Below are 137819 nucleotides of genomic sequence, written 5' to 3' on the forward strand. Positions count from 1 at the left end.
CAGACTCCTGATAAGGAAGGAAAAATGCAGGTTGATGAGAAGTCTGAATGGATAAGTATTTGTAGTGAAGACACACAATATGTTCTGTGAATTTGCATGAATGAGGAAACAAATACTAGGTCACGAACCATGTAGACTACCTGAGTGAGAGACAAATGTACACACAGTATCATGTCCGGTGCTGGCTTCATGCACTTGGCCCCTGTGCAGTCACACGGGGCCCTGTTCTCAGATGGGCCCTGCTTGGTTTAGTATTTCTGCAACTGTCTTGAAATTCTTGATGACACTTTTACATGGGGACCACACTTTCATTACAAATAGCGCCCACAAAGTATGTACCTTGTGTACATGTGTAATTAGTTCTTTTTATTCTATTACACTGGGGAAAAATTTCATGCAGACCGTTGAACATATTCTTCGAGATCATTCACCTAATATTATAATGTGATGCATTTGAGAATCATAAGATGGAGTGAGTAGGAGACACAGTGATGTTATTATAAAGAAGAGGATTCATGGAAGAAAGAGAAGGAGGAGACAAGGCTGAAGACAAGATGAAGATGAGAAGAAAGTGAAAGAAAAATATATTCAGTCAAAACCTAGTGATTTTTAGAATGTTGATCTCTAAATCTAAAGAAAAACCCAAACAACCAAACAGGTAAGAACTGTCTCTGCTGCCCTAAATATCCTGTGTCACTCAGGGCTGGGGATGCTGGCAGTGGCCTATGTGGACGCCATCAACAGTGGGGCAGTTCCTTGTTTGGAGAACGCAGTGATGACTCTGGCGGAGCATGAGAACTCAGCGGCCATGGAGAAGGCAGCCACCCACTACAGCGAGCAGATGGCCCAGCACATGGCCATCCCCATGGACACGCTGCAGGGGCTGCTGGAGGTGCACACGGCCTGCGAGAGGGAAGCCATCACAGTCTTTATGGAGCACTCCTTCAAGGATGACAAGCGGGAGTTCCAGAAGAAACTTGTGGTAACATGCCTTAGAAGGTCTCCTTCCTCATTCTGTTACTCTGGAATGATCCTAGACTCCATCTTTTGTCCCCATGGTTCGTGTGCTACTCATTATAAAATGAGTTTAGATTCTTATTACTGACAAGGTCTGTGGGCTACAGTCCATCCTTTTTCTAAAAGTTGGGCTGTTTATTTTTGACTGTGAAACACAAATTACCCAGTGCTTAGCAGCATAAGACAACACACATTTAGTGGCTTACATTCCTTCAGGTCAGCTCTGAGCCCAGGGCACGTGGATGATCTTCTCAGTGCGCTGTGGCTGGAGACGTGGTTCAAATGGGCTTGGTCCTCACATGGAGGTTCCGTGGAACAGCACTCCATCTTCGACCCAGCCATGGTGCTTTGAATCCGCCTCCTTTTTCTGATCTCTCTGACTTCCTTTTCTGCTACCAACAGGAGAAAACACCTTTGAAAGGGCCTGTGATTAGGTAATGTCCACTCAGGTAATCTTCATTTCATAGTGTCAGCCTGTGCCATGTAACATAATTTAAACACAGGATGAGTGCTCATTGTATTCACAGGTCAGGGGACTCTGCAGAGTGTGGACACCAGTGGTGAAAATCCTTGGAGATCACAATTCTCCTTGCCATAGGCACCTTTGCTGAAAGTTTGACTTTCGACCATCCTACAAGTTACAATTATCTTAGTTCACATAGAGCAAAGCCAGCTCAATTGTAATTTATCACTATATGCAAAAAAAGCCCATTCCTATATTTTCACACACACAAATCCTTAATGAGAAAAGAATCCATGAAGAGTTCAGAACTCTGGTTATTGTGTAGTTAATTCATTAAAAGGCAAGTGACTTGCTAAGTATATATTTTAATCCATAGCTCCCAAGTTTGCAGAAGAAACTATACTTCCATTCATAAACAAAATTTCATTTGTGTTGTGGGTGAATGGCTGTTAGTCCTACTACAGTTAAGGGAATCATGGACATCACACCTGCCAACCCCATCATTTCACAGGTGTGGAGTCTGAGCCCACAGGGGTTCAGAGACTTCCCACAAGGCACACAGAGAGCTGGTCAGAACTGGGACTAGAACTAGTCTCTTGACTCCATGTTTATTACTCTACATCTCCTGCACCCTGATGCTGTCAGACTGCTTCTTCCAAAGGACCGCATTTGGACTTTCCCTCTAACAGCTTCTTTCTATTGGATTTCCCCACATTTCCCTGGCAGGTCAACATCCAGAAAAGGAAGGAAGAATTCTTGGTGCAGAATGAAGAGGCCTCTGTCAAATACTGTCAGGCTGAGCTTCAGAAGCTTTAAAAGCCCTTGATGGAAGGTTTTAAGGAAGGAACTTTCTTTGCTCCTGGAGGACACAAGCTCTACTTAGAAAAAGGGACGAGCTGGAACAGGGCTATATGCTGGTGCCCGGGAAAGGGGTCAAGGTGAGGAGTAAGGGGGTGGGAAAAGAACAGCAGATTGGAGTCAGAGGGTCTGTGTTGATTCACGTGGTTGCCAGGTCCTGCCTTGTGCAGAGGGCACTATCTGATGCTTGTTGGGACCAGGTCACCAGGATGCTGACTGTGGAGCCCTGGGGCACTTTAGTGTTGGGTTACTGGTGAGGGGAGTAAGGATCCAGGATACCCTGGGATGTTGGCTACCCACTGCTGGCTGAAGCTAGGTCCCAGAGCTTATGGGACAAAGCTAACTCTGAGGACAAATCCAGGTCCTGGGGTCTGGTTGTAGGACCCAGGGGTCCCAGAGCATGTGTTGTGTCACTGTTGGTGTGACCCTGTTTCTGACACTGTTCATTGCTGAGCCTGGGATGCCTTGAAACTTGTGTTGATTTGCTCGTTGGGCAGAGCCAGAGCCTAGGTGGTCTGGCAGAATCTGGTCTGCTGGTGGGGGGCCGGGTCTGCCGGGTATAAGACTGAGGCTTTATTGTGGCTGGTGTATTCCCAGTAGTGGGTGGAGCTGGGCCTGGGGTCTCTGGCTGCATGGCAGTATCCTGGTGGCTTCAGGTCTAGTGCCTGTATGCTGGTGTGAGGTGCTCGGTCAGGATCCCGTGTGGAGGTGGCTGTGGTCTCAGGAGGTCCTAAGGCAGTGTGTCTGCTGATGGGTGGGGCTGTGTCCATGCTGAGCTAGGTTCTTGCCTCAGGAGTCCCAGCACTGTCACCTGCAGACCATTGGGTAAGTGTGGTGCTGGATCTTGGGGCTAAAAAGCTAGAGAGAAAATTCCAAAATGATGATTGCCAGCACCATGTCCACAAGGTAGAAGGAGCTCCCCAAAATGGTGCCAACAGTGTCTGTCCCCAAGGTGAGCTGCAGGTGCCCTCTGCCTCTCTGGGGCTGACTCCAGAATCATCAGGTAGGTCTGCTCCTGGCTCCTCAAATTAATGCTTCTGCCCTAGGTCCTGGGTCCTGGGTCCTGGACTGTGTGAGGTTTTGTGTGCACCCTTTAAGGGTAGATTCTTGGGGGTAGGATACAGCTCAAGGGGAAGAGGATAGACCTCAAGTGGTGGAGCACATGCTTAGTCGTCACTAGGTCCTGAGTTCGATCACCAGTACCTGCTCAAAAGCTAAATAAATAAATAAATAAACTTAATTACCCCCACCAAAAATAAATAAATAAGTAAAAAACTTTAACAATCTGTTACCATCAAAACGAAAACAAAATACAAGCAAACAAAATGAGTATTCTCTATTTTCACAATCCTTCTGGGACTCCCAAAACTGAGCCCCACTGGCCTTCCCTTCATGTCTTCCTGGTGCTAGACTTCTTGCTGGGGAGCCCAGCTTTGGGTTTGGTCCTCTCACTCCTCTGGGAGTTGTGAATCTCTCCCTGTTGTGAATAACCCACCTGGTGAAGGAATCTATCTACACTGCAGCTACCCACCTCCTACCTATATTCTTGTGGTTCCTTCTTCATGCCTTCAGTTGTAGGAGATTTTTCCTGATAAACTCTGGTCCTTTTCATGGATGGTTGTTCTGCAAATAGTTGTGTTTTTGTTGCCCTGTGAGCGGAGGTGATCTCAGGGTCCTTCTGCTTTGCTGAGTTGCCTAGACAATCAATTTAGGAATCAGAACAATGATGTTGGTACTGCTGTCATCCTCATTATCAAATTGAGAAATTGATGCATGAAGATGTAAGTTGCCTGAGATCACACAGCCCTCAAGTGGTGGAGCTGGTAGGGCAGCTGCATGTTCTCAAAAGCATTTCAGAGCTCAGAAGGATTCTTAGGACAGCTTCTTGGAAGAGGAGATAGAAGTCATAAATTGAAGTACAAAATAAAGAGTGAAATTATAACAAAGAAAGAGTAGATGAGCATCATTCTAAAACAAAAAGGAAGGAAAACGATGGGCAGATGGTGTGGTTGCAAACATGGAGGATGTTTTTCTGTGGAGCTGCACACGATCTTGACATCTGTTAAACTGCGGGGTCCTTTGTAAGATGAAGATTTCACAAGATCCAATCTGTAGTTTTACCGAACAGTCGTTTCCCCAGCAACAGACTTGTTCTTGGTTGCCTGGCAAATCCTTGCTTCTTGCTGTTTCCTCACAGAAATGAGGTCCTGCAGAGCTTCCTGCAGTCCCAAGCAGGAGTGGAGGAAGCCATCCTGCAGGCAGACAAAGCCCTCACTGATGGGGAGAAGGCCATGGCAGGTATGGGGCAGGGATGAGCCCACAGAGGGGAAGGTGGTTCCTGTGCTTCTCTTTGACTGGTGTGACAGCAAACACTTCCTGGCACCAGGGACTTCTTTTCCTTCTGTGGGAGTTCTCTGATATGTCTGAAGACAACTCCGGGAGGTTGGGTTTCATGTACGTCTGATCAGTGCCTTTCCATCCCATGCTGAAGCATGATTTCCTGATGTGGATAGAAGGCATGTTCAGATTCCCTCCTGCCATTTTAAAGTCACTTTAGTGGCTGAACTCAGGAGGGTACAGCTCAGCATAACTGATATTTCTTCCCTCCTGAAAATTGTTGTGAAACAGTGGAACGTGCCAAGAAGCAGGCCACTGAGAGGGAAAAAGAATTGCTAAAGGAGAAACTGAATGAGCAACAGCAAAAACTGGAGATGCAGGAGTGAAGCCACAAGGAGAATCTAGCGCAGCTGGAAGAGAAGATGGATAGGGAGAGAGAAGACCGTCTGAGACAGCAGGAGAGGGTGCTGGAGCACAAGCTGAAGGTAGGTCTGGAGGGGCGTGGGAAGCACCTGATGGATGATACCCCAACTCCTTAGGAAGAAAGGAGCAGAAGTTCTACCTAAAGTCAGATCCCACAGGGAAATCCAAAGACATTTGATTCATTGTAACATCAAAGTGATGTGGGCCGAGCAGGAGGCTTATGTCTGTAAGACTCAGCACTTCCTGTAGTCTTAGGGTTCACAGGGTCCAAATTACATGACCTGGGTTCCTAGGCTGCTATTTGCAGTGATACTAGGGTCTCACTTGCCCCAAATAAAAAGGACTTCAGTCCTGTAGTTCTTAGGAATTTCAGTATGACCATAAGAGACATGAAATAGACCTGCTCCTGAAAGTAGCAGATTGTGCATTATAGGAAGGAAAGCTCTACAATTTGCAGCCTTTGTTTCCAGATCCACCTGACTCATGTTACACACCTTGAGTCAATGCATTCTTTGTCCCAAACTGGTGTTTGGTGGCCAGTGTTCTAAAGAGAGTGACCAGTTGCCATTATCTGTGACATATGTGTGGTCTTCTTATCCCAGGGGAATAGGAAGTAACTGCAATTCACCTACATTCCCTCCCAAAGTGCATTCTTAGGCATGGAGCTCATGACTGGACAGTTCTCAGGCCTGACCTAGGCCCACCCCTCCCCATCCAGTGACATGGTTCTGAGGGACCGTGGGAAACTGTAAACCCTGCCCAGGTCCATATGATTGCAAATATTGGCCAAACATCAGAAAGCATCTCAGGGACAAACAAACACAGGTGCTTTGCTGCTGCAGATTTTAGAAACCCAATGCTGATGCCTGGGTGTTTTCAAAATGGGATCCTCTCCTTTTCACAGATTCAGGAAGAACTACTGAGAGATGGATTTAAAGAGAAATCTGAGGCATTAACTAGTGAAATAAATAAACTAAAAGAAGGCATTGAAACAACCAAAAAAGTCACCCCTTCCTGATATCCAAGATCCTGGATGTGGTGAGTGTCGCCTTAGTTGTAGCGCTACCTGGGTATTTTAAACTAGTTGGTATTGGGCTGAAAGTGCTCAGTGAGGCTCTTAAAAGGGCAGAGAACTCCTCTTAAGTATATTTTGGAAGATTTCTTTTCTTTGAAAAGAGTAACAGTGTAGCTCATTTAAAAAATGTGTCACGGTAGTTTTGTTCAAGGAAAGTTTAAACATAAAACATGATTACCAAAGAGATACTGAAGTGATTAACAGGGCCTGATGTTAAAAAGAACAAAAAAAAAAATGGATTGAGTTAGTTAATTTGAAGAAATAGAAAAGAAGTTGCAAGATAATGATGAATTATAGAAAAGCTTTAAGAAAAGCAAAACAACAAACAGTAAGAGGACGTACGTTCACCGTCAGTGATACCAGCACGGAGGTTACCTCTTTAAACTATAACAAGCCCTTATGACTCAGTGAGGAGAGAGCGACAAACACATTTTTTAAAATCAGCAAAAATATACAAAGAGAGTAAAAGTGTTTCACTTCACTGACTCTGAAAGATGTACAAAGTAAAACCAGGAAGTTCCTGTGTCAGCTCTCAGATGGGCCACATGGACCAGGATTACCAGGACACTGATGGCTCAGGATCCAGGATCCCAGTGGTGCCTTATCTCCGGCAGGGAGAATGTTCACGGTCCCAATGTACATCCAACTTTGAAATGCAAATACCGTTGATCCAGCAAGATAGCATTTGGGAATTCACTTTACAGATTTATTGACCCAAATTGAAAATGGCATAAGTAGTAGCATGTTTGATGCAAGACTGTTGAAATTCCACAAGACTAGAAACAACTATCAAGGCCTGTCGCATACTGGGGAGGTCAGTCTTCAGACACGCCAACAAAGGATAACTCTGCACACATTGAAATGAAAGAGGAGCTCTATTTTTGCTAACATGGGGAAATCTCCAATATGTGTCTATTGTAAGTGAAAAATAAAGATGCAGAACACGTGTGTAGTTGTAGTACTGACTTTTTAAAAAATACATATATGCATGTATTATCATGAATCTCCAGAAACTACAAGAGAACCTGGTACCCATGAGCTGAAGTCCCCTGGGATGTTGGCTAATGTGGTCCCTAAACACCAACCCCACATTCATACAGATGATGATTTCAAAAGGAAATTACTCTTCAAAGTCAACTGAAGCTTTTAGGAATTCTTCTTAATTGTCTAGGACTTAAGACCACTGTGGTTAGAGTCAAATGCTTGTAACTCCACAACTGCACATAAATCTGACTCTGGGAGTTGGCACACAGAACACAGGCTTCCTTATGCACCCCGGCTTCCTCACTCACTACCCGTTATTGTTAATATATGTTCCTCCTTCCAGTCTCCTGTTTGCTGATGTCCTGAGCCAGGATGTGGCGTCCCCCCTCCATGCTGCCTATTGTCCCAGGTTGCCCTCATAATATATGACTTGTTATATAACTTTGAACTTGAAATGGCCTATTTACAGTTGCCTCCCCTGCTGACACAGGATCTCATCTACGGGATGATCTTCCACACTGTGTACTTAGCTCCCACCACAAAGCACACCACATAAACGCTGGGGTTTCCATTAATACAGGTAAAGAAACACATACGCTGCCACCCAGCAGGGCCCCCAATTCCCATTTCCTTACCATGTTAACTGCTGCCCAGGGGTCTCAAACTAAGGGACACAGTTTTAGGAACTAGTGCTCAAGGGCAGAAAGTGCATGCATGCCCACCTGAACCCGCCGCCCTCCTCTCTGAGGAACTGGCCATTCCATGTTGTCTGGATTCCTCAAGTTTCCCTCCCATGAAACTTACCCAGCGAGCAAGCCACCACCATCTGTGACTCACAGCACAAGACATGAATTAACAGAGTGAAGAAAGAGCTCATCACTTGCAAACATATCATGTCTACCATAATTCCTCAATCTGGTCAAGGAGCGTCTCTTAAGATAAAACTATGCTTTTCACATGAGGATTGATTTCTCACTGAATGTGATGCCCGCAGGCTGACAGACTGTGGAATCTACAGGCATAGCTCTGCTTTCTTGAGGGCTGTGAGCTGATGCTGAGTTGCCATTTCCCTGACCAAAGCCACTGGAAAAAGTCCCACCACTGGTCCATTCCCAAAGACCCTTGGGTATCAGCAGAGGAAGGCCCTGAGCACACCAAAGGTCTGGGTAGTCTGGTAAAGGGGGTGAGGTGCTGTGGTGAGTGCTACCTCATCAAGTCCCCCAGGGCATGTGGCATGTATATGAACAGGAAACCTGAAACAGGAGTTTGTGATGGGAAGTGACCATGGTTTAGAGAAAGGAAGGCAGTGGGAGTAGGGGAAAGGACAAAGCAGAGGAAGAGGAATCTTCACCAACTCTGAAGTTCACTTATAAGTTGTCACGTGTGGAATAAAGTTATATACATTTCAAGATAAGGGCCCAAGTGAAAAGCCTCTCCCATACTTGAAAATTAATACATAATTGTTAAATTACTGGAGGATTCCAAGGCCTATGCATGTACTTTCTCATCCATTCTGCAGGAAGGCTGCATTAGAACCATTCTTCTGCACATGCTTTGGTGCAGGAACAAGCGAGCTGCTCTAGACAGTTCTGTGTTCCTTCTCCCTTTCCCTCAGATCTGTGTGTGTAGTCCTCCTCACGAGTGCTCCCTCGCCTGTGAGCTGGGCGGTACGTAGTCCTCACAGATGTGTTTATGAAGGAAGGTCTTCAGTGTTGCAGATGGTTGCAGGAACTCATTACAAATGCAAAGAAAATTAGAGGACACTTCTCTTCAAGAATACAGGGGAAGAGCTGAAGGAAGCGAGACATGAGACAGTTTCAGGTGGTGTCCCTTGGCCTCCTCAGGCTTAGGTTAATTCTGCTAGTGTGTCTATGCTGAGGGAGCCATGGGCAAGAACACAAACAGCCAGTCTGCACCCTGGGGGGAGTCCTTCTCTGCGAAGCAGCGGTCCAGTCTGTGGTGGATGCCGTGGGCAGCTGGCACGTCCTCTGGTACTGAAGACCTGATGGGGTGTGTGTCCTCTATTGAGCCAGGAGGAGCAGGGCACCAAGAGCAAATCCAGGAGCTGCACAGCTGGCAGGACCCCGGGGTGGCTGACCTTATGTCCTGTTCAGGTCAGGGCATTGGGACCTGTCCAATTCTCCTAACCCATCACGTGCTTTAAGCCCTGCCAACTTCATTACTGCCCAAGACTCTCATGCCAGTTAACAAACTCTATGTTGTTAATTCAAAACAAAATGCTTCCTGTACAAAATCACTTTAACTTAAGATGTTTTATTCTAGATTTCATCAATTCACATTCTATTAACTACCCTATGGGTATAAATCAGAGTCAGCATATATACACACACCATGCAGTGTATTCTGAAATATTTCATGTTAATTACAAATGGACAAATAATTCTTCCCAGTTCCAACCTGCTGTTGTCCTGAATCTTTGTGTTCTGCTTCCTCACTAGAAGCAAACCCCTTTACTGACCCTGAAACTTCATCAGCTGCCCCTGGTTTCTGTCCAATTCAAGGGGACAAGTGAAATCCCTCATTGCGGCCACATTTTGTAGGCAGCCTATGGGATTAAGAGAACGTATCTGTGTACACTGACCATGTTTATGGCAGAATTTGGGTAATGTTACTGATTAGCAAAGACTCACCTAAAAAGATAAATAAAAAATGGATTTCAATCACCAATACCAAGCAGAAAATTTTTCTTAAAATAAATGATTGATGTTTTTCAAACAAAAAGTACTTTCTTGTTGTGTATGTATTCTTGTATAATTATAACATAATTCAAAGTCATTAGCCATTATTTTATGGGCTGTAAGTGCTGTCAGTTGGACTTACAGGTCAGTCTCACTGCTTATACGTATGGTCAAAGGCAACAGTTCCTCAATTAGCCAGTCATTCTCCTACTTAGTGTTTACTTTTCTCACATAAGGATTTCTTTGGTTGGCTTCAAATTGGATCTGAGGTAAAATCTTGAGCACAACCAAGTAAATAAAATAAATGAAAAGAATAATACATTAAGATGACACATTCTGAAAAATTATGAAAATGAATACATGGATGTATATGCATGACTGGAACCTTCTGCTGTTCATCAGAAATTGATACATTGTAATTAACTGTAGCTCAATTTAAAAATAAATTAATTTTTAAAAATACAGTGTATTCAAAGCATAAATGAGGGAGTGGGGAGGGATTTTGCAAAGAGTGCTATTGATCTGACACAAGTAGGATTGAGAAGGTTTACTTTTCAGCTTCTCTACATCCCCCCGGCCCCCTGTGTCAAGCAGAGCTTGAGTGTGGTCTGGCTTCTCGGGGTGAGGCACACACCACACCCAGATGCCCTTCGTGGGAGACTGCACCGTGGAGCCCAGAGAGGGGGTGCAGGAAGAAAAGGGAGTGCAGTTTTAGTAGCAGACAGAGCAGGAAATTGAATAGAACTAACAAAATCTGAGTTAAAAGAGATAAATAAAATCATAATGAGTATTGGTCTTAATTACAACTAGATAAAGAGAGAAATTAGAATGTCCAGTACAAACTGAAAGGTTTATTTTTACCTTAAAAATCAGTGTTAACTTGTATGACTTTTTAAAATTATTACCTTACTCCTTCCAGAAAAGCATATTTATACTTTAAGGAGGAAGTTAAGGCTAAGTGGGAATTAAGAGTTGAGTCATCCTCCAGAGCAGCGAAAATGTCAGAAGCCCATCACTGGATGGAAAGTGAGTTTCAATGTTCCTCCCCGTCCCTAACTTCCTCTCCTCACATCACTGTCCTGAATGCTGGGAGTCTTGGTGGACAGAAGGGACTCGGGGAGGCTTTGGTGGTGCCTTCACTCTCCCTTGCTCTCACCAGCCAGCCTGTTCACCAGGTAGGACTGGCCTGTGCGTTAGAGGCACACACTGACAACCGCCACCGCCGGCTGCAGAACAGCAGGCAGGATGGTCAGAGCTTTCGGATCAGTCAAGAGTGACCCATTAGTGGCAGATAAAAAGCCAGGTTTCCCCTTTTCTATGATCAGGACCCACTTCCTCTTACAACAATGGTGCATGGGGCTTGCTTGCAAGCAAATAGTCTGTCCAATTTTATACCATAAGGCATAACACTTTTACAAAATGGGAATCAATCAGTGACTGACTCAGAAAAAGTGGCTTCACAAAGAGTTTATAAGCTCCCAAATTGCAATAACTTGTTACCTCTTCTTGCTGCTTGCAATAAAAAGAAAAGTTCAATTGGATCAATTCAAACAATGCCCTTTATTTCATGTTTGGGGCCAGTGTGAACTGTGTGAGGATGCCAAAACTTCATAGAATACTTTTGTAGGTCCACTTGCCCAGAATATTAGATTCATTCACAATGGACCTGGTAGCTCCTGTTTCATAGATGAGGGCTGTCGGTTCCCTGATGGAATGACCACAGCTTATGCTGACCCAGGTGCTGGCACTTAGTAAATAAAAACAATAATGCGAACATCTTCCAGTTTCTGCACACTTGAATCAGACCCAGTGACAACTTCTTTACATGGATTATTTTCTCTTAGTCTTACAGATACTTTTACCACAATATTAGAGAGATTCAATAACTTGTTACAATCACAAGGTCCTAAATAAAATTTGAATCCAAAAAGTGTTACTCCAGAACCCATGCCATCAACCACCTCACTTACTAGCTGTGTGTTTGCTGCGTGAATAATAATGACAATAATATTTCTTATTTTTAATTGTTTCTAGGCTGGAACCTTTATGTATGTAAGTTAATATTCATAATAACTCTGTATACTATGGAGTTATTTTTATCCACATTGTCCAAGGAAGGAAACGAGTCACAGGTAAATATATGTCAACTAAATATTTTTTGTAACCATTAAAGGATTGCAGCCCTGCAAATGTTGAGTGCAGAGATCTATGGGTTTTCAATAAAATTTAATAGAATTCAATGATAGACTAGAATTTCTTTCATTACTCTTCATTCCATTCTCTATCTCTGAGTTTCCACTGATCCAGGGGTGTGACTGCACGAACACTACACAGGTCCTAGTGCCTGATGTCTGCAGATCCATACTGGTGGCCTGCGGGCACAAAATCTCAGGGACAACAGAGCAGAGTGCTAACACTTCCATGGCTAAAACAGGGACAAATATCATATAACATGATCAAGTCAGATTCATCCCAGGTCACAAGGTTGGTTCAACATATGCAAATCAATCACTGCAATACACCACATCCACAAAAGGTAGGACAAAATCACATCATCATCTCAATTAGATGCAGGAAAAGCATTTGATAAAATTCAACACCCATTTATGATAAAACTCTTACTAAAGTGGGTATAGAGGGAATAGACTTCAACATAACAAACGCTATTCATGACAGACCCAGAGTCAGCATAACACTCAGTGGGGAAAAGTCTATTTTTAGTTCTTTGGGGAATCTCCATACTGTTTTCCATAGTGGCTGCACCAGACTACATTCCTACCAGCAGTGTAGGAGGGCTCCCTTTTCCCCACACCCCCTCCAGCGTGTATGGTTTGTGGACTTTTGAATGACGGCCAATCTGACTGGTGTGAGGTGAGACCCCACTGTAGTTTTGATTTGCATTTCTCTGATAATTAGCAACACTGAGGTTTTTTTCATGAGCACAGTTGATATGTGTAGTCTTCTCTGGAGAATTACTTGTTGAGATCGTCTGCCCTTTTTTGGATTCGGTTGTTTGTTCTTTTCTTATCAAGTTGTATGAGCTGTTTATATATTCTGGAAATTAAGCCCTTGTCTGTCTAGTCTGTTGTAAATAGTTTCTCTCATTCCATAGGTTGTCTTTTTGTTTTGCTTGTGGTTTCCTTTGCTGCACAGAAGCTTGTAAGTTTGATTAGGTCCCATTTGTTTCTTTGTTCTTTTATTTCTATTGCCTGGGTGGACCGCCCTAGGAGAACATTGCTGAGATTTATGTCAGATGATGTTTTGTCTATGTGTTCTTCTAAGAGGTTTGTAGTGTCTTGTTTTATGTTTAAGTCTTTAAGCCATTTTGAGTTTACTTTGTGTTTAGCATGAGGGAGTATTCTCCTTTTTAAAGGCTGAACAGTATTGCACTGTACACATCTACCATCTTTTCTTTACTCATTAATCTGTTGATGTCCATTCAGATGTTTCCACATCTTGTCACTGTGTTTGAGAATACTGCTGCCATGTACGTGGGAGTCTGAAATTTCTTTGAGGTCCTATTTCATTTCTCTTGGGTAATTAGAAATGAAATTGCTGGCTCATATGTTGACTCTACTATTAATCTTTTGAAGATATTTCATAGTGTTTTTCATAGTGTTCCCATATTTTGTATTCCTATCAACAGTGTACAAAGTTTCTTTTTCTCCACACTTACCATCATCTATTATATTTTGGTTTTGGTTAATAGCTGTTCTAACAGGTCTGAGGTGAAATCTCATTATGCTTTTGATGTATTTCCCTAATAATTAATGATGTGTATTTTTTCCTATGTTTGTTGGCCATTGGTACATCTTTGGAGAACTCTGCTCAAGTGCTTAGCTCACTTTTCTGTTGGGTTTCTAGGTTTTTTTCTACTTAGTTGTAAGGGTTTCTTATATATTTGGGAGATTACCCCTCATTATGGTATATGGTTTGCAAATATATTCAACCTTACTATAGGTTGCCTTTTCACTCTGCTGATCATCTTCTTTACTGTACAAAAACTGTTTAGTTTTATTAAATTCAATTTTTTTTTTTTTTTGCCTGTGATTTTGGTGTCCTATCTCTGAAATCTTGCCAAGGCCAAAGTTGTGAAATTCTTCTCTATGTTTTGCACTAGAAGTTGAATGATTACATGTCTTACACTTAAATTTTTTATTCATATTGGGTTGATTTTTGTTTGTGATGTAAGAAAATGGTCTAAATTCATTCTTTTATGTGGATATCTATTATCTTGAACATCATTTATTGAAGAGAATATAATTTCCATCTTGTGTGGTATTGGCAGCCTTGTCGGATATCTGTTGATTGTATATGTCTGGATTTGCTTCTGGGCTTTCTATTTTGTTCCTTAGTCTAACTGTTCTCTTTATGGGAGGACAATTCTAGTTTGAATATTGTAGCTTTGTAATATATTCTGAAACAGGAAGTGTGATGCATCCAGGTTTGTTTTTTCTCAGAATTGCTTTGTGTATTTGAAGACTTGTGTGGTCTGTATGAATTGTAGAATTTTTTTTTTATTTATGTGAAAAAAAATCATTGGAATTTTGATACAGATTACATTCAATCTATAGATCACTTTATATTGTATGAATATTTTAAGAATATTAAAATTTTCAATCCATGAGCATAGGATGCTTCTGCATTTGTGTCTTTTAAACTTTCTTTCATCAATGTTTTGTACTTTTTAGAATATAAGTGTTTCACCTCCTTTGTTAATTTTATTCCTAAGAATTTTATTCTTTTTTAAACTTTTTTAATGAGCTAGAGTCATTTTACAATGTTGTGCATTTATTATTTTTGATGCGATTAGAAGTGGGATTGTTTTACTTTTAGCTGTAATTTCCATTACAGGTAATTCACTGTTAGTGCATGGAAATGCAACAGATATTTTGATGTTGAATTTGAATTCTGCAACTTAACAGAATTTTAAAATTCATCTTACCAGTTTTTAAGTGGAATCTTTAGGGAATTCTGTTTGCAAGATTATTTCATCTGCCAACAGGGACAATTTTATTTCCTCCTTCCCATTTTGGTTGCCTTTTATTTCCTTTTCTTGCCTCATTGCTCTGGCCAGGAAATCTGCCACTGTGTTGAGTGAACATGGTGAGAGTAGTTATCCTTTCCTTATCCCTAATCAGGCCAGTCACACCTGAGTATGTGAACATAGGGTCTGAGAGGAAGGTAGAAGAGGAGAAACTGAATAAATTCAAGAGTGTAACTTTAAAATTTATATCAAGTTGATATCATTTATTTTATTTTGAAAAAAGCCTATTCATTAATCTGAAAGTGACTAATGAACTAATGGCAGGAAAGAATGGTCCAATAAAGTATTTTAAAGGGATGTTTTTGAGAATGTTTGAGAAAGAACAAAGTTGTTTTCTGTTTACACAGAACTAGGTACAAAATACTAACTGTTTAGAAAGTAAGAATAATACAAAATTTAAGGTGTGAAAAAAAGATAAAACTTAAATAAAAAAGAGATAATACTTTAGACGCTATGTGTGTTGTCAGGACGTATATGTTCTAGAGTCCTTTTAAGGCTTTGTTAAGTATGACTGTCAAAAGTTAGGAGCAACCTAAGAAACATTAATAAACTGTCTGACATAAAAAATAGAGGAAAAGTTAAAGGGAATGTTGAGATATGAGATATGATATAGGGAAAGTAAGAAAGTGTTCTATATGATGTACATGACAATGCTATTGAGTTACTATTATTTTTATTATCCCTAATATAAAGTTTATCTACCAAGACCAACCTGGAAGAACTAGTTGACTCTAACATGGATGGAAATTGCTCACATTATGAGTCTCTGCTTTCCAAAGTGCAAGGCAGACAGACTCTCCAGCGGGGAGGTATGTGACTTAGATTCTGTCAAGCAGATATACCTCTGTGAGATGGAGATGTGAGTAACCCAAAGATGCAAGTTTTCATGGGGGATTTTGTTTCCTACAGATATAAAATAGAGAAGTTTGTATACTCAGAGCTGACATTGGTGGAGCTTCTGCCATTAGATCTGGAGATGCCATTATGCAAGGGGGTGATGGAAGGGTTGTTTTATCTTGAGATTCCTTCACTTTGTGGTTGGTACTGTTCTTCCTGAAGCAGTAGTAGAGTCTGGCTCTCTCACTGTCTTAGAGAACCTGTCTGCTACCTAACAGTCTTAAGAATCTTTTTTTTTCTTACTACTGAGAAGATTCTTTTGCTTGCAATAAAGATCCTTAAGCGACACATATGCTGAAACAATTGTGGTAAGATAATATTTTCATATTAATTAATTGTTTTTTATTTTTTCCTGTTTTTTATCTTTCCATGATACACGTTAATCCTGAGTAGCTTCCCGGGTATAATGTCTTAGTAGAAGAGAGGAAGGAAAAACAGAGTCAAGTTTTAGATTTTGAAGGATTATAGTTATGATTTTCAGAAGAATGGAAAGGAATGTATTTTGAGCTTGAGTTAAAGTTCCCTTTTTGTGATTGTAGAAAGTATTCTTGGAACTGTAGAAGGAGAGAAAACCAAGAAAAAGAGAGTAGAAAAGAGATATGTTGGGTTGCCTGGAAGTGGGACAGTAATTGTCTGGAGGGATTCTTTAGACAGAGAAGGTTAAACATCCACTCATGAATCCACTTTGCACAGGGGCACGCACTTCCCCTGCCAATGTCCCGGAGTCATATCAGTGACCACAGAGAAGTCCTCCACCCTATGGAGAACTTTCCACTGTCTGCACCCTGGAGTTAACTGTCCCAAGTCCCCCTAATTGGAGGCCATTATGTGACCTCATGACCCCTTAGCAGCCACTCCTATTTAACTGTGGTCCATGGCTTTGTTCATTCCCATTAAATTTTTCCCTCTGTTCCCAACACTCCAATTCTATTCCAGGACCAAAGTACAATGTTCAGTAAGAGCATATCTAGAAAAGTGGTGTATGTGGGGGGAATACATCTATCCTGAGCGGAACCGATTATCTCCCCACTGTAAAATGCATATCACTTATACAATTTAAGGTTTCTCTAGAGTCAATGTGCATGATTTCAAATATAGGATCCAGCTAAGTATCGCACTAATTGGTAGTACTATAATTAAGCATGAATTGAATCACCCTGTAGGTAAACACATTGTCTTCACATTTTGTTTCATGTTGGCAAAATTTATGGCCCAACAACAGTTCAAACCTCATTGTTTCAAGTTTTGTTCTGTGGTAATTGTTTAATGTCCTGAAGTTGCTCACTCAACTTGTTCCTAGCAGGTGGGTGCTGGTTAGGAAATTGCTTTCCTTAGGTTTTTATGATACGTTGGAGATGCTTCTTTGTCTCTCATCTGGACAGCAGTCATCAGTTTGAGAGATCCATGTTCTCCTTGTGGAATCCTTCCTGGTGAGGACATTCTTCTTCCTAAAAGGAAAAGTGGAGACAGAACTCACACAACTTAAAATGTTTCCTACATTTGCTAGATTATTTCATATCCACATTAGTCCCTCCTGGGTGTTGAAACTTGTTTTTAAAATCTTGTCCGCCCTTAACTTCCATTATATCACTCTTTCTTCAGTCTCTTATTCCAGTCAAAAAGTTTCTGGGATTTCTTTAGCTGCAGAAATGTTCTACTCTTACAAATTCTAAAATATTACTGAACCAGAATGATTTTCTTGACCTCTTTTACTCACATGATAGGAAGCAAGAAAGTACCTGAAATTTAAGGACTAGAACCCTCCCTTGCTCTGCCTTTTACTGGGCCTTCTCCTTTTCCATCTTCTCAAAAAATGGTTCTATATGTTCTTTTCTCTCTCTACATCATATGCTCATTCTTCTTTTCCATTTCCTCCAACAGTTTGCATCTTCTTCAGCTTCAGACTTTATACATTCCACTAAAGAAAAATAAGCAGAGAAGTATGAGATTTAAATTGTTATAGCCTTATTTTGCTTTTCACCCTTTTCATTTTTTTAATTTAGTTATAGTCAGTTTACAATGTTGTGTGAATTTCTGGTGTACAGCACAATTTTACAATCATACATGAATATACACATATTCATTTTGAGATTATTTTGCAGCATGAGCTACCACAAGATCTTAATACATTTCCCTGTGCTATACAGTATGCACTTGTTTATCTATCTATATATACCTTTCAGTATCTACAAATCTCAAACTACTAGTCTATCCCTTCCCACCCCCATCACCCCTGACAGCCACAAGTTTGTGTTCTATGTCTGTGAGTATGTTTCTGTTTTATATTTAAGCTCATTTGTCTTTTCTTTTCTTTTCTTTTTTTTAAGATTCCACATAAGTGATAACATATGTTATTTTCCTTTCTTTTTCTGGTTTACTTCACTTAGAATGACATTACCCAGGGAAGTCCTTGTTGTTGTAAATGGCATTATATTGTCATTTTTCAGGCTAAATAGAATTCCACTGTATAAATATACCAATACTTCTTTATCCAGTCATCTGTCAATGGACATTCAGGTTGTTTCCATGTTTTGGCTGTTGTATATATTGCTGCTATGAACACTGGGGTGCAGGGGTCTTTATTAATTAGAGTTCCTTCTGAATATATGCCCAAGAGTTGGATTGCTGAGTCATATGGTATGTCTGTTTTCAGACTTTTGTTTTATTCTTATTTCATAGAGAACACCTCGTGTGGTAATTTTGGCACTGTGTAATCAGAAGACAGTGTCTCAGATGTTCCCACCTTCCATCTCTCTCTCCTTTTTCATACATGAGTTCTCAGTCTGTAGAAGTACATCAGTCACACCCTTCTTGGAATTCACATACTTCTTCAGCAACTCTTCTGCCTCGTGATGTGGAAAAAGTTAGAAAAATGAAGGAGAAACTATGGGCTGAAATAAACTCAGCAATACATCTGTTAATTCAATTTAATTTTACTACCTATTTTAGAATTCAAATACCATTTCAAACCAAGCTAGCCGAAAACCCAACTCTGGATCCCCTCTCAAACCTGTTTCATTCCCAATCACACCAAATTTAATAATTTAATTAGTAAATTTGGTCTTCAAATTGCATGGGTTAAAAACCTTTGAGTTATTCTTCATATCTTTTTTTGTTTCTTCCTCACAAATCCCACATAACATCATCAGCTAACGGTGTTTGCTCTGGCTTCAAAATACAACTGACCAGAGCCCATCAGTTGTCACCCACTCGTCCCAAACTCCCTGTCCAAGATGACATCACCCCCAGGCTGGACCAGAGCATTAGCTCTATGGTTGGTCTCCACACTTCCTTGCCCTCTAGCCACACTGCGATCTGTTTTCCTCAGAGCAGCTGGTGTTATATTACTGTAAGAAAAATCACTTCCCTCTGATGCAGAAAAACCTCTACTGATTTTCCATCTCTTCAAAGGGAAATTGAAACTTCCCTCAGTGGCCTCTAACTTACTACCTTGTTTAGCCTCTGGCCTCTGAACACGTCTCCGGCTCACCTCCTGCCACCTCTTTTTTTCTCACTGCCCTCTTGCCACATTGTTTGCTATTCCTAGAGCATAAAGAAATTTATTCTTCTGGACTTCTCTGTTGTGTGAAATTTTCTTCTTCTTGGTGCCCGCTTAGCTGACGTGCTGGTTTCTTTGAAGATTCTGCTGAAACGTCACCTCATCAGAGCTGCCTTCACTAGAAACCTGCATATAAAATAGCACTGCATTTCTTTCCTTTCCTATGCCTGTCCATTACTTTCGTTTTCTGTATGGCACTTTTTGTCGCTCTGATAGTGACTTTGAGAGTCACCATAATACTGCTGTCCCCTTTGTTCTTAGTCACAAAACTCTTACTTTTTTTCACAAGTAATGTGGACATAAAGGGTGAAACCGCAGAAGCCATCTCAGACCATGAACTGACCTTGGGGATGGAAGATGTTTCTGTGGCACTGGAGCAGAACAAGGAAAGGGCCTGGGCAAGGGCTGGCTGTGGAGCTGTCACGGAGTCCTGGACTCCCTCTGTTTACCTTCTTGGGTGTAAGAGAAAAAGAAATTTTGTCTTTTTAAGCCACTCCATTTTCTTCTATGTAGTTCTGAAATAATATGTATCCAAACCTAATTCTAACTGATGTAACCTGAGTATACCAGCACAGAAGGATAATTAAGAACACAGGGTCTGCTCTAGGAAGTCCCTTTCCAGCTGTACCACTTGTTACCTGCATGCTCTTAGGTGAGTGATTTTACTTCCCTGTGTCTCTTTTTTCTTATTCATAAATGGGGATATTAATAACATACACTTCATAGAGTCGTTGTGGGGATTGAATGAGTACGCTCATTCATTTCCTAAAACTAAATAAGATCTGTATGTGTTAACTGTTACTATTATTGTTTTTGTCTGTAAGCTATGATTTGTTCATTGCTGATTAATACTTTGAGACAACTTGTTTTTTCAATTGCCTAACCCCTAAAATTTGACAAGATCTGGCCCACAGTTAGGGCTGGCTGGATACTTGTTGGATGACTGAATGACTAAATTATTGAATAAAATTTGCAAACATTTTGGGGGGCTCCATTTGTGCTTCCAGGGAGGAACCTGCTGTGCATCCCAGGGTAGCCTCTCCAACTGAATGTCAGTGATGGGTGAATGAAAGGCCAAGGCCCTGGGAACTGACCACATTTTGTCAGTTCCTGCTGTAGTCTGACAGAGTCACCTCCAGTAAGTCCCCAGAAATGGTACTCAGGGGGTAGTTCACCTGTACCCCTTTCTGGGGACCTGGTAGTAATTATTCTTTATCTCCTGCTGCTTCTTAATAGAGAGATGATAACCTCTTGGTTTAGAAAATGTTCCCTGCTTCACATCTTCATATGTAGAGGCTCCAGAACATCCTGAGTTACAGCCATGCAATGACCTGAGAGTGCTTTCATGTGCTGCTTCCAAAAGTCATCTCTTTGCTTCTAATAATTCCTGTGAAATTAAAACAACAGCACAGATGGCACAGTAAGCCATGAGGAGGATGGTAACCACACACGGGTTACTGGGCAATGATTCTCCTGCAGAGATTGTGGCACATGAACATGGCCACACCCCTCACCTTGCTGGAAGAGTCTAGATACCCATAAGAAAATGCATCTACTTCTCTGTGTGATGATCTGAAACCTCTTTCCCATACTTTCCTGGCTTCAGACAATGGTTCTCAAAGCATGGACACTGTTCCAGATGAAATCTTCCTTTTCAAGTCCCTAATGTTAGGAACAGCTTAGAGTACAAACATCCAGTAAGACAGGCCTGCAGGAGTTCCTGGTTCCGCCACTTTGTGACTTTATGACACTCAACCTTTGTGAAATGAGGTTTCCTTGTTGGTAAAACAGGGGCAATGACATCTGTCTCACAAATACCATGTCAGGACCACATGTGGTGATGTAAAATGTTAAGTTCAGTGACTTTTCCATAAGTGCTCATTAAATGATCAATGATTAGTGCTACATTGTTTAAAATGATGATATTTTTGCATGTTTTCTCAATATAAGGCTAATGAATGTAATGGAGTTTGTACTGCCTGTATTTTCAGTGTTGAAAGAGTCTAACAGAACAACATTTTACTGACATTAAATCACTAAAGATAATTTATACATCCAACATTTTCTTTAGTCTAGGAAGATGCCCATTGTCCGCTGACCTTGACTATTTAGTTTATTCAGAACCTCTGAATGCAGGAAGCTATGATTTGTAAAATCTTGCCCTGCAAGCCAGGGAAGAGATTGTCATCTGTCATGTGATTATTTGTCATACGACAATCCTTCAATTTGAAAGAACTCTCACTAGAGTCCTCAAACAACACTCTTATGATTGGTTTCTCTTTCCTGGCTTTCTGAATGTTTTACTGTTGCTGTACATTAAACACAATATATTTTTAGGGTTTTCAAAAAGAACCAAATCCTCCCTGATTATTAACAGGTGACACATGAAAGCACTGAGTCTTTAACTAACTTTAAATGAAAACTATAAATTAAAATAATTTTTTTGCAATTTGTTAGCTTAAAATATGCCATTCACAGGGGTGAAATTAACAGAAGAGGATCTTTGTAAAAATCATAGTCTGTTTTGGTACCATATCTCTTGGACTAACTCTAGGAGCTATTCTTTTCTTTTAGTAAAGATTGCAAATGAGTACACAGAGTGCTGCTGTCTTGGGTCTGGGTGGATGACTCATTAATAAAGGCCTCGATTTTTCTGCCTCTCATGAACTAGAATAGCAAATATAACCTTAATTTCTTCTGGAACACTTGGTCCACAACCTTAAAAGCATTCTTCAAGAAGACTTTAATGGCCTCTCTCTCACAGGCCCCATGCAGGTCCAGCAGCTCCTTGAGGGTTTCCATGGGCAGCTGCACCTTCTGGTCCATCTTCTGGTCATAGTGGCCAATGGCCTTTTGCACTGCAGCTGAGTTCCTGATCTCACTCAGGGTCAGGACTGCGTTCTCCATGCAGGGAAGATCCCCACGGCTGATGGCATTGGCATAGGTCAGCACCAGGGACTCCAGACCTATAAAAAGGAATTTTTTAAAAATAGTAGCTGCCAGTTGGTGAGAGAGAGGAACAAACTCTATTTTATTAAGTCTTGAGGATGTAAATTTAATTATTTTGAAACAACTGCTGGAGTATTTTGTATGCTTTTCAAATTCTACGATCAATACTTCTAAGGACTTTTTGAGAAGAATTACAATGGAATGTTTTGTCGACCTCCAGATGCAGAGGAATTTCAAGCTTCTCTTTCCTCCTCTTTCCCTAATTTAAAATGAAGATGTTGGAATGAACATATTACAATAAGCATTTTTAGGGGATGAGATATTAGGTCTTGATCTCTTCTTAGCCTTCTTGTATCTCCCTTTTTTCTGCCTTCCTTCCATTTCCCCCATCACATCTCATCTATTGAAAGGGTCAAGGAGAAAATTCAGTGTGTGTAGGCCTGTGTGTGTGTCCGTGTGGTGTAGGCCACTAGCCCTGTGTCTGGCCTAGATATGTGGGTCTTCCTAGATGTTGTCTCCTCAGAGCTCCATGCAGTGCAGCCAGTTCATCCAGGTTTTCCAGAGACCTGCCAGTTTTAGCACTGAAATTCTTACATAGCAGGAAGTTCCAGCCTAGGGCAAACTAGAGTGGTTGGTCACCTTACAACCAGGGTTTTTGGAAACACTTAGATATCACCTAACACTGGTCAGAGTGGCCATCATAAAAAAGTCTAATAAGAATAAATGTTAGAGAGGGTGAGGAGAATGGGAAACCTCCTATGCTGTTGGTGGGAATGTAATTTGGTGCAGCCACTATGGAGAACAGTCTGGAGGTTTCTTACAAAACTAAAAATAGTTTCTATATGATCCAGCAATGCTGCTCCTGGACGTATATCCTGAAAAGATGAAGATCCTAATTTGAAAAGATAGCAGCATCATTTCCAATAGCCAAGACATTGTAGCAACCTGAGTGTCCTAAAGGCTATGCTTTCTCCACAGGAGGAACAAGTAATCAGCATTTCTTCACCTTCTTCACCCCATAAACAGGCTGTGAGACCCGACCTCTACAGCAGCATGGCATGGCTGAAAGGCATGAGGCTCCCTTCCTCTCCCTATCCCCATACATAGGGTAGAAGCTCTACCCCAGGTGACAGACCAAGAACACTGAGCACTGAGGGCCTCTGCACTGACATAACTCACAGAGTAGAGGTTCCATAGTGGGCGAGGAAAGCCTAGAAGACCAGGCTTATCTAGCCCTCCAATGGCAGAGCAAGGGTGCCACTCCAAGAGATGGAGTCCACTGGCCTGATCTACCGTTCCAGAGCAGTGGCTCATAGATTGTTCCCAGTGGGAGAGGCAAGCCTTAAGAACAGTGAGATTTCCCATAAAGGACAGATTTTATTTGGGGCAGAGGATGGAGAAGTTCAGGCCTAAGGGTGCTGTCAAAACCAAGGGGATTTTGGAGGTAAGCAATTATGATGAAGCCAGAAGCACCACGAGAATAACAAGCTAAGCTACAGGGCAGCTGGAAGCTTAACAGAGAGAACCTGGGGAGAGACAGCTAAGAAGGACCCTCCCAAGTCAGAACACACATCTGAGACCAGCCTAGAAGATAAAGGCACCAAAGTCTGATTAGATCAGCCTTCAGGAATTTATGTCTGGGGAATTGTCAGAAAAATAATACTAGAGCAATTAGCCTGCAAATAGTGGAGGTTAACAGCTGGATGAGATGACAAGAGAGGAAGGCTTAATAGGGAGATCAGGGGAAAAACACTCAGAGAGAGCTGTGGCATTCCAGGTTGACTGTGTGCTTGTCCAAGGCTGTTCCCTCTGCTATGTGACATCAGAGGCTATACACTGTGGGAGAAACACAATTCAAAGACAAAGTCCAGCCCATGCACTAAACAAATAAACAAGCAAACAACAAAATCCTGGGGGTTGGGAATCAGTACCCAGAGTTGCTACATTATCTAAAATGTCCAATTTTCAAAAAGATTATGATGTGTTAAAAGAAACGGGAAAGTGTGATCCATACAGAAGGGAAAGAGCAGAAATTATAAATGTACTTGAGGGGGGAGCTCCACTGTTGGGCTCAACAATGGAATGAAATAAAAACTCAATATTCTTGGGCATATAGCCAGAAGGCACCCTACTTCAAAAGACACCTGCACCCCAATGTTCATAGCAGCACTGTTTACAGTAACCAAGGCATGGAAACAGCCTAAATGTCCAGGAAGACATGACTGGATAAAGAAGATGTGGTATATTTATACAGTGGAATACTATTCAGCCATAAAAATGACAACATAATGCCATTTGCAGCAACATGGACGTCCCTGGAAAATGTCATTCAAAGTGAACTAAGCCAGAAAGAGAAAAAAATACCATATGAGATCACTCATATATGGAATCTAACAAAAAGAAAATAGAACAAAAATACAAAACAGAAACAGACTTGTAGACATAGAATATAAACTTGTGGTTGCCAGGGGGGAGACAGGTGGGAAGGGAAAGACTGGGAGTTTGAAATTTGTAGACACTGTCAAGCATATGTAGAATAGGTAAACAAGATTATACCGTACAGCACAGGGAAATATATACAAGATCTTGCGATATTTCACAGTGAAAAAGAATGTGATACTGAATTTATGTTTGCTCATGTATAACTGAAAAATTGTGCTCTACAGTGAAAATTGACACAATAATGTAAACTCACTGTAACTCAGTCAAATTAAAAAAAGGTTACTGTATTGTTGGAGCCTGGAGATGCTGTGATTTCTTTTGCTGATTTGCCATCCAGCAGACAGTCAGCAGTGTCAGAGGCATAAGGCTTTTTATTAGCCACTGGGCTAACATTTCTGCTCCCCCAGCCAATGAAATGTGATAACTTCTCCTGTCACATGCTTGAGTGGCTTTTCCATTTATACCATGAAAACCTGTAATAAAAAATATTTTTGCCTTTAAAAAGATAAACTTCTGAGATAAAGTAAAAGCAATGCATAGAAGGAAATGTATAGCAGCAAACACCTATATTAAAGGGAAGAAAGATATTACAGACAGAATCGAGTTCCCACATACTCATATATTGAAGTCCTAATCCCTAATGTGACAGTATATGGACATAGGGTCTTTGGGAGATCATTATGTTGAGATGAGGCCATGAAGGCTTATGATGGAATTAGTGCCCTTAAAAAAAGAGACACCAGAGAGATTGCTCTCTGTCTTTCTTCTAGCCATGTGAGAACACAGTGATAAGGAACCATCTGCTAGCTGGGAAGAGTTTGCACCAGAACCCAACCATGCAGACACCCTGATATTGGACTTCCAGCCTCCAGAATCATGAGAAAATAAATGTCTGTTGTTAAGCCACCCAGTCTATGGTAATTCTTTATAGATGGATTAAGACAAAAGATCCCAAATTAAGAACCTAAGTTTCCACCCCAAGGAACTGGAAAAAGAAAAGCCAACTAAATCTGAAGCTAACAGAGAAAAGTTAATAATAAAGATTAGAGCAGAAAAAAAAGTAGATCAGAATCACAATAGAGAAAACTAGTAAAACCAAAAGTAGGTTTGAAAAGGAAACAAATAGAAAAATCTTTCAATAAACAGACAGAAAAAAATTCAAATTACTATAATCATCACTATTGAGTTCCCAGAAATGAAAGGGATTCGAAGAGAATGCTGTAAACAAGAGCATGTCGATACAGCAGGTAAACTAAGCAGTGGGTAAATTCCTAGAGAGACACAGACCATTAAATCAGACTCAAGAAGAAGTAGCATGTCTGAACAGAGCTACAGCAAATAAAGAGATTGAATCGGTCATTTTTAACTTTGCACAAAGCAAAGCCCAGGCCCAGATGGCTTTAAAGGTGAATTCTGACAAACATTTCAAGAATTAATACCAGTTTTTAAAAATGTTTCTAAAAATCAAAAAGGAGGGAACATTCTCAACTCATCCTATGAGATCAGTATCACCCTGGTATCAAAACAAAAGATATGACAAGGAAACAACAGATCAGTATCTCTTATGAAGATAGACACAAAAAGTCTTCAATAAAGTACTAGCAGAATGCATCCAGTAATGTATGGAAAGATTTTATGCCATGGGGAAGTGCCATTGGTTTCAGAAATGCAAGGGTAATTTAACATCCCCAATTCAATTTCTGTAGAGGCCAAGGCCCTGTGGGAGAGCATCGTGCCTTCTGCTGGGAGAGCAGTGTGAGCTTGCTGGATTGCAGCTTCCTCTCGGGCCCCAGTCTGTGGGCTTCTCTGCAAGCTACAGTGTCCAGCAGCATGTGTGACAATGGCTGCGGCCCCACGAGGTCAACTGCACTATGTTCAGGTACCACGGATCCTTATGGCCTATGTTCCACACTCTCTGGCCCTCGAACATCTGGCAGGGTCTGCTCGGGATCTGCTGGTTCCTGAGTGCGCTGGCGGTGCTGGCCAAGTGGCCGGACCTGTTTGAGTGGCTGATGGTCACGTGCAGTCTGTATGCAGAGAGCGCCCACAGGGTGTAGCTCTGCAAGGATGGCATGTGGACAACGGTGCTGTTGGACGTGCTGCCTCGCAATGAGGCCGGTATCCTCCTCCTCTCACAGGCTCAGCACAAGCAACTGGCCCTCATCTAGAAGGCACAGGCCAAGCTGCATGGCTCCTACTTTGACCTCCAGGCCAGGCGTGCCATCCAGGGCCTGGAAACGCTTACTGGAGCCCCCTGTGACAGCCTGGCCTTTCAGGTAAGCTCTACCAACCGCCACAAGGAGTCTGTGGACTCTGACCTCATCCAGCCCAGAATGCTGAGTTCTAAGGGGGCTGGGGGTCAATACAATGCAGTGTACGAGAGCCAAGGGCTGCACCCCCACCATGCCTATTCCATCCTGGATGTCTGGGATGTCCAGGGCTCCAGGCTCTTGTGCCTCCAGAGCCCATGGGGCCACTGCTCCTGGAATGGCAGCTGGTCAAACAAATGGCCACACTGGCTGGGAACCCCTGTGGGAACCCAGCTAAGGCTGCACAGCAGAAGTGAGGGTGTTTTCTGGATGGAGTACAGCAACTTGATCAGGTACTTAGACTCTGTGGACGTCTGCAAGGTGCACGCAGATTGGCAGGAGGCGTGGGTGCAGGGCCGCTTCCCGAGCTCATCCGGCGGGCCATGGCATCACGACCCTCAGGGTGCTGGAGCGGGCATTCCTGGAGTTCGCTGTCTTCCAAGAGGGCAGCAGGTACACGGACTCAGTGGACCGCCACCTCCTGGCCTGTGCATACTGGTGTTCCAGGCATCCTTTGGCGTTGGGAACCTGAGCCCAGGCAGCCTGCTGGCACACAGCTAGCGAGCTGACAAGAAGTTTGTCAACTGTGACATGATGCTGGAGCCTGGCAAATATGCTCTGGTGTGCAGTGCCTTCAACCACTGGGGCCCCACACCAGGCCTGCCGGCCACGCAGGTCTCTAACCCTTCAGTCAGTGTCCCAAGGAGCACGCCAGAGCCGCCTGGGCCTGTGCTGGCCGTGTACACCTCCAGACTCGTCATGGTGGGGCTCACAGGGGCCCAGCCAATGCCATCACCCTGCTCACAGAGAGCACGGGTGTGTGGCAAGAGGGACATGAGTGCCTGACTTGCTACTACCTGATGCATGGCTGGGCCAGGCTAGTCGTCTTCATGGAAAACTGGCAACACAAGTCCCACCTGCACGTGCAGAGCGACTGCTCAGACAGCTTCAATGAGGTGTCCACATGCGGTCGCCTGTGCACCCAGGACCACGTCCTGCCCCTGAACATGCAGGTCCTGGTGATCCTTTCCCAGCTGGAGAGTCACATCGGCTTCTCCATCACCCACCGCCTGGTGCACCGCAAGGCAGCCCAGGCCTTCCTTAGTGACAGGACTGCCTCTGGGGGCAGCCACAGCCCCCCACTCACATCTGAGGTCAATTGCCTGCTAGGTCCCCAGCCGCTGTGACCACCCCATGCCTACCTGCCCCCCACCACTTTATGAGGGAGACCCCAACACAGGACTCTTGAACCACGATCTCAGAACCCGATGCAGGGAGTGCCAGCTGCAGGGTGCAACTTTCCCTGGGACTTCCTCCCTGCCCCTCCTCCTGTCTAGGGCCTCCTAGGCACCAAGCAGTATGCCTCAAACTGGCCTTTAGCTCAAAGGGGCTATGTGGCAGCCTCCAGGTGTGGCCCACCTTGAGGTGGGGCTCAGACTGCTAGGGCCTCTCACCTGGGTGAGGCAGCCCAGAGTCCATTCACAGAACCAAATCTGGGAGGTTCAAAGGCCAGGACCCCATAGTGAGAGCAGGGACCACTCCTGCTGTGGGAGTCAGAGGCCAGGACGCTGGCGTGAGCAGGGAACACTCCCCGAGTGGTGCATAAGGTCAGGAGCATTTTCTCCCCAGTTTGGCCCTGGTACTATCTCCCCACTCAGCCCCCATGAGGCATGGTGGAGTCCCCAGGGTCCAGCAGTGTGTCCCAGGAAGCAGGTGCCTGGTGACAACAGGCTCAAGCAAGGGTGGGGAGGGACACTATAGACTTCCTGGAGTGCCAGCCAGGACAGAAGCCATGTCCCTGGCTGGGGTGGCGGTGGCAAGTCAGGTGGGCCTGGGCCTGGCTCTGATGCTGGGTGAGGTACTTTGTCCTCAGCGCCATCTGACCTCTGCCGAGGGGAGCACCTTACAGCAGAAATCCTTGGCCAGCCCTGCCCAGGCACACACAGGGTGCAGCCCCTCCTGGCCTCTCCCAACCTCAGAAGCCCAGAATCCTCCCCATGGCTGTGATGCCCTGAGTTCTATGACTGCCCAGGGACATCTGAGGCCAGCTTCTCCAAGGTCCACCTGGGCCCCCTGCCCTGTGGCCTCCAGGTAGCATGTGGCCCTGCCCACAGCCCTCACTTCCCATGGGGCTTGCAGGGGTTGGGTTTACAACTGGAGAAGCACCCAGAATAACAGATTACTTCCTGGGACTCCTTTATGCTTTCTCCTTTTACCTGAGCTGTGAGTATTCTTAACCCTGTATATATGGCAGCTCTTCTGATGCAGAGACTACTTTATCAACTGTCAGTACCATCCCTATAGGGTGACTGCATGGGTGTTCCCAGACTCAGCCTCTGAAGGACCAAATAAAAATGTTTTGTTTTGTAAAAAAAGAAATCAATACTGTAATATATTGTATTAATACAATAAAGGACAAAAACAATACGATCATATCAATAGAGGCACAAAAACACGTGACAAAATCGAAAAACTCTTCATGGCAACTCAACAAAGAAGAAACAGAGGGGGCACTCTTGATCCTGTGAAAGAACAGCTAACACCATATGTGACTGTGACAGTCTCCCTAAGACCAGGAAGGAGACAAGGACTTCCATTCTTGCCACTCCTCTTAAACTATACTGGGGCTTCCAGCCAGGCCAACTAGGCAGGACAAAGACAGGAATGGTTTCCAGATGGGAAGGGGACAATGAAATCTCTATCTTCAGATGGCATGATCTGGTACATAGGAAATCATAAGGCACTATTAACACTAACACATGAGTTCAACAGGGTTACACAAGACAAGGTCAATATGCAAAAATCAATTCTATTTCTATACATGAGCAGTGAACAATCAGAAAGTAAAATAGAAGAATTCCATTTACAATAGCATCAGGAAAAACCCACATGGGAACACGGCAAGAAGGATGTTAGAAGAGAGATAGTATTAAAAAGAAATTATTCTGATATGTCAAAAGTGGTAAGGAAGAGCAATATGGTGGTCCTCAAAAGTTAGAAATACAACTACCATATGATCTAGAAATTCCATTTCTGGGTATATATCCAAAGGAAAGTAAAGCAGGATATTGAAAGAATAGTTGAACTTCCTTTTATATTGCACCATTATTCACAGCAGCCAAAATATAGAAACAAGCTAAGTGTTTGACAATGGATGAGTGGATAAAGAAGATGTGGTGTATACACATAAAGGGATATTATCGAGCCACGAGAAAGATGGGAATCCTGCTGTTTGAGGGCACTATGCTTAGTGAGACAAGCCAGACAAAGACAAATACTGTATGAAAAACTGCTAAGGCCACATTTTATATAACTCCATTTACATGAAATGTCCAGAACAGGCAAATCTACACAGACAGAAAGGAGAGTCACTGTTCTTATGTCTGGAGGCTGAGGGGGAATAGAGGTGTGACTGTACATGGGTACCGGATTTCTTTAGCAGGTAGTGAAAATGCTCTAAAATAATGGTGACGATCACACAACTCTGTGGGTGTAGTGAAACATTGGATCGTGTAGTTTAAATGAGTGAATTCTATGGTCTGTGGATTGTATCTCAACAAAGCTGTTAAAAATTAAAAGGAGATAAATTAGAAAAGTTTTTGCTACATTTTAAATTTGCTATTTCTGTAATTCTAAAAATAAATAAGTCATTGTAAAGGAGTTGATTAAAAAGGTTCATTTTCTGAGAACTTTATGCATCTGCATGGATATAGGCTTCTTTCCCTAACACAAAAACTACATGTCCTCAAAGAGGAAGGTGATGAAGTTTTTCACAAAACATTATTTTCCCAAAATGGAACATGTGTACAAGATTTGGTGCAACTAGCTTATGTTGAAGGGACTTTCTAACAGCATTATTTTCACCTTTCTTAGTATGCCTCATGAAGAGAGTTTGAAGTTTGGTGAAGTTAGGGTCTAAATGTGAGTTTCAGCGAAGACCTTCCAGAACATACAGATAGGCTTGTTTCCCAAACAGAAAAACTATGGGTTCCCAGCAAGGCAGAGGAAGGACACCTACCACACACATTGTTTCCCCAGAATGGAGACTGTGGGTAAGATTTGGTGCTCCTAGCCTAATGCTGACGGGACTTCCCTACAACACTTGTTTCACCTCTCCAGGCGTGCATCCTAGAGATGGTTTCAAGCTAGGTGAAGTTAGTGTACTACAGCTGAGTTTGAGATTAGAAGAAAGAATATTGTTAAAATGGCCATACTGCCCAAGGCAATCTACTTATTTGTGTCTGTGTGTGTTTTGTTTTCAGTCTTGTAGTTTAACAAATTAAGAGAGGAGATAAACCATGTAAGTGCTATACAAACTAAGAGACTGTTTAAAAAGGAGGAATATTCTTGTGTGCCTAGTGCAACAAAAAGATCAAGAAGGATTAGGGCTGAACATTCTCCACTAAATGTAAGAACAATAAATTTGGGCATTTTTTTTAATCCAGGCATTTTTGATGTTGGTAAGAGCCATTCCAATTGATCGCATGAGATTGGGAATTATTGGAACACGGTGACCAAGTGTGGCCTGACTGACTCCACGGTAGTGCTCCGTAGAAGCACTACATAAACTATTTTCCCACTGAGTTGGCACACATGTGAATTATAACCATTCTTACATATATGATAAAGCACCCAAACACACTGCTCAGGAACACACTGATTTAGAGGGAAACAAGAGTATTGGTGATTGTTCAAGAAAGTTCAGATGCATGACTTCAGTTAGACTTTTGATTAAATAAGCACTGGGCACAGCACCCATTTTTCTAACAACAAAAGCACTATTGGGTTTGAAAGTCTATAGAGCTACATTTGGGGCAAGAAAACAAAAATTTCTCAATAGTTCCAAAGATTTTTGATGAGTATGAACAACGCTGTAAGTTTCTATGACCGACATTTTTACACTTCCAGCCTCAAATCCAAGCATCTGCCCCATCCTGTGGACTTATGAATTAGTCATATAGGAACTTACAAGGGCTCCATGCTACCTACAAAGCCCTATGATGTGGCCAAACTCTAATGAAACTCCTGAAATTGAAGCTGATGCCTAATATTCAGAATGTAAAGAAAGACAGAATATAGGCCAAGTTTTTTTTAAGAATTTTTATGTTTGATATCATTACATTTACTGATCATTGAATAAATATGTTGACTGAAGTTGGCTGAAATGTTTTGATTACTTTGAACCACTGCTAAATCAATAGCCAGATACTTCATCATTATGAATAATAAGAAAAAAATTCATAGAGCACTCACAAATATTTATGAGCATGTTGTCTACCATTTTAAAAACTTGGATGTCTGTCATCTAGATGAACAGTGATTTGAGATTTATAGCTTCTCTTTCTTTGTGTCATGGGTACTTTCTCTGTGCTGAAGTGTGAGCACACAGATCCTTCGAGCTTGTATTGATGTGGCTAACAAAACCTGCATCTGTCACTAGCAGGGATGCACTGCATCAACCCTCCATTGCTGAACAGACTTTATGTCTAATCATGATTGAAGTTTGATGCCGGCTATTGTGTGACCTAAACACATGGTTAATGGTCTCATTTATTCTCCAGTATCTTCCTGAATAAGCTTCCTGATGTGGAAGTATCCTAATGTCAACTTGTACTGTTGATGGTTCTTAAAGAATCAATACTTTGGCTTTATATAATAAACTGGGTAGCAGACATTTCATATTTTAGTTAAAGTCTAAAGACAGTTATTTTAGTTAATAAAGTCTAGGACATTTATCTTAGTTAAATATCTCATAAGACAGTTTTAAATTTATTACATGATTATGGTTTCCATAACACATCATAACCTATTTCTGACTATGGCCAATTTTGTTCAAATGAGCCAAGGAAAATTGTATAAGAGAACAGGTCATCTTCCTTATTTTGAATTCTCCCTCTACATCTGATGTTCTATAAAGACAAGTTAGTTGGGGTGATGGCAATGGACTGTTCTATGCTTTTGATACTGTGGCCATGTTTGTAGTAGAATAAACATTTGTATTTTAGATCTTGGGTTTAAAATAACTTAGTAGCATCCCCTACTGCAGGCCTCTTTACTGGATAGCAGTGAAGAGATAGAAAAATATTTAATGGTAAAGACCAAAAATAAGACCAGGTGATATTTTAATATCACATTCTGGGAAAATACTTCACCAAACATTTGAACAGGAAAGCGGTAATAGATGGGAAACTGATGATTGTCCATCACATCCTAGAAAGAGTTGTCCTGTGGGTAAACTTCTTTTGGCAGGAGAAGCAGGAATACCCCTCATGGTGGTGGATGTAAAAACTAAGCTGAGCAACAAAAGTGGGAGAAATGCAAAGTGAGATCCAACCAGACCTGGATCTCGGAACCTGGCAGGTTGCTCTGCCTATAAGTCTGCCAGGGAGCTGAAGGTCTGCGAAGGGTAACAGCACAATACCCAAAAGAGCCAGTTCACACACTGAGTGCAAACCCTGTGTGGTGGAAACTCAGACACAGAGAATGGTGGTTCCCATTTGGGAGACAGAAACCACACTGTTTATTTAACCAGGAAAAGTAGAATATAAAGAATTGTTAACTGGTAAAAGGCGGATAGTTACTACAAAGGATAAAATGGGGATATAAACGGTCCTGAAGTAGTAGGTGCAAAAGAGTAGCTGCTACTTCCAGGGTGAGGGAGGGTGGAGAGTACAGGAACCAAGGACTAGGAGTGGAGTGCCCCCTCGCTGCTCACTATTCCCAGCAAAGCTTAGGTTCAGACATCTTTGAAGAGACTGTGGCTGCCCTTGGAACACGCTGCCTGCTGGTGGTCAAATTAAAACAACAATAATATTAGTAATAAAAATCTTGCCAGAGTATGCAAGCAACTACTGGCCTATAAAAGCTGACCACAGTTGTTGAAGTATATGGGCAGGTGTGACCTACTTAGAAGCAGCTGGACGTGGCCAGAGCTTGTGTGCAGACCTAAGCAGTCCAGGGGAGACAGTGGCTTGAGGGCACAGCTGGAATTCTTTCTGAGTCTCTGGGCTCCCCAGCTGAACAATTAAACAATAATGACAATGATGGTAATGGAGAGCCAGAACCCAGTACAGAAGTGTCATCCCTCCACTATGGCCTTATTTGGGTGTCTCCAGGACCCTCTGCTGACTAAGCCTAACATTCTGCTACTTGGACAGAGAAAGGCCCAAAGGAGCTAGCTATGATACCACAGAACAGGGCAAGGAGGGTTGAGCTTAGAGCTCACAGACAGCTGGCCTCTGAAAATGATTTATCCCAAGATCTTAAACAAAATTTTAGAATTCCACTTCAGTTTTATTACACTGCAAGAAGCTATGAGTTCTGTAAATCAGAAGCAGAAAGCCTTAAGAAACAGAATAGAAAAAGACATGTGGATGAGAAGCAATAAAAGACTGCTGCTGAGGTGAAAATAAATTATTGAAGAGAAGCTAAAAATGCAGCGGTGTAATTAAAATAAACATTCACTTTGTCAATTGGAAGGGATAAAATGGAGAACAGATTTGAAAGAGAAATAGGGAAATGACCACAGAAGACATTTGTATATCATAGATTTGACAGATAGACAAAAGTGATGAACTTTAAGAATTACACATGATCCTGAAGATAAAAACTGATAAATTATAACAGGGGCAATAATCAAAAACAAAATCGAAGAAAAAGCACTTAATTAAAAAGCAATTTTTTTTTCTCAAATTGAAAGAAGTTGTCATGTCTCAGTAAATGCATAAAAGGACTCAAAACTTTAAAAAATTCTAGCAAAATTTTAAAGTACATAAATAAAGAGAATTTTCTGTTTATCTAGGAAGAAAAAATGGTTACCTGCAAAGTACTTCAAATCTGCTTTGTCTGCAAAACTAAATTCTGAAAAGCAACACCCTGGATGTCATTTCCCTTCTAAGTTCTCTCTGGCTCCCCCGCGTCTGACCTGGTGCTTTTTCTGTGTTCTCACAGCATTCTGCAGCTCCCCTGTCAGACACGCTTGATCCATTGTGCTGTATTTACATCTGTACTTCTCTCCCTCCTTTATAAGTGCCATAAAGATGAAACGATAAGGTAAAATGACTTTGCCTAAAGTTCAATCTTTGAAACAAGAAGTGTGGAAGAAAACCTGTACCCAACTAGTCTTTGCCTCGAAGACAGAGGAGACACAGTTTCTTTCCTGTTCAACAGCTTTATGGTTTCTGGACACTCACATATTTCAGTAACTGCAGGGAGCAATTTCAACAATCTGTTCACTGATGTTTCCCAAGCTACTGAACTAGAGCAGACGCCAGACACACGGCTCACACGTGCTGAATGGAAGCATAGAAGTATTAGAGTTAAAATTTAAAGCTATCGCCATGAAGCGGAATGTTAGCCATTGCTGTTTTTAGCTCCTCCACAGGCCTGTGACTGCAGCTCGGTGGGATCCTTGCACGTCCAGTGCAATATAAACACGGGCCAATGCAATGGTCACCCAACATTCTCTGGTGCACAAGGTACAGAGTGCATTCGAAGTCACTGGAACTACCCTCCTTGCAACCCAAGACTGATGCCTGTCAGGGACTGATGGCTCCACCTGTGACTTAGAGGCTCAACAAGGCCCCCGTATGGATCAGACTGGGCAGTGCACTTGTAAGGTGTGCACTGCCGAAATTCAGTGAGGGAAAACCTCACTCAGTTCTACTTCCATTGCTCAGTTTTCACTTCATTCGGTTATTTATTCTTGTGTCATTAAGCCAAACAAAGAGACAAATAAAAATTCACTGCCAGACTCAGAGTTTTTATCTGGCATACAGATCAGCACTGCTTTTTAAGAATTTATTTTCAACCGAAACCCAACTTTTTTTTCTAGCTGGTACAAAATGATGTATTTTCAACAGCAAATTTCAATTTGTCTTTACATATTCACTTTGCTTCAACAAAAATAATCTGGGAGGGGGGAAAAACACAGTTATCTTAAGCATCATCAGAGAAAATCACTGCTAACTTGTAAGGCTCATAAAACAAATTCTCTTCAAATAAATCCATAACCACTGTACACTGAAAAATATACTTATTGCTGTGGAAGTTCAGTAAAATTTCATCGCGTATAAACTGTGACATTACAGTGATCATATGCAAATTCCATCCCTCATGAATGTTCTTAATGATGCAGAAAAATAGACATTAAAATGGGTGAGTATACTTTATAGCACAAGGAAATACATACAAGATCTTCTGGTAGCTCATGCTTTAAAAGAATCTGAAAATGAAAATGTGTATACTCATGTATGACTGAAAAATTGTGCCGTACACCAGAAATTGATACAACATTTTAAACTGACAATAACTCAATTAAAAATAAACAGAAAGAGTGAAAAGGGAAATAAAGCTATAACAATTTAAAACTCATATTTCTCTGCTTATTTTTCTTCTTTAGTGGAATGTATAAAGTCTGAAGCTGAAGAAGTTGCAAACTGTTGGAGGAAATGAAAAAGAAGAATGAGCATATGATGTAAGAGAGAGAAAAGAACATATAGAACCATTTTTTGAGAAGATGGAAAAGGAGAAGCCCCAGTTAAAGGCAGAGCAATGGAGAGTTCTAGTCCCTAAATATCAGGTATGTGCTTGCTTTCTCTCCACTCTGTCTCCCACTGTCCTGAATCAAAAACACTGCTGAGGGGCTTAGAGTGTTAGGGCAGGTGAAGGGCTTTCCTACCCAAACACTAGCAGATGTTTTATCCTATGTGTGTTTCTGCCTTTGGGTATCCCTGGTTGTTAAATGCTGTTTACTTGCAGGATATTGTCTCATGGAATCTTTTATTATTAAATCACTAATAAACCAAAACTTCATTGCCAGCATAACATTTTAACAGATATTCTGTGATAAAATCCTCGTGTTATGTTACAGGTACTATTCTATTTTCATGTTTCAAAATAAGCAATTGTATGAGAATAAGTAATTTTTCTGGTTGTGGGAATATATCTGGCCTGTCTATCTACTTTTTGGAGTCCACAGTGATTTTGTTTTTGCCATACCTGATATGACTTTATGTCTGGAGGCACCCTAATGTGTAGGAAGACTTCATGACCATCAACACAATTGCCCATATAATTAAGTAGCCAGGCTGCAGGTACCTGCCTATTCTCCAGGCCCTCCTCCAAGTCTATGTTGAGTTAGGCTGTCTGCCCAGAAATACAGTGGGGACCAATGCAGTCTTGATCTTCTCAATTTATTTCTATTACCTCTGCCACCAAGTTTTGGAGACTTATATTAATTCCCTGATCAAACACCTGCTGTGACTCTGAATCATGTAGTAACCTTCCTATTGGAGTTTACCCATCTTTCTTATCTTTTTAGAAATGTTTGTGGGAGTTCATACTACATAGATCAAAATTAAAGGGGAAAAAATACAGTTTTTCCCAAAAGAGGGTGTTTCGTGTCAGTAAAGGGGGTCAATAAATTAATTCTGGTTCAGTAATTTTTATAAATTATAAGAGAGGATCATTTCTGCAGCTAAAGAAATCCCAGAAACTTTTTGACAGGCATAAGAGACTGAAGAAAGAGTGATATAATGGAAGCTAAGGTAGGATAAGATTTTAAAAACAAGTTTCAACACCCAGGAGGGACTAATGTGGATATGAAATAATCTAGCAAATAGGAACTGTTTTAAGTTGTGTGAGTTCTGTCTCCACTTTCCCTTTTAGGAAAAAGAGTGTCTTCTCCAGGAAGGATTCCCCAAGGAGAAAATGGATCTCTCAGATGGATGACTGCTACCCAGATGAGAGACAAAGAAGCATCTCCAACATACCCTAAAAGTCTAAGGAAAGGAATTATCTAACCAGCCCCCATCTGCTGAGGACAAGTTTAATGAGCATCTTTAGGACATTAAAAAATTACCACAGGACAAAACTTGAAACAATGAGGCTTGAATTGTCATTGAGCCATAAATTTTGCCAAGATGAAACGAAATGTGAAGACAATGTGTTTACCTACAGGGTGATTCAATTCATGCTTAATTATAGTACTACCGATTAGTGTGATACCTAGCTGGATCCTATATTTGAAATCATGCACATTGACTCTAGAGAAACTTTAAATTGTATAAGTGAGATGCATTTTACAGCAGGGAGATAATCAGTTCCACTCAGGATAGATGTATTCGCCCCACATACACTACCTTTCTGGATATACTCTAACTCAACGTTTTATTTAGGTCCTGGGGTAGAATTGGAGTGTTGGGAACAGAGGAAAAAATCTGATGATAATGAGCAAAGCCACGGACCCCAGTTAAATAGGAGTGGCTGTTAAGGGTCATGAGGTCACATAATGGCCTCCAATAAGGGAGACCTGGGACAATTAACTCCAGGGTGCAGACAGTGGACAGTTCTCCATGGGTTGGAGGCTTTATCTATGGTCGCTGAAGCGACTCCGGGACACTGGCAGGGGAAGTGCTTGCCCCTGCACAAAATGGATTCATGAGTGGATGTTTAACCTTCTTTGTCTAAATGAATCCCTCCAGACAAATACTGTCCCATTTCCTGGCCACACAACCCCTCTCTTTTCTACTTTCTTTTTCTAACTTTTCCCTCCTTCTACAGTTCTGAGAATAGTTTATACAATCACAAAAAGGGAACTTTAACTCAAGCTCAAAATACAGTCCTTTCCATTCTTCTGAAAATCATAACTATAATCCTTCAAAATCTAAATCTTCACTCTGTTTTTTCTTCCCTCTCTTCTACTAAGACTTCACACCCTAGAAGCCACTCAGAATAAATGTCTCGCATTGAAAGACAAAAACAGAGAAATTAAAAAACATTTTATTAATATGAAAATATTCTCTTACCACAATTGTTTCAGCATATGTATCACTTAAGGATCTTTTTTGCAAGCAACAGAATCTTCTCAGTAATAAGAAAAAAAAAGATTTTTAAGACTGTCACATAGCAGATAGTTTCTCTAGGAGGGCGAGAGAGCCAGACTCTACTGCTGCTTCAGCAGGAACAGTACAAACCACAAAGTGAAGGAATCTGAAGGGAAAACAACCCTTCCATCACTCCCTGGCATAAAGGCATCTCCAGATCCAATGGCAGACGCTCCACCGAGGTCAGCTCTGATTATACGGACTCCTCTAATTTATATCTGTAGGAAACAAAATCCCCCATTAAAACTTGCATCTTTGGGCTGCTCGCATCTCCATCTCACAGAGGTATATCTGCTTGACAGAATCTAAATCACATGCCTCCCTACTGGAGAGTCTGAGAATGTGAGAGTTATCTGTCTTCCACTTTGTAAAGCAGAGACTCATAATATGAGCAATTTCCATTCATGTTAGTGTCAACCAGTTCTCCCAGGTGGGTCTCTGTAGATAAACCTTATATTAGGGATGATAATACTAATAACAACTCAGTAGCATTGTCATGTACGTCGTATACAACACTTTAGTATTTTCACTTTAACATATCTCAACATTCCCTTTAACCTTTCCTCTATTTTTTATGTCAGACAGTTTATTAACATTTCTTAGGTTGCTCTTATCTTTTCAAGTCATACTTAACAAAGCCTTAAAAACTCTAGAACAAATATGTCCTGACAACACACATTGCATCTAACGTATTATTTTGTTTTTATTTAACTTTTATCTCTTTTCACACCTTAAATTTTTTATTATTCTTACTTTTTAAACACTTATTATTTTGTACCTAGTTCTGTGTAAACAGAAAACAACTTTGTTCTTTCTCAAACATTCTCAAAGACATCCCTTTAAAATCATTTATTGGATCATTCTTTCCTGCCATTGGTTCATTAGTCAATTTCAGATTAATGAATAGCCTTTTTTTCAAAATAAAATAAATGATATCAACTTGATATAAATTTTAAATTTACACTCATGAATTTGATTCAGTTTCTCCTCTTCTACCTTTCTCTCAGACCCTATGTTCACATACTCAGGCTTGACTGGCCTGATTAGGGATAAGGAAAGGATAACTACTCTCACCATGTTTACGCAACACAGTGGTGGAAGTCCTGGCCAGAGCAATGAGGCAAGAAAAGGAAATAAAAGGCATCCAAAATGGGAAGGAGGAAATAAAATTGTCCCTGTTGGCAGATGAAATAATCTTACAGACAGAATTCCCTAAAGATTCAATTTAAAAAACTGGTAAGATGAATTTTAAAATTTTGTTAAGTTGTAGCATTCAAATTCAACATGAAAAAATCAGTTGCCTTTCCATGCACTAACACTGAATTCCTTGTAATGGAAATTACAGCCAAAAGAAAAACAATGCCACTTATAATAGCATCAAAAAGAATAAAATGCTTAGGAATAAAGTTAACAAAGGAGATGAAAGACTTATACTCTAGAAACTGCAAAGCATTGATGAAAAAAGTTTAAAAGACACAAACAAAATTAAAAACATCGTATGCTCATGGATTGGAAAATTTAATATTCTTAAAATATTCATACAAAATAAATTGATCTAGAGATTAAATGTAATCTCTATCAAAATTCCAATTTTTTTACATATATAGGAAATACAAATCTACAATTCATACAGAACCACACAAGACTTCAAATACACAAAGCAATCCTGAGAAAGAACTAAGCTGGATGCATCTAATTTCCTGATATCCGAATATATTACAAAGCTACAATATTGAAAATAAAATAGCCCTTGCATAAAGAGAACAGTTAGACTAATGGAACAAAATAGAAAGCCCAGAAGTAAATCCACACATATACAATCAACAGATCCTCGACAATGCTGCCAATACCACACAAGGTGGAAATTATATTCTCTTCAATAAATGATGTTCAAGGTAATAGATACCCACATAAAAGAATGAATTTGGGCCATTTTCTTACACTACAAACAAAAATCAACTCAAAATCAATTAAAAATTTAAATGTAAGACCTGTCATTGTTCAACTTCTAAAGCAAAACATAGAGAAGAATTTCACAACATTGGCCTTTGCAAGATTTCAGAGATAGGACACCAAAATCAGAGGCAAAAAAACCCAAAAATAATTTGAATTTAATAAAACTAAAAAGTTTGTGTACAGAAAAGAAAATGATCAGCAGAGTCATAAGAAACTCTTACAACTAAGTAGCAAAAAACCTAGCAACCCAATGGAAAAATGAGCTAAGGGCTTGAGCAAGCTCTCAAACAGTGTAGGAGGGTTCCCTTTTCTCCACAGCCTCTCCAGCATTTATGGTCTGTGGGCTTTTGAATGATGGCCATACTGAATGCTCTGAGGTGATACCCCATTGTAGTTTTGATTTGCATTTCTCTGATAATTAGCAATATTTAGGATTTTTTTTCATGATCCTAATGGACATTTGTAGTCTTCAATGGAGAATTGCTTGTTGAGATCTTCTGCCCTTTTTGGATTGGGTTGCTTGTTTTTTTCCTCTCAAGTTGTAGGAGTGTTTATATATTCTGGAAATTAAGCCCTTGTCTCTCTCGTCTTTTATAAATATTTTTTCCCATTCTGTAGGTTGGCTTTTTGTATTGCTTATGGTTTCCTTTGCTGTGCAAAAGCTTGTAAGTTTGATTAAGTACCATTTGTTTCTTTGTGCTTTTGTTTCTGTTGCCTGGGCAGGCGTCCCTAGGAGAATGTTGCTAAGATTTATGTCAGATGAAGCTTTGTCTGTGTGTTCTTCTAAGAGGTTTGTAATGTCCTGACTTATGTTTAAGTCTTTAAGATGTTTTGAGTTTACATTGTGTATAGTATGAGGGAGTATTTTCTGTTCTGTTGTCCCAGAGATTTTGTGCCCACAGGCTACCAGTGTGGATCTGCAGATGTCAGGCACTAGGACCTCTCTAGTGGACATGCAGTCACAGCCCTGGATCGGTGGAAACTGAGAGATAGAGAATGGAATGGAGAGTAATGAAAGAAATTCTAGTCTATCATTGAATTGTATTAAATTTTATTGAAAACCCACAGATCTCTGCACTCAACATCTGCAGGGCTGTAATCCTTTAATGGATACAAAGAATATTTAGGTTGACATATTTTTTTACCTGTGACTGTTTTCTCTCCTTGGACAATGGGAATAGTAATTACTCCATATTATGAAGTGTTATTATGAATATTAACTTACATACATAAAGGTTCTGACCTAGAATCTATTAAAAATAAGAAATTTTATCATCATTCTTATTCATGCAGTAAACACACAGGTAGTAAGTGAGGTGGTTGATAGCATGGGTTCTGGAGCAACACTTTTTGGATTCAAATTTTATTTAGGACCTTGTGATTGTAACAAGGTATTGAATCTCTCTAATATTCTGGTAAAATTATCTGTAAGACTAAGAGAAAACAGTCCATGTAAAGAAGTTGGCACTGGGTCTGAGTCAAGTGTGCAGAACTGGAAGGCGTTCCCATTATTATTTTCATGTACTAAGTGCTACGTGCCAGCACCTGGGTCAGCATAAGCCGTGCTCATTCCGTCAGGGAACCTACAGCCCTCGCCTACCAGGTCCTTTGTGAATGAATCTAATATTCCAGGCAAGTGGAGCTAGAAAAATATTCTATGAACTTTTGGCCACTGTTTGCACTGGCCCCAAACATGAAATAATTAGCATTGTTTGAGTTGACCCAATGGAACTTTTATTTTTATTGCAAGCAGCAAGAAGAGGTTACAAGTTATTGCAATTTGGGAGCTTAAAAAATCTTTGTGCAGCCACTTTTACTGAGTCACTCACTGATTGATTTCCATTTTGTAAAAGTGTTATGGCTCATGGTATAAAATTGGACAGGCTGTTTTCTTGCCAGCAGGACCCGTGGGCCATTGTTGTAAGAGGAAGTGGGTCCTGATCATAGAAAAGGGGAAGCCTGGCTTCTTTTCATCCACTAATGGGTGACTGTTGGCTGATCCGAAAGCTCTGACCATCCTACCTGCCGTTCCACAGCCAGTGGTGCTGATGGCTAGGGTGGGCCTGTACCACACAGGCCAGTCCTACCTGGTGAACAGGCTGGCTGGTGACAGCAAGAGTGAGTGAGGACACCATCAAAGCCTCCCCAAGTCTCTTCTGTCCACCGAGACTCCCAGCATTCAGGACAGTGATGTGAGGAGAGGAAGTTAGGGACGGGGAGGAACATTGAAATCTCACTTTCAATCCAGTGATGGGCTTCTGACATTTTCTCTGTTCTGGAGGATAAGACTCAACTCTTAATTCCCACTTAGCCTTAACTTCCTCCTTAAAGTATAAATATGCTTTTCTGGAAGGAGTAAGGTAAAAAAAAGATATAATAAGTAATACAAGGTAACACTGATCTTTAAGGTAAAAATTAACCTTTCAGTTTGTACTGGACATTCTAATTTCTCTCTTTATCTAGTTGTAATTAAGACCAATACTCTTTATGGTTTCATTTATCTCTTTTAACTCAGGTTTTGTTAGTCTTACTCAATTTCCTGATCTGTCTGCTACTAAAACTCCACTGCCTCTTTTCTCCACACCCCCTCTCTGGGCTGCACGGTGCAGTCTCACAGGAAGGGCATCTGGGTGTGTTGTGTGCCTCACCCCAAGAAGCCAGACCACACTCCAGCTCTGCTTGACACAGAGGGCCTGGGGGATGTAGAGAACATGAAAAATAAATCTGCTTTATCCTACTTGTGTCAGACCAATAGCATTCTTTGCACCATCCCTCCCCATTCATTCATTTATGCTTTGAATGCATCATAATTTTAAAAATTAATTTATTTTTTAATTAAGCTACAGTTAATAACAATGTGTCAATTTCTGGTGAACAGCACAAGTTCCCAGTCATGCATATACATCCATGTATTCATTTTCATATTTTTTCAGAATGCATCGTATTAATGTATTATTCTTATTTTATTTTATTTACTTGTTTGTGCTCAAGATTTGACGTCAGATCCAATATGAAGCCAACCAAAGTGATCCTTATGTGAGAAAAGAAAACACAATGTAGGAGAATGACAGGCTAATTGAGGAACTGTTGCCTTTAAGCACTAAGAGTGAACTGTAAGTCCAACTGACAGGATTTTCAGCCCATAAAATAATGGCTAATGACTTTGAATTATGTTATAATTATACAAAAATGCATACACTACAAGAAAGTACATTTGTTTGAAAAACATCAATCATTTATTTTAAGAAAAAATTTCTGCTATGTATTGGGTATTGAAATCAATATTTTTTACATTTTTTATTGAGTTACAATCATTTTACAATGTTGTGTCAATTTCCAGTGTACAGCACAACTTTTCATTTGTACATGAACATATGTATATTCATTGTCACATTTTTTTCACTGTGAGTTACCACAAGAACATGTATATATTTCCTTCTGCTATACAGTATAATCTTGTTAAGACTTATAGACATAGAATACAAACTGGTGTTTGACAAAGGGGTGGGAGTCGGGAAGATACAGACTGGGAGTTCAAAATTTGTAAATAGTGACAGGCTTATGCAGAATAGATAAGCAAGATTATACAGAAATCCATTTTTCATTTATTTTTTTAGGTGAGTATTTGCTAATCAGTAACATTACCCAAATTCTGCCATAAACATGGTCAGTGTACACAGATATATCCTCTTAATCATGTAGGCTGCCTACAAAATGTGGCCACAATGAGGGATTTCACTTGTCCCCTTGACTTGGACAGATGCCAGGGGCAGCTGATGAAGTTGCAGGGTACAATAAAGGGGTTTGATTCTAGCAACGAAGCAGAACACAAAGATTCAGGACAACAGCAGGTTGCAACTGGGAAGACTTATGTACTTTTATAATTAACATGAAATATTTCAGAATTAACTGCGTGGTGGGTGTTTATATGCTGACTCTAATTTATACCCATAGGGTAGTTATTAGAATGTGAATGGATGAAATCTAGAAAAAAAAATCCTCAGATAAAGTGATTTTGTACAGGAAGCATTTTGTTTTGAATTAACAACATAGAGTTTGTTAACTGGCATGAGAGTCTTGGGCAGTAATGAAGTCGGCAGGGCTTAAAGCACGTGATGGGTTAGGAGAATTGGACAGGCTCCAATGCCCTAACATGAATAGGACATATGGCCGGGCACCCTGGGGCTCCTGCCAGTTGGGCAGCTCCCGGGTTTGCTCCTGCCCTGCTCCTCCCGGCTCCAGAGAGGACACACACACTGTCGGATTTTTCAGTCCCAGAGGACACACCAGCTGCCCACGGCATCCACCACGAACTGGGCCGCTGCGTCACAGAGAATGACTACCCCCAGGGTGCAGACAGGCGGTTTGTGTTCTTGCCCGTGGCTCACTCAGCATAGACACACTAGCAGAATTAACCTAAGCCTAAGGAGGCCAAGGACACCACCGACACTGTCTCGTTAGTCTCGCTTCCTTCAGCTCTTCCCCAGTATTCTTGAAGAGAGTGTTTTTTAATTTTCTTTGCATTTGTAATGAGTTCCTGCAACCATCTGCAACACTGAAGACTTTCCTTCATAAACACATCTGTGAGGACAACGTACTGCCCAGCTCACAGGCGAGGGAGCACTCGTGAGGAGGACTACACACACAGATCTGAGGGAAAGGTAGAAGGAACACAGAACTGTCCAGAGCAGCTCACTTGTTCCTGCACCAAAGCATGTGCAAAAGAATGGTTGTAATGCAGCCTTCCTGCAGAATGGATGAGAAACTACATGCACGGGCCTTGGATTCCTCCAGTAATTTAATAATTGTGTATTAATTTTCAGGTATGGGAGAGGCCTTTCACTTGGGCCCTTATTTTGAAATGTATATAACTTTATTCCAGAAATGACAACTTGTAAGTGAACATCAGAGTTGGTGAAGATTCCTCTTCCTTTGCTTTAATTGTCCTTTCCCTCACTCCCACTCCCTTTCTTTCTCTAAACCATGGTCACTTCCTGTCACCGACTCCTGTTACCGGTTTCCTATTGGTATACTTGCCATGTGCCTTGGGGCACTAGATGAGGCAGTGCTCATCATGCCCCCTCACCCCCTTTACCAGACCACCCAGAACTTCGGTGTGCTCAGGGCCTTCCTCTGCTGATACCCAGGGGTCTTTGGGGGCTGGACCAGTGGTGGGACTTATTCCAGTGGCTTTGGTCAGGGAAATGGCAACTCAGCATCAAGTCACAGCCCTCAGGAAAGCAGAGCTATGCCTGTAGATTCCACGGTCTGTCTGCCTGTGGGCATCATGTTCAGTGAGAAATCAATCCTCATATCAAAAGCATAGTTTTATCTTAAGAGACGCTCCTTGACCAGATTGAGGAATGAAGGTGGACATGAATGATTTGCAAGTGATGGGCTTTTTCTTCACTCTGTTAATTCATGTCTTGTGCTGTGAGTCACAGATGGTGGTGGCTTCCTTGCTGGGTAAGTTTCATGCAAGGGAAACTTGAGGAACCCAGAGAACATGGAGTGGCCCATACCTCAGAGAGGAGGGTGGCGAGTTCAGGCGGGCGTGTGTGCACTTTCTGCCCTTGAGCACTAGTTCCTAAAAATGTGCCCCTTAGTTTGAGACCCCTGGGCAGCAGTTAACATGCTAAGAAAATGGGAATTGGGGGCCCTGCTGGGTGGCAGCTTGTGTGTTTCTTTACCTGTATTGATGGAAATCCCAGTGTTTATGTGGTGAGCTTTGTGGTGGGAGCTAAGTACACAGTGTGGAAGATCATTCCGGAGATGAGATCCTGTGATGGCAGGGGAGGCAACTGTAAATAGGTCATTTCATGTTCAAAGTTATATAACAAGTCATATATTATGAGGGCAACCTGGGACAATAGGCAGCTTGGAGGGGGGACGCCTCATCCAGGCTCAGGACATCAGTAAACAGGAGACTGGAGGGAGGTTCAGATATTAACACATAACAGGTAGTGAATGAGGAAGCCGGGGTGCATAGAAAAGTCTGTGTTCTGTGAGCCAACTCCCAGAGTCAGATTTATGTGCAGTTGTGAAATTACAAGCATTTGATTCTAACCACAGGGGTCTTAAGCCCTAGACAACTGGGAAGAATTCCTAAAATATTCAGTTGACTTTGAAGAGTAATTTCCTTTTGAAATCATCATCTTTATAAATGTGGGGTTGGTGTTTAGGGACCACATTAGCCAACATCCCAGGAGACTTCAGCTCATGGGTACCAGGTTCTCTTGTAGTTTCTGGAGATTCATGAAAACATGTGCATATATTTATTTTTTTACAAAGTCAGAACTACAACTACACATGCTTCCTGCATATTTATTTTTTCTACTTATGAAAGATACACCTTGGATATTCCCCATGTTAGCACAAATCAAGCTCCTCTTTCATTTCAGTGAGTGCAGTGTAGTCCTTTGTACATGTGTCTGGGGACTGACCACTCCAGTATGTGACAACACTTGAAAGTTGTTTCTAGTCTTGTGGAATTTGAACAGTCTTGCAACAAACAGACTACTACATATGCCAGTTTCAATTTGGGTCAAAAGCTCTGTAAAATGAATTCCTAAATGTTGTCTTGCTGGATCAACAGTATTTGCATTTAAAAGCTTGATGTACTTTGGCACCTTTCGCATTCTCCCTGGCAGACATGAGACACAGCTGGATTCCTGGAACCCTTGCCCGCCAGTGTCCTGGCCAACCAGGACTTTCTGGCCTATCTGAGAGGTGACACAGTTACTTCCTAATTTTACTTTGAATATCTTTTAGAGTCAGTGAAGTTTTTTTTTTAAACTTTTTTTATTGAGTTATAATCATTTTACATTTTGTGTCAAATTCCATTATAGAGTACAATTTTTCAGTTATACACGAACATATGTATACTCATGGTCACATTTGTCTTTGCCTCGAGCTACCACAAGATCGTGTACTTATTTCCCTAGCTTTACTGTATAATCTTCATCTCTTCTGCATATAGAGTTAGTGAAGTTAAACACTTTTATTCTCTTTGCATATTTTTGCACATTTAAAAATGTGGTTGTTGCACTTTGCTCACTGGCGCTGTGTCCCCGACGGCAAACGTACGTCCTCTTACTGTTTTTGTTTTTTTTTTTTTTGCTTTCCTTAAGGCTTTTCTATAATTCATCATTGTCTTCCAGATTCTTTTCCATTTCTTCAAATTAACTAATTCAATCCATTTTTTTGTTCTTTTTGACATCAGGCCCTGGTAATCACTTCGGTAACTCTTTGGGAATCATTTTTTATGTTTAAACTTTCCTTGAAGAAAACTACCATGACACATATTTTTTAAATGAGCTATACTGTTACTCTATTCAAAATAAGAAATCGTCCAAAATATACTTAAGAGGAGTTCTAAAACCTTCTAAAAGTCTCCCTGAGCAATTTCAGCCACAAGCGAAATACTGAATGAGACCCAGGTTGCAATTCAATGTATATGGTTCTCACTGAATCAATGGCCTGTGCTATCATGGAGGGGTAATTGTTTCTGGTTCTTTCAATGTCTTCTTTTAGCTTATTTATTTCACTAGTTAATGCCTCAAACTTCTTTTCAAATCCTTCTGTAAGTAGTTCTTCTTGCATCTGTGAAAACGAGACAATCCCACTTGAAAACACCCGGGGGTCAGCAGTGTGTGTCTAACAGCTGCAGCAGCTAAACACGGGTCTGTTTCTCTGTCCCCGAGATGCTTTCTGATGTTTGGCCAATATTTGCAAACATTTGGACCTGGGCAGGGTTTACAGTTTCCCACGGTCCCTCAGAACAATCTAACTGGGTGGGGAGGCGTGGGCCCAGATCAGGCCTGAGAACTGTCTCAGTGATGTGCCCCAGTACTAAGAATGCACTTTGGGAAGGAATGTAGGTGAATTGCAGTTACTTCCTATTGCCCTGGGGTAACACGACCACACATATTTCACAGATAACAGCAACTGCTGACTCTCTTTTGAATACTGTCACCAGACTCCAGTTTCAGACAAAAAAATGCATTGACTCGAGATGCGTAACATGAGTCAGGTGGACCTTGAAAAAATGGCTGCAAATTGTAGAGCTTTCAGCCTCCAGTCCTTTCTACAAGGCACAATATGGTTCTTTCAGGGGCAGGTCTATTTCATGCCTCTGATGGTTATACTGAAAGTCCTAAGAACCACAGGACTGAAGTCCTGTTCACATGGGGGCAAGTGAGACCCTATAGATACCACAAATAGCAGCCTAGGAACCCAGGTCATGTAATTTGGACCCTGTGAACCCTAAGACTACAGGAAGTGCTGAGACTTACAGACGTAAGCCTCCTGCTCGGCCCACATCACTTTGATGTTACAATGAATCAAATGTCTTTGGATTTCCCTGTGGGATCTGACTTTAGGTAGAATTTCTGCTCCTTTCTTCCCAAGGAGCTGGGGTGTCATCCATAAGGTGTTGCCCAGGCCCCTCCAGACCTACCTTCAGCTTGTGCTCCAGCACCCATTCTTGCTGTCTCAGAAGGTCTTCTCTCTCCCTATCCATCTTCTCTTCCAGCTGTGCTAGGTTCTCCTTCATGCTTCGCTCCTGCACCTCCAGTTTTTGCTGTTGCTCATTCAGTTTCTCCTTTAGCAATTCTTGTTCCCTCTCAGCGGCCTCCTTCTGGGCACGTTCAGCTGTTTAATAAGAATTTTCAAGAGGGAAGAAATATCAGTTATGCCGAGCTGCACCCTCCTGAGCTCAGCCACTAAAGTGACTTTAAAATAGCTGGAGGGAATCTGAACACGCCTTCTTCCACATCAGGAAGACACGCTTCAGCATGGGATGGAAAGGCAATGATCAGACGTACATGCAACCCAGCCTCCCAGAGTTGTCTTCAGACATATCAGAGAGCTCCCACAGAAGGAAAAGAAGTCCCTGGTGTCTGGAAGTGTTTGCTGTCATACCAGTCAAAGAGCAGCACAGGAATCACCTTCCCATCTGTGGGCTCATCCCTGCCCTGTACCTGCCACGGCCTTCTCTGCATCTGTGAAGGCTTTGTCTGCCTGCAGGATGGCTTCCTCCATTTCTGCTTGGGACTGCAGGAAGCTCTGCAGGACCTCGTTTGCCTGAGGAAGCAGCAAAAAGCAAGTATTTGTCAGGCAGCCAAGTCTATTGCAGGGGAAATTTTTGTTCAGTAAAACTACAGATTGGACCCTGTGAAATCTTCATTTTTCAAAGTATCCGACAGTGTCACATATGTCAGAGTCATGTGCAGCTCTACAACCAACCATCCTCCACTGTTTGCAACCACAGTACCTGCCCATCATTTCCCTTCTGAATAATGTTCATCTAATCTTTCTCTATTATAATTCCATTTTTTTTAACTTCATCTTGTAGCTTCTACCTCCCCTTCCAGGAAGCTTTCCTGAGCTCTCTTCTGAGCTCTGAATTCCTGCTGAGAACATGCCACTGACCCACCAGCTCCACCACTCATGGGCTGTGTGATCTCAGGCAACTATCATTTTCATGTAGCATTTTCTCAATTTCATAATGAGGATGACAGTGGTACCACACCATGGTTCTGATTATTAAATTGATTGTCTAGGCAATTCAGCAAAGCAGAAGGACCCTGCGATCACCTCCTCTCACAGGCCAACTAAAACACAAGTATTTGCAGAACAACCATCCACTAAATAAATAAATAAATAAATAAATAAATAAATACAGAATCTATCAAAAAATATCTGCTATAACTGAAAGCACAAAGAAGAAACCACAAGCATTTGTAGCGTAGACAAATCCCTTCCCCCGGGTTGTTTATTCACAACTTGGAGAATAAAGGGAACTGCACACCTTCTCCCAGATGAGCGAGGGGTCTAAACCCCAACTGGGCTCCCCAGTAACAGCTCTAGCCCCAGGAAGCCCAAGGAGGTTAGGCCAGTGGGGCTCGCTTCCAGGAGTCCCACAAGGATAACAGAAATAATGACTTCTCTTTTGTTTGCTTGTATACTGCTTTTGTTCTGATTGGTAACAGGTTTTTCAAAATGTTTTACTCAATTATTTATTTTTGAGGTGTATCATTGGGTTTATTTATTTATTTATCTTTTGAGGAGGTACTGGGGATCAAACTCAGGACCTTGTGAAGGCTAAGCATGTGCTCCACCACTTGAACTCTATCCTCTTCCCCTTGAGCTATATCCTTCCCCCAAGACTCATCCATAATTGGTGCACACGAAACCTCACATGGTCCTGGACCCAGGACCCAGGACCCAGGACCCAGGACCCAGGGCAGAAGTGATAATTTGAGGAGACTGGGTCAGATCTACCTGCTGATTCTGGAGAGTGTCCCAGAGAGGCAGAGGGCACCTGCAGGTCACCTTGGGGACAGACACTGTTGGCACCATTTTGGGGAGCTCCTTCTACCTTGTGGACATGGTGCTGGCAATCACCATTTTGGAATTTTCTCTCTAGCTTTTTAGCCCCAAGATCCATCACCACCCTGACCCAACGGTCTGCAGGTGACCGTGCTGGGACTCCTGAGGGCAAGCACCTAGATCAGCATGGACACAGCCCCAGCCATCAGCAGACAGGCTACCTTAGGGCCTCCTGAGCCCACAGCCACCTCTACACGGGATCCTGACCAAGCCCCTCACACCAGCGTACAGGCACAAGACCTGAAGCCCTGAGTGCACTGCCCTCCAGCCAGAGACCCCGGACCCAGCTCCACCCACCAGTGGGAAGACACCAGCCACAAAAAAGACTCAGTCCTATACCCCGCAGAGCCTGTTCCCCACAAACAGGCCAGATCCTGCCAGAGAACCAGCTGGGCTTGGGCTCTGCCCAACAAGCAGTTCAACACAAGCTTCAAGACACCCCTTGACCCAGCAACCAACTTTGTCAGGAACAGATTCTAACCAACAGTGACCCAACACATGCTCTGGCACCCTGGGTCCGGCACCCAGACCCCAGGACCTGGCTATGTGCTCTGGGTTGGCTGATATTAACCCTGTGATATGGCCTCACTCACCAGTGGGTGGCCAACATCCCAGCATCTCCTGGACCCTTACTCCCCTCACCAGCACCCAGCACTATAGCCCCCCAGGGCTCCACAGTCAGTGTCCTGGTGACCTGGTCCCAAGCAGCAGATAGTGGCCTCTGCACAAGGCAGAACCTGGCAACCACATGAATTAACACAGACCCTCTGACTCCAATCTGCTGTTCTTTTCCCACCCCCTTACTCCTCACCTTGACTCCTTTCCTTGGCAGCTGCATATAGTTCTGTTCAAGCTTGTCCCTTGCTTCTAAGTAAAGCTTGTGTCCTCCAGGAGCAAAGAAAGTTCCTTCCATAAAACTTTCCATCAAGGGCTCTGAAAGCTTCTGGAGCTCAGCCTGACAGTATTTGACAGATGCCTCTTCATTCTGCAACAAGAATTCTTCCTTCTTTATTTGGATGGTGACCTGCCAGAGAAATGTGGGGAAATCCGATAAAAATAACCTGTTAGAAGGGAAACTCCAACTGCGTTCCTTTAGAAGAAGCAGTCTGACAGCAACTGGGTGCATGAAACACAGGATAATACACATGGAGTCAGGAGACTAGTTCTAGCCCCAATTCTGACCAGCTCTCTGTGTGCCTTGTGGGAAGTCTCTGAAACCCTGTGGGCTCAGACTCCACACCTGTGAAATGATGGGGTTGGCAGGTGTGATGTCCATGATTCCCTTAACTGTAGTAGGACTAACAGCCAGCCATTCACCCACAACAGAAATGAAATTTTCATTATGAATGGGAGTAGAGTTTCTTCTGAAAACTTGAGAGCTATGGATAAGAACATGTAATTAGCAAGTCACTTCCCTATTAATGAATTAACAACACACTCCCCAGAGTTCCGAACTCTTCATGGATTCTTTTCTCATCAAGGATTTGAGTGTGTGAAAATATAAGAACAGGCTTTTTTTGCGTAAACTTATTAATTACAACAGAGCTGGCTTTGCTCTATGTGAACTAAGATTTTTGCAACTTGTAGGATGGTCAAAAATCAAAGTTTCCATAAAGGTGACTATGGCAAGGAGAATTGTGATCTCCAAGAATTGTCCCCACTGTTGTCCACACTCTGCAGATTCCCCGGACCTGTGAATACAATGAACACTCATCCCGTGTTTAAATTATATTACACGGCACAGGCTGACTCTGAAATGGAGATTACCCAAGTGGACATTACCTAATCACAGGCCCTTTCAAAGGTGTTTTCTCCTGTTGGTAGCAGAAGAGGAAGTCAGAGAGATCAGAAAAGTGGCAGCTGCAATGCACTATGGCTGGGTCGAAGACGAAGGGCTGTTCCTTGCAGCTTCCATGTGAGGACAAAGCCCTCATCTCCAGCCACAGTGCACTGAGACCACCCACGTGCCCTGGGCTGGGAGCTGACCTGAAGGAACGGAAGCCAATAAATGTGTGTTGGTTTACACTGCTAAGCAGAGGGTAATTCATGTTTCACAGTCCAAAATAAAAGCCCAACTTTTAGAAAAAGGATGGACTGTAGCCCACAGACCTTGCCAGTCATAAGTATCTAAACTCATTTTATGATGAGTAGCACATGAGCCATGGGGACAAAAGAGGGAGTCTGGGATCATTCCAGAAGAACAGATTCAGGAAGGAGACCTTCTAAGGCACGTTACCACAAGCTTCTTCTGGAACTCCCGCTTGTCATCCTTGAAGGAGTGCCTCATGAAGACAGCGATGGCTTCCCTCTCGCAGGCCACGTGCACGTCCAGAAGCCCCTGCAGTGTGTCTGTGGGGAGGGTCATGCGCTGGGCCATCTGCTTTCTGTAGTGGGCAACTGCCTTTTTCACGGCCTCTGAGTTCTCACGCTCCGCCAGAGTCATCACTGCATTCTCCAAACAAGGAACTGCCCCACTGTTGATGGTGTCCACATAGGCCACCGCCAGCGTCCCCAGCCCTGATGGACACAGGATATTTAGGGCAGCAGAGACAGTTCTTACCTGTTTGTTTGTTTGGGTTTTTTTTAGCTTTAGAGATCAGCATTCTAAAAATCACTAGGCTTTGACTGAATTTATTTTTCTTTCACTTTCTTCTCATCTTCATCTTGTCTTCAGCCTTGTCTCCTCCTTCTCTTTCTTCCATGAATCCTCTTCCTTATAATAACATCACTGTGTCTCCTACTCACTCCAACTTATGATTCTCAAATGCATCACATTATAATATTAGGTGAAATATCTCGAACAATATATTCAAGGGTCTCCAAGAACATCCTTTCCCAGTGTAGTAGAATAAACAGAACTAATTACACACGTATGTAAGATACACAGTTTGTGCACACTATTTGTAATAAAGTGTGGTCCCCATGTAAAAGTGTCATCAAGAATTTCAGGACAGTGGCAGAAATACTAAACCAAGCAGGGCCCATCTCAGAACAGGGCCCCGTGTGACTGCCCAGGGGGCAAATGCATGAAGTCAGCATGGGACGTGAGACTGAGTATGCATTTGTCTCTCACTCAGTGAGTCTACATGGTTCATGACCTGGTATTTGTTTCCTCATTCATGCAAACTCACAGAACATCTTGTGTATCATCACTTCCAACACTTATCCCATCAGACGTCTCATCAATGTGCATTTTTCCTAACTTAACAGGTTCCTGTCCTTATACTATTACTGTAATAGTATTATGAGGGTTGACAGGCTTCAACAACATTGATGTAGGAAAATTTTAGTGAAGAAGCATGCATTTCAGTGTGTGGCATGAACATCTACTTTCCCACATTACATACAGAAGGAAACACAATTGCTGACAAACCCAGAGTGCGCTCACAGCTCCATCACACACCCTGACCCACAGAGGGAGAGGCCGCAATGAAAGACTCACCTCCCCCAGTGACCGTGACCCCCTCTCCTACCGTCTTGGATTTTGCATGGGTGAAGATATAGGAACAGAAATCTTTGCACTGCATCTGAAAACTCTCATCCAGTTGGTCATCTGGCACATCCTCCATATGGACTAATAGTTTTCTGGAGGTGACAGGCCGGTCAAAGACAAAGCACTTCCGTTTTGGAAAGAAACTCCTGATCTTCTCTCTGGGCATGTTGGAATGTTGGACTTGGGGATCCTTGCCTGCAGAAGTGGAGAAAGAATAAACACTGAAGAAACAGACTTCAGGTCAGGGGGTGAGGACTTTCCTTTCCAGGGAGCTTTGCATCCCTGTAGCTCCCCTGCCTGTAAATCTCCTTTTATTGAATCATGCAAATTGAACTTATGCTTCTCTACCCTGGGCATGGAAACCTCCCTCCCTGTTTTTAATTTTCTTTTGTCTTGTTTTTGGTACAGAGCTAAGAGTGTAGGAAGTGCTTCTGAACAAGAAGGAGAGGATCTGTTCCAAATGAAAAATCTTATGATTATTTTCCTCAGTTCTTGCATGATGTGCAGCAGTTCAACTCGTTATTAGACTTTTCTACAAAGATACATTAATACAAAACTTGTCAGAAATGTATTTCTGACATGACAGACCCTGTGACAGAGAGGAAATATGGGCGGTAAAGTAACATCATGGTCAGGATATATATGACCTTGCTGGGAAGATCACATGTGGAGAGCAGATAATACTCAGGACAGTAAATGAACAGCTTTATAAGATCAGAGTCAAAAAATACACATGGTGTAAATATATTTGGAAATGTCTTCAGTGTACACCCTCTCATGTTGAGACCAGCTTTCGTGAAGCTTGGACCTCAGCAGTCCTCTGCATTCTTTTATATTGGACGTGACAGTATTATACAGAGCATCTCTGGGTGTATGACAACAGTTCAATAAATGTTTATTGAAAGGATGAATAAAAGATTAAATAAACCAAATGCATATTGCTTTTGGGTACCACCATTATCCTCTCTGCTAAATATAAGTTGAGAAATTAATTTATTATATCACGTGTCGGGCAAGGCTCTAGAATGAAGTGTGATGTTATGAGAAAGAGGAAACGAGGCATTGGACAGTTTTCCTGGAAGAACATGACTATGCTGTTTCTGAAATTTTCAATGTACAAACAGCCTGTATATGAGGGATGTGGCTATATGGGCAAGTACAATGTACAGGGCAAAGAGAATTTCAAAGATTATTTCTTTTGTTTACCTTGTGATTCTTTGTTAACCAATTTCTGTATTGATGAGCTATTTTGCACAGGAAAGGAGAAGCACTTCATATGGAACATAAATGTGTGAGCCTCGGTTTTTCATGGCATCAAGTTTCCTGAAATCATTTGATCTAATACTGGATTCTAAATTTCCTCTGTGAACTTAAACTCTGACCACTGGGGTTTTTCCACAAGAATAATGACTGGAGCCATGACATTTGTCATTCACCCAGCACAAGTCCAATCTCAAATAAAGACTGAGGTCACATGCTGGGTGGCAGGGCTCTGCAGACCCCATGACCTCCTGACCCCCCCAGCAGCCTGGCCAGGCTCTGATACCTGGAATCAACCTCAAGGCATTCTCCAGGTACTCATCTTCAGTAATGGGGTGTCCATCAAACTCCAGCTCCAGCATGAAATCTCGCACAATCCACACGAAGTCGGGAAAGAAACTCACAAAATCAGCTGAGTCCTCTCCATCATCAGAGCTGCACGGGGATTTTGTCCTGATCAGATTAGTGAGTTCGGTCACATAGCTGGGATCTTAGCTAAGGAATGAGAGTTGCCCCGCAACACAATTTCCAGATCGCTCCACAAAACAAGTTTTATCAGAATTCCTCTCTGCCCCATTTCCCCTTCTTCTCAGCCATGAGAACGGAGTCATGGGAAAGGGAAGTAGCCTTAGTGGCATTTACACCGACTCAGTGAACTGGACCTGGGGCTTCCGGTCCGGGAAGGATACTGCAGCTGCTCCAGGGCCTGGTGGTTGATGGTGCTCATGCTGTTGTAGACAAAGCAGCTGCTCAGAAGCACGGCCAGTGTGAAGGTCCATGAGTCGCTCTTGGAGTCACCCTAGAAAGCAGTGGGGTCCCCACACCTCATACTCTCATTCGCTTGATCATTTTCTGTCAGCTGTACCGTAACTCAACATGATGGCAAATGACATAAACTTCAAAACAATGCTAAACCCAAACCTTTCCTATGATGACGTGTTCTCCTCTCAGGGCCTTAGTCGCATTAGCTTTTAGCAGAACGGAATGACACCGTAAATGTCTGTCACGTGTTTAATACACTGCCTGGCACATAGAATCTAAGCAATAAGGGAATAATGATACTTTTGCAAATTTCTCTTGATTATGGCCCGCATTAGGGACACAAATGCCACTTACCTAAACTCATCAGCTGTTCATTGTGTGTCTAGAAAACACCAGATACTGCATTTGCTTGTGTTGCTATAAAGCTCCACAGGACAGTCCCTAGCACCAGTGACATGGCTTTCTAGAGGGGCCGATACATGTGCGAACATATAAATGTATCCAAGATGATAAACTGCCTGGAGTGGATCCTCATGTTCTCATGCGAAGGACAAAGATCGAATGAAAAAAATAAAATAAAATAAAGACCAAAGAAAAGTACTCTGAATTCAGAGCCATAAGTCCTTTTGTCTGTCAGAGATGTGATGGCATTCAGATGAAAATAACTGGGCTTTAAAAACTGACGGGACGTGGGTTTGTGGAGAGAAAGGGCCAGTGCAGATGGAAGGACTGGGAGAAGTGAATCAGTACTGCTGGGAAATGCGATCCCACGGAGGAATCACAGGGCTAATTTATTTGACTGAAGTGGTGCTCCTGGCGGTGCTAGGAGATGGTGAGGCTGAAAACGAGATGAGAGCAAGTCCTGAGTGGCCTTGGAAGGGAGTCAGATCCTATCACGACATGTAGTGAGGGCAGCAGGTGTTCGTTTGCTATCAGTTTACAATTTGCTATGTTCTAGTTCCTTGACAAATGCAATGAGGTAAGAAGAAGAGGGTTATGCCAACTACAGACTATTAGGAACTGTAGGTCATCTTTGGTTGACACTGAGGTGATTCTTGAATATTTAAACCTGAATGTTTAAATTCAGAATGTCTGAATTCATATCACAGCTCTTTTCTGCAGTAATGAAAGCTAAAGGTTCAAGGCCACTAAATTTGACATAGACTCAGACTAATATAAAGGGGAAAAGATGACTGCAAGCAGGAGTGTAAAATCCGATCTTCTACAATTACCCCACATCAAGTACTTTTGGGGGCCAGAGTGCACTATTTATAGACGTCATTGATGAATCTCTCCTCACAGCACAAATGCTTGGACTAAAATTTTCATGACTGACCCTGATGTGGCTGAACCTTTTCTGGAGATAATTGAAATAGCGTTTTTCACTGAAACCCTATTTTCCAGATTTCTGCCTCTAAACCCATTAACCGCAGACATCTTAACTTTTAGAATTCCTTGGTCGCATGGGTTACAAATTCCAGCAGTCTGTGTACCCAAATGAGCAGCAGGGGTAGGTTCTCACTTTCCGTACCTATGGTTCCATGTACTGGTAACTCTGTATATTTCTTATCTCCCCAACGAGGCTCTGGGCCCAGACCTCACTCACGGCGATGTCTGTGGCACTGAACACAAGCCCTGGAATTCTGATGCCCAGTAAGTCTTTGCTAACTTGGATCTTTCACCCCAGTGTGAAAAGTAAGATCTCTCAATAATACTCAAAGTATTTAATTTATTATAGAATAGATTCAAGGGATGAGAATTTAACCTCTTATTCAACATTGGGTTTGCAGTATATAGAATTATGTCACTAAATTTAAATTGAGAAGGGAAAATAAAATGTAAGTGGAAGGGCATTGTAGAGCTCAGTGGTAGAGTATGTACTTAGCATGCAGGGGGGCTTGGGGTCGAGATCCCTAGTACCTCTATTCAAAGGAAAAAAAAAAACAATCGCCTCCCTCCAAAACTTAAAACTAAAATAAGTTAAAATATAAGTGGACTATCAAGAACAAAGAAGATTTTCTGCTTTACCTTTTCCACGTCACCCAGGCCCTCGGTGTCCAGAAGGACCAGGGTTTGGCTCTCCTTGGAGGGGTGGGGCACACACCACATCCAGATGCCCTTCGTTTCAGACCTGACCGTGGAGCCCAGAGAGAAACCTGCGAAGAAGAGAAGAAAGCAGGGTGCAGTGACAGAAGACGGTCCAGGCTGAGTACGGCTTGCCTTGGCTACCCTTGTCTGCACGTGAAAGCCTTTCTGAAAGGGAGGTTCCTCCATTTCAGCAAGAACAGCAAATCCAACATCTGTACCTCTTCAGAACAACCTCAAGAAATACTTCCTGTCACTTGTTCACCTCCTACCATTAATGGCTCAAACTGTCACATTCTGAGATTAATGTAAACTCTATTAACCCTTCTATTTTTATCTGACACCGAAGAGCTGCCTTCCTCCACTTTCTGATGGAGATGAACCAGTGTGGATTAGCAGCAGGTGCCTGGCTTTTCTTCCCCCCAGGTGACCCACAGTGACCCAAGGCCTCTGCTCCTCTCTCTTGGTCACATATCCTTTCATTTAGCTCCACTCAGTAGCTCTGGTCTTTGGCACATTGTATTATCCACTCACTGCCTGTCCCCTCAGGCTGTAGGAGTTACAATGGCTGCCTGGCTATTGCTCTTGCCACTCCCTTGATGCCTCCACCTTCTTCACTAGTTCACTCTCCCTTGCTGGTGCTCCTGTAGCTGTCCTGCCACTGAGCATCCACAGTTACCCTTTAAGTGGATCATCGGTGCCCTTCAAGCACCTTATGATATGTCAGCTTTGCTAGATTCTTTTCCTTCCCCTATATTTCTGGATTTTCCTCCTTTCTGTCTCCTCCTGAAAAGCGATGAATTATTTGTTCTTTGACTCAGGATATAATATAAGGGAAAGCATAAAAGACCTGTCAGAATTTTTCATCTATTTTGCAAAGCCTTAAACCCACAGGGAGAGATGCAAAGTGTATGGCTGAGACACTGCAGGTAATGTATCTTGTCCAAGATTTATAACATCTGTCATCTACCAATGCCGCCTTCACCTGAGAACAGAAATGGATGTGATGGCACACCGAGGGGAGCACGGGTCAGCATGGCTCAGGCCCTTCAATTTCCATACATGGTGTGTTCTACATGGAGGGGCTATAACACCTGAGATGATATGCACTATTCTACATCATAATCGTACTTCACTGCTTGCTGATGAATGCAGAGCAACCTGATCATTCCCAGGAGAAAAGACAAGGTGTACCTGGTGCTCATCACTGTCAGTAAGACAGATAAGGACCAGAAAGAAGACATCACAAGGAGAGAGTGGTGACCTGCTTCTGCTCACCATCTTTGATTGGGCAGAAACGTATGTGTGTATGTGTGTGTGTTGCTTTTCCTGAGATATGACTGGTGTGGTGGGCCACAGTTCAGGTGTTTCAAAACACAACTAGTGTAGGGATATCCTTCGTAAGGTAGATGACTCCCTTATTGCCTGATATTATCTCGAATAGAATAAAAAAGAACATTGTTGAAACTCCTTGATTGGTGTATTTTTCTTAGAGTTCTCAAATCTTGAATCCCTCAAAAGGAAAAAAAACAAGACAATTTTGTTCAGCCTGGGAAGGAAAACTCGTTGATTTGTGGTCAAGAGATCCTCTAAGAGAAAGACAAAATTGTGAGTTTTGTTTGAAACCAATGAGAGATTGCAAAGCAAGAAGGAGAGAAGAATGTAAAAAACTAGAGAGAGAGAAAGAAATAGACATAGAGTCTGAGAGAGACAATGAGACATTCCCGGGATCCTTTGAGTTTAGTGAACTGATGTCCTATCCCCTAATCCTGAGAGGCACTGAGCCACAGAAGAGGACATTAGGAAAGAAATGGTGAATGTTTCTTTCAGACAGAAATGCTCAACAGGATGTAGGCAGATGGTCCTACAGATCAAGAAGAAACAAGTAGGCAACTTGGTAGGAAAAACCCCAACTTCTTGAGATACGAAATGTAAATCACAAATAACTGTGTGACTAGGTGCTCAAATTTAATTGTATTGAGGCAAATAGCATGCGACTACACACACACCACATCAGCAAAACTTAAAAGTGTATTACCAACTTCATGAGGATGTGAAGAATTCTAAATTACTTCTAATAAGTATACACATTGAATAGGAAGCTTAAAAGTTTGTTCAATACCATCTAGAAAGGCTGAAGACAGAAAGGCTCCTTGACTCAGCAAGTCCACATCTGGGCACATCACACAAAGAAGCTGTGCACATGGGCACCAGGATACAGACACAAGGACTCTCACAACAGCACCATTCATGAAGCAGCAGAGCTGCACGTGATACAAATGTCCATCAGCACCAGTGGGTGAATACACCATGGTGCCCTCTGCCAACTGCATGCTCTTCAATCAGTGAAAATAATTATAGACACATATGATGAACTAGATCGACTTTGTAAACAACTTAGCGAGAGTATGAAGCAAGATCCTAATTTATACCAGCATGCAACTTCCTATACCATGTCCAAGCTACATTTCAGAAACATATACATAGATTGTAAACTCATGTTTACACAGGAAGCCTGAAAGAATACAGCACAAAAATCAAAATATTGCTTAGCTGTAGTTAGGGTTTGATGCAAGTGACATGGGCTTCTGTGGGTTGGTGATGTTTTTTTTCCTGAACTGAGCAGTGACTCAATAGATAATCCCTTTGCTTTATCGACTTTATTTTATATATATAATAGACATATATTTATGCCCTCTTCTGCATGTGTTCTAGTTCATATATTAGAAAATACTATGTAGAGAAAGAGAAAGTATAGTTTATGAAAGTTTTCCCGTGAAATAAAGCCATAAAAAGGGGTAGTAGCCCCACTGAGATTTGGGATCCAGGGATTTTGCTGTCCGTTCTTCATTCCATTCCTTTAAAAAAAAAAAAAAGTACATATTGAATAGTGTTTCTGTGCTGCTTGAAATGCCCCTGTGGTTTAGGACAAAAGTGATGAAGGAGAAAAGAAGAGAATACTGAATGCAAGTGAGCCCCTGAGCAGATGGCAGTGGATGGGATCAGGACTAAGGAGGTGGGTAGTTTGACATGTGTGGGAATTCTCTGTTAATGGACAAAAGAGTAAATTTCATAAAGAAATGGGTATGAGTTTATAAATTTGGTGGTGAGAGTTTGAAGTCCCCTTCAGTGGGAGGGGTTAGGCTCTTCCTGAGATGGACCCTGGAGCAGAATGCTCAGCACCTGCATTATCCCTGCTTCCAAGCACATGGCCCTGAGCAGCCCTGAGCAGCACTCACCATGGTTCTGTCCCAACAGGCGGTTCATCAAGTAGGACTTTCCCGTCCGATATGGCCCTACAATGGCCACCACCACCACAGGCTGAGATATCTGGTTGAGAATCTTCAGTGCATCCGGATTTACTGTCATCTGGCTGCTCTGTCTTTCCACCAGACAGACGGGATTCATCATGCTGGGTCCAGATGCCATGGGAAGCTGTAACCCAGAGCAACAACTCAGTAGAACAAAGCTCACCTCTCATGGTCACACAAGTCACGTGCACGTGAGCTTTCTGCTTGTGGAACTTATATCAATTTTCTATGTTTTCTATGTTTTCAATAATAACTACTAGTCTACTGTGCCAAGGCCGGATACAGGTAGCTTATGAGCGCTCTATTAGTTATACTCAGATGAACCCTAGAACAACCTTGCCAACATGACGCACATAGTGAATAGGATGAGAAAACAAGCCACTGATGATGGAGACCTGACACATCTCTGAGGTTATCTTATAATATTATCTGATGGGTATAGGTAATCAGGTTTACTAATTTTAATTGTTGTAGGAGGTACTGGGGATTGTACCCAGGACCTCGGACATGCTAAGCCTGCACTCTACCACTTAAGCTATACCCTTCTCCCAGTGGAGACTTGAGAACACTATCACTTTTTGAGTTATTAGAGGCAGAAAGGGGCTTGAAGGAGCTGAGGAGTGACCAGAGAAGATTTCAGGAGTTCCAGAATGATTTGGTCACTCAGTAACTGGATATATATTTATGGAGAAACTACCGTGTGCTGGACACTGTTCTCGGTGCTTAGTATCAAACAGTGAACAAAATGGATGCAAATCCCTGCCTCCTGGAGCTCCACCTAACAGAGAAGGCAGATACTATAGAAAGTGGAGGAGCAAAACACTAAGTGTCTATTAATTATGGTAAACGATCTGAAGAAAACAACTAAGGATGGGACAGAAGGTGTTGGTGGTAGAGTTTACATAGAGGGTAGTCAGCGAAGGCCTGAGCCATAAAGGGAAAAGGAATATGATCAGGGACCTTGGTGAGGACAGATTCTGTGGATCGCTGGGAGCAGGAATGGGCTGGAGGAGGTGTGACTATGAGAGAAAGAAGGATAGATGAAAAACCCAGCTCTCCCTCAAACACAACAGGACAGATCTTTGTGCTAACTACACAAAGTCGTTCATGCAATCATTAACTTACTAACTGAAATGACAGCACATCTTTGATTATTAAGGCTGATAGGGGAGAGAGGCAAGCAAAAGGGGCATCTGCCTAGATCTGTCAGAGTCTTACATCTGGGCCAGATTCTACTTAAATGATTCCAGCACGATGATCGGGTGTTTCATGATACTCAGATTGAGCAGTCAGAGAGCTCTGACTGTCCCTTTAGTTTCTTAGAGACAATATGAAGCAACAGTCACAACTCCTTGTACTCCAGTAGCTGTGTGACCACCAGAAAGATTCATTTCTCTGGGCCTCAGATTTTCCTTCTGTAAAATGGCAGCACTATATATATATATGGTTCATTAGGGTCACTAGGGGAATAAATACGTCAGAATGTTCATTCTGCTCCTAAAAATCATGCTGGTACCAAGTTAACCCTGAATAAGTAGTGTTTCAAAATTGAGTATTCAGAATGCCGAAGGCAGGGTGGGTCACTTCTGAATGAAGGCGGAGGATTGGCTGTGTCCTTAGGCAGTGGCAGTTCCCTCCCTGGGTGCAAGCAAGTGGGACATCACATGCCAAGAGGATGTTGAGCATGCCCGGGAGGCCCGGCTGTAACAGCTGAGAGGGACAACTCCGATGGAGAGTGGGTCTGCAGTCTGATTGCCAGGGTTCAAACCCAAGAGTTCAAGTCTCTTACTGTCTGTTGAGACCTTGACAAAGGAACTTGACAATTTAAGCCTCAATTTTTATCAATATCATATGGAAAACAAGAATTCTTGCCTGATTCACTACTGCACAACTGGTAACATGTAGGTTCTCAGAAATTTTAAAAAAAACGTTTCCTGCATTAATTTACTCTTTCAACAGCAAGTAAGTTAGACAATGTGTTAGGCTGTGTCAGTGCATTCTGTGAGCTGTCAGTTGCCAAGAAACGTAAGGTATAAACAATTTTTCTTACAAAAAAAACCATGAATTTGTTTAACACAATTCCTATCTATAATTTCTCTTTTTTCTATAGTGGATTGGGAGAAGAGATGGGGGACTAAAAAGACCTTTTACTTCTGTGTTATGTGAAAATTAATAAATGGAAATTTCACTCAAGTGGAGGCCAGAAGGGGGCGCTCCCATGCGGCACCACTTGTCAGTTACAGAAATACTTGTCAATGACAGGCCCCGAGGGAAGAATCATCAACAGGAAAGGCATCAAGACCAGTTCCCCAAAGGAGCAGGTCTACAAGAACTGTCCACCCAGACTCCTCAGCCAATGAGAACCAGTCATCATCTTATTTTTCTCCAATGGACTTTTTTTGAAAACAATCCATCCCAACTTCCTCTTTTTTCTTTATAAAAAAAGGTTCCTATTCTTTGTTTCTTGGACTTGCTTATGGCTTTTGCTAGAGTTTGCTTGTCCCAAATTGCAATTCCACTGCTATGCTTGAACAAACCCACTTTTACTTCAAAAATAACTGGTTGATTTTTAAGGTGAATAAGCAAGAGGAATTCTGGAAGTCACTTTTTAGATTGAATATTGATAAACTTTTGTGTAACAGTCAATGAGTTTACAAAGATGTTGTTTTTAATTCAGACTATACTGAGGTACAAAAACGAAGAACCCTTTTAAATTTGAAACTAAATAAACAGAATAGTGCTACTAGATGGCAGAAGATGATCAACACTTTGCAAAGATTATTCCTGAGAGTTGCCTGGGGTGATGGTTAAAAATACCACATGCCCTGTGTCTTCAGCAATTACAAAGTTACCCTGAGGCAGATCATGTGTGGGCTACTCATTACAAATAATCCACGATAAACAAACTTGCTTAGACTTACAGTTACATTTAATAGCTTTTAACTGAGAGCCACATTTAACTACTGCACATAATCCAGCTCTGCAGTATTTGGAATAGCAAATGTTAACACAAAACTAATCCAGGGTCAGTCTTTCAGGATGTAAGCTGTCTATATGTCAAGGGCCATCTTTTCTCTGCTTCTCCAATGCCCAGAGGGGCAGGGGCAGGACCTGTCTGAGGTGGGGAGGAGGGCCAGGAGGGAGGGACCTGACTTGGTAGGGACCCCATCCAGCGCCTCTGGGAAGAGGCTGGTGAAGTGTTATCAGTGCTAAAAAGGACCTCCAACCTCTTTCCTCAGATGAGGCAGGACACATTCTTCCCTCTCACATGCACAGATCTCTGCTGCATTCCCGGACCCAGGACACTCCTGGCAGCTGCCCTGCATCCACACGGAGCTGCAGAGCCAAACCAGCCCGGCGCCAGACCAGCCGCTTTCCCTCCCGCGGAGCTGGCGCCCGAGCCACCCCGCCTGCAGCGCGGGGTCTGCTCTGGGGGAGTTCTTGCTATGCTTGTTGCTAGTTCATGGCAAATTGCAAGGAAGCTGAAGTTTAGGAACAAACTCACGTGGCGCTGGCGAAACAGAGCGGATCAAATTCTCAGCTGCCCTGGGCGCAGGAGAAGCTCCTCTGGCCTTTGGCTCCTATGGAAATGTATACTTCTCTTTAGAAGATGAAAGGTGAGCTGGGTGTTAAAGCCATCCAACCAGTTTTCAGTCTGGTCTACAGGAAACGAAAGCGAAAGGACAAGGCCATTTCTAGGAAGGGCAAAGACTGTCTCCTTACTTCCTTTATTTTCTTTCTTGCTTGCTTTCTTGTTTTCTTTCTCACTTTCTCTCTCTCGCTTTCTCTTTCTCTTCCTTCCTTCCTTTCTTCCTACATCCCTTTGCAGGCAGGAACTTGGATGAAGTCAGGGAAAGACAGGTTTCACACCTGGCTGAACAAACCCAACATTGTCTCTCCTACATGGGTTTCTTAGGTGCGTCCTTGACCCAATTGTGAACGTGGGGCCAGTAACAGTGGGACAAGAGTGTTCAATAGTCTGTCACTCACGGGTGCTTTTTTGAGGAAAGGAGCTTATTAATTTTTTTTATAATTTCAGAAATATTTTATGTGCTCATTTCCTTTCTCTTTCTTTGTTAAGAAATGTATTGTTTTTCTATTAGTGATTTTTCTTCATTAGCAGTACATGTGTCTATAAAATCCTTGATTTTATAGCCCAGACATATTCACTATTATTTTGTCATACAATTTTTTCCTTGTCTTTGTCTAGGGTGGATCCAGATTTGGTGGTTGGTGGTGATTGAGATTCCTTCTGAATTGTTGTGTATGTTTAAGGTGTTATACTTACGTAACACGTATAAGCTTGATGTCTGCCATTATGGCACCAGATTCCTTTGCCTGAGGAGCTGTGAGTCAACACGCTGAGACACTGAGGTTTGCAGCAGAGAAAGGGTTTATTTGGGAGGCAAGCAAACAATGAGGCAGGAGAACAAGTCTTAGCTCTGCCCCCCAGAAGGGGAGGTGCTTGGGATAATGATGGGATAAAGGAGCAGGATGGTCTTAGGCTTTGAGAAAAAGTTGTTGGAAGTGAGGGAAAGGTGAGCTCATTGGTTTGTGTGCAGGTCTACTTTATTTCCGTTCTTCTTCATGGGATGCGTGTGCATATTCATGGGGAGTTGGTGTGAAACAAGCAGGCTGGGATATAAATAAGTCACGCATGGGACAAGCAAGTCTGTTCTGTTCAGAGTCTGTTCAGCCATATTGGTACCAGTGGTTTCAGTCACTTTGGTTGTGTTACAAGAAGAGGGCTTTAAAAAAAGAAAGAAAGAAAGAAAGAAAAAAGAAAGCTGTCCCTTTATCTGCTGTTCTGTAAGATGAGCTCAAGATTTGTTAGTTACCAGCTCCTTTTACAGGTTTTTAACCATCAGGGATGTGGTTTCATCACCACATCTGTGTGTCAGAAGGAAGGAAGGGAGAGGAAGGCAGATGGGCTACAGTCGCAAAGATCCATGGCCAAGACTCTCCCAGAGCACATGCTCTGGTGCACGTTCCATCCGTGGACTTGTTCAGCTGCACGTGCAGCTAGGTGAGCATCGTCCTTAGCTGGACAGCCACAAGCTCACTTTGTAAAATACACTGATACAATATTTGAGCTTCAAAGCTTGTTATAACTAAAAGTATATGCAGCACGGTCAGGAACATATTTTCCTAGAATCCTGAAAATAAATGTGGCATATTTAAGATTTGAACCCAAGCTGAGAAAATGACCACAGCCTTATAATTCCTAAGCCACCATGATCGATTTAGGGAGAGATGTGGCACATGACCCAAGACCAAACAAAGTTAATCCTTTCTCAGTTACTTGGATCCAAGGGATTTGTCTCCCTCCCTCTCTCTCTCTGTCTTTCTTTTTCTCCAGGTCTTGGTCTTGTTTGTCTCTCAAGCTGTCTTCTTTTCTGTTTCCGTTAACTTTTCATTGTTGACAATGAGGATGTGAAGATGTGTTTTGAGATGAAGACTGAAAGGGCACTTAGATATGTTTGTCTTTAAAGCATGATAGATATTTATTTACAGAGGGGGAATTAATTTATAGTCTTATTTTCAGCTTCCATTTTCTGTAATTGCTTCAAGAAAAATACTTTAAGGAATTGTATTCCATAAGTCTAATTCCCAAAAGTATAATATTGGAAAAGGATGAATGATTAAAATGAGATTCTAAACTGAAGGCAGTCAATGAGGCTGAAATTAAGTGTTTTCATTGTCTATTACTTTAACTCTGAAAAAGTGGTCCAGCATCTGATTTTAGACATTGTGTTTATTAGTCACCTAGTGCACTCAGCTTGGTGTCTGGTGAGAATCCTGCCAGAAAGAGCCTCATTTTCCCATCCTGCTACTCAGAGTTTAGTGAAGGAACACAGCTGGGGATGCAGCAGCGTTGTCAGCAGCTCACACTTGAAGCATTTTCAGTTCAGAAATCTGAGTGCAGTCATTCAGGTAAGGAACATGTGGATACAAAGGAATATTGGCCCTCTCGGGATAAGATTCATAAGCTTGGGGGCTCTAGGCTTGGAGAGAGTGGCCAGTGGGACAAAATGTTTGCCAAAACAAGACAAAACTGAAGCAACTTGTACATTGCTGAGCACAGAAATCAACAAGGTCAAAGAACAGACACTCAGAAATGAACACAATGTAAGGCAAAAGAGCTGGAGTGCTGATCTGGCTGTAATAAACATGTCACCCTGCTCACAAGCCGGAGTGCAGTGTATCACCTGAGGAGACTCAGTTGTAGTGTGTCTGGGACATGAGGTAGAGGGAATACTGAAATGACAGTTTTCTGTGTCTGTCTTGGGGTGCTAAAGACAGATGTGTATTTATACCTCCTTTGCACATTCGCAGCACTTGTCAGGGAGTGTCCATTTTAAGGAACTTTGAGGAATATTTAATTTATCACTTGGGTGTCAGAGCTCACTGTAGGACTGATGGTGCTCAGGGTAAACTCTCTTTAGATCCCATTTATAAAGCGGAAATATTATTGCTGGTTTAATGTTTCCTTTTACTAGGAGATGAGGGTTTACCTGATCAGAGTTCACAGACTACTATTGCTGAATGGGGGTGGGGAGAAGGTGTCCATTAGAGCTACACTGAAAGGGAAACCAGGATCTAATGCAAAATGAAAGCTCCAAATGCCTCTGCAATCATCCACTGCAATGGGGTCTCATTCAGTGTGGTTGGCTTTGTTGGGTTTAATTTGTTTGGATCTACACATCCCTCATGGGGGGTGTTTAACTTCTCACTCATCTCCACTAGGTTTTAAGAATATGGGAGCCTAACAGTCATAGTACAATTATAGGCATATAATGCGAATCTTAAACTACATGACCAGCTCACCTAATTCCTGCATGAGAGGTGGTGTAGCTGTCTGTCAGTCAACCTCTCTGTTTTGTCTTGGTTCTTGCTTGGTGAAGGGAGCAGAAATTGCAGCCATGACCTGACAAGGATCTACCCTGTTTAGGCACAAACTTCCTCTCCTTCAAAGTATTCCCAACACTTCCATATACTCAGCTGAATTCTGCTATTTTGTGCCTTTTGGGTCTGTCCAGTACCTGATAATGATAAAAAAAACCAAGGAAAGTCCTACTTGATAAAGCAGCCAAATTTGGAGGAAAACATATACATTTCTCTTTAAAACTATAGCTTTTCAGTTAGCTTGCTGTCTGTGCTGGTAAAGACCATAGCAGTATGTCAACATATCCCTCCCAAGATGAGCTTTTTCCCCAATTCTTAGGGATGAGTTTGGCCACTTCCACAACACAGAATGAGTCCACAGTTGTGGGACATGCATTCCACTGGTTCTACCACAAATCACATGATTCAACACTTGCTTTCCCAGCAGAGCTGTGGAACACATTGTTATAGAGGCAACTGAGAGGTCAGTTTGACCATGACTACTGTGAGGATGGGGTACCATTGTTCTGGATAAGGTAAATAACTTAAACCTGTAGTCATGATAGTGTTCTGTGCACCCAGTAGGCATAAAAATGGGATTGGAGGCCAATGGCAGAATGACTAGTATTCCCACTCAGTATCACTTGTGGTGACATCTTTAGGGGTATTTGTGCTTCCTAATCTTGAAAACCTTGGGTTGTGTTTCCAGAGATCCTGGTTCCTAGAGAGAGAGAATATTTCCACCAGGGGACGGACTAAGGGGCCAGTAAGCTACAGCCATGCTGCTGCTTGTTCTCTCTGGGCATCTTGCGCCAATAGAGCAGGCACAGGAATGAGTCAGTGTCCTTGGAGTTGTCATGATAATTGACTGTGATCATCATCAAGAGGTAGGATTACTGTCACATGATGGGGGCAGGGAGGAATATTTTCGCTATAATAATAACATGTAAGTCCCAAGGTATACATTTACCTTCCCAGACCTTGTTTTCCTAAAAGAAGAATAAAGCCATTGTTTGTTTTAAATCATGATGTGTTAGGAATGCATGTTTTAATTCTGAGCTAAGCAACAGAGTCAATTCACATCTTCTAAAGAAACAGAAGACAAATGGAGGAATTAAATATATTCAATCTATCTGAAAGAAAACAGAAGAGAGAAAGATAAACTTATAATAGGTCAAGCAGAAGGAAAGTGTGAAACTATATAACATACAAAAGCATATATGCAATATAGAGTAAATAAAAGTGAAATTAATGCAACAGGAATAATGCATGATATGTACATAATATCAACTAAAGCATATGTTATTCTTGAGAAACATGAAAATACAATGCCATGTAAATGTCATACATAAAGAAAGGGGATTTATACATTACAGAAATAATAAACAAAGCACTGTAGAAATAAAAAAATAGTATCATATAAAAACAGAAGTGTTTACAAGTGTTACAAGAAAACAGAAATCATAGTCTGTGCATGTAATATACAGCAGCATATAAAAGTAGACTTAAAGAGAAGAAAAATCCTGTCTATAATAATATAGAAAATTGATGAAAGTTCCAGATTACCAGAAAGACATAATATTATTATATTTGTATGTACTTTGTAATGTAGTCTCCAATAAATTAAGAGGAAATGGGCAGAACTAAAAGAATAGTTAAGACTACAATTTTAAAAGCACACTTCCCCCACTTCTATGATTGATCATTAGAGCAAACACACGGAATGAATAGTGAGGTTGGACATTTGTAGAGGAGAATGAGCAAAACTGAACAGAGATTTCGTATATTGATAACTGTGATCAAACACTGTAGAAAACGTATTTTTTCAACTTCAATAATTAAAGTCTAGCCGAGTATATGAATTTACCATAAGACAATGTTAAAAAATGCTGACAAAAATGTAACAACAAATTCTTATATGCATATAAATAACCTATAGGTCAAAGAAAATTTTATTTTGAAAATTATAAAATATTTAAAATGAACAATACTGATAATGCTATACATCAAACTTTCAGGATGCAGCCAAATCGCTAATTTCAGTGAAATTCGTGGCCTCAGAGCCACATGCTAGTAGACAATTAAAGTTGAAAACAAGCTAAATGTCAATCTCTACACATGATACAAATACAGAAAAAGTAGAATAAACCAAAGTAAAAATGAAAGCATACTTAATGAAACAGAAAACCAATCTACAGTAAGAGAATCAAAGCTTTCAAAATGTTGGTATTTTGTGAAACTGGCAAAGCTAGACTGACTACTCAAAAGAAATGAGACCCGCGTTCCAAGTTGCTGGGACTCCAAAATGCCCCAAGAAAATATTTTCACAGTCTGAAAATCAAGAAAGAACCAAAGAATCTATAAAATAATGCTTTTAAAAATCCACGACAGTTTAGGTCACCAGGTAAGAAGAGAAACTGAATTCCAAAGGGTCCAAATGTCCTTTGAGAAGCCACTTAAATTTTTTAACCATTAGCAAATTATAGACAATAGAATAAATTAAGTAAAATTTTAATAAATTTCTTAAAGACTGAGTGAGGGCTAGAATACTTTTCTCTAATTTATCTATTTTATTTGATTTATTTATTTTTAATAGACTATTCTTTTACAGCAGTTTCAGGTTCACAGTAAAATTGAGCAGAGAATACAGACAGTTCCCACATAGCCCTCCCCACCCCCTCATATATACTCCTCTACCCTCAGCATCCCTCATCACTGTGGCATATTTGCTACAATCAGTGAACCAACATGGGCACTTTATTACCGACCAAAGTACATAGTTTCCATTAGGGTGTACTCTGGATGTTGTACATTCCATGGGTTTTGACAAATGCATAATGACATATAGTCACTATAGTATCATACAGAATAATTTCATTGGAGAGGGCTAGAATCTTGAGCAAACTTGGCATAAGAGGAATCCATACCTACTCATAAAAAGTGTCCCGCTGGCCTCCATCAGGTGCTCGTAAGAAACAGCAGATGCCGGGAAGGAGATGTGTGACATCCTTGGCTGGACAGGCTGACTGGGCTTCCCAAGGTTTGAGGTGCAGCAGGAAGACCTGGAGAACCTAGGAGCACACAGGCCTTCAACAAAGCCTTGCCTTGAGTGACAAATGCAGCAGTCTACCAATGGAATAGGTCAAGGGCACAGAGAGAGACTGTAATGCAGGTCTGCAGGTCTGCTAAAAGTTGATGGTGGTACAGGAATACCCAGGAAATCCTCAGACCTCCCTCTGAGATCAATGCCATGGCAGAATTCCATTGGAGGAACGGGAAGCTTGTTGTGTACTTGATGTAGCTACAGCAACAATGAAGCCCAGCCAGGTGGACACAGCTGCACTCAACCAATGCCCCCACAATCACAACAACTGAAAGTTTCAAACATAAATATTATTATCTCAATGTCTACTGTTTTACAATGCCAAACATACAATTAAAATGTAGTCAAGCAGAAAAACAAAACCAAAACACGTTATAACAGTCCATTATAATCAGATAAAATGAGGAACAGAACCAAAATCAGAGATAGATCAAATGTTGGAACAAGCAGATAGGGCACAGATTTTAAATTCCTATTATTATGCTGAAGGATCTAGTGAGAAGGTGACGAACACTCAGGAACATATGTGAAATTTTGTGAAGACATGGACACTACTTAGAGAGTTAAAAGAAAATCCTATAAAAGTAAAGCACAATATCAATGATTAAGGATTATTTTAGTGGAATTAGCTTAAAAACATGCAGGCAAATTGATGGAAAGAATCAGAGAACCCGAGATAGAGCAATACCTTTTAACCACTTGGAAATCAAAGACAAAGAGAAAAAAAAAGCAACTGAGCGTTCAGTAGCTGAGAACATCTCACAGGACAAGGTCTAAAAGTTTACTGTATGTATTTGGAAAAATCCAAATAGAAGAAGTAAAGAAGGAAGAAGAAAACATATTTGAAGGGAAAATGGACAGGAATTTTCTAAAAGTAGTGAAAGGCAAACAAAGGTCAGATGAAACTCTCATTGAACCCCAAGCAAAACAAATAGAAGATAAATATGGCCATGTACCTCACAGATTAGCAGTAACAACCAAGTATAAAAACCTCGTAGGGATCTAGTGAAAAAATGAAACATAACATATAGAGCAAGAAAAATTAGGATTGGAAACAAACATTGCTAGAAATTATAAAAACTAAGAGAAAGTAGGATAACATTTCTAACAAGTTGAATGAAAAATGTCAACCAGAATTAGCTATTTAGTAAAAATGTTTTTAACGAGGATGCAAAATAAAGACTTTTAAAGTATAGCTTTACCCTTGTACCCTTTTGGTGTGAATTGGAGTAGCCACTATGGAAGACAGTATAGGGGTTCCTCACAAAACTAAAAATAGAACCACCATATGATCCAGCAATCCCATTCCTGTGTTTGTATGTGAAAAAACAAAAATTTGAAAAGACACATGCTCCCCAGTGTTTATAGCAACATTATTTACGATAGCCAAGATATGGAAGCAACACAAGTCCCTATCATCAGCTGAATGATAGAGATGTGGTGAATGTGCATGTAAATATAGATATAAAATAATATTACTATGTGCTATAAAAGACTGAGACTCTGCCATTTGTGGCAATGTGGGTGGACCTGGAGAACAGTATGCTTACTGAAGTAAGTCAGACCAAGAAATCTGTGATATCATTTATCTGCACAATGTAAAATATAATACAAATAAATATATATGCAAGACAGAAACAGACTCACAGATGTAGGAAAGAAACTAGTGGTTACCAGTGGGGAGAGAGAAGGGCAGGGGGCAAATTAGGGATACACGATTAAAAGACACACACTACAATGTATAAAACAGACATCTAACAAGGAGACATTGCACAGCACAGGGATTACAGCCATTATATCATAATAGCTTTGAGTAGAGTGTAGTCTGTCCAAATGCTGAATTAGTATGCTGTATACACTTTTAATGAATATAATTTTTTAAATCAACTGTATTGTACTTCAAGTTTTTAAAAAAGGTTAAACATGGAAGCAGTGGCTAGGAGGGGGTCAGGTACTGTAAAACTCTAAGGGCTAACCACTTACAAGAATATTAAATGAATTTTTAAATGTCCAAAAAAAAAAAACAAAAACCAAAGCTGACAGAATTTATTGCCATCAGGCTTTCACTTTAAGAACTGCTAAAGGAAGTTCCTCAAGCAAAAGGAAAAATGACAGTGGGGATAAATTTAGGTCTACACAAAGGAATAAAAGCACTTGGATTGGTAGGCTTCTCAGCAAATATAAATAGAACAGAAGGCACAGACAACATATGAGAAATGAGACTCTCAGACATGAGAAAAGTGTGTATTTGCTGTTAAAATCCTAAAAATATTAAACACTAAGGTACTAATGAATAATTTTATGTAAATAACTTAAAAGTTGGATAAACAAATTCCTTAAAATACAAATGACCACAACTGATTCAAGGGCAAAATACAAACCAGAAAGTCATAATCAGTATTAAAGACACATAGTCAGTGAAGATTCTTATAAGTTAGCTCGTCACTTGGCCATTTCAACTGTGATTTTTGCATTCAAAAACAATAATTTCAGTGTTGGCCAAACTTCCATAGAGCACAAAAAAATAAGGTGCATCAGTCAATTCATTATTAGAGCCTTGGAAACATTTAATTCCAAAATATCACTAAAATAGTATACATGAAAGAAAGCTTCTATCACTTATGAATGTAAAGGCAAAAAATTTTTGGTCTGACATTTAGAAACTTGGAAGTCATGATTCTCACAGGAAAATAGCTGAACAAACGGAAATCAACAAATCTTTCTAGATACATGGGAGCATAGAGGTCATATGTTAACTGCTGTCCCCCAGTCTGGAGAGACAGGTAGGCAGACAGAGCATCATAGCTCACCAACGGCAGGCCCCAGCAGGGGTGGGAACACTTTCACTGGAAGTGCTGAGTTGAGGTAGGCTTAGTGTGGACTAAACTGTGAGTTAAAAACATGGGGGATGGTGGTCTAAGGGGGTGCCCCATACTTTCTTGAGTTTTAATTCTAGGAGAAAAACCATTGGGTTCTCGCTGTGAAAACTGGAGAAAAATCTGTGAAAGTTTCCAGCAAGGGAGGAGAAATGTAACAATTTTGAAATATGCCCAGAGCTTTTTGTTCTCCTTAATAAAGCCTTCCTTCAACAGAAAGCATTTTGCCAGAGCCAAACAGCCTTGGGTTGTATCAAAGCCAAAGCAACCTGGGGGAAGAGAACTATCCAACTCTATTCTCCCCCATCCCCACCAAGCTTCAATGTTGCATTAAGGAAAAACTCATCTCAGGTTCACTGAAAGACTAAGACTTAACAAAAGGGCTATAGGATACTTCCCCTCCCATAACTCACCACTACATCAACAGGACTCCTGTATGTTAACAGGAGGTCACAGCTAGAAGAACTGCAAGTCTCAGACCCTATTTGAGATGTCTTACTCCATTTGGGCTATTATAACAAAATCCCGCACATCTGGTAGTACGTAAACAATAGACATTTATTTCTCACAGGTGTGGCGGCTGGAAGTCTGAGATCAGGGTTTCAGCAAGGTGGGTTTCTGGTGAAATCTCTCTTCTGGGTTCCTGACTACCGAGTTCTTGCTTTATCCTCATGTAGACAAGGGGGCAAGGGAGCTCTCTTGGGCCTCATTTATAAGGGCATTAAACTGATCAATGACTGTTCTGTACTCATGAACTAATCACTTCCCATAGGCCCTACCTCCAAACTGAGCACACTGGGCATTAGATTTTCAGCATGTGAATTTTGGGGAAACACACCCATTCAGAGAGTAGCAGAAAAGTTCTCTAGGAAATCAAAAGAACAACGGGGAGACAAAAACAAGAACAGTAAGGGAATTTTACTTCTTGACACCACAGCTACAACAATAAGTAGTAAACACAACCTAACTTCTAGATAGATGACATAAAAGTTCTCATTAAGCACATATTTACTTCAGTTCTTTAACCTATGAAATCATGCCAGCTTGCAACAAAAAATTACAAGGGATGCTAAAAGGCAAAAAAAAAAAAAAAAAAAGAAAGAAAAGAAAAGAAAAAGTAGTCTGAAGAGAAAAATCAAGTGAGAAAAATCAGAAATAGACTCAGACATGCTGAAATTTTGGCAATGTCAGACAGGGAATTTAAATTTGTATGATTAATATGCTAAGAACTCTAATGGAAAGAGGAAAAGAACAAATGAGTACTATAAGGAGAGAGATGGAAACTCTCAGTATTAAAAAGAAATACTAGAATACAAAAACATATTTACAGAATGAAGAATGGCTTTGATGGGTTTATCAGTTGACTAAACCAGGTTGGGAAGGACTCAGTGAGCTTGAAGATGTGTCAGTAGAAACTTCTCAAATTAAAAAGCACATCATATTCAAATTGTAGAAAATCAAAGACAAAGAGAAAAACTTGAAAGAAGCAAGGGAGAAAATACCTTACCCACAAAGGCACAAGGCTAAGAATTACAGCAGAATGTTTCTAAAGTATTCAAACAAGAAGGGAATGGAGTGAAATACTGAAAGTGTTGAAAGGAAAAACAACAGAATCAAATTAGAGTTCTGTATCTACTGAAATTATGAGAATGTATTTGAAGAAATCATGACTGAATACTTCCTAAACCTAAAAAAGGAATCAGATATCCAAGAACAAGAAGCACAGAGGGTTTCAAACAAGAACCCAAACAGCCCTACACAAAAACATATTATAATTACAAAAGCCAAATTTAAAGATAAAGAAATGATTCTAAAGTTTGCAAGAGAAAAACAAAATTTAGTTAAAACAGAACTCCGATAAGGCTTTCAGCTGATTTCTATACACAGGCATTACTGGCAAGAAGGGAGTGGCAAGATATATTCAAAGTCCTGAATGAGAAAGACTGTAACCTATGATACTTTATCTAGCAAGACTATCCTTTAGAATAGAAGGAGAGAGAAAGAATTTCATAGACAAGTAAAACCTAAAAGAATTCAGAAATACTAAACCTATCCTAAAAGAAATACTGAAACGCCTACTCTAAATAGAAAAGAAGCAGGAAGCTACAGAAATGAGAAAAAAATTGGAAAAGCAATAACCACAATGAGTTGTAATGCAATAAACATGAAGTTGGAAAAGAGGACATCAAAATCATAAGAGGAGCAAGAAAATGTAGATTTTTTCCTCTATTTTTCATTCTTTTTAGGATGTGTTAAAGTCTATATGACTATCATTCTAAAGCCAACATAGTAATGAGTTAACATACTTAAAAAGCAAGGTAATCAGAAATCAAAAGCATCAATAGAGTCACAAATGCCAAAAAGAATCCAAGCTAATACAAAAGAAAATTAATCACAAAAATGAAAAGAATGGAAGAAGAGGAAATATCAAATCGAGTTGACTACAAAGTTCAAAATGGCAATAAACACACATTTATCAATAATAACCATAAATGTCAATGGACTAAATAATCCAATCAAAAGACATGAAGTGGCAGATGGGATTCTAAAACAGGAGCCTCCAATATGCTGCATACAGAAGACCCACTTTAGGGTAAAAGACACACATAGAATGAAAATGAGAAATTGGAAACATACTCCATAGAAATAGAAATGACGAGAAAGTGGGAATAGGAAAACTCATATCAGACTAAATAAACTTTCAAACAAAGGCCATAAAGACTGATAAAGAAAGGCAATATAATGGTCAAAGGAGCAATACAACATGAGATTATTACACTTGTTAACATACATGCACCCAATATAGGAGCACCTTAATATATAAAGCAAATACTCACAGACATAAAGGAAGAAATTAATGGGAACACAATAATAGTAGGAGACATTAACAGTTCAGTAACATCATTGGACAGATCTTTCTGACAGAAAATCAGTAATGAAACAGAGATATTAAGTGACACAACAGAACAGCTGGACTTGGTTAATATTTTCAGGACATTACATTCCCCCCAAAACAGAATATACATTCTTTTCAAGTGTGCCTGGTATATTCTCTAGGATGGACCACATACTCAGGCACAAAAGAAACCTCAATAAATTTAAGAGGCTAGAAATTATTTCAAGCATCTTCCCTGACCACAATGAATCTAGAAATCAATGACAGAAAAATGAATGAGAAAATAAATGACTGTACAAAGACTAACTAACATGCTACTAAAAAACCAATTTGTCAGTGATGAAATCAAAGAAGTAAATTTAGAACTTTGAGACAACTGACAGTGAAAACCCAACCACACAAAATCTATGGGGTGCAGCAAAAGCAGTCCTAACAGGGAAGTTCATAGCAATACAGGCTTTCCTCAAAAAACAAGAGCAATCTCAAATAAACAACCTAAACTTCCAGCTGAAAGAATTAGAAAAACAAACAAACAAACCTAAATCCAGCAGTAGGAAAGAAATAATAAAGATCAGAGAGGATATAAATAAAATAGAGATTAAAAACCAATAGAAAAAAAATCAATCAAACCAAGAGCTGTTTTTTTTTGTAAGAGTAAACAAAATCAATAAACTTCTGGCTGGGCTCACCAAGAAGAAAATAGAGAAGACACAAAGGAACAACATAAGACTGGAAAAAGGAGGAATTACAACAAACACCACAGAAATTTAAAAAACCATAAGAGAATTCTGTGAACAAGTATATAGAAATAAATTGGACAACCTAGAAGAAACAGATAAGTTTCTAGAAACATAAATTCCACCAAAACTGAATCAAGAATAGATCTCTTGAGCAGATTGACCACTAAAAGTGAAATAGAACTAGCAATAAATGCCTCCCTGCAAACAAAATTGCAGGACCTGATGGGGAGTTTACCAAACATACAAGGAAGAACTATACTGATTCTTCTCCAACTTTTCCAAAAGACTGAAGAGGAGGAAATACTCCCTAAAATCATTCTATGAAAGCACCATCACCCAGATGCCACATCCAGACAAAGACATTACCAAAAAAGAAAATTACAGGCCCATATCTTTCATGAACATAGATGCAACAAAATATTTGAAAAGAATCCAACAACACATAAAAATGATCATATAACATGACCAACTTGGATTTTTCCCAGGGTCACAAGGATGGTTCAAGACATGCAGATCATTTAGTGTGATACACCACATCCACAAAAGAAAAGTCAAAAATTACATAATCATCTTAATAGATACAGAAAAAGCATTTGAAAAAATTCAACACCTATTTATGATAAAAACTCTTACCAAAGTGTGTATAGAAAGAACATATCTCAAAATAATAAAAGCTATTTATGACAAACCTACATTCAGTATAATAATCAATGGTGAAAAGTTTAAGGCTTTCCTACTAAAGTTTGGAATAAGACAAGGATGCCCACTATTACCACTTCTATTCAACATACATTTGGAAGTCCTAGAGACAGCAGTTAGGCAGGAAAAAAAAATTAAATGGGATCCAAATTAGAGTAGAAGAAGTAAAATTCTCATCCTATGCAGATGGTATGATAGTATATATAAAAGCTCAACAAAAAACCACTGGAGCTGATAAAAATTCAGCAAGGTAGCCAGATACAAGATTAACATACAGAAATTAGTTGCATGTCTTTACACTAACAAAGAAATATCAAAAAAGAAAAAAGACAGTAAAGAAACATCCCTTCTCAAATCGCATCCACAACAATAAAATACTTAGGAATAAATTTGACCAAGGAAGAGAAAGACTTATAAGCAGATAACTACAAAACACTGATTAAGGAAATTAAAGATGACTTAAAGAAATGGACAAGTATCCCATGCTTTTGTGGTAATAAATCGATATTATTAAAATGGCCGTACTTCCCAAGGCAATCTACAAATTTAGTGTGATCCCTAGCATATTACTCATGACATTTCTCACAGAACCAGAACAGATAATTCTAAAATTCATATGGAATCACAGAAGACCCAGAATCAACAAAGCAATACCAAAGAAAAATGAAACTGGAGGAATAATCCTCCTAGACATCAGAGAATACCACAGAGCTACAGAAATCAAAACAGTATGCTATTGGCCCCAAAACAGACACACGATCAATGAAAGAGAATAGAGAGCCCAGAAATAAACCCACAGAGCTACAGTCAATTGGTCTTCAACAAAGGAGGCAAGAGTATACAATGGAGAAAAGACAGCCACTTTGGCACGTGGTGCTGGGAAAACTGGACAGCGGCATGTAAATCAATCGAATTAGTACACTCCCTCACACCGTACAAAAACGTAAACTCAAAATGGCTTAAAAACTCAAATATAAGGCGAGACATGGTAAACATCTTAGAAGAAAACACAGGCAAAGCATTCTCTAACATAAATCTTAGTGATGTTCTCCTAGGGCAGTCTAGACAGGCAATAGAAAGAAAAGCAAAAATTAACAAGGGGGACCTAATTAAACTTTTAGGCTTTTGCACAGCAAAAGAAACCATAAGCAAAACAAAATGATAACCTATAGAATGGAGAAAATATTTGCAAATGATGCACCTGACAAACATTTAATTTCCAGAGTATATAAACATCTCATACAACTTAATAACATAAAAACAACCAAACCCAAAATAGGCAAAAGACCTGAACAAGCAATTCTTCAATGAAGACATACAAATGGCCAGTAGGCACATGAAAACAGCTCAATGTTGCTAATTATCAAAGAAGTGCAAGTCAAAATTAAATGAGGTATCATCTCACACCAGTTAGAATGGTCATCATTCAAAAGTCCACAAAGGATAAATGCTGGAGAGGGTGTGAAGACAAGGGAAACCTCCTACATTGTTGGTAGAAATGTAGTTTGGTGCAGCCATTATGGAAAACAACATGGAGATTCCTCAAAGGACTAAAAATAAACTTTCCATATGAGCCAGCAATCACACTTTTGGCCATATAGGGAGGGTATACTCACATGGAAAGATACAGGCACCCAATGTTCATAGCAGCATTATATACAACAGCCAAGGCATGGCAGCAACCCAAATATCCATTGAAAGAGGACTGGAGAAAGCAGTTGTAGTATATTTATACAATGGAATACTACTCAGCCATAAAAATGAATAAAATAATATTTGCCACAACATGGATGGACCCAGAGAATGTCATTCTATGTCAAATATGACAGAAAGAGAAAGAAAAGTACCATATGATATCACTCCTATGTGGAATCTTAAAAAAAGAAAAACAAGACACTAATGGACTTATCTACAAAACAGAAATAAACTCACAAACAAGCTAAACAATCTTATGGTTATCACAGGGTGGGAGGGGATAAATTTGGGAATTAGAGAATTGCAACTATTAACTACTATGTATAAAAACAGATTTTAAAGAGTCAATTTCTTCTGTATAGCACAGGGAACTATATACAATACCTTGTAATAACCTTTAATGAACAAGGATATGAAAATGAATACATGTGTATGTGTATGACTGGGACATTGTGCTGTACACCAGAAACTGACACAGTGAAACTGACCATATGTGAATTAAAAACAAAAGATTTTTACACACACTTTCAGGCACATAGGCTTAGATTCTAAAATAATCAGTCAGTAGATTATTATTGGAAAAATATTGTGACCATTGAGTTTGGACTATACCGACTTTAATCTGAGAGAAACCCGGCAAGGACTCACCAGTCCTGCTGTCTCTTTTCTTGCTGTCCCTAACTTACTCTGATTAATATTTTGCAAAATACAAGGTTTAGAGTTCATCCCTATCTTTTGCATGAATCTAAAATTCTGCTGTCAATTTAAGGACAAAGCAAACCTGAAACTTTAGTTTCTGTTAGTATACATGAGATTGAAAGTGAAAGAAGGGCTGGGCTGATTTGAAATACGGTTCATGCTGAGAAATCATCTGTTGCTTCTCCAGAATAGTAGAATGTGTTGTTTATTTCAGGTAACCCCAAAACAGTTCCAGAACAATTGAATCTTCTTGTGAAAACCACTGGCAACTTTACAACCCAGAGAGGTCTAAAAGTTTTTGGGCTCCACCCAGAAACTTTTTCACCTTGGGAGCTTAACCTAGCTTCAGTCTTGGATGTAACCATTCCTTCCTGGGGAGAGGATGAAAGTTTTATTTTTCTGTCAGATGAGGGAAATTACCTACATGATAGTGACCTCAATTTTCCAGTGAGCATAGGGGGAACTCTATATGAGAAGGTACAACATTCAGGATGACACAGTAAGTTGTGCTGTTCAGTCCTCATGGGAAAACAGGATACCACTGATCCAAAAGACATGTCACATGCAGGCTAAAAACAGTGCAAACAGATCTTACCTGCTTGTTTATAGAAAACGTGTGGAATTTCACCCTGCCTTTCTGGTCACTTTCAGTCTACCTACATGCATGTCCTTAGTTGTGTGAACTCAACAATGAAACAGTCTTTCTTTTTCTCTTCATTGTTATGGACAGGACATTCTTTGCTGATAAAAGTTTTCATTCACCAACAATAAGAAACAGCTGAATCTATCTGCAAACGCTTTCTCAAATAAACTCAAGTTATTCTTTGTAATAAATTTGGGTATGTTTGCTTGAGAAGAATCCAACTTATGGTAGGTATAAGATTATTTTATTTTGAAAAATGTATAAAGTAATTAGCATAGAAAAGCCTAGACGCATGCAGTATATACTCCAAGATTAATCTTATTTCTTACTAATTGATGGGATTAGAGATTATGTTTTATTTTTATATTTCACTGAGTATTGTAAATTGTTTTCAATAACTGAAAATTATTTTATCGTAGTACAAAATATACACCAGAAGAAACTAATTTCTCTTTTGAAAAAGAAATTTATTTATTCAAAAAGTATTTTCTGCTAGGTGCTGAGTCCCACAATCCTTGGTCATTCGTTTGCTAAACAGACATTTAATAAGCAATGACAATACACAAAGTCCATCACACATTAGTGGTCACCTTTGGACACACAGGAGAGTTATTTCATTGAGGTGGGTCGTGTGGGAATGGCAGCTTGGAATGAGGGATTGTACTGGACCTCTTGGTTTGCAAAGAAACCAGACTCATTTTCTATAGCTGTGGCATCCATTGTTTCATCCTGGTGGTCCAACAGGAAGACAAACCACTATGTTATCCATGTGGTAAATTATTTTGAAATGTTTCCAGTTAACAGTGTGCTGCGTGTGTTAAGCTGCCTCCAATTTAAACCTGTTGGTGAATAATGAGCATGTGAATTGCCCTAATGTGGAATCATCGTGTTAAAAGTTGGTGGCTTAGCACAGGAAGTATGGTTTTCAGAATTACCAACACGGCGTTTGTCCGTATACATCACTTTGGTATAAATACTGAAGCCATTCGTGTTAATGCATGTGGTAGCTCAGGAGAGGAGGACAGGACCGTGCTCCCTGCCCACCGAGCCTGGTGCAGGACTAGGGCCTGAGGCCCTGCTTCTGCCGCAGAGGAAAGACGCTGCCTCTGCCTTAGCGTCTCACTGCCTCCTCCCTGGGGTCGGGCTCAGCCTCACACAGAGGGGCCGCCCTGGGTGCAGAGAGATGGCTGAAGTCCTCTTACCTTCTTCTCAAGTTCAAGGTTCACACTGTGGCAGAATTTTATCTGAGACTGAGGAGGCCGCAGAAGTCCTCCTGACACTCTTACTTGTAACTCAGCTCTGAGCTTTCTAAAGTTCTTCCCTGTATTCTTGGAGAGAGGCCTCCTCTATTTTCTTTGCATTTCTAACAATTTGCTGCCACTATTCTCTGAGTGTTTCCTTGAGAAGTACACTGTCTGAGGCCTACTTGAGGCCAGGCTAACAGGTGAGAACACAGCATCTGTGAGGCAAGCTGCAGACTAAGTCTGAGAAAGTCGGGAAAGAATTCTCGAAGAGCCAAGCTGCCGACTTAGTGTATTACACCATGTACAAGGGTGATCGTGACCCTGGCTTCCAAAACAATTGTTGAAATGTTACTTGAAATAGATCTTTTATTCCAGCAATAATTCAATGATTATGTATTAGTTTTTAAGCATGTGAGAGACCTTTCTCCTAGAGCCCTTTATTGGGGTGCATATAACCCATGACAACAGATGACAGTTTATGCTTGAACGTCAAACTGGGGGCCTCCTCCTTCACTCACCCTCACCGACTTTTGCCTCATTCCTAATCCCCTCCTGCTCTATAAATAGCCCTAATTCCACACCAGCAGTCTTGTGTTGACTTGCACATTCTGTGTGCTGGTCCTGGGTCCTGGGGTGCCTGATGGGGATGCAGCGCTGTTCCCTGTCCCTCACTCCCTTCCCAGAGCATCCAGACATGCAGCCTGCAGTGCATTTCCCCAGGAGGCACCAAAGGACTTCAGGACAGGCTCAGCTCTAGGACTTCACCTTACAGTGTTGGCTGGAGAAACTACAAGGTGCCTGAAAATGACCTCACCTCCCTCGGGAGTGCAGAGCTGTGTGCCTCCTACTTTAGAAGGAGAGAAGAAATGAGGACTTACAGAGTTGCTGTCTGTGGCTCAGCGGACGATATTCAGATTCCACCACGCTGTCAGCCTGCGGGTAGCTGTCATGTTCAGTGAGATGTTGGTTTTCATAGAAAAAGCATCATTTTATTTCAGCACAAACACCCTGAACTGATTTTTTAAACTACAGTGAAAATATGAGGAGTTTTCGTGATTTGGGTAATTTATTTACTCACAATGACCCTGTGAGTCAAAGGCATTAGTGTAATTCCTGGTGACTGTCATGGAAAGAATTTAGAGGACACAGAGCACATGGAGTTTCCATTCCTCAGAAAGAACAGACAGCAGATTTGGTTGTGGTGCATGGCCTTCCTGCCTCAGTGAGTCCCTTCTACACTAGTTCCTCAAAGTGTGTCCTGGATGTTGAGAAACCTGGGGGAGCAGGGAATACAGTGAGGACATGGTACATTGCATGTTTGTTCCTGTGCTGATGCAACCCCCACCAGCTGCGTACGTGGTTGGCTCTGCTCTGAGAACTGAAGATACATGACACTGACCAAATCCCTGAGATCAAGAGATAGTAGGGGAGACAGATGTGCACAGGGAACCTTCAACTTTATGATTGTATGGGACTTGCTGATAGGAATGGCACAGGAAGGCACAATGGCTGCAGAGGTGAGGGTCCCCTCACCCAGTCTCAGGAAGTCAGGAAGTAGGAGACCATAAGGAGGAACGGAGACTGGCAAACAAGGAGGACCAGAGTTAGGAGCAAGAGTGTCTCTTGAAGAAGTTTGTGCATTGCGTGCAAAGGCCCAGAGCTAGACGGTATGTTTAGCTTGTAGGATTCCAAGGAGTTGATTCCAGCTACAGCAGTGTCTACAACAGGGGACCACATAAAGCACTCCCCCAAGATGGGGCTGACCCTGAAGAAAACATTTCCTCCTAATGCCCCAGCTTTATAAATCTGGGAGGAGAATTTAGATGCCATTTCAGCCAACCTCCCGTATGGCTTTATAGTGAAGAAGTTAGGGAGTCAAATCTTAAAGCATTATGGGAAAACCATATACTGATGAACCCACAGTATAACCAAAGGTTTACCAGATATATTGAGCACAGAGACAAGCTTTAGGACATGGGTGACTCATGGTTCCCAGTGACAATGACCCTTTCTTTTGTGGTCTTGGTCTTTTTTGCATCGGTGAAGAAACAGGACTAGAAAAAGTTTACATGCCCCAGGAAATTAATATTCAGCATGTCTTCTGGCATTTTATCGATATGGAATCAGAGATTTTGGTCACTTGTTAGCTGGTCAAGGACAAACCTTCCATTTTAGAAAGAACTGCCTGATACACTCTGGGCATGTGGGAATTCTGGATTTGGAGATTTTTTTACCTGCAGACATGGCAAAATCGTGGTCATTGATTGGACAGCTTTCATGCAAGACTGTTTCTGGGAACATTTGCATCATTGTAGCTCCTATGCCTTTAAATTTCCTTTAACCCAATCTAGTGTCACGTTATTGCAAATGAAATTGTGCTAATCCAGCAAAGGGAAGGAACATCATTTTCTGCACCAGCCAAAAGTCAAGGAAGTACTTCAAGTGAAGAAGGAGAGACAGGCAGTCGAAGAGAAGAAACACATGGTTGTCTCTAAGCACTGGTATGGAGCTTGGTGAATTAAGGGTTTCTTAAATGTGTATTGAATGAGAGATTAATGAAAACATGGTCATAATTCCTCATGATCCTACTGTCTCCATGGCTGAAATGAAGGGCCCTAAAATAAAGTAATACAGTACTGCCAGAAAGAATACAATGTTCCTTGAGAAAATACTATGTGGATAAGAGTGGAACAAATATAGAAATCAGAGCTTATGTGTACACACACACACACACACACACACATTGAAACCATAAATGTGTTTGGGAATTCACTTTACAGAAAACTCCGGAGAGTAAGGTCAACCTAAATATAATTTGGAACTCACTTCTCATCTGTATCAGATTTCATCACACTTGACAGTGCCTTACACAGTCGTTCTGTGGTACTTACCTGGTGTTTAACTGTTTAATAAATGTTTCTGATGGAATAAATGAATGAGTAAACAAAAATGAATATTCTTCTTAGGTGCCATCAGTTACTCACTGTGCTAAATACAACAATGCACTACGGTAAATAACAAAATGATACTCCAATGCATAAGGCTCTAAGAATGAAGAGTTAGGTCCTAGGGAAAGTAAAGTGAAGGGCTCAGTAGTCTTCTGCAAGGATACGTCATTTTGGGGTGAAAATTTAGGTGTGTATATATTCTTTCTCGGGAAAATGCAACTGTCCAGGCACTACCAAAATATGCTTTGTAAAATGTATTTTTAGGTGAAATTATTTTACTTCTTGAGATTCTATATGTATTAAGTCCTGCTCTGATGAGCTCTTTTTGGCAGTACAGAATAGGAGAAGCACAAATTCGGAACGTATGTATGTGAGCCTTGGGGAGTTACAGCACTGACGGTAACCTGGAAAATTATTTTCAGGGTGTCAGTTGGTATAAAGTCATTTGCCCCAACATTGGTTCTCAAATTTGGGGATTGTTAATTGTATGAGTCAAGTTGATAGAGCTAAGGGATACCCAGAGAGCTGGTAAAACATTATTTCTGAGTACGTCTGTGAGGGGGTTTCTGGAGGGATTAATGTTTGATTCAATAGAGTAAAAAGATCCACTTTCATGAATGTGGGTGGACATCATCCAATCCCTGGTCTCAGGCCTTCAGACTCAGACTGAATAACACCAGTGACTTTCTTGGTTCTCCAGCTTGCAGACAGATTGTGGTACTACTTGGCCTTTATAATTGCATGAGCCAATTCTTATAACTCTTATAATTATATATAATTCCTATACATAATATCTCTATGTGTGTGTGTGTGTTTGTGTGTGTATTCTGTTTTTCTGGAAAACCCTAACTAGTACAATTTTCTTCAGTGAGCTTATCCAGCACAGGAGTTTTACAAGCAATAACCCAAGAATATCAGTCACCAGTTGCCACTTAACCATCACCACTATTAGCACGGTTCTCAGTCCAGGGTCAATTGTGATTGAAGTCAAGTTCTGAGTGATGGTGCTCACGTGATCCTATCCACTACTAAACCAGCCACCACCCAGGCTATCTCTGGTACCTGGAAGCAGCTTCAAAGCATCTTCCGGTACTCATTTTCATTGATGGGGTGTCCATCTATTTTCATCTCCAGGGTGAAATCCAGAGAGTCCCAGCAAAACCTGGGGAAAAATATAAAAACTCGGTGGAATCTCCTACTTCATCAAGTGTCAAGGAAGGTTTTGCCCTAATTGGCTGTGTTAATTGAGTCACAGAGCTAGGAACTGAGCTTAAGGAAGGAGAAGAGTTCTACACTGTTAATTTTCAGATCTGATAAAAAATTTTTATAAATATTAACTTTCGCCTAGTGTCCCCTTTCCAACCATGATGACTGAGTCCCAGGAAAAAGGAAACAGTCTCAGTTGCCATAACTGTGATCTCAGTAAAACTTGGAGGTTTGGTCCACCTGCTTGATGGTGCCCATGCTACTGTAGGCAAAATTGCTACTCAGAAGCACGGCCAGTGCAAGGGTCCACGAGTCATTCTTAGAGTCACCCTAGAAAGTGTATTAGAGCAAGGGGCTAAGAACTTTGTTCTCCTTTCATTCATTCATTCAATCACTATTTAATTCATTTGTACAAGGTCTAGTACATAGGTGTGAACTAATAAGTAGGGCATTATATCTTTAGCAAATTTTATCTATCATGGCAATATTGGAAACACAATGCTATTTGATTCAATTCAACAACAATTCATTGGGTGTCTGCTAAATACCGGGCAGTGTATTTAGTTATGTTTATGCAAATTTCCATGTGACAGTCCTTGTCCTCAAGAAAATGACTTTCTGGATGGGCAGACCACTAAAATAAACAAAAAACTGTGACCAAGTTTATCATCTCTGCCAGCAGTGGAACCAAAGCTATAGTGTAAAAGACAAAGGAGTAAATTCAGTTAACAAAAACAAATATGTTTTGAAGACAGAGCAAGAGGAGTCTACATCTGAATAAGAAATGATGGCAGTAGGGGAAATAGCTGGGCACTACAGAACTGGTAGAATGTAGATCAGTGGAGATGAGAGGATCGTGCAGGCGGAAGGACCAACACAAGCCAAGTCAGAACTGTTAAAAGCACCGTCACGTGAAAAGTGTGGTAGAGTTATGACATTTGGCTGAGGCAGTGGATCGCTCTGTGGGAGTGAGAGACAAGGAGAGTTAGGGCATGATGTGAAGAACCCTGAAGGCTGGGCACACGGAATTAGACACCACCCAGATCCCACTGCAAGTGCTGAGATTAGCAAGCAGCTCTATCTCCACCAGTCAGTTACAGTTTCATATATCTTGGTCCCCTAAACAAATGCAGTCAGATAAAAATAAGCTTAGGTCAAGGTACAATCTATTTCAACATTGAGCCCATCTAAGTTTTAGACTTTATACTGAAAATTTTAAATATAATTGAAAACTTTTTCCAATTTTTAAATTAAAAATAACTTTAATTTAGAATTTCTAAATCCTCCCCCTCCCTTTTTTTCAATAATGGGAGTCTCCAATCTGCTGGTCCTACTTTCAGTGTAGACTCTGACTCGAGTAATATCAAAATTATCGATTTCACCTAACAGAGAAAGTCAGTGTACCTTAAATTATCACATTTACTATATTTTCCTTCGGTCAAGCTCATGCTTTTTAGAAGTCAGTGAAGAATCAATCTTCAAAGCCCAAAACTTAGACCCAAACCTTTATGAATATTTCTAGTGCAGCTAAAGCTTTACTAAATACAATTTATTGTCTTTTTAATTGACTTATAGTCAGCTCACAATGTTGTGTCAATTGCTGGTGTATAGCACAAATTTTCAGTCGTACATGAATACTCATATATTCATTTTCAGATTCTTTTTCACCATGAGCTACTACAAGATCATGAATATAGTTCCCTGTGCTATGCAGTATAAACTTGTTTCTCTGTTCTATATATACCTGTCATTACCTGTAAATCTCCAACTCCCAGTCTATCCGTTCCCACCTTAATCCCTCCTGGCAACCACAAGTTTGTATTCTATGTCTGTGAGTCTATTTCTCTTTTATATTTAAGTTCATTTGTCTTTTTTGTTTTTTCTTTTTTAGGATTCCACATATGAGTGATATCACATGGTATTTTTCTTTCTCTTTCTGGCTTACTTCTCTTAGAATGACCTTCTCCAGAGACATCCATGTTGCTGCAAATGGTAATATGTTGTCATTTTTTATAGCTGAATAGTATTTCATTGCATAAATATATCACATCTTCTTTATCCAGTTATCTGTCGATGGACATTTAGGTTGTTTCCATGTCTTGGTTATTGTAAGTAGTGCTGCTGTGAACATTGGGGTGTGGGTGTCTTTTCGAATTAGGGTTCCTTCTGGATATAGCCCAGGAGTGGGATTGCTGGGTCATATGGTAAGTCTATTCCTAGTCTTTTGAGGAAGCTCCATACTGTTTTCCACAGTGGCTGCACCAAACTGCATTCCCAACAATGGTGTAACATTATAGGAGGGTTACCTTGCTTCACAGCCTCTCCAGCATTTATCATTTGTGGACTTTTGAATGATGGCCATTCTCATTGGTGTTAGGTGATACCTCATTGTAGCTTCGATTTGCATTTCTCTCATAATTAGTGATATAGAGCATTTTTTTCATGTGCCTATTGATAATTTGTATGTCTTCATTGGAGAACTGCTTGTTTAGGTCTTCTGCCCATTTGTGGATTGGGTTGTTTCTTTTTTTCCTATTAAGTTGTAAGAGCTGCTTATGTATTCTGGAGATCAAGCCTTTGTCAGTTTCATCATTTGCAAATAGTTTGTCCCATTCTGTAGGTTGTTGTTTTGTTTTGCTTATGGTTTTCTTGGCTGTACAACAGCTTGTAAGTATAATTAGGTCCCACTTCTTTATTTTTGCTTGTATTTGTATTGCTTTAGTAGACTGCACTAGGAGAATATTGCTGAGATGTATGTGAGGTAATGTTTTGCTTATATTTTCTTTGAGGAGGTCTATTGTGTCTTGTCTTATATTTAAGTCTTCAATCCATTTTGAGTTTATTTTTGTGTATGGTGTGAGGGAGTGTTCTACCTTTACTGATTTACATGCTGCTGTCCAGTTTTCCCAACACGAGTTGCTGAAGAGACTGTCTTTATTCCATTGTATGTTCTTGCTTCCTTTGTCTAAAGTAAATTGACTAAAACATTGCAGGTTCATTTCTGGGTTCTCTATTCTATTGCATTGATCCTTATGTCTGTTTTTGTACCAATACCATGCTGTTTTGCTTACTGTAACTCTGTAGTATTGTCTGAAGTCTGGGAGGGTTATTCCTCCAGCCACATTATTTTTCTTCAGTAATGCTTTGGCAATTCTGGGTCTTCTGTGATTCCATATAAATTTTATTATGATTTGTTCTAGTTCTGTGAATGAATGCAATTTAAGTATATTCCTTCATTGGAATCCTGTTTTCAAAGCTCTTATATCCAACCTCATAACTCCACACATTTTAACTGGTATCTCCCATCGACCTCATAGGTTACAGTTTAGATGTTGTCTCACCATGAAACTTCGTCTACATGTCCAATTGGGCTGCATCCATGGCATCCTTTACTGATCATGCTTTGTACTGTTGTCCCACCAACTAGCCTCTGGTCCATTACCTTCCTCATGGTAGTGTCTATAGGACTTCATACAAAGCCCTGGATTCACCTGTTAAATAAAATATTTACTAAATTGTGTTATTCTTCACAGTGTTAAATATGAGATGAAAATGTTGCCCTGAAATAGAAATCTATTTGTACTGATCACAGAAATATGTTTAAAGTAAGAGAATTTAACTTCATTATCTATAATTTAGTTTTACATTTTGCAGGAATATGTCACAAAAGTTGAATTAACATGGCAAATTAAAAGTCAAGAGCAAAGATGATTTTCCCATGATCCTCACTGTCCAGGCCATCTGTGTCTAAAAGGACCAGGGTTTGAAGGAATGGGGTCTATAACACATCTAGATGTCCCGGGTTCAGATCTCACTGTACAGCCCGGATGTAAGCCTGCAAGGGAGGAGAAGCAGACAGCCTACAGTGACAGCAGATGGTGCAGGTGGCCCAGGGACCACAGGGATTAGACTTGTAAGAAAGTAACAGCCCAACAGGAAGGGGAGTTGCTTCTACTTTGGCCAAGACAGGAGTTCCAGTCTTAATTATATACTAAGAATTTTCTCAAGAAACATGTTTTGTCCCTAATTCACCACATACCTTTAGAAACTAGATGCCATAGCAGTACAGAATTAAGGTAACCTCTGTTAACTTGTATAATTTTATCTGATGGGCAAGAAGAAAGATAAAACATGCATTCATAAGCAGAATATGTGAGAGGGAGGAGGTGACAAATCTATATTCCTGGTCACCTTCACGTAGCACTTCTGCTTCCTTACCTGTGTCATCCTAAGAGGAGGACAATTCAGTGAGGAAGCTGCCATCAGAGGAAGGAGAGCATTGAGCTCTCACCCTGGTGCAGGCCTGAAACAGGTTTCCCATAGTGGAGGAGTGAGGATTGAGTCTCAAAACCTAGTTGCAGAATCCATAATGAGGCCCGAATGCCCAGCTAAGTGGACAGGATTTGTTAGACAACCAAACTACTTATGTGTTAGTGATGCCCACATGATGTGTAAAATGGATAGAATGAGAAAAGCAAAGGATGTGTGCCGGAGCCTTGAGAACACTAACATTTCAGGGGTCAGCAGAGGTGGGATGGGACATGAAGGAGGTGAGAGAAGTGGCCAGAAAAGGTTCTCGGAGTTCCAGGAAAATGTGATGTCCCATTAATTCAACCAATATTTGTGGAGTCCCTACCTTGTGCTGGGCACAGTTCTAAGGGCTCAGGATCCAGAAGTGAACAAAGTGAACAGCTCTTGTCTACTTGAGTCATCAGGTAATTTCCAAAAAAAAAAAAAAAAAAGAAAAGAAAAGTCCGTATGTGTGTTAGATGATGGAGTGTGATCTGGAGAAAAATAAGCAAGGGATGAAATTCTTAGGAAATGGGATAGAGATTGTTGAGTGTTGGATTATATGCAGTGTATTCTGAGAAGGAGTCCAATGAAGGTGATCAGCAAACTTGACAAGGACAGATTTAGTGAAATGATGGGAACAGGACACAGATTGGATGGCAGGGTAACCATTAAAGAAGGGAGAAGTGACGCAGAAAGCAGTTTGTCTCCACGTGGAAGGGGAGGACGCACGTAGCACCTAGAGCAAGCTACCTATCCAGGACTAATGTATTTAACAGGAAGAAGAGGACACTTCTTGTTTACATGTTGACAGGAAGAGAGCAAACGGTGAGATGTCTGAGGACCTCCCTGTTCCGACCCAGTCCCACCTCTGAGGGCGGCTCTACATTGTACTCTTTCATCTTGGTGAGAGGGACGTTTCATGACACCGAGAGACTTGCATGTCCCTTTAGTCTATGACATGCTAAGCAACATTCTCATGTTCCCCACTGCTTCCAGCCCTCTGACTAATGTGGGGGTCACTTCAAACAGTAACATTCAGGCCTGTCCTGGAGCCCAAGTCAGAAAGAGCTCTCATGTCCAAAGGTGCCCCACACTTAGGTGTGAGTGTACATTTATAAAACATAATTTTATAGGTCAAAATAATCACTATCATTTAGAGGCTCATTCTTCCATTGGTTTTCATTGGGCTGGATGCAGAACTTGGGGGAGGGGCTGCATTTTTATATTTTGGAAGTCCACTTTCAAAGATGCAGAAATAAAAATCAAGAAGTAAATATTTATTTAAATATACAAAGCAATCGTAACCAACAACAAATTTTAAAAATTTGTCAGATCATCAAACATTTTCTCTCAGTTTTCAGTTTTTCTTCTATTAGGGTACTTCTGATAATCACTGAATGTTAGTGTGGGCAATAGTTCTGGGGAAACTAAAAATATACGAATGTAAGGCATTTTTCCATATTGAACTGCAGAACTATCTACATATGTCCTCAGCCGGGAAATACAAAGGAAAAGGAAACAAAAGGGATGACATCAAACTAAAAAGCTCCTGCACAGCAATGAAAACTATCCACAAAACAATAGGCCACCTACTGAATGGGAGAAGTTTTGCAAATGATATATCTGATAAGGGGTTAGTATCCAAAATATAGAAAGAACTCATACAACTTAACATCTAAGAACCAAATAACCTGATTAAAAATGAGGATTTGAATAGACATTTTTCCAAAGATGATGTACAGATGTCCAACAGACACATAAAAAGATGCTCAACATCACAAATCATCAGAGAAATGCAAATCAAAACCATAGTATCACCTCATATCTATCAGAACAGCTAATATCAAGAAGCCAACAAATAATAAGTGTTGGCCAATAACATAGAGAAAAGGGAACACTTGTGCCCTGTTGATGGGAAAGTAAGAAATGAAGAACAATTAGCATCAATCCCCTTGAAGCCCTCCAAAAAAACTGGAGGAGGGATCACTTCCAAATTCATTCTATGAGGCAAGCAGTACCTGATCCCAAAGTCAGACAAAGATACTACAAAACAAGGAAGTGTGAGTCCTCCAACTTGATTCTTTTTCAAGATTGCCAGGGCTATTCCCTCGAGAGTCCATGTGAATTTTAGGTTGGCTTTTAATGTTTCTGAAAAAGACACCATTGGGCTTTTGATAGAGATTGCATTGAATCTGTAGATCGTGTTGGGTAGTATGGACATTTAAGCAATATTAAGTCTTATAATCATGAACATGGAATGTCTTCCATTTATTTGTCATTTAAAATTTCTTTTATCAAAGTTTTGTGCTTTTCAGTGTATAAGTCTTTTGCCTTCTGGGTTTAATTTTATTAATTGTTTTTATATTCATATACAATAATTTATTAGTTTATTCTTTTTGATGTATTATAATGAGATTGTTTTCTTAATTTCCTTTTTGGATTGGTTTTATTGTTAGTGTATAAAAATGCAATTGATTTTTACATGTTGATTTTATGTCCTACAAAATTGCTGAATTCATTTATTACTTATAACAGAGGTTTTTTTGGTGAAGTCTTTACAATTTTTTTCATATAAGACTACGCCCTTTGTAAACAGGAATAGTTTTACTTGTTCCTTTCTGAAGTGGATGCCTTTCAGTTTTCTTCTCTAATTGCTTTATCTGGGACTTCCAGTACTATGTTGAATAGAAGTGGCCAAGTGGTCACTGTTGCCTTATTCCTGATCTTTTACTGAAAGGTTTGTCTTTCACCTCTGAGTGAGATGTTACATGTGGGTTTTACATATATAGACTTTATTATGTGGAGGTAGTTTCCTGGTGTTCCCATTTTACTGAGTATTTTTTATCGGGAAAGGGTGTTGAATTTAGTCCAATGCTTTTTGTCCATCACTTGAGATGATCATGTGGTTTTTGCCCTTTATTCTGTTACATGGTATGTCACATTGATTGATTTTCCTATGTTGAACAATCCTTTAATTGCAGGTACAATACACATTTGGTCATGGTATGTACTTCTTTTAATATGCTACTGAATTTTGTCTCATAGTTTTTTGTAGAGGATTTTCACATCAACATACATCAAGGACACTGGTCTGTCATTTTAAAAATTCTGTTCATCAAAGGAAACAATCAACAGGGTAAAAATGCAACTTACAGAATGAGAGAAAATATTTGCAAATCATATATCTGGTAGGAGACAAGTATCTAGAATATAAAGAACTCCTACAATTCACAACAAAAACCAAATAATCCAGTTTTTAAAGGATCAAAGCTTTATCTTTCTCCAAAGAAGATAAACAAATAGCTAACAAGCATATGAAAAGATGTTCAACATCACTAATCCTTAGGGAAATGCAAATCTAAAGTCCAAACTACAATAAGATATCACCTCTCACTAATTAGGATGGCCACTCTCAAGAAAGAAAGGAAAGAGAGAAAGAGAGAAAGAAGAAAGAAAGAAAGAGAAAGAAAAAGAGAGAAAGAAAAGAAAGAAAGAGAGAAAGACAGAGAAAGAAAGAAAAGGAGAAAGAAGAAAGAGAGAAAGGAAAAAACAAATATTGGTGAGCATATGGAAAAATTGGAACTCTTGTGAAATGTGAGTAGAAATGAAAAATTATGCAGCAACTATGGAAAACTGTACAGTGAATCTTCAAAAATTTCAAATAGAGTTACCATATGACCCAGAGATTCTGCTATATTAGAATCCAACAGATAAATAGATAAAGAAAATATTGTATAAGCATACAATGAAATGTTAGCCTTAAAAAAGAAAAATCTTGTCACATGGTACCACACAGATTAACAATCAAGGTACTATTCTAAATAAAATAAACTAGTTACAAAAAGAGCAATACTTTTTTGTTACACTTATATGAGCTATATAAGGTAGTCAAACTGATAGGAACTGGTGGTTGTCAAGGGCTGGAGTGAGAGGGTAATGGGGGTGCTCAGTGGGTATAGAGTTTCAGTTTTGCAGGGTGAAATATCTCTACAGATCTGTTCCACAATGACGTGAATATAATTAACATTTAACTATATTTAATGTGTACACTTAAAATAGTTAGGATGGTAAAGTTTGTGTTATCTGTTTTTTAACTCCAATTAAAAAGGAAAAACAGTAAGGCAATTATAACAATTTGAATTTGAAGAGAAATAGAGAAAACTACACAATAATGCTGGAGAACTAAAAAGGGGTTTTAAATGAAGCAACAAGCTATGCTCCAAAATGAAAGCAATGACCTAAAAATAGTATTTATAAGTCAGTTTGTATTTGCCTGTTATATCCAATATAATCCCAATTCTGAAGGAATTTCACGAAGTGATCCTACTTTTCACTAAGGATTGGTTGGTCAGAGGAGCCAAAACATACATTGGAAAAAAATTCACTACAGTACTGAAACAAAATATATCGTCATTTAAAGCATAGTACTGAGTTCATTAGGATAGGCAGGGCAGAATAGATAGTTAAGAAAGAAATTTAAATATGAAAAGGAACAACCGTCAGGCCATTGTTTTCAAACTACAATACAATCCATTTCATATAACTGACATCAAAATAAATTCCCCGTGGGTGAAAGTTTCCATTTGAGCTATTGAGACTAGCCGCTTCAGTAATCGGTGCTCCCCCCTCCCTCTCCTTTCCATTCTTTTCCTTTTATTTTTATCTTTTTAATAGACTTTATTCTTTTAGAGCAGTTTCAGGTTCACAACAGAATTGAGCAGAAAATACAGAGAGGTCGCACGTAGCCCTCCGCACGCACACATAAATACTCCCCTACCCTCAGCACCCCTCACCGTGTGGCATATTTGGTACAGTCGATGAAACTTTCTATTAACTGAGTGCACGTCAATCCCACTCACTACATTAAGTCGGTCTTAGGGCAATGACTGCGTCTAATTGATCTTCATACCCCCTGAGCACCTAGCACAGGTGCACACAGTACGTATGCTTTCTAAACACACATGTATACTGCGGATTCTGTTCCTAATCTGCTGGTCTTGGCTCCGTTGTATGTGAGACTTAGTGACCCCAGCTGAATAAATGAGAACTTGGTGCTGCATGAAGTTCTTTGTGTGAAAAGCAGCTTAATATAAAAACATCCCACACCTGAAGTTCAAAGTCTATTCTTGGGACCTATAACTCTGGACAACATTTAAAACCACTGGGCATGTATACATATGTGAAGTTTTAATGTAATAATACCAACATGCAAATTAACTTGATCTGCGACTATCTCTTAAAGGAATGCAAGCATTCTAGACCCTGCAACTCCAAGTACACTGGAAAGTGAGGAATTATAGCTCACAACCAGCATTTAGAGAAAACCTCCCTAGAAAACTGCCAAGAGAAAACTTGCCCAGAAAATAGTTCAAGCAGCCTGACATTTAAAAAAAGCCGCAGCTGCGCACTCTGTGCTGATCAGGAAAGAGCTGTTTTCCTAATCTCTAGTCAGTTTCCGAGAAATGAAAAGCTTGCTTTCACTTTCAACTGGCATGTGTTCAATAAAATAGTTGCAAGTTGTCCTTATTCAACACCAGAAAATCCCTTCTCGTGAGAAAAAGCAGAGGAGAGCCAGAGACTTCCCATTTATAAAATGACTAATCACAATGTCATTGTTAGTATAGTCAGTAAGGTTAAATCCCCAGTGATTCCGTCTACTTTTGCAAATACAGAGCCACGGTGGGCAAAGCGGTGAAGGGGGTTAGGAGGTACCAACCTCCACTTACAAAAGGCATAAACCACAGAGATTTAATATACAGCATAAGAACATGGTCAATAACATTTTAATAACTTTGTATGGGGATAAATGGTTACAAACTTATTGGGGTGATCACCATAATGTGGACACCTGTCAAATCATTACATAGGACACCGGACAATAATACAATATTGTACGGCAACTAAATTTCAATTGAAATGTCATTTTATACAATGTGAGTAAGAAAAAACAATACATTAGTATTACATATACATAAAATGTATAGTTTTAAATGTGTGTAACTAAATTAACAAATAAATGCTTTACATACGTATTTTATTATTTCTTCTACATTTCAAATTGGCAATAATGTGGGTTTTCTGTCATATTTGGGGTCATTTTATATTTAGTCACACATGATATCCATTGAGCTTATACTCTCTGCCAAGCCCTGTTTTAATGGCTGAAGATACACCGTGAATACATGAGGTCCATGTTCTTACGAGCTTCATTTGCAGGTAATCAAGAGGGAAAAGGAAGAAAAACCAAGGTGATGGGATGGAGATTGACAATGGTTCATGGAAGACTTCAGTGAGAAGATGCCATTTCACTGAGAGCAGTAGAATAAGAAGCCAGTCCTGCCAAGACCAGGGGAAAGTTTCAGATGCAGAAAATCACTGTACACAGACTGCTCAGGCAGGAAGAATCTGGGTGTGTTCCAGCAACTGAAAGACCCAGATAAACCATATTTTTCAAAGCAAATTAAAATGCTCCTTACTCAGACATTTAAAAAGATAATAGCAAAGTGGGAAAGGAAAGAGTATTCAATTTCATTACTTAAATTTCAGACACAGACTTCCAGGTGTACTGTGGGATCAGGAGAGAACCTTATAAATATCTCCTTTCCTTCTCACTTCTCTATTCATTGTCAAGGGGGAGAAAAGGCAAAACAATTTAAGGGTAAACAGGGTTTCAGATTCACACCCCACATGGATGACTTGCTTAGTGAATTTGAACAGGCATGCTGTTTACCCTCCCTCATTGTTTGTTTGTAGGCCTCACTGTTTGTAAGCCTCATTGTTTTCACTATAAGATGGAGACGACGCCACTTATTTTGCACAGTTGTAGTTAGGATTGAGCGAGGCATGTAATAAATGTAACTCTTAGAGAACAGTCAAAAAATAAAGCAGCTCCTTCTGTTGCTGTTTACCCCACAAACACAGAAAGGCAGTGCAGTGAACTGGTTTAACAAGAGGGTTTGGGATCAAGAATGATTTGGTGAGATCATTTACAGTACTGTGATTTGGGACAAGACATTAACTCTCTCTGTGCCTCAGTTTCTGTAAAATGGTGGGGAAATGTTTGTTATGAGATGTGAGTTACTGAACCCATGTAGCGCCGTCAGTGCTGAGCCTGGAACACGTGTGCGATACTTGGCGCCCCTTCCTGCCTGTGCATGGGGTATTCCGTTCCAGGTACTGTGTGTTCATGAATGTACAAGACATGTCCTTTTCCTCACCATATGCGTCAATGAGGAGCCAAGTTCACTGTAGGTGTGTCCATTATTTAAGGAAATTAAAACTAAAATTTAATATGCTTCCTCCTTCTGGCTTTCTCAAACTGACCCCCAATCCTGAAATACATTCCATTATATTTAAATATCTAATAGCCACTCTTTAAACAGCAAATGGTTTCTAAGATATCTTTAAAAAAAAAAAAAAGATAATGTGAAAGTTCTAGTTGAGAACTTGTGCCCAATCCATGTACCCTCCTATGAGCATAGCTTCCAAAAATTCCTTTTATGGTTGGTGAGTCATTGCTTTGTACTCAATGCTTTCAATTTCATTTTATTTGAAGTCTATAACAGAGCTTGCTTTACTGCTGACTGTCAGCACTCTAAAAGAAGTCAGGAGCGCTCCATGACTTTGGGTGGGTGAGATAAAAGGCTAACCACCTCGCGAGAGACAGAGAAGTCGCAGAACTGAGAAGAAAACAGGTAAGACCTCTCTGCTTTGTCCTCAGAGCAGCTCTCGCTCCAGGGCTGAAGGAGCTCTCCTTGGGGAAAGGAGCCCATGTTACAACTGGTGCGGGGTGGGAAGGGATTTATAAAGGTCAGCTAGTTTTCTAAAAAATGACCAGCATCAAGGTCGGCTGCAGCTGAGCATGCCGTGCGCCATGAGGTCAGATGGAGCCCTGCTGTCTGCCCTGTGTCATCACCGTGCTGGTGTGGGATTAAGCACCTAGGACGTGGGGCTTAACCTAAGAGCTTGAAATGCATGAGGACTGTCTTCTTCTTTGCTGGTGCTGTGTGAGCTGACTGGGAACATGATTAATTTACTGCTGTCTTTGATGGAACTCGCTCAATACTGATCTGCCTGCAGCTAAGGAACTGAAGGGGCTATAAATAAGTTATTTTCATGAGAAGGAAAGAATAGTAAATGAGAAGCAGGAAAACAACACTCACATTGCTAAAGACAAAGAAAAAACCCTGAAACCAAAGTGAAAGGTGTAGATTCATGAAGAGACCGCACTCCTCAATCGTGTATTTGAACTTCATTTCAAAGAACTGCTTTTAGAAATAGTGCGGGTTCACTAGGTCCAGCTTCTTGGTGCCAACTCACTCCCTACCCATTAGGCACTGAATTCAGCCCCCACTGCTTTGCTAAAAAGTTTCCTCCTTAAAGAATCCACGGTGGGGCAGCACTAAAGGCACCATCTTTGTTTCCTTTGTCCCTTCTGTGCTGTCAAGGAGTTTTGATCCTGCCTTCTGGAAACTCTTCCCCTCAACTCCTTGGCTAGGTGCCTGCTTCCTCATCACCCACTTGTCTGACAGCTTTCTCTCTTCTTTTCAGCTCCCTGCCACCTCTCCCCTCCGCGACCCTCTCCCCTACCCCTCTTTCTCCTTTTCCTGCTTCTCCTTCTCCTCTACCAAAAGGGAAAAAAAGAAGAAACAGAAAACTTGGAAGTGTATGGCTGGAAAAATAGGTATGTCCTCTGAGCAACTTTCTCTCTTGCTCTCCTGATCTGCCTCCTGATCTTCTAATCTTTATTCCGTTGTCTTTTGTTCCATTACACCACACACACATATATGCACAAACATGAGTTTTAGCAACGTGCAGTGATTAGAATTGTGCAGTTTACCCCCCCTCAGCTGGAGGCTGATTTATTGGGAAGCTAATCAAGTCTAAGTGTCAGCACCCCTGCTCACACAAGCCCACACCAAGGCTTCGAAAGGGTCCCTAGCCTCGTGATTCACAAGGTCATACATTTTTATAAAATTTGCAATAGTAAGTGATATTGGTTCCACTTCCAAGATAGCAGTGTGAGAAGTTTTGGACTCTCATTCCAGCAAAAATAAGCATTAACTTGTAGGTGGGGGGTGGGGACACATTCAAAATCTCTGGAAATTGTTCAAAGACGTACATCAAATGATGGAACATTTATTCATGAAAGTCTTTATTGCTAGTAAGGGTTAGTGAATAAACACGACTGAATTTCTCACACATAGGTAGGATGTACAACAAATTCCTCTAAATCCAATTTTACTTTCCACTTAATGTCTACTATAAAATTTTTAATGAGAATCCTAAAGGAAAGTTTTCCATGATAAACTAAATGAAAGATTTTGTTCATAAATCACTGTGGTATCAATATTTTTAATGGACTAGTTTGATAATACTTCTGTAACTTTCTAAAATGATACAGATCTTTCCTCCTTCTATCTCAGGATTGACCCAAAACTTTTGGCCATGTTGGGGAATTTTATGACCTTCCTTCTGAATGCAAAGTAACCTGGTGGAAGTTCTTGATCCGTTTAGACTAAAAATTCTAATTCATCCCATCTCTTTGCTTGCAGACAAGGGAACATGGCTTCAGCGATCCACATGCCAGAACCCTTGTGCCTCATTGAGAACACTAATGGACGACTGGTGGCTAATCCGAAAGCTCTGACCATCCTGTCTGCCATCACGCAGCCAGTGGTGGTGGTGGCCATCGTGGGCCTCTACCGCACAGGCAAATCCTACCTGATGAACAAGCTGGCTGGGAAGAGCAAGGGTAAGTGAGGACACCAGCAGAGTCTCCCTGAGTCCCTTCTGTCCACCCACACTCCAAGCATTCAGGACGGTGATAGGAAGAGAGGAAGTTAGAGATGGGGAGGAATATTGAAAGCTCACTTTCAAATCACAGGTATGCTCATTTCTTCACTATGATCTGAAAGAATCAGCTCATGCCTCTTTGCATTTTGCATTTTGTCTTTTTTCTATCCTTTTTTTTTAACTGTTGTAAGATATGCATAACATAAATTGACCACTGTAACCATTTTTAAGTTCTGTGGCATTGAGTAAATTCACACTGTTGTGCAAACATCACCACCATCCATCTCCATGAGTTTCCCTGAACAGAAACTCTGTACCCCAATAAACAATAACTCCAGCCCTTGACAACATCTTTCTACATGCTGTCTATAAATCTGACTGCCCTCAGAGTCTCATGTAAGAGGACTCATACATTATATTCCCTTTTGTGATGGCTTATCTCACTTAGCATCATATCTTCAAGGTTCATCAATGTTGTAGCATGTGTCAAATTCTCTTCCTTTTTAAGGCTGAATAATTGTATGTGCATATCAATTTGTTTATCCATTTATCTGTGAATGGACATCTTGGTTACTTCCACCTTTTGGCTCTTATGAATAACATTGCTAAGAACATGGGGTTACAAGTATCTGTTCAAGTCCCTGCTTTCATGTACTTTGGGTATATACCAAGAAGTGGAATTGTTGGATCATATGGTAATTCTATGTTTAATTTTTTAAGAAATCACCATAACTTTTCCCCAGAAACATTACCATTTACTTTCCCACCAGAAATGCACAAGGGTTCTAATCTCTATATCCTTATCAACACTTGGTATTTTCTGATTTTTTTGGCCTTCCTAATGGGTCTGAAGTATCTCACTGTGGTTTTCTAAATTAATAATTTTCCAATATTATCAAATATTCATTCAGTTTTACATTTTCCAATTTTCATATACATGTCAGTTAACTTTCAGGATTCACATAAGATCTACAATACATGTTTGGCTGCTCTGTCTTTTTTTTTTAAGTACAGTTGATTCACAATATTGTGTTATTTTCAGGTATACAGCAAAGTGATTCAGTTATATATTTTAATCAGCTTATTTTCCATTATATGTTATTATAAGATATTGTGGCTTTGATTTGTACTTCCCTAATGACTAGTGATGCTGAGTGTCTTTTCATGTGTTTATTAGTCTTTTGAATAATTTCTTTGGAGAATTGCTTATTTAGGTCCTTTGCTCATTTTTTAATTTGTTTGTTTTTTTAATTTGCTTTTTTGTTTTTTGTAGGAATTCTTTATATATTCTGGATATCGATCCCTTAACACATTGATGACTAGCAAATATTTTTTTCCCATTTGTTACCTATTTAACTGTGTTGATGGTGTCCTTTAATACACAAAAGTTTTAGTTTTGATGAAGGACAACTTGTCTATTTTTATTGTTGCTTATGCTTTTGGTGTCATATCTAAGAAATCATTGCCAAATCCGATATTGTGAAGCATTTCACGTATGTTTCCTTTTAGTTTTATAGTTTTGCTGATACATTCTAGGCCTTTGATCCATTTTGGTTAATTTTTGCAGAAGGAAAGCTTTCTGTCTTTCACCATTGAGTCTAATGTTGCATACAGCACCTTTCTTGTGTTGAGTTAGTTTCCTTCTATTTCTAGTGTGTTGATTGATATCTTAACTTCCCTGCTTCTTTGATTGTAAGTAAGATAAATACTGGTTGTGGTTTCAGTTCTCTGTCCTAAACTTGATTTTATTAATTTTATCTCAAATTCCAGAACCTCCTGATATTACAATTCCACCTCTTTTCTCCCCACGCCCCCTCTCAGGCTTCTCCCTGGGCTCCACGGTGCAGTCTCACACCAAGGGCATCTGGATGTGGTGTGTGCCTCACCCCCAGAAGCCAAACCGCACTCTAGTTCTGCTTGACACTGAGGGCCTGGGGGATGTGGAGAAGGTAAGCATTGAGGATTCAGTTTTGGAATAAGCCCCCCATCTCTGAATAGTCTCTACAAGATTTAATTTTTCTTTAAATAAGAGCTTGCACTCAATCATGTTTTTTTTTTCATTTCTGTGTATGTGCCATGAGACCAATCTTAACAACTATGGGTCAGGAAAATATTCATTAGGCAGAACCCTAGAAGCAGAGCATAGTGGTCAGTAGAGAGTATTCTAATTATTAATGATAGGCTGGTTATAGGCTACGCCAGTGAACTCAGATGCATAAAGGTAGCACAAACAAAATCAGCATAAGGACTCTTATCCTGCAAAGAACTTTAGTTAAGGGATCAGGTTCTATCCCACATCCCTGGCTTTAAATTTAAACTCTGTCAATAACGCAGTGACCATCACAAGTTATTTGACCTCTTTTAAGCTCAGCTTTCTGATCTGTAAAACACATATAACAAGTCTACATTTGCCTCATAGTATTATTTTCAATATTGCATAAGGTAAGTAGTGGGAAGTGTTAGGTGCATAATAATTGCTGAATGATTGATCCAAGTATTATTATTCTTATATTAAGACAATTTTCTGTAAAAATGAAGAGAAAAATTTAAATTTAAATACTTAAGGTCTTACAAAGTCTAACAACATTGAGTATTTGTTTTGCAATTATCTATCAATCATCTTAAGAGGGTCTATTCAGAATTAGTGTAAACGAAAAATCCCAATCAGAAAACTATTCAAAGTTCAAGCCCTGGGGGAGGATGTGGCTCAAGTGGTAGAGCGCATGCCTGGCATGCACAAGGCCCTGGGTTCAGTCCCCAGTACCTCCTCTAAAAATAAATAAATAGATGAAACGAAGTTCAAGTCCTCCTGACAATCATTTTTGCTTAGATTTGGTTTCCTTTTATAGGTCATTAGTCTGAAAAAATAAATTAAAAAACCTCTAATTAAAGGAACAATCTTTTACTCCTGCTGATCTGGAAAGTGCCATGACAATGAAATATAATCTTGGCCCAAATGTGTTCTGATTCCCAGGGTGACAACCAGAATGACTCCTGGATCTTTGCCCTAGCAATACTGCTAAGCAGCACGTTTGTATACAATAGTATGGGAACCATTACCCAGCAGGCCATGGACCAACTACAGTATCCTTTTTGGGGTCCAGAACAGTATCACATTCAGAGGGGAGGCCTGTATTTAAAAAAGATAGCTGCCTAACTGTGAATCCTGGAGAATCAGACCCAAAAAGAGAAACATAAAAAATAATTCAAGGGCAGGGAAAAAAGTCCTATGTACCCACTGAAGGATTGATACTTGGGTTAAGAACAAAGGTGGTAAGCCTAGCATTGCTCCCCAGGTGAAGAGCCCCCTCCAGATGTCCCTGGCAGCAAACTGGCAGTGCCAAAATAGCATGGGCCCTTTGGAGCATGTCAAGGCTTTTTAAAAAGTTGAAGTATAGTTGACTTACAACATTGATAGTTCCAGGTGTACAGCAACGATAGTCAGGTGTATATGTGGTTGTTTTCATATTATTTTCCATTGGGGGTGATTGCAGGACGTTGAATGTGGTTTCCTGTGTTTTACAGTAAATCCTTGTTGCCTGTCTACTTTATGTAGAGTAGTTTGTGTCCGTTAAAAAAAGAAAGGACAAATGCAAAACGACAGTTTTGTATATGTGGAACTACCGTAGGAGAGGCGACACTCTTCTTTTATGCCAGTTTTCCTGAATTTGCTGCTCAGCTATGTGACAGAGCTGACAGATAGAATCAGGGCAAAATCCTCCCCTGAGGAGGACGGGGTTGAGGATTCAGCTGACTTTGTGAGCTTCTTTCCAGACTTTGTGTGGACGCTGAGGGATTTCTCCCTAGACTTGGAAACAGATGGGCAGTGTATCACACCAGACGAGTACCTGGAGAATTCACTCAAGCTGAAGAAAGGTAAAGGGGACTGAGAACTGGTAAATGAGGTCAGCACCCAAAACTATCATTCTTTAGTTTTCTATCCAGTTTTCTTGTATTTATGTTTTCTATTTCTTCTCGGGGGCCATTACTTAACCTGAGAGTTCGTTTAATACCTGAACTAATACATTTGATTTTGAACTATTTTCTCTTGTTCTAAGAAAGAGTTGCTTTTTCTTTTACCTTTCCCTGTGCTGTGCCTAGATTGATATGATCTTCTTAGGGCTTGTGATGCTGTAATTAGCCAGAGTATGGAGTAGAATGGTCATGTATTTGAAGAAATTAAATAAAAGCATGAACAGTGCATTAGTCCAGGGGTTGGCAGACTACAGCCCACAGTCAAATGATGGCCAATCCAGCCGGCCAGCTGTCTTTGTAAATAGGGTTTTACTGGAAAACAGCTATGCCCCTTCACTTATAGATTATCTAAGGCCGCATTCCTGCTGTGATGGCAGATAGAGTACTTTGAAAAAAGACCATCTGGCTTGCAAATGCCTAAAATATTCAGAAAAAGTGTGTAAGCCCCTATATTAGGCAAATTCTCTTTTATCTTCCTCCAGGTACCAGTGAAAAATATAAAATGTTTAATCTGCCTCGACTCTGTATCCGGAAGTTCTTCCCAAACAAGAAATGCTTTATCTTTGATCGACCCACTCAGAGGAAGCAGCTTAGCCGGCTTGAAGAACTGCGTGATGATGAGCTGGACTCTGAATTCGTGCACCAAGCTGCACTCTTCTGCGCCTACATCTTTAGCAATTCCAAAACTAAGACTCTGTCAGGAGGCATCAAGGTCAACGGACCACGTGAGTCCTCTTCCCAGTCTTCCCTCTCGCTGTTAAGACTAAAGGACAGTGTATAACATCCCCTTAGTTTTCAGCTTTGAAAAATGCAAACCTACTGCTATCAGCATATTAAGTTCTAGATGGCACCAACATTTCTAATAGACCTTATCACTCAGATTTCTTAGGTGAGAAAAGATAGGAAAGGCCAAAGGGAAAAAGCTCTAAGAGCTTAGTGTCCTAGACGCTGGACCTGCCCTGTCCAGTATGGCTGTCACTAGACAGGTGTGGCTATTGAAATTTAAATCTAAGTTAAAATGAAAGAAGTTTAACATAATGATCACACAGCTGTATCTCAAGGGCTCATCTCTACAAGTGGCTAGTGTCTACCTTACTGGATAGCACATACAGAGCACTTCCATCATCCCAGAAAGCTCTGCTGGTTAATGCTTTGCTACAAAAAGCAAGGAGGACTCCTTTAGAATTGTTCCCCACATATTCATCCAGGGTTTCCCATGGACTTACCACGGCTGATGATACAGACTTCAATGAGAGATGTATGGTTTCTGTCCTAACAGTGCTTGGGAGTAAGGTGAATGCACTCAGTAAACACAGGCCTATGCTATCTACAACAGAGGTTCTCAGTCTTCCATGTGCATACATACCGCCTGAGGATCTTGTCAAAGAGGACGGTCTAATTCAGTTGAACTGGGGCAGAGGCTGAGAGTCTGCATTTTTAGCAAGTTTCCAGGTGATGCTGAGGACATGGATGCTGTTAAGGCAAACGGTTGGTAATAGACATGGTCAGGATCACACAGAATAGAATCTTTACTCATCCCACCTACAATAAACGTCATCATTTGTTCCTTATTCGTAGGTCTGGAGACCCTGGTGCTGACCTATGTCAGTGCCATCAGCAGTGGGGATCTTCCCTGCATGGAGAACGCAGTCCTGGCCTTGGCTGAGATCGAGAACTCGGCCGCAGTGCAAAAGGCAATTGCCCACTATGACCAGCAGATGGACCAGAAGGTGCAGCTGCCCACGGAAACCCTCCAGGAGCTCCTGGACCTGCACAGGGCCTGTGAGAGAGAGGCCATCACAGTCTTCATGAAGAACTCTTTTAAGGATGTGGACCAAGTGTTCCAGAAAAAATTAGCGGTATATTTGCTCTTCTGATTTATGAGAGGCAGGAGTTCCTTCAAAGATGTAGACCATTTATTTCAAAAGAAATTAGCAGTCATTTTTTTCTCAAGTTTATACAGATTAGGCTCTTGGAAAGCAAAGTACTACTAGAAAATGAAATGGGTGCTTATTTTGGCAAAAGCAATTTTACCCAGACTTTTAAATGGTGACAACCACTATTTGTTATTTAAAAAGAGGAACCAGTTTTATTATGGTAGACTTAATTATGATGGACTGAAAATTTCTTTCTTTCATGAGTAATCTAATCTTCACTCTAATTTAATTACATGCATATAAGTAACCATCAGAGCTTCTGATCCAATTACATGCTCATTGTTATCAGGCTGACATGATATTGTAGACAAAAGCAAAGAAAACTGTAGTCTCACTTATCTTGAGCAGGCTTATGTTGAGCCCCATTTATTTCACATTTAATCACTGGTCCAATTCATAACGCGTAAGTTTATCCCCAAAGGCGTAGGGTAAAGCTAGTAATCTCTGCTCTGAACTCCACTTCCAAGCAGAAAGGGACTTGTAGAAAGTCAGGATCAGGAGGAAGGATACGGCCCGGCTGAGTGCCTGCAAGTTTCTCTAGGGGTCACAGAGCTTTTTCTGGCGGTGGGGAGGAGCCTTTCCAGAAATTCTGAGGTCAAGCTAACATCTTTTCCCTACTTTGCTTACTTCCTATTTTTACATTAAAGGCCCAGCTAAACAAAAAGCGAGATGACTTTTGTAAACAGAATCTTAAAGAATCATCAGACCGTTGCAAAGCATTACTTAAGGATATTTTCACTCCTCTAGAAGAAGGTGTAAAACAGGGGGTTTATTCTAAACCAGGAGGGTATCGTCTTTTCATGGAGAAGATACAGGAGCTGAAGAAACAGTATGACCAGGAGCCCAGGAAGGGAATACAGGTAACCGGGATTGGTTCTGGGAAGCTGCTGACACGCCTCCTTGAAACACCAATGGGACTAAGCGTACTGCACATGGATGCGCACGTACAGGGCTGACAGCATTCCTGCTCTAATTCAGTAACCACGGACAGGGAGCCTGTTATACCAGATGCAGCCTATATGCTCACCCGAGAGAGTGCACTCAATTCACAATCAAGTTAGAAACTGGATTATCAGATTAATCAGCAGGTATTTCTTGTAGACCACTATTACAGCTGGATCTTTATGTCACAAGAGACAGAAACCCAATGATAGTTGCTTCAGCAAAAATGGTAATTCATCAGTTCAGCTATCAACCTGCTTGAAGGATCGATGTAGCCAAGATTTCAAATAATGTCATCGCATATCTCACTGTCTGTTGCTCCACTTAAGCCCACACTTCCCTCTCTCCCATTCTCCTCCTCACCCTCTTTCTTCTGATCCACTTTGTCCACGGTGGCTTCACTCTCCAGCGTGCTCACCCCATTGGGACCACAGCACCCACAGCCCCAAAATTAGAGTCCTCGGTCAAAAAGAACAGAGCATCTCTGTGTCTATCTCAGTCCGTGATAAAGGATTCTGCTCAGTAGGGGGCCAAGCCTGGCCAGCCTGGAGCTCGTGCTCACCCCGGTGACTGAGAATCTTGACCACCGGGCACACCAGGGCCAAGAGGAGCAACTCTTAGAGGGAAAGATGGTGGGCAAGTAAGTGCTCACAGCCATTTCCTACTATTTACTCCATTTTCTCTGGGTCCTAGGCTGAAGAGGTTCTTCAGGAATACTTGAAGTCCAAGGAGTCTGTGACTGACGCAATTCTTCAGACAGACCAGACTCTCTCAGAGAAGGAAAAGTTGATTGAAGGTGAGGAGCGAATCAAGAGACCAGATAGCCCCAGAAGCCCATAAACTTCAAATAACTGGATGAACCTACAATCCTTGAACTATAGTGGGATGACATAAGATGCCTCTTACTTGCTGAAGTCATTTCCGCGCCGGGTGTACGCAGTCAGTAGCAACAATGCCAGATCAGTGCACACGGAAGAAAGAAGCAATATGGTCACCCACATACATGTTTCTTTCTCCCTTTCCTCCTGACAGTGGAACGTGCGAAAGCAGAAGCAGCACAGGCTGCAACAAAAATGCTGGAGGAAATGCAAATAAAGAATCAGCAGATGATGGAACAAAAAGAAAAGAGTCATCAGGAACACGTGAGGCAGCTGACGGAGAAGATGGAGAACGACAGGGCGCAGCTGCGGAAAGAGCAAGAGAGAACCCTCTCTCTTAAACTTGAGGTAATTAACTGCATCGCCGCAAGGTTCCTGTTACTCTGTCTTCTCTCCCCTCTCCCTGATCACAAATTTGCCGTGGCAGTGAGGACACGAACCCCAGAAGAAGGACCTCGCTTGCTCACCTGTACTTTTTAATCCCCATCTGCCTACCCAAACTGGCCCCTGCCAACGTCTGGTTATTCAAAGGTTTTGTGTTTTTGTTTTTGTTTTTGTTTTGCAGTTATGTCACACCCAGTCCGTTCTCAGTATATCCTTCGATCAGTGGTAGCTATTACCTGCTACACATTATAAAAAACGCCTCATCTCTGATCTTGCTTAATCGTATATGAAGCAAAAACTGCCATGTCTCTGTTACCCAGGAGATGAAACAGAGGTTCAGAAAATATTAAACAACTTTTATAGGGTCACACAGCTTGATGAGATGTCTGAACTATCTGCACCACTTAAGAGGAATCTTTTTAACTTTTTTTTCTGTCACACCTAGTATGACTTTCAGCTCTCAGAGAACCTTTATAAGCAGAGGGGCTCCTTAACTCTCACACCTGTGTGTCAGTGTGTTACTCCTACGTGTTTTCTAGGCCCTGCTCCTAGTACGTGTTGAGCTGGGAATTATGTGCAGAAATCCACTATACTCTTTATGGGGCCCTGATTCCCTTACCTTGCCTGTATTTTGCTGCCCCTGCCACCAAGATGTGGAAGCTTAGATCAAATTCCCTGATCTAAGATTCAGATACTTTATCAGATTTTGAAAATTATTTATTTCTCTATGTGTGTACGTGTGTGTATAAAATAGTCTAAATCCATAAACAGGATTTGAAGCTAAACATATCATTAAGATTGCACACAAAGGTGGTACACAATATTGGGAGAAAAATTAGGACTGGTAATTTAGGTTTATCAACATATTGAGAAACAGAAGACAAAAATCTTTCTTAACTAAATGAAGGAGACTCAGGAAAAGTGATCACAGAGCTAGAAGGCCCAAGAGATTGTATAATGAAAAGTACAGTAGAGAAACTTTCAAGAAGAAATCAAATATTTTTTAAATCCATGAATGTGGACACTAGATAGAAATTAAGACACTTACTTAACACTACACTTTATTCAGTCTCCATTTGTACCTTTTTAGGAACAGGCCCGACTACTAAAAGAAGGATTCCGAAATGAGAACAAACAGCTTCAGAATGAAATACAGAAGCTGCAGCAGAAGATGGAAGAAAGACCAAGTTGTGTCCTAATATAAAGAACTGAAGAATAGCAGTCTCCTGGTCACTCTTAGCCAAGGCATTCCTCAAGCAGTTTAGAATCTAGAAAAAGTGTCACCACACTTGATAATAATTAGGTCTTATATTTTTTAACATGAAAATTTCCGAAGTCATGCAGTAATAGGTGAAATCACGTCTATCTTCCTCACAGTATTGTAAACCGTGTAACGTGGATGCATCTCACCTCTTGCCAACCCTGGAGGTATCATAAGCTGGTACCACTCAGGAGCTTCTTCTTCTAGATGACCAGGTAAAGTCTCAGGTAAAAATCTTGGGACATAGTTGAGCATGAGTTTGGCCAAGTGCACAACAGGTTCCCATATCAGGGACAACCATTCTAGCTTCTTAGTGAAGGCAATATATAGTGCACCATTGTTTCTGGACTGCTCAGTCTGTGGGTGATGGTGTCATTCCTGGGCACTGGGAATAGTCAGTGCTCACTAGTGGATTCCACGCTAAAGCAAATCACCTTATATAGAGCTCTCAAATTGCTACAGAATTTCCATAGGAAGATGGAAGAAACCATTGGCATGAGTAGGAGTTAGGTCATAAATAAAGGTGCTGGAGAAGCAACTTTCCCTTCTTACTCAGTTCACCCAGATTACAGTTTTAATGGGGCTCTTTAGAACTTTAGGTAAGTGACACTGGACTAAACATAGTAACAGGAAGGCGATTATGCATTGTGTGTTCCCAGCAATTTACAGTTTGCAAAGACGAACTTTAAATGGTGACAGATACCGTGTTAGGAAACTGAGCTAACTGAATTATGAGATTGTTTGTAACCCTGAAGTTTAGGCTGTCTTTTCCCAGTTCTTCACAGTCGTACTTGAAAGCCTGCTTATTTTCCCCCAAGAGATTATGGGTTCTTTTTTGACATTTTTGACCAGTAAAACAACACTCTCGGTATTACCTGGTATATATGGACTTTCTCACAATTGTTAAAATTCCTAAGTGGTTGCTGCTTCTTAAGGAGGTTAAGAATTGTTTTCAAGCTGGAAATAAATTATGCTTCACTGAGCTTTATGTTTCTGATTTTTTATGTTTTCCACCAGAAAATAAGGTTTTAGTCTATATAGCCGTAAGGTTTGGCTAACTTTACGGTAAAAGACTGGATGGTAACACTTCATGGCCTCTGTGAGCCATGCAGTTTCTGGCCCAACTAGTCAACTCTGCCACAAAGCAACCACAGACGATACGTAAATGGATGGGCATGGCTGTCTTCCGATAAAACATTGTTTTCAGAAACAGGTGGCACTCACAAGCCATAGTTTGCAGACACTTGCTTTATGGAAACATTAGTCAAAGTTCTATGCATCTGCCTTACGTTGCTTGCATTTGTAAGGAACATATGCATTAGATTGTCTATGTTAGCATCCTGAAAATATCATGCAGTGTTTCAAAATATTACATGAGGAGGGAAAAGCAGGGAAGCAGCTGATGCCACTAAATCGACATTAATAAACCTGCTTTTTCTGATTGCTTGGGACCTTTTATTCCATTGAATCCCCTTCCTTCCCATCGGGATGGAGAATGCCTGCTTCCACAGCTGGGCAAGTGCTGCTAAGCAGTGTTTCTTTACTTTCTTTACTGCAATTTCACAGGGGACCAGGTGAGACCCACAGCCTGTTAGATGGAACATTGATGTAGATATGCCTTGAATTTTCCAAGCTGCCCTGCAACAAAGGCATAAACCAAATACATTTTTATTAGTTGAAGAAACTTCACGATAGAAAAGAATAACTCTGTCCTCAAGAGCAAATAGAGTTTCTTTATTAACCATTTGAAAATAAGAAAATTGAAACTAAATGAAACGAGGCAACTTCCTTCTTAGGTTGGTAGCGTGGGTCTATACTAGATCCCAAACCCTCTGATTTCTGGTTCGGTGCTTTCTCTATATCATCTCCAGAAACAAAATACAGCTCTCTCCCCGGGAAGGCACACTGCTTTCACCAACGGTCCTCAGTCTAGCTGTACATAAAGCAAATGTATTAAATATAAGACTCCCTGGCCCCTCTTTTCCCCATATTTCCTGATATAGTAGATTTGAAATGGGTCATTGGACAAGAAAAGGACAATTCATGGTGATACGCTTTCAATCTGCCAAAGTCACCACATGTCAGGGCCCACATTTGCTGACCCACATGGTGTTTCTCTGTCAAAATTCTTTTTAGCCTAGGGAAGAAAATACTCCTTTGCTTAAGTGCCACATTGCTACATTTACTTCTGCAGGTTAATATAGGAGATATAAGCGCCACTGATCAAGAGGTGGAGAACATACCGAAACCTGAGACACTGGCAAAACAGCAGAACTCCTTCAGAGAAACCCTCCCATCCAGGGTCAGTGATCAATTAGACCAATGTAAAGGTAGTCATTGAAAAATAAACACAAGTGTAAGATTTAAGAACTATTTTTAATATTTGATATATAAAGAGATAAATTTAAAAATCAATCTTAATACCACTCTATATGCATAATTTCAGCAACTTAGATGAAACACACTAATTTTTCAAAAAGCACTAACTATCAGAACCCACCCAAGGTGAAATAGATGGCCTGAATAATCTTATAATTTCTCAAGAAATTGAGTTTGTAACACACAAAAAATCCTGAAGTGGCATAAGGAAGATAGTGGAATAGAAAGTCCCAGTACATGTACCATAACAGAAAAAAATTTTTAAAAAATGATTCTGATGACAAAGTACATTTATGAGGCCTCCAATCAGGAATACTGTGCTCCGAGGGGGGAGGGATAGCTCAAGTGTCAGAATGCATGCTTAGCATGCATGAGGTCCTGGGTTCACTCCTCAGTACTTCCTCTAAAATATAAATAAATAAGTAAACCTAATTACCACCCCCCCAAAATATTTTAAAAATAAAAATAAAAAATAAAAAACAAATTTTTAAGAATAAGGATTAGAATCCAGTTGTACTGATTCTTAGTCCTGTGTTTCCTCCCCATTTGTCTCAATAAAGTAGAAGAGGTTTCTCTCACCTGTCTACTTACAAGAAAGCATTTTATTTATATTTTCCTTAATAACAATGAAATTACCTTGAACTTAAATACATGGGCATGTACATGCGGGAAAAAAAGTCCTAAATCAAATAACTCTATGATAATGAAGATTGTTCAGCATAGTTACTGTTGTTTGGGTAGTATCTTTCCTCAAAACTCTCCCTCCTGCCTAATCCAGTTACTATTTTACTCATGAACAGAACTATTCAAGACCCAAGAATAGGTATTTCTTTTTTTATATTTTTAAATTTATTTTATTTTATTTCATTTTATTGAGTTACAGTCAGTTTACAGTGTTGTGTCAATTTCCAGTGTAGAGCACAATTTTTCAGTCATGCATGAATATACACATATTGATTTTCACATTCTTTTTCACCATGAAGTACCACAAGATCTTGCATATTTCTCCCTGTGCTACATAGTATAAACTTGTTTATTCTATATATACATACACATGTCAGTATCTACAAATGTCAAACTCCCAGTCTGTCCCTTCCCAACCCCCCTCCCCGCTGGCAACCACAAGTTAGTATTCTATGTCTATGAGTCTGTTTCTGTTTTATATTTAAGTTCATCTGTCTTTTTGGTTTTTTTTTTTAGATTCCACATATGAGTGATATCATATGGTATTTTTCTTTCTCTTCTGGCTTACTTCTCTTAGAATGACATTCTCCAAGGATATCTATGCTGCTGCAAATGGCATTATGTTTTAATTTTTTATGGCTAAATAGTATTCCATCGTATAGATATACCACCAATTCTTTATCCTGTCATCTTTTGATGGACATTTAGACTGTTTCCATGACTTGGCTATTGTAAATAGTGCTGCTATGAACATTGGGTGCTGGTGTCTTTCTGAATTAGGGTTCCTTCTGTATATATGCCCAGGAGCAGGATTGCAGAGTCAAATGGTAAGTCTAGAATAGGTATTTCTTGATTTAAGAAAACCTGGTCTTTAACTTGAAAGACATGAAACATGAGGTGATTATTTACATTACAGAAGGAATCAATATTTCATAAAAGGGCTCATCATAAATAGTCTACTTGAATCATTACTTTATAATTTGACTTTCTGTATTCATTCACTTTTATTTATAACATGCCTCCAGTGTACCAGAGAAGACAGTGGTGAACTAAATGCACCAGGGTCCTGCTCATGGCACTTAAATTAAATTATCAAATGATCTATACTTCAACAGAAAAGAAAAGAAAGAAAATAATTATCAAATGAGCAAATGGGTGATCAGCCAGACAATCAAACAGAAAGTGCTTTGCAGAGGATTAACCTAGGCTGGTAGGGTATAGAAGAGCTAAGAGGCTGTCATTTTGGCTGAGATTTTATTGACAAGGTTGGGATTTTGCATTTCACTTTTTAAGAAACATCCAGTATATTATTTTTCACATCCAGAGCTCTCTGTAGCCTTAACATTTTGGTAACTTAAAGAGATTCATAACTAGTTTCAATGTCCCTTTGAGTCCAAAAAGTATCTTTTTTCCCTTAAAGTTTGATTACGAGAGATAAGGGAAATGCCACCCACTGATAGAACATTCTTGGAGTAAAAGCTTATAAGAAGTTTCTGCTGGCCTGAATGCTTCCACTTCTAGGGGGCAGTATAATAATAGAATTTTATTTTGCTTTGATCTCCCTACATTTGCCCATGATTGATAATGACCTCCTTACAGGTAGAGAAATTATTCAGAATGTGTGCCTGTGCCTGTTAGATTCCTGGGATCTATTGAAACGGCTTGCCAGCTATTTTACTGAACTGTTTTTCAGAAGTACCATCTGAGAAAATAATGCAAAGTGCATTCATGTATTCTTTATGCTTATCAGGGACCAAGTGGAATCCTTTTCAAACAACTTCCTAAATACCTTGTTTCTAAAAACCTTAATTTACCATTACAAATTGTGCTTTTACTAGTGGCTTCTCCAGATGATTCCAAAATTTAACTAGTTCTTAGATTGAAATATTCTAGATTTTATGGCTACTAGAAATGAAATTTTACCTACAGTAGTTTATTGCTTTTGACAAAATTAGAGCTTTATTTTTTGAATTCACAATAATCTTAAAGATCTCTAGTTCAAAATGGGCACATGCATAAATTTGTGTAAGGATTCTGTTAGAATGATTCTAGTGATGAGAGATTATATCATAGAAAGAAAACTCAGCTATCAAAATTTTTATTTCTATTTTGCACAAGATTATAGTGTATCCACTAGCTAAGTGTCTAATAGTGATATAAGTATATATTTCCTCCATTTAAATTTTTTGCTTTTATCCCGTAGCATGTTTTTGGCCCTGGGGAGACTCTGCACCCGTGGCAGTAGAGCTAAGTTCTTGAAGACAATTTATGCTTCAGAAATCCTTGGACTCTCTACTTCTGCTGTAGGTATTGCTTAATCACTTCCAGGTAAAACATTGCACATATTCTGCAATGACACAGGACACGATTTTTCAGCTACTTCATAAGTACTTTATTAGAATGAGTATTTCTGTTACATAAGCTGAAATCATCTCTCGGCAGCAGTTAGCATTGACATTCACTGGGCAGCTGCTTGCCTGTCTGTGTATCAGGTATGGTGTTGGGCATTGTATTCATTATCTCACTGAATTTTTTAATTTTTTTATTGAAATGTAGTTGAGTTACAGTATTATTGTTAATTTCAGGTATACAGCATTTTTTTTTGCTGATTATATTCCATTATAGGTTATTACAAGATATTGGGTTTAATTCCCTGTACTATGTAGTAAATCCTTGTTGAGTTTCTATTGTATATGTAGTTGTTTGTATCTGTTAATCCCATACTCCTAATTTGTTCCCCCAAGCCCTCTTTGGTGACCATAAGTTTGTTTTCTATGTCTGTGAGTCTGTTCCTGTTTTGTATATACATTCATTTGTATTATATTTTAGAGCCTACCTATAAGTGTTATGTAGTAGTTTTTTTTTCCTGTCTGACTTACTTTACTAAGCATAGTATTCTCTAGGTCCAACTACATTGCTGCAAATGGCAATGTTTCATTCCTTTTTTATGTCTGAGGGTAATATTCCATTGTATATATACCATATCTTAAGCCAGTCATCTGTTGATGGGCACTTGGGTTGTTTCCATGTTTTGGCTATTGTAAATAGTGACACTGTGAACTTTGAGGAGCATGTATCTTTTTGAATTCATTTTCTTTTTTTTTGCAGATATATACCCAGGAGTGGAATTGCTGGAAAATAAGTAGTTCTATTTTTAGTTTTTTTAGGAACTTTAATACTGTTTTCCATAGTGGCTGCACCAAATTACATTTCCATCAACAGTGTGCAAGGATTCTTTCTCCACACCCTCTTCAGCATTTATTATTTGTAGATATTTTTGACGGTAGCCATTCTGACCACTGTGAGGTGATAGCTCACTGGGGTTTTGCTTTGCATTTCTCAAATAATTAGTGATGTTGAGCATGTTTTCATGTGTTTACTAGCCTTCTGTATGTCGTATTTGGAAAAATATCTATTCAGATCTGCCCATTCTTCAATTGGGTTTTTTTTATATTGTGTTATATAAGCTGTTTGTACATTTTGGATAGTAACTCTTTGTCGGTTGCATCATTTGCAAATATTTTCTCCCATTCTGTCAGTTGTCTTTGTTTCATGGATTGTTTCTTTGCTGTGCAAAACTAAGTTTGATTAGGTCCCATTTGTTTATTTTTTCCTTTATTTCTTTTGCCTTGGGAGACCAATCTAAGAAAATATTGCTATGATTTATGTCAGAGTGTTTCACATATGTCCCCTTCTAGAAGTTTAATGATATCATGTCTTACATTTAAGTCTTTAAACCATTTTGAGTTTATTTTTGTATATGGTGTAAAGGAATGTTCTAATCTCGTTGTTTTATATGTGGCTGTCCAGTTTTCCCGCCACCACTTATGGAAGAGACTTTCTCTTCTCCATGTGTATTCTTGCCTCCTTTGTCGTGGATTAATTGACCATGGTGGGTGGGTTTATTGCTGGGCTCTCTCGTCTGTTCCATTGATCTGTGTGTCTTTTTTGTACCAATCCCATACTGTTTTGGTTACTGTAACTTTGTAGTATAGCCTGAAGTCTGGGAGGGTTATGCCTCCAGCTTTGTTCTCTGCCCCACCCCCCAGATTGTGTTGGCAGTTGTGGGTCCTTTGTGGTTCCATATAAATTTTAGGATTATTCTAGTTCTGTGAAAAATGTCCTGGATATTTTGATAGGGGTTGCATTAAATCTGTAGATTGCTTTGGGTAGTATGGCCCTTTTAACGGAATTATGCAAGAGCACAGGTTATCTTTCTATTTCCTTGAGTCATCTTCACTTTCCTTTATCTATGTTTCATAGTTTTCAACACATAGATCTTTCATCTCCTTGGTTAAATTTCTTCCTAGTTTTTTTTTAAAATGTGATTTTAAATGGGATTTTTTTTAACCTTAACTTTCTGATCTCATTATTAATATATAGAAAAGCAATAGATTTGTGTATATTACTATTGTATCCTGCAACCTTGCTGAATTAATTTATTAGTTCTAATAGTTTTTGTGTGCAGACTTTAAGTTCTATACATACAGTATCGTGTCCTCTGCAGATAGTCACAGTTTGACCTTTTGCCTTCCAGTTTGGATACTTTTTGTTTCCTTTTCTTTTTCTGATTGCTGTGTTTAGGATTTCCAATACTATGTTAAACAGAAGCAGCAAGAGTGGGCATTCTTGTCTTGTTCCTGAAGTTAGTGGGAAAGCTTTCAGCTTTTCACCAGTAAATATTCTGTAGGGTGTAGGTTTTTCATAAATGGCCTTTATTATGTAGAGATATGTTCCCTCTGTACTCACTTTGACAAGAGTGAGTGAGTTTGATATTTTTATTTTTTATGTTTTGGGGGGACTTTTGGGGGAAGTAATTAGGTCTATTCATTTATTTATTATTAGTTGGAGTTTATTTTATTTTATTTTAGTGGAAGGTACTGGGGGTTGAACCCGTGACTCAAGCATGCTAAGTACACACTCTACCATTGAGCTACATACTCCCTGACAAGAGTTTTCATCATGAGTGAATGTTGAATTTTGTCAAAAGTTTTTTTCTGCATCTATTGAGATGATCATTTGATTTCTGTCTTTCCTTTTTATGGTGAATGTAAGTGCAGGCTCTGTGACTTCCAGTTATAGGAAATACAGCAGATTGAGGACCAGGTTGTGTGACATCATGGAAAAGCGAAAGCTTCAGAATGTGGATCATAACCGCAGGATAGATGCCTTACTTGGTTTTTTCAACAAATCAGTAGCATTGGGGCAAAGTGGGGAGGTAGTGTTTCAGAGCAACTGCACTGAGATGAAAAGAGGCTTAAGAACTACAACCACCAATATGATGTATGGACCTTGTTCAGGAACTTGATCAATCAACAGAAATGTAAAAAGATATTTTGAAAGACGTTCAGAGAAATGTGACTGTGAATTGGGTATTAGATAATACCAAGGAACTGTTAGTGAGTGATAATGACATTGAAGTTATATAAGAAAATATCCACTTTTTTTACAGCTAGATGCCAAGTATATAGTGGTGAAATAACTTAAGGTCTCAGATTTGCTTTAAAATTACTAAGCAATAAAAAGAGAGAGAGAAAGAAAAGGAAAAGCAGGAGAGATGAAGCAGATGAGGCAAAATCTCTGTATCGTTATTGAATCTGGGTAACGTGTATGTGAGTGTCTTATATTATGTTGAGTCATATGAAATTGTCATTTTTGTAGGTTAAAAAATAGGTGAATATTGACAGTTTCATATTGTTCAGCATAACCTCTCAACCTCTATGTATAGGTTTGAAATTTTCATAAAAAAAACCATCATCAACTTCTCCTACATGTAAATGCTGTGATTACTACCTCATAATCGTCTTGAGTCCTACCTCTCCTCTTTATTACCACCATGACTGTCTTAGTTCAGGTCCTCGTCCATGCAGAGAGGTTGACTGAAGCCACAAAAGTGGGTGCAGTCACCCAGGATGAGCAGATAAAGCCATGGTACTAAATTAAGGCTGGTGTGTGCTGAATTATTATCTGTGGAACTCTGTTAGTATGCGCATGCCCAGGATCCATCCTGAGAGACTCTGGCTCTGTAAGTCTGAGCTGTTTCTTATAAATCAAAAAAGACTTGCCCGAACAAGCCAGACTACTTACTGTAAACCTGTTTGCACTAGAAATTCCATCTCATCCACACCATTGTTAACATTGTAGAAAGCTTACTGTGAAAGTTATTTCTGGAAGGTGATATAATGGGAGATGGGTTAGATTTTGTGTGGATCATTTCCTTTTTTTTACAAAAACAGTTTATTTTTTGTTTGTAGTTTCTTCTGTAATTTCATTTTTGCTTCTGTAATTTTAAATAATGTTTTAAATGTTAAGAAAAATATTATTGCTATACAGCAAGAAAAGAAACAATGGGAACCCAGGATGAAAATCACTTTCTGTGATTTAGTATGTAGTATGTAGATCTTAAAGGCCTAGAAACTGGAAGGTAAAATTTATATTATCCTCTGATGCTGGAAAGCCAGGGAATGAATTAATAGATGAGAGAGAGACAGAGAGAGAGATGGAAAGAAGGAAGGGGGGAAACAAGGAGAGAAGGAAGGAGTAATTGTTGATGAGGGGTCTCCTGGAGCACCAACCCCTACTCCCTGATGTGTCACCCTTTGTTAGACTGGTCTTCATTTAAAGTTGAGTCATTCAGATGGCAATTTGTAGCCCTTTGGTTTTCAACTCTTCTTCCATTAATAATCTATTGTCTGCTTCTTTTCCAGATAGCTTCCCTAGGTAGGACTTCTCAGGGGAACTATTCTGTGTGATACGATAGTGATGTATACATGTCACACACTTGTCAAGACCTGTAGAAGGGAGAACACCAAGAGGAAGAGCCCTTATGTAAACAATGGACTCTGGGTGATAATAGTGTGTCAATGTTGTAACACGTGTAACACATGTACCACTCTGATGGGGCACGTCGTTGTTGGGGTGTCAGCGGAGTATGTGGGAACTCTGTATTTTATACCTGATTTTGCTGTGAAACTAACACTGCTCTTTCAAAAGTCTATTTTTTTAAAGGATTTCAAAAATTTATATGCCCACTACAGAAGCCAAAAAGATTTACTGTATAGCTAGTAAGACAAAAACTTTCCCATTTTCAGTCTGTCCTTATCTAAGGAAATCACAGCCCTTTTGCTTTTGGGTCCTTTTATTTCCTTTCTTTTCTTTTCTTTTTTTTTTAATGTGAACACATTCTCTATAGTACTATACTTTTAGATCATACTCAACATCTTACCCCCATTGGAGTCAAATTACGCATCTTACTTGTATCTAAGAATTTTTTTTTCCAATTCCTGACTGAGCAGTAGTTTTTGAGTAAATGTTATATATTTTTTCAATGTGATGTTAACTCATTTAGCCATCATTACAGTTGCGTCAGGTAGGCATTCATTTTTCTTTTTAACGAACGAGGAATCTGAGTTTCAGAGAAATCACGTAACCTGCCTGCCATCACAGGTAGTAGTTTTGATCCTTAATTTTGAACTAAGGTCTGTCTGGCTTGAAAGCTCTTTACACAACCTTGGAAATGCGAATTATAATGTAGGCATTTGTTAGAGCACAGAGCTTGGCAGGTCAGTGGGGCATTGTGCACAGGCTTGCCCACATTTAGCTTTGTAACTCTTCCTGGATTAAGTGACCAGCAGAAACTACCTGTCTCTCAGTCTCAAAATTTCCATGGTTTGTCCTGGTTGGTGCAGCCTCCATAAAGTTAGATTGTGTCAAACCCTAATCCAGTCAGCTGTGTGGGGAAATGGGAGGGGAGGATGGGATTGAACAGTCTAGGTGGGCAGAGGGGCTCACCCCTGTCAGTATGGGAGGGGGCAATACACCCGCTCACTCCTGTAGGATCTTTGATTGGATCCAACTTTCAGAGACTAAATCAGGTGTTTTCCTTCCCCAACACCATTTCCTTTATTCCAGCTATATACTTAGCTATTTTGTCAGCTCTCAGGTTTATAGAAATCCTTGTTTCCAGCATTAAAAAACAAAGTAAATTTTAAGGATCTCATTGGCTTTATTCAGTGATGCATGAATCGGGCAGCATCCAAAACAGCAGATGGAAAGGAGCTCTGAGGAGCTGTACAACTGAAAGGCAACAGGACCAAAGAAGTTATACTAGCAAAAAACAGATTGGTTATGGCAGTGATGCAGGAAAAATGGGTGTGGGGGATGAGGAGGGCATGTCCCAGGATTCAGTTGAGCCTCCAGGACATGCCCTGCCAAGCAGAGGTCCTTGGGTTCATGCAGGAAAGAATTCAAAGTGAGCCACAATTGAGTAAAGGTAGATTTATTTAGAGCGAAATGTCAAAAGGCAAGAGAAAGACCACGAGGTGTGGGGGTTGGGTGCTCAGATTAGAGTAAAAGTAGGTACACACTCCATAGACTGAGTGTGAGCTGTCTCCAGAGAGGGAGAGAGAGAGGGAGGTGACCAAGGGGTTGCCATGTTGCCAGTTTTTATGGGCTCAGTAGCTCCACAACTACAAGTGGCAGGACTATTCCAGTTACCCTGGGGTAAGGGCTGGGATTCCCAGGAATTCCCGCCCTTTGCCCATTCTTTGGCCTTTTTCAGTTAGCTTTGGGATTGTCATGGCACCTGCAGGGCATGTTATTTATCACACTAATGTTACCATGAGCATATAATGAGGCTCAAGGTCCATTAGAAGTCAAACCTCCTGCCATCTTAATCCTCAAGGCCTAGTGGGAGTTGAACTTTCTACCATTTTGGTGTGATTGCTGTCATTTCTTGAATGGCTGTGCCCTGCCCCCTTCCTGTCTCAGCAAGGCCACTTTTCTTTCCAGGGTGGCAGAGGCCTGTTAGGCTGATTTCTTCACTTGTGTTGACCAAGTGAGTCCTGACTGACTAGGTTAAGATTTGCTTCTGGGAGAGGCTGGCACTGTATTTAAGTTAGGTCTCATTTTGGTGAAGTGGGGCTTGGCATACGTGACTCCATTTGGAGCCTGTTGTCTTGTTTTTAATACCAATAGCCTTGTTTCTCTACATGTATAGTTGAAACATGATTTTCAGAAAAAGGTAAAATCATGAGTCATACAAGTATAAAGACGTGTTAAAGACTTACTTTATTCATATAGAACAAATCAAACGTTATAACCAGTTCAAAGGAAAAGTCAAAACCACAAGTTTGTATGTAGTAGAGAAGCTGAATTGCAAATGAAGGCAAAGTTATTTTCATGAGGGTGTAAGGAAGTCAATCAAAAATCAGTCTAAGCTCTACAAGGAGCATTTGCATGTCTGGCAGTTACCTTTAATCTACAAAGGTGCGGAACAGCTCAAGGCCCAATTCTAGCTGCTTGGATTAGCTCTGTAAGGTGGTGCTGTAGCCACTGCACACAGATTTTTTTCTACAAAAATTATCTCTCAGAAGGGATCCAAACTCTTTTTCACTCATTTGGTTAGTCAACAAGTACCACTAGCTACAACATATCAGGCACAAGTAATTGTAAAATAAACAACTAAATAATGTGTTACTTACTTGGATTTTTCTTATATATCTTTAAGTCTGGTGTCCCTTGCTTTGCACTTCCGCTCAGTTCATCCATTACAGCAACATTCTGTCATTTTCGTCTGCCATCTAGTGGCAGAAGTATGTAATTTGTCTATTTTTTCAATGGATACCTTAGAAAACACCTAATGTCTGTGAAGTAATTCTGTTAATGTCTGCTAGCTTGAGCAGCATTTTGTCCAAAGAGAGATAGAGGACATGATGTCACTGTACCTTGTAAGATCTTTTTTTTAATTTTTAAAATTTTAATAAACTTTTTTTTTAGAGCATTATAAGTTCTGAGAAAAATTGAGCAGAACCAGAGTTCCTGTGAGCCCCCTGGCCCCACACATGCATAGCTTCCCCCACTGTCAACATCCTTCCGCTGAGTGGTGTCCTTGTTAGGAACAATGAACCTACCTTGATACATCCTTGTCACCTAAAGTCCATGGTTCACATTAGGGTTCAGTCTTGGTGTTGTACATTCTATGGGTTTTGATAAATGTATAATTACATGAATCCATTTTTATAATACCATGCAGAACAGTTTCACTGCCCTAAAAATCCTGTCTTCTACCCATTCATCCTTCTTCCCCCAAGTTCTGTAAACCACTGATCCTTTTAGTGTCTGCCTGATTTTGCCTTTTCCAGAACGTGTATAATTGAAATCGTACACCGTATGTGGCCTTTTCAGATTGGCTTCTTTCACTTAGTAATATTAACGTCTTTTTCTCCATGTCTTGTCTTTACTTGATAGATCATTTCTTTTTAGTACTGAATGATACTCCATTGTTTGGATGCTGCTATAAACATCTGTGTGCTTGATTTTATATGGACATAATTTTTCACCTTCTTTGCATAAATACCAAGGAGAGTGAGTGCTACATTGTATAGTAAAACTATCTTTAGTTTTATAAGAACTATCCTGGCCCCTTTTTAAAATCAGCTTTATAATGGCACAATAAACTACATCCATTTGGAGTATACAATTCAATAATTATTTTTAAATGTGTATATCATGAATCCACTGCCACAATCAATATACAGAATGTTCCTATCACACCTAAAAGATGCCTCCTGTTCCTTTGCAGTCCATCCCTCACTCTCCTGTTTTGCTTTGTCAATATAGATTAGTTTGCTTTTTAAAAAATTATTTCATATAGGTGTGATCATGTAATATGTACTGTTTTGTGTATGGTTTCTTTCACACGCAAAATGCCTTTAAATTGACCCTTGTTGTGGTGTAGTTCATTCCTTTTTATTGCTGAGTTAGCATCCCATTGTACTGATACATCCTTTGTTTACCCATTCATTCACCTGTTGATGGACTTTTGTGTTGTTTCCAGTTTGGGGCTGTTTTGAATAAAGTTCTTATGAACATTTCTGTAGATGCCATTGTGTGGACTTAGGTCTTCTTTGCTCTTGGTTAAATACGTAACAGTGGGATTGTTGGATTGTGCGGTAGATTTATGTTTGTTTTTTTAAGTAACTTCTGGGCAGTTGTCCAAAGCGGTTGTACCATTTTACATTCCCACCAGGGTAGTGCAACCCTTCCAGATGCCTCACATCCTTGTCAACACTCCAGTGTCTATAATTCTAGCCATTCTGATGGGTATCTAGTGGCACCTCATTGTGGTTTTAATTTTCATTTCCCTGATGACTAACGATGCTGAGCATCTTTTATGTGCTTTTTGGCCATTCGTGTATCTTCTGTGGAGTGGCTGTCAGATTTTTTGCCCATTTTTAACTAGGTTGTTTGCCTTCTTATCATGTTGTAAAAGTTTATACATTATAAATAAATTTCTTTTGTAAGATACATGTTGCAAATACTTTCTCTCATGTTATGGCTCATCTCGTAACTATTTAAGAGATATTTGAGCCTACTGAATATTGTAGGAGAGGGGAAAAATACAATTTTTCCTCTACCCTCCTAGGGTTTCTGGCTGAGGCCCCGAGAATTAGACTGACGAAAGACAGATTAAACAAGAGTTAAGCAGTTTATCAATATGTGCGTTGCACATGCACACAGGGGAACTCAGTGGGGTGGTTAGAGCTTGGGCTTATCAAGCATCTGAACAAAGAACAGTACATTTGCAGAGAAGTGACCAAAGGAAAAATTCACCAATGGAAGAGAAGGGTTATATTGACCAGGTTCCTTGTGCGGAGTCCTCTGGTGCTACCTCAGCTGGTAAGAGTCTAGAACTGTCTCTGGTGTTAGGAATTGTCCTGCCCTTCCAGGTAGAAAGCAGGGCGAGAGGCAGAGGTTTTCTTGTGTCTGCTTCTTCACAATTGCCTTTGGCTCAAAGTGATCATTATGTCAAACTGGAATGGCTTGGGGTGGCATATCTAATTTCCTATAGTATCATAACAGATTTTATGGATTTTTTTTTCAGTCAAGCAATAATAAACATACTGTGAGTGTTCGCCATGTGCCACTGTACTTTGCATGCGCTTTACATCATATCCCACTTAATCTTTGTAACTGTCCTCTATTGTAATACTGTTTTTTGTAGACTGCAAGTCCGCTGTGGCTTTGCCGCAGATTACAGCTCCACTCTGTGTGGTTTTTTATTGCAGAATCTGGGCTAAAGGAGTAACCCCCACCTGAGACATGGTCTTCTCACCGTGGAGGCTGAACCAAAACATTCAGACGCTTCTTAAAGCTTCTCCTGGACCTAGTCTGTGTTACATTCATTCACTTTCCACTGCCCAGAGCAAATCCCATGGCCAGTGTCAAAGTTACTCCTTCTAAAAAGGAGGGGTAATTACATGGAATCATGTAATGTACAGCAGATGAGAATAATCCTGGAGTGTTTCAGACCCAGAAAGAAAACAGGCTCAAGGAGAATAGGGAATTTTAGTCTGTTCAGCTCACTGTTGTATCCCAAGCAGAAAAGTGCCTTGCACAAGATTAAGTATTCAATACATATTTGCTACATGCGTGCATGAAGCCAGTGTGGTCAGAGGATAAGGGAGACGTGAGATTGCAGTCACTAGCAATCCACGGGTTGGCATATAAGAGGAAGCTTAATTTCACCCTGCCTTAGAATTTGGTTCTCCATCAGCTCTTCCCCTGGCAATCATTCCAGATGGAGGAGTTTGATGCTGCGTGCCTTCAGCTCTGCTGTACGTGCGGGGGGGTCTGCACCTCTCGCTCTCTCAGCCTTCCCATTTAGATGGACTTGTGGGGACTGCTGTGCCCTGGAACCCCTCCTCTTTTCTAAGGATAGCAGTTCCTCCTGTTTTTTCTGGAAATGCTCTTTTCCCTGTTTCAGCCTTATGTTTCAGTAGGCCCTAGTATATTTAGAAAGATATTCTCCACGGCATTGACAGGTTCTAGCTTAGGGAGCACACCTAGAGGGGCTGGGGATTGTGGAGTCAGCTCTGTACCATTTTTTGACTGAATAGTAAGCACATTAAAAAAAATCAAAAAAGAAAAAAGCATCATCGTTTGACAGCATCTCTACTTCTCTCATGACCTTGCTCTGCACTGCCCTCTCTAATATCATTCATCATAGTCTTAATAGGCATATTAACATAGTACTTGTTAAATTGGGGGGAAATGCCACAGTTGATTAACCAACGCTAGGCCATTCAGAGCTCTTCCCTAGAATTTTTGAAAATAGAACCAGAGAAAGCAACTCTCGGGCCCTCTGTGGTGGTGAAATTAGAAGGCAAAACTGTGTTTTGTCTCCTGTGGAGAAAAGTGGATTGAGGCTGCATAGAAAGTAGATGAAGCAGAGACCTGGTAAGGTTCAAGTTTCTGGTTTCAAGTTACCCTTGAGGCTGGCTCCACTTCTTACCTTCCCATGGAGACGTGAGCTTTCTAATAAATTCCTCTTTTCTCTGTTCAGATTGAGTTTCTGTCTGTGCAGCTAAGAGATCTGAGTCATAGTTTTGGAGCTTCAAAGGCATCCACGTGCTTGTCTGTTTCTTACCCTTCAAGCTAGGAAAGAGTGTTAACAGAGTTTGGTTTTAGTCAGGTTGGGGAACAGTCAGGTTTCTTGCCAGCTCTCAAACTGGCAATGTATCAATAAATTACCTTTCCAAAGGGAAAGATGCACGAAGTTTCTTTTTAAAATAGATCTGTATTCAAATTTTAAAAGACACTTAGGAAGTGGTGTAAGTGTTAAGGAATGAAGGAAAATGATACTAAGAGTCATCACTGTGGTTGCTAGAACAGCAAATATCAAATTTTATGTATGTATACACATACATATATATCTTACGTGTGTGTGTATAAATATAAATATATATATATACACAAATTCCATGTGTACATTATGTATACATATTTACCCATAAAATTAAGCCAAAAGTTATTATATTTGGTTAGTTTAGATAAAATATTGAGAATATTTGTCATCTTTCTTGTGACAGTTAATAATTGTATTACAAGAGGGCCTTCACCTTTCACATCAAACTTTAAAACTGAAGGTAACAGAGCAGGGACCACACAATTAAATACACAGTAGAATTATACTACCTACAACTGCAGAAGTAACAAATGCCTAAATAATGGGGGAATGGATGAATAAGGTGTGATATACTGAAATATTACCTACTAATTAAAAGTGAAATTATATGGTAAGGAAATTTATAAAATGTTTAATATACTCTGTTAATGTTGCTGAATCCAAACTCGTTCTGCTCGCCACACGACAGGCCAATAAATCAGGAGATTAGGTGTTGGGGCAAGGAATAGTGACTTTATTTGGAAAGCTGGTGGTCCAAGAGGATGGCATACTAATGTATTGGAGAGCCACACTGCTCCAGTCAGAATACAGGATCCTTTTATACAAAAAACAGAGTGGGAGGTATGGCTGGTTTTTGAAACTTTTTTTTTTCTTTCCGTGTTGTTTCAAAATTTGGTAACTCACATTTATTTATTTTTTGGCTCTATCCCTGGCCCTCTCTTCCAGAGGCCACTCATTTTTATCAGTTCTTTTTTTTTTTTTTTAACATTTTTTATTGATTTATAATCATTTTAAAATGTTGTGTCAAATTCCAGTGTTCAGCACAATTTTTCAGTCATTCATGGACATATACACACTCATTGTCACATTTTTTTCTCTGTGAGTTATCACAACATTTTGTGTATATTTCCCTGTGCTATACAGTGTAATCTTGTTTATCTATTCTACAATTTTGAAATCCCAGTCTATCCCTTCCCACCCTCCACCCCCCTGGTAACCACAAGTCTGTATTCTCTGTCTGTGAGTCTATTTCTGTCCTGTATTTATGCTTTGTTTTTGATTGTTTGTTTGTTTTTGTTTTTGTTTTTTAGATTCCACAAATGAGCGATCTCATATGGCATTTTTCTTTCTCTTTCTGGCTTACTTCACTTAGAATGAACATAGGCAAAACATTATCTGTCATACATTTCAAAAACTTTCTCCTAGAAGAAATAAAAGCAAGAATAAACAAATGGGACGTAATGAAACTTACAAGCTTCTGCACAGCAAAGGAAACCAGAAGTAAAAGAAGAAGAAAACCTACGGAATGGGAGAAAATTTTTGCAAGTGAAACCGACAAAGGCTTGATCTCCAGAATATATAAGCAGCTCATACGACTCAATAAGAAAAAAATAAACAACCCAATCCAAAAATGGGCAGAAGACCTAAACAAGCAATTCTCCAAGGAAGACATACAAATGATCAAAAAGCACATGAAAAAATGTTCAATATCACTAATTATCAGAGAAATGCAAATCAAAATTACAATGAGGTATCACCTCACACCAGTCAGAATGGCCGTCATTCAAAAATCCACAAATGACAAATGCTGGAGAGGCTGTGGAGAAAGGGGAACACTCCTTCACTGCTGGTGGGAATGCAGTTTGGTGCAGCCACTATGGAAAACAGTGTGGAGATTCCTCAAAAGACTAGGAATAGACTTACCATAAGACCCAGGAATCCCACTCCTGGGCTTGTATCCAGAAGGAAATCTACTTCAGGATGACACCTGCACCCCAATGTTCATAGCAGCACTATTTACAATAGCCAAACCATGGAAACAGCCTACATGTCCATCAACAGGTGACTGGATAAAGAAGATATGGTATATTTATTCAGTGGAATACTACTCAGCCATAAAAACTGACAACATAATGCCATTTGCAGCAACATGGATGCTCCTGGAGAATGCAAACTTCTTGCAGTAGGAATTCTTTGTTCTTGAAGCCATCCGTGTGGGTCAGGCCATAGTGTCCCTGTAAACCTCCAACAAAACAAAGGTTATTCTCTAGTTTGCAACTTGCCATCTCTACATAAGTGCAGAAGTGCTAACATCCTTAAAGGTCAGAGCCCAGAGAACAGGCTCTCCTGTCTATTTCAGGCTAAAGGCAACATTGTTTCACAAAAGGTGCACAGCTGGCAAGACGGAGCTTGGGAAACATGGCACACTTTTCAAAACTAAAGGAACAGATGCAATACCGAGTCAGATTTGTTCTCCTCTATTACATTAAGAGAAAAGACAGTTAATAAAATGTACATATGATTACAAGTGTAAATAAATAAGTCATAGATCTAAAAGATAGTGGGTGTGTAGCCTACAACAGCAGCCTGGCGCCACACCACAGGACTGCCCACTACACCGGTGCTCACTTTCTGCTCCAGCCTAGTCTTGAAGTACTTGAGTCCATCTGCTTCTCTTGCCTGGTTATTGTTTCCACCTTTCCAGCCGTTAGTTTTATTATTTCTGTTTCTGGCCTTTTCTTGCACTCTTAATTTTTTCTACACTTGACTCATGTTAACAGCCTTGATTTCCCCAGCTTCAGCCCACCATTCGGGAAGACTTTCTACACTTGTCCTATATTATCTAAATGCATCAAGTTGTAAAGGCAGGGCCCTCCCATTGTATACAATTGAAACGAGTGTTTTGGGGTCTTAGGATAATGGGTAATACTTTTTTTCTTTCCAAACTTTCCTATTCCAGTTCCACTGCAGTAAACATTTTTTTTTTTAAGGTGAAATCTAGTTGACACACAATATTATGTTAGTTTCAGATGTACTACGTGGTGATTTGACATTTGCATTGAGGTGGGTAGCCCCAGAAAAAAAGACTGGCAGGACCCCCAGTCAGGGCCACTACTCTCCTGCCAGCACCATCCGGTTCCCTGGCCCAGTGGCTTTATCTCACTTTTTACCTCTGAAACGGCTAACTTCTAGGAAAGTGGAGCTCACTCCTGAATGGTCCATTTCCCTCACTCCTGACTGGTTATTTCTCTCTCCCCTGATTGGTCCATTTCCCTCATTCCTGATTGGTTATTTCTCTCCCCTCTGATTGGTCCATTTCTACAAAGGCTGTTTCTAATTAGTCAACTTTTCTTATACTTTATTTGCATATGAATGTTGTGAAGTGTAAACTGGCAACCTATAAAAGCCTGTGTAAACCTACAGATGGGGTCCAGAGCTTGGAGTGTTAACTACTCTGGGCCCACTGGCATGATAAACCTGAGTTCTCCAACTCTTCTAGTGCTGCTTGGTTTCTTGCCCAGATCCAGGTTGCTGGCACAACTGAGCTGTAACATGTTTTTCTGCAACATTTCTGGAGGCCCCAGTGAGATTCGAACCACCCCGGCCCCTTGAGCCACCAGGACAGCGGAACGACCACCTGGAGGTCGGGAACTCCAAAAGTGAATGAGGAGGCACGCCACCCAACAGTATTCCGAGTCCTCCTTCACGGAGGTAATTCAGTCCTCCGGGTGGCTGTGCCCCAACTGGACTCAGTGGAGGGACAGACCAACTCACCAAGCAATACGGCCGAACAAGGTAGGAGCCCTGGGAAGCGTCCATGTTTAGGTTAGGGTATTCAGGTTCTGTCCAAGTGGACAGAAGAGGAGACTGATCACCTCCTCCAGGCTCCCTGTCTGATGGTACTTCAGATGGGGAGATCAGGTTATCCTCCCTGTCTGATGGTAGTCCGGACAGGGAGATCAGGTTAGATAAGGGATGCCCCAGTAATAGGGAGGGGAATGTGAAAATAATCTGTGTGAGTCTGTGTGTTTGTGTGGCCTGAAAAGCATGCGATCATGTTCAAGTTTGTAGCTCCATGGCATTCTGCTATGGATTTTGAGTGAGTCCCAACCTGCAGTTCCATGGTGACCTCATATGGCTCACTGCAGTATCAGCCCCTCAGGTTATTGATCGGAGTCAACGGTTTATACTGATCCACCAAAGCTAAGAGGCAACATCGTCCCTGTGAGGGCAGTGGCCAGGTGGACACAGTGAAATACCCTCCCTTTGTCTCGTTTGCAACACCGGCACAGGGTGGCTACCCAGGGAGGGAAAGGGACATAGAACAGCCTATGAGTAAATGACCCCTGTCCCCTTAGGGACTAAAATGAGACTATGTTAAAGAGTTTCAGACATGACCTTGTCACCAGTCCCCCGGAATATCCTGTCACGATTAATAAACCAGCCTCAATACTTCCCTTCTGTCTAAAATTAAGACCACAAGACCTGAGCCAGAGGGAGCCAACCCAGGGCTGGCTGGAACCCTCTTTTGAGGTCCCCCTTTTTGGTCCATTTATTCTGCCACCGCCTGGCCATCCTGGTCTCATAATTTGTCAATTCAGGCTATAGAAAAGACTTTATGCAGGGACCCCTAGAGCTCTTCCAGGCCTAACGGGGCGCCCCAACTCAGTGGCAGTGCTTGCAGCCAAGCAGGTAGGTGTCAGGCCCAGGGAGGCAGCCAGCTTTTTGAAAACTCCACTGTTTTGAGGAGCAGGAAAAAGATACTGGGGTCATAGTCCTCAGTGCCAGGAGCAGACCCACACCTATAGGCCATAAAGTCTGTCAACCAATAATAATGGGATCCTGAAAATCAAAGCTGACAGTTCTGGACTGTATGATTAAAAATTTCAAAAAGGGTTTCTCAGAAGACTATGGGATTAAATTGTCACCAGGAAAATTGTGTACTTTGTGTGAGTTAGAATGGCCCACCTTTGGAGTGGGATGGCCTCCAGAAAGCACACTTGACCTGCCAACTATCCGGGCCATGTACAGAGTAATTACCAGGACCCCAGGGCACCCCAACCAATTCCCATATATTGATTCCTGGCTAACAGTTGCCCAAACCTGGCATGCATGGGTCCGGTTCTGCACAAATGGTCAGGGATGGTGTAGGATCCTCATGGCCCAGACAGTAAAAATAAAAAAGGAAGGTGCAATGAAGCCAATTCTTCAGGGGAACCCATAGGGAGGAGACTCCGTTCAGCCCAACCATCCAGCCAGACAGCGACTGCCATCCAGATGCCTCTCTGGGAGGCCCAAGGGCCCTAACTCATTAACCACGATGGCTCCGTAGAGCCTGGCCACTCCATCCTATACTACCAGCCTTTCAGTACAACAGACCTCCTGAACTGGTGACACCACACTCCACCATATTCAGAAAAACCCCAGACCATGAATGATCTCCTAGAGCCCATCTTCCAGACCCACCAGCCAACTTGGGATGACATCCGTCAGCTGCTCCTGACACTCTTCAATACTGAAGAAAGAAAGTGTATCATGACAGAAACTAAAAAATGGCTACAAAAGCAATCCCTGGAGGGAACCATGGATGCAGAAGGGTGGGCCCAAAATGCAGCCACAGAAAAAAGGCCAAACTGGGATTTTAACACCCAAGATGGACAAGAGGATCTGCGGACATATTGGAGAGCCCTCCTGCATGGGTTGCAAGCTGGGGCAAAGAAACCAACCAACATGTCTAAGACTGCCACAGTGATCCAAAAGCCCGAAGAGTCCCCCATGGACTTCTATGAGAGGCTATGTGAAGCTTTTGGGATCTATACCTTGTTTGACCCCAAAGCCCCTCAAAACCAGCAGATGGTCAATGCTGCTTTCATGGCCCAATCCTACTCCAACATCTGCCAAAAACTTCAAAAACTGGAAGGTTTGCTGGAATGAATTCCACTCAACAGCTGGAGGTGGCCAACAAAGCCTTCATAAGCCAAGACCGCGAAGCCCAACAAGAAGCAGACAGACGAACAAAACAGAAAGCATCCCTGATGGCAGCAGCACTAGGGAACTCCTACCCAAATGGGCATCCCGCCCCATCGTGAAAAGGGGGGACCTGTGCAGGGCCCCCCTGAGGCAAGACCAATGTGCATACTATAAGAAGGTTGGTCATTGGAAAAACGGGTGTCCTTATGGTGGAGAAGCAAAAAATCTACCAAAGAGAAAACCTCCAGCCAGCGAAGAAAAGTACCAACCCGAGCCTCCTCTGAGGAATCTCATCGGATTGGCAGGGCTGGACACAGACTAGGGGAGACTGGGATCCATGCTTCTGGGCCCCTGGGAGCCCACGGTCAAGATGTTGGTAGGGGGCCAACTGATGACATTTATGGTGGACACAGATGCAGAACTTTCGGTGGTAACCAAACCTGTGGCCCCTTGACCAAGAAAAACCCAGTCATCATAGAAGCCACCAGGGACAAAGCCACTCACCTGTTTTGGTTTTTGTGATTCGATTGTATGCTTTTGATTTGTAATTACCCTGCTTTTCAAGTATGTTAACCCATTACTATGCTTGCTTTAGACTGGTTCTGATATTTGATTTTCCCCTTCAGACTAATTTTTTGGGTTCTGTTTGTTTTGTCTTTCAGCATGCCTTGCAAATTTTTTGTTGCAAGCTGGCATGATTAAATAGGTTAAAGAACTGAGATAAATATGTGTTTAGTATGAGCTTTTATGTCATCTGTGTAGGAGTTAGGTTGTGTTTACCACGTTTTGTAGCTGTGGTGTCAGAAACTAAAATTCCCTTACTGTTCTTGTTTTTGTCTCTCTGTTGTTCTTTTGCTTTCCCTAGACAAATTTTCTGCTACGGTCTGAATGGGTGTGTCTCCCCAAAATTCACATGTTGAAAATCTAATGCCCAATGTGCTGGGTTTGGAGGTAGGGCCTTTGGGAAGTGATTAGTTCATGAGTACAGAACAGTAATGAGTGAGTTTAATGCCCTTATAAATGAGGCCCAGGAGAGCTCCCTTGCCCCCTTGACTGGGTGAGGATACAGCAAGAACTCGGCAGTTGGCAGCCCAGAAGAGGGCTTTCAGCAGAAGCCCACCTCGCTGGACCCCTGATCCCAGACTTCCAGCCGCCACACCTGTGAGAAATAAATGTCTATTGTTTACGTACTACCAGATCTGCGGGATTTTGTTATAATAGCCCAAATGGAGTAAGGCATCTCAAATAGTGACTGAGACTTGCAGTTCTTCTAGCTGTGACCTCCTGTTAACATACAGGAGTCCTGTTGTTGTAGTGGTGAGGTATGGGAGGGGAAGTATCCTATAGCCCTCCTGTTAAGTCTCAGTATTTCAGTGAAGCTGAGATGAGTTTTTCCTTAATGCAACATTGAAGCTTGGTGGGGATGGGGGAGAATAGAGTTGGATACTTCTCTTCCCCCAGGTTGCTTTGGCTTTGATACAACCCAAGGCTGTTTGGCTCTGGCAAAATAGTTTCCGTTGAAGGAAGGCTTTGTTAAGGAGAACAAAATGCTCTGGGTATATTTCAAACTTGTTACATTTCCCATCCCTTGCTGGAAACATTCACAGATTTTTCTCCAATTCTCACAGTGAGAACCCAATGGTTTTTGTCCTAGAAGTAAAACTCAAGAAAGTACGGGGCACCCTCTTAGGCCACCATCCCCCATGTATTTAAGTCACAGTTTAGTCCACACTAAGCCTCCCTCAACTCATCACTTTCAGTGATAGTGTTCCCACACTTGCTGGGGCCTGCCCTTGGTGAGCTATGATGCTCTGTCCACCTACCTGTCTCTCCAGACTGGGGGACAGCAGTTAACCTATGACCTCTACGCTCCCATGTATCTAGGAAGACTTGTTGATTTCAGTTTGTTCAGCTATTTTCTTGTTGTGAGAATCATGACTTGCAAGCTTTTAAATGTCAGACCAAAAATTGCCTTTACATTCATAAGTGATAGAAGCTTTCTTTCATGTATACTATTTTAGTGATATTTTGGAATTAAATATTTCCAAGACTCAAATGATGAGTTGACTAATGCAACTTATTTTTTGTGCTCTGTGGGAGTTTGGCCAACACTGAAATTATTGTTATTGGATGTAAAAAATCACAGTTGAATTGGCCAAGCGACGAGCTAGCTTAAAAGAATTCTCACTGTCTAAGTGTCTCTAATACTGATTATGACTTTCTGGTTTGTATTTTGCCCTTGAATCAGTTGTGGTCATTTGTATTTCAAGGAATTTGTTTATCCAACTTTTAAGTTATATACATAAAATTATTCATTAGTACCTTAGTGTTTAATATTTGTAGGATTTTAACAGCAAATACACACTTTTCTCATGTCTGAGAGTCTCATTTCTCATATGTTGTCTGTGCCTTCTGTTCTATTTATATTTGCTGAGAAGCCTACCAATCCAAGTGCTTTTATTCCTTTGTGTAGACCTAAATTTATCCCCGCTGTCATTTTTCCTTTTGATTGAGGAACTTCCTTTAGCAGTTCTTAAAGTGAAAGCCTGATGGCAATAAATTCTGTCAGCTTTGGTTTTTTTTTTTTTTTGGACATTTAAAAATTCATTTAATATTCTTGTAAGTGGTTAGCCCTTAGAGTTTTACAGTACCTGACCCCCTCCTAGCCACTGCTTCCATGTTTTACCTTTTTTAAAAACTTGAAGTACAATACAGTTGATTTAAAAAATTATATTCATTAAAAGTGTATACAGCATACTAATTCAGCATTTGGACAGACTACACTCTACTCAAAGCTATTATGATATAATGGCTGTAATCCCTGTGCTGTGCAATGTCTCCTTGTTAGATGTCTGTTTTATACATTGTAGTGTGTGTCTTTTAATCGTGTATCCCTAATTTGCCCCCTGCCCTTCTCTCTCCCCACTGGTAACCACTAGTTTCTTTCCTACATCTGTGAGTCTGTTTCTGTCTTGCATATATATTTATTTGTATTATATTTTACATTGTGCAGATAAATGATATCACAGATTTCTTGGTCTGACTTACTTCAGTAAGCATACTGTTCTCCAGGTCCATCCACATTGCCACAAATGGCAGAGTCTCAGTCTTTTATAGCACAAAGTAATATTACTTTATATCTATATTTACATGCACATTCACCACATCTCTATCATTCAGCGGATGATAGGGACTTGTGTTGCTTCCATATCTTGGCTATCGTAAATAGTGTTGCTATAAATACTGGGGAGCATGTGTCTTTTCAAATTTTTGTTTTTTCACATACAAACACAGGAATGGGATTGCTGGATCATATGGTGGTTCTATTTTTAGTTTTGTGAGGAACCCCTATACTGTCTTCCATAGTGGCTACTCCAGTTCCCACCAACAGATTACAAGGGTTCCAAGCTATACTTTAAAAGTCTTTATTTTGCATCCTCGTTAAAAACATTTTTACTAAATAGCTAATTCTGGTTGACATTTTTCATTCAGCTCGTTAGAAATGTTATCCTACTTTCTCTTAGTTTTTATAATTTCTAGCAATGTTTGTTTCCAATCCTAATTTCTCTCACACTATATGTTATGTTTCATTTTTTCACTAGATCCCTACGAGGTTTTTATACTTGGTTGTTAACTGCTAGTCTGTGATGTACATGGCCATATTTATCTTCTATTTGTTTTGCTTGGGGTTCAATGAGACTTTCATCTGACCTTTGTTTGCCTTTCACTACTTTTAGAAAATTCCTGGCCATTTTCCCTTCAAATATGTTTTCTTCTTCCTTCTTTACTTCTTCTATTTGGATTTTTCCAGTTACCTACAGTAAACTTTTAGACCTTGTCCTGTGAGATGTTCTCAGCTACTGAACGCTCAGTTGCATTTTTTTTCTCTTTGTCTTTGATTTCCAAGTGGTTAAAAGGTATTGCTCTATCTCGGGTTCTCTGATTCTTTCCATCAATTTGCCTGCATCTTTTAAGCTAATTCCACTAAAATAATCCTTAATCATTGATATTGTGCT

The 137819-nt window shown here is 40.5% G+C and overlaps 2 protein-coding genes and 3 pseudogenes across 4 annotated transcripts; 3 read left to right on the forward strand and 2 right to left on the reverse strand.

Annotated features, from left to right (window-relative positions):
* The window catches only part of LOC105080040 (guanylate-binding protein 7-like), an 18552-nt pseudogene extending 7886 nt beyond the window's left edge, over window positions 1-10666 (forward strand).
* Window positions 10667-20530: 9864 nt separating this feature from the next.
* LOC141579691 (guanylate-binding protein 2-like) lies at window positions 20531-23503 on the reverse strand (annotated as a pseudogene).
* Window positions 23504-26621: 3118 nt separating this feature from the next.
* On the forward strand, window positions 26622-28246 carry LOC141579687 (calpain-15 pseudogene; annotated as a pseudogene).
* Window positions 28247-47916: 19670 nt separating this feature from the next.
* LOC105065085 (guanylate-binding protein 7) lies at window positions 47917-72309 on the reverse strand. 2 transcript variants are annotated; one of them, XM_074376050.1, is made up of 12 exons: window positions 72016-72309; window positions 65709-65784; window positions 62132-62327; window positions 58836-58963; window positions 56735-56844; window positions 56332-56528; window positions 54735-54980; window positions 53529-53809; window positions 52104-52316; window positions 49882-49984; window positions 49359-49552; window positions 47917-48502 (listed from the first exon to the last, which is right to left on the reverse strand). In XM_074376050.1, the coding sequence occupies exons 3-12, from the start codon at window positions 62319-62321 to the stop codon at window positions 48275-48277; spliced, it is 1890 nt and encodes a 629-aa protein (XP_074232151.1). In that variant the 5' UTR covers window positions 62322-62327; window positions 65709-65784; window positions 72016-72309; the 3' UTR covers window positions 47917-48274. The 2 variants fall into 2 exon arrangements, with proteins under 2 accessions (XP_074232151.1, XP_074232150.1); XM_074376049.1 differs by lacking the exon at window positions 72016-72309 and having other exon boundaries at window positions 65709-65895.
* Window positions 65684-112284, forward strand: LOC105082465 (guanylate-binding protein 1). Of its 2 annotated transcripts, XM_074376051.1 has the most exons (13): window positions 65684-65820; window positions 89729-89829; window positions 99686-99824; window positions 101685-101884; window positions 103747-103874; window positions 104900-105009; window positions 105605-105801; window positions 106383-106625; window positions 107479-107759; window positions 108485-108697; window positions 109473-109575; window positions 109812-110005; window positions 111132-112284. In XM_074376051.1, exons 4-13 carry the CDS (start codon window positions 101695-101697, stop codon window positions 111243-111245), a joined length of 1773 nt encoding a protein of 590 aa, XP_074232152.1. In that variant the 5' UTR covers window positions 65684-65820; window positions 89729-89829; window positions 99686-99824; window positions 101685-101694; the 3' UTR covers window positions 111246-112284. The 2 variants fall into 2 exon arrangements, with proteins under 2 accessions (XP_074232152.1, XP_074232153.1); XM_074376052.1 differs by lacking the exons at window positions 65684-65820; window positions 89729-89829 and having other exon boundaries at window positions 99425-99824.
* Window positions 112285-137819: the final 25535 nt, after the last annotated feature.

Source organism: Camelus bactrianus, chromosome 13 (assembly GCF_048773025.1).
Source record: "Camelus bactrianus isolate YW-2024 breed Bactrian camel chromosome 13, ASM4877302v1, whole genome shotgun sequence".
NCBI lineage: Eukaryota > Metazoa > Chordata > Mammalia > Artiodactyla > Camelidae > Camelus > Camelus bactrianus.

Bases quoted from the DNA above. Each gene is read 5' to 3' on its own strand.
- LOC105065085 (XM_074376050.1), bottom strand. From the start codon at position 62,321: ATGGCATCTGGACCCAGCATGATGAATCCCGTCTGTCTGGTGGAAAGA. The intron at 56,529-56,734 runs GTATCCTTCCCG...CTAAGATCCCAG, and splicing joins CAGGCCCTGGAGCAGCTGCA to CTATGTGACCGAACTCACTA. The intron at 49,985-52,103 runs GTGAGGAGTAAG...CTGCTTCCTCAG, and splicing joins TGCCAAGGAAAGGAGTCAAG to GCAAACGAGGTCCTGCAGAG.
- LOC105082465 (XM_074376051.1), top strand. From the start codon at position 101,695: ATGGCTTCAGCGATCCACATGCCAGAACCCTTGTGCCTCATTGAGAAC. The intron at 108,698-109,472 runs GTAACCGGGATT...TCTGGGTCCTAG, and splicing joins AGCCCAGGAAGGGAATACAG to GCTGAAGAGGTTCTTCAGGA. The intron at 110,006-111,131 runs GTAATTAACTGC...GTACCTTTTTAG, and splicing joins CCCTCTCTCTTAAACTTGAG to GAACAGGCCCGACTACTAAA.